The 121,896-nt window shown below is 48.7% G+C and overlaps 5 protein-coding genes and 1 non-coding gene across 9 annotated transcripts; 5 read left to right on the forward strand and 1 right to left on the reverse strand.

Moving 5' to 3' along the window:
- Positions 1-54,837: 54,837 nt before the first annotated feature.
- Positions 54,838-57,286, forward strand: ACP5 (acid phosphatase 5, tartrate resistant). The gene is made up of 5 exons (XM_065873992.1): positions 54,838-54,945; positions 55,169-55,465; positions 55,677-55,804; positions 55,937-56,282; positions 56,677-57,286. Exons 2-5 carry the CDS (start codon positions 55,169-55,171, stop codon positions 56,953-56,955), a joined length of 1,050 nt encoding a protein of 349 aa, XP_065730064.1. The 5' UTR covers positions 54,838-54,945; the 3' UTR covers positions 56,956-57,286.
- Positions 57,287-65,922: 8,636 nt separating this feature from the next.
- On the forward strand, positions 65,923-66,616 carry ELOF1 (elongation factor 1). Its single transcript, XM_065875514.1, has 3 exons — positions 65,923-66,038; positions 66,219-66,289; positions 66,552-66,616. Exons 1-3 carry the CDS (start codon positions 65,923-65,925, stop codon positions 66,614-66,616), a joined length of 252 nt encoding a protein of 83 aa, XP_065731586.1.
- Positions 66,617-70,436: 3,820 nt separating this feature from the next.
- CNN1 (calponin 1) lies at positions 70,437-77,135 on the reverse strand. Its single transcript, XM_065873116.1, has 7 exons — positions 77,007-77,135; positions 74,878-74,999; positions 72,446-72,512; positions 72,199-72,336; positions 71,896-72,006; positions 71,242-71,388; positions 70,437-71,170 (listed from the first exon to the last, which is right to left on the reverse strand). The coding sequence occupies exons 1-7, from the start codon at positions 77,067-77,069 to the stop codon at positions 70,925-70,927; spliced, it is 894 nt and encodes a 297-aa protein (XP_065729188.1). The 5' UTR covers positions 77,070-77,135; the 3' UTR covers positions 70,437-70,924.
- A 13,038-nt stretch (positions 77,136-90,173) lies between these two features.
- Positions 90,174-106,320, forward strand: ECSIT (ECSIT signaling integrator). 4 transcript variants are annotated; one of them, XM_065874486.1, is made up of 8 exons: positions 90,174-90,241; positions 95,505-95,623; positions 99,697-100,114; positions 100,337-100,560; positions 104,646-104,703; positions 104,836-104,984; positions 105,154-105,259; positions 105,977-106,320. In XM_065874486.1, exons 2-8 carry the CDS (start codon positions 95,528-95,530, stop codon positions 106,225-106,227), a joined length of 1,302 nt encoding a protein of 433 aa, XP_065730558.1. In that variant the 5' UTR covers positions 90,174-90,241; positions 95,505-95,527; the 3' UTR covers positions 106,228-106,320. The 4 variants fall into 4 exon arrangements, with proteins under 4 accessions (XP_065730558.1, XP_065730561.1, XP_065730562.1 ...); XM_065874489.1 differs by lacking the exons at positions 90,174-90,241; positions 105,977-106,320 and having other exon boundaries at positions 95,528-95,623; positions 104,957-104,984; positions 105,154-105,160; XM_065874490.1 differs by lacking the exons at positions 90,174-90,241; positions 99,697-100,114; positions 100,337-100,560 and having other exon boundaries at positions 95,528-95,623.
- TRNAG-CCC (transfer RNA glycine (anticodon CCC)) lies at positions 97,053-97,125 on the forward strand. The gene has a single exon. It is a non-coding gene; the product is annotated as a tRNA-Gly (tRNA).
- Positions 106,321-106,813: 493 nt separating the features above from the next.
- Positions 106,814-121,547, forward strand: ZNF653 (zinc finger protein 653). Its single transcript, XM_065875231.1, has 9 exons — positions 106,814-107,112; positions 110,391-110,434; positions 112,254-112,469; positions 117,463-118,068; positions 118,208-118,385; positions 118,490-118,601; positions 119,729-119,843; positions 120,725-120,824; positions 121,121-121,547. The coding sequence occupies exons 1-9, from the start codon at positions 106,814-106,816 to the stop codon at positions 121,296-121,298; spliced, it is 1,848 nt and encodes a 615-aa protein (XP_065731303.1). The 3' UTR covers positions 121,299-121,547.
- The last annotated feature ends 349 nt before the right edge of the window (positions 121,548-121,896 follow it).

Raw genomic sequence — 121,896 nt, forward strand, 5'->3', positions numbered from 1 at the left:
GGTAATTGGGAACTCTGTTATGAGGAAGTTATACAACCATTGAAGTATTATAATGTTCCCTGAAAGAGTACATAGGTTAATTGTAAATATATGCTGCAAATTCAAGGGCAACCACTAAAAAAGGTTGTTTTTTTTTAAAGCATAATTGATATGCCAAAATAGGAGGGAAAAAAAAACAGAATCAGGTAAAATGCTCAATTAAAGCCAGAATGCAGGGGAAAAAAGGTGGAAGACAAAAGAGAAACAAAGAGCAAGCACAACAAATACAAGACAGTAAGAGGGACTTCGTTGGTAGTCCAGTGGTTAAGACTCCATGCTCATTATGCAGGAGGCCTGGGGTTGATCCCTGGTCAGGGAACTGGATCCCACATGCATGCTGAAACTAAAAGGAGCCCACATGCCGCAACTAACGGAGCCCACATGCCACAACTAAAGAAGCCCACATGCCACAACTAAAGATTCCACATGCCACAACAAATATCCCACGTGCCACAACGAACACCTGACACAGCCAAATAAATAAATAAATATTTTTAAAAAGGGAAACAGTAAGAGTATGGTAAATACTAATCCTGCTATATGTATAATTATTTTAAATGTCAATGGTCTAAATATAAGAACTGAAAGACAGATACCATCATAGGGTTTAAAAAAATAACAACTTATTGAATGTTGTCCATAAAGAAGCCACTTTAGGAGAAACTGACAGTAAAACAATAATAGTTGGGAATTTTAACATCCCACTTACATCAAGGGACAGATCATCCAGACAGAAAATCATTAAGGAAACACTGGCCTTAAATGACACATTAGACCAGATAGCCTTAATTGATATATAGAAAGCATTCCATCTGAAAACAGCAGAATACACATTCTTTTCAAGTGCAAGTGGAAAAGATAATTCCAGGACAGATCACATGCTAGGCCACAAAACAAGCCTCAGTAAATTTAAGAAAATTGAAATCATATCAAGCATCTTTTCCAACCACAATGCTGTGAGACTAGAAATCAACTACAAGGAAAAAACTGCAAAAATACACAAACACGTGGACCTAAACAATATGTTACTAAACAACCAAAGGATCACCAAAAAAATCATGGAGGAAATCAAAAAACACCCAGAAACAAATGAAAATGAAAACAGAATGATCCAAAACCTATGGGATGCAGGAAAAGCAGTCCTAAGAGAGTTTATAGCAATACAAGATTACCTCAGGAAACAAGAAAAATCTCAAATAAACAATCTAATCTTAACCTAAAGAAACTAGAGAAAGAAAAACAAAACCCAAAGTTAGTAGAAGGAAAGAAATAATAAAGATCAGAGCAGAAATAAATGAAATAGAGACCAAACAACGACAACAAAAACAGAAAAGGTCAATGAAACTAAAACCTGGTTCTTTGAAAATATAAGCAAAACTTCAGTCAGGCTCATGAAGAGAAAAAGGGAGAAGGCCCAAAATAATAAAATCAACCAGCACCACAGAAATACAAAGGATCATAACAGACTACTATGAACAATGATATGCCAATAAAATGGACAACCTGTAAGAAATGGATGAATTTTTGGAAGAGTAAAATCTCCCAAAACTGAATCAAGAAGAAATAGAAAATATGAACACATAAAATACCAGTAATGAAATTGAATCAGTAATAATAATAAAAAAAAAAAATTCCCAGCAAACAGAAGTCCAGGACCAGATGGCTTCACGGGTGAATTCTACCAAACATTTAGAGCACAGTTAATACCTATCCTTCTCAAACTATTCAAAAGTGCAGAGGAAAGAACACTCCTGAACTCACACTATGAGGCTACCATCACCCTGATACCAAAACCAGACGATGATATCACACAAAAAGAAAATTACAGGCCAATTTCACTGATGAACATAGATGCAAAAATCCTCAGCAAAATACTAGCCAGCCAAATTCAACAATACATTAAAAGGATCATACACCATGATCAAGTGGGATTTATCACAGGGATGCAAAGATGCTTCAGTATATGCAAATCAGTCAATGTGATACATCACGTTAACAAACTGAAGAAGAAAAACCATATGATCATCCCAATAGATGCAGAAAAAGCTTTTGACAAAATTCAACACCAATTTATGATAAAAACTCTCCAGAAACTGGGCCCAGAGAGAACCTATCTCAACATAATAAAGGCCATATAAGACAAATCCACAGCTAACATCATTCTCAATGGTGAAAAGCTGAAAGCATTTCATCTAAGATCAGGAACAAGACAAAGACCACTCTCCTCACTTCTATTCAACATAGTTTTGGAAGTCCTAGCCACGGCAATCAGAGAAGAAAAGGAAATAAAAAGAATCCAAACTGGAAAAAGAGTAGGAAAACTTTCACTGTTTGCAGATGACATGATACTATACATGGAAAATCCTAAGGATGCTCCCAGAAAACTACTAGAGCTCATCAATGATTTTGGTAAAGTTGCAGGACACAAAATTAATATACAGAAATCTCTTGCATTCCTATACACTAACCACGAAATATCAGAAAGAGAAAGTGAGGAAACAATCCCGTCTACCATCACATCAAAAGAATAAAATACCTAGGAATACACCTACCTAAGGAGGCAAAAGACCTGTACCCTGAAAACTATAAGATGCTGATGAAAGAAATCAAAGATGACACAAACAGATGGAAAGATATACCATGTTCTTGGACTGAAAGAATGAATATTGTTAAAATGACTATACTACCCAAGGCAATCTACAGATGCAATGCAATCCCTATCAAGTTACCAATGACATTTTTCACAGAACTAGAACAAAAAATTTTAAATATGTATGGAAATACAAAACACCTCAAACAGCCAAAGCAATCCTGAGAAAGAAAAAGGGAGCTGGAGGAATCAGGCTTCCTGACTTCAGACTATACTACAAAGCTACAGTAATCAAAACAGTATGTTACTGGCACAGAAACAGAAATATAGATCAATGGAACAGGATAGAAAGCCCAGAAATACCCACAACCCTATGGTCAGTTAATCTACAACAAAGGAGGCAAGAATATACAATGGAGAAAAGACAGTCTCTTCAATACGTGGTGCTGGGAAAACTGGACAGCTACATATAAAAGAATGAAATTAGAACATTCTCTAACACCATATACCAAAATAAACTCAAAATGGATTAAACACCTAAATTTAAGACTGGATATCAAAGACTCCTAGAGGAAATTTTAAGCAGAACACTATTAGACATAAATCGTAGTTAATATTTTTTGGACTTGCCTCCTAAAGCAAAGGAAATAAAAGCAAAAATAAACAAATGGGACCTAATTAAAAGCTTTCGCACAGCAAAGGAGACCACTGACAAAATGTAAAGACAACATACTGAAAGGGAGAAAATATTTGCAAATCATATGACCAATAAGGGGTTTGTATCCAACAAATATAAACAGTTCATACAACTCAACATCAAAAAAATTAAACACCTGACTTAAAAATGAGCAGAAGAGGGATTTCCCTGGTGGTCCAGTGGGTAAGACTCCATGCTCCCGATGCAGGGGGTCTGGGTTCAACACCTCGCCAGGAAACTAAATCCCACATGCATGCCGCAACTAAGAAGCCCATATGCTGCAACTATGAGGCTGCATGCCACAACTAAAAGATTCTGCATGCCACAATGAAGATCCTGCATGCTGCAACAAAGACCTGGAAAAGCCAAAATAAATAAATAACTATTTCAAAAATAACTTAATTAAAATTTCTTTAAAAAAATGAGCAGAAGAACTGAATAGACATATTTCCAAAGAGGACATGCAGATGGCCAACAGGCACACGAAAAGATATTCATCATTGCTAATCATCAGAGAAATGCAAATCAAAACCACAATGAGCTATCACCTCACAGCATCAGAATGGCTATCATCATGAAGAACACAAACAACAAATGTGGAGAGGATGAGGAGAAAAGGGAACCATTCTACACTGTTAATAGGAATGTAAATTGGTGCACCCACTGTGGACAACAGTATGGATTTGTCTCAAAACACTAAAAATAGAACTACCATATGACCCAGCAATTCCATTGCTGGGTACATATCCCAAAAAACAAAAAACACTAATTCAAAAACACACATGCACCTCAACGTTCATAGCATTATTTACAATTGTTAACATATGGAAGCAACTTAAGTGTCCATCAACAGATTAATGAATAAAGAAAATGTTGTATATATATATATATATATATATATATATATATATATATATATATATATAATGAAATACTACTCAGCCGTAATAAAGAACACAAAGAGAAATTTTGCCATTAGCAGCAACATGGATGGACTTGGAGGGCATTATACTAAGTGAAATAAGCCAGACAGAGAAAGACAAATACCATATTATATCACTTATATGTGGATTCTAAAAAATACAACAAACTAGTGAATAAAACAAAAAAGAAGTAGACTCACAGATATAGAGAACAAACTAATGTTTACCAGTGGGGAGAGAGAAGAGGGGAGGGGCAATATAGGGGTAGGGAATTAAGAAGTACAAACTCTTCTACATAAAATAAGCTACAAAGATATATTGTACAACATGGGGAATATAGCCAATATTTTATAATAACTATAAATGAAGTATAACCTTTAAATATTGTGAATCACTATATTGTACAACTGTAATTTATATAATATCATACTCAACTATACTTCAATTTTAAAAACTCAGCAACAAGACAACCACCCCAATTAAAAATGGGCAAAACTTCTGAACACACATTTCACCAAAAAAGATATGTAGGTGGCAAATACACATACAAATGATGCTCAACACCACATACCATTAAGGAATTGCGACTAAAACAAAGTGAAATACCAGCAGACACTTATTAGAATGGCTAAAATTCAAAACACTGAGAACGCCATATGATGGAGATGTGAAGCAATAGGAAATCTCATTCCTTACTGGTGAGAAAGGAGGATGACATGCCTAAGGTGGAAAACAGGAAGTCTCTTTCAAAACTAAATCTACTCTTAACACTCTAAATGTTTACATAAGCTTCATTTCCATCTGGCAAAACTTCAAGGTAACAAAGATATCCTTCAGTAGGCAAACAGATAAACGATTAGTGGTTCAAATATCCATATGATGAAATATTATTCTGTGATAAAAAGAAATGAGTGATAAAAAGGCAGGATAAGACAAAGGAAACTTAAAACCATATTGTTAAGGGAAAGAAGCCAATCTGACAAGGCTACAGAATTCCAAGTATATGACATTCTGGAAAAGACAAAAACATAGACCATAAAAAGATCTTTGGTTGCCAGGCATTTAGGGGTGGGGTGGACAAACGAATGAATAGGTAGAGCACAGGGAGTTTTAGGGCAGAGAAAGTATTCTGTATGTTACTGAAGGGATGCACACATGTCATTGTACATCTGCCAAGAACCATAGATTATATAACACAAAGAATCAACTCTAAGGTAAGTGAGGACTTAATGCATCAATATTGTTGAATCAATTATAACATGCATACACAGTAATACAGATATAAAAAATAAGGTTAACGGCATGAAGGCAGAGGGATTATATGTGAACTCTGTATTTTCTCAAGTTTTCTGGAAAATAAAAACTCCTCTTTAAAAAGTAGTCTAGGGAATTCCCTAGCAGTCCAGTGGTTGGGACTCTGCACCTCCACTGCCAAGGGCCCAGGTTAAATCCCTGGTCGGGGAACTAAGATCCCACAGGCCACACAGTGCAGCTAAAAAAATAATAAAATAAAATAATAAATAAATAAATAAAAAGTAGTCTATTAGAAAAAAGAAAAGATTAAAACTTTTTTGCGGGCCTCTCACTGCTGTGGCCTCTCCCGTTGCGGAACACAGGCTCCGGACGCACACACTCAGTGGCCATGGCTCATGGGCCTAGCTGCTCCACGGCATGTGGGAGCTTCCTGGACCCGGACACGAACCCGTGTCCCCAGCGTTGGCAGGCGGACTCCCAACAACTGCGCCACCAGGGAAGCCCAAAACTTAACCTTTTCTTAATTCAAAAAGATACATGCACCCCAATGTTCATAGCAACATTATTTACAACAGCCAAGACGTGGAAGCAATCTAAGTGTCCACCAACAGATGAATGTATAAAGAAGATGTCGTACATATGGAATATTACTCAGCCATAAATAAGAATGAACTAATGCCACGTGCAGCAACATGGATGGACCTAGAGATTGTCATACTAAGTAAGCCAGACAGAGAAAGACAAATATCATATGATATCACTTACATGCGGAATCTTAAAAAAATGATACAAATGAACTTATTTACAAAACAGAAACAGAGTCACAGACATAGAAAACAAACTTCTGGTTACCAAAGGGGGAAAGGGGAGGGGGATAAATTAGGAGTTTGGGATTGAAATATACACACTACTGTATATAAAAGATAATTAACAAGGGCCTAGTGAATAGCACAGGGAACTATACTCAATATCTTGTAATAACCTATAATGGAAGAAAATGTAAAAAAAGAATATATAACTGAATCACTTTGCTGTATACCTGAAACTAACACAACACTGTAAATCAACTATATTTCAATAAAAAATTTAAGTAGTCTATTAGAAAAAAAGAAAAGACTAAAACAGACACATTAATATCCACCAGTGATCACTGATGACTGAAACAGGCCATCGTTCATTTAACTGATTTGAACTTTAGCCATCATGGTGTGCTATGAGGTCTGCAGGCCAAGACTGGGAAGGGAGGTGAAAGTTCCATCGAATGCCTTTTCCGAGAGCCCAGCCCCGTGTCTCCTGAGAAGTGAAATGAGTGCCTTGGTTATTGCCATCCGTGTCTAGAACTCCAACATGGATGAGGAGCGTGCTGGTGGGTGAAGCCTTGTATTGCAGAGTCAGTATACATACAGACAAGTGTTACCTTGATTTATATGGTGGGTATCTATGAGGTAAGAGATTCCCAGAGTTCTTTTATCACAAAGGGGGAACTCTTAGACAATCATCTAGGAATCTGTAAACATGTCCAGACGGGCTGACTGTTGGCCAATGCTCAGATGACAGCCTGATGTTTGGTCAGCTGTGTGACCCTTGGGTCCAGTCTTTTATCAGGGACATCCCAGTTAAGGGATGAAAGCAGCAGCTCTTCATCCCTACTGAGCTCCATCATGTAGGACTGTGGCCATGTCACCCATAAAGTATACAAAGTCCTCATTGCTTTTCTTTATTTTTTCACAGATTTTTTTAAAATTTTTATTGGAGTATAGTTGCTTTACAATGTTGTGTTAGTTTCTGCTGTACAGCAAAAAGTGAATCAGTTATACATATACATATATCCCCTCTTTTTTAGATGTCCTTCCCATTTATGTCACCACAGAGTATTGAGTAGGGTTCCCTGTGCTATACAGTAGGTTCTTATTAGTTATTATTTTATACATAGTAGTGTATATATGTCTATCTCAATCTCCCAATTCATCCCACCCCCTCTTCCCCCCTTGGTAACCATAAGTTTGTTCTCTACACCTGTGACTCTATTTCTGCTTTGCCAATAAGTTCATCTGTACCATTTTTCTGGATTCCACATATAAGCAATATTATACGGTATTTGTTTTTCTCTTTCTGACTTACTTCACTCTGTATGACAATCTGTAGGTCTATCCACATCTCTGCAAATGGCACTATTTCATTCCTTCTTATAGCTGAGTAATATTCCATTATATATATGTACCACATTTTCTTTATCCATTCCTCTGTCGATGGACATTTAGGTTGCTTCCATGTCCTGGCTATCGCAAATACTGCTGCACCTCACTGCTTTTCATTCAGTTAATCCCAAGGAGCTCCCCAGGGAGCCTAGCAGTCTGGGGAAGGGGTGACCTCCTTCAGCATCACGGTACCTGGCAAGGGACTGAGGAGAGGGGAGGCCACCCGCTCTTGCAGGGAGGAATACGGAGGGCCCAGGTTTGGCTCTATTATGTTGCAAGGAGGTGTCGGTAGCCGGGCTGAGCTCATGGGGTGCTGTTTCCAGATACCAAGGCATAATGAGCAGCCGGGTGGAGGGTCACATGCTCAGGGCCTGGGAGAGCCTCTGTTTTCGGGAAAACACAGTACCTGGTGGAAATGCAGCTCTAACGACATATAGTATGGGGCAGAGGAGGGCAATTCTTTGCATCAAAAACCAATGGACAGGGCTTCCCTGGTGGCGCAGTGGTTGGGAGTCCGCCTGCCGATGCAGGGGACATGGGTTCGTGCCCCGGTCTGGGAGGATCCCACATGCCGCGGAGCGGCTGGGCCCGTGGGCCGTGGCCGCTGAGCCTGCGCGTCCGGAGCCTGTCCTCCGCAACGGGAGAGGCCACGACAGTGAGAGGCCCGCGTAACGCATAAAAAAAAAAAAAAAAAAAAACCAATGGACAGGGGCTTCCCTGGTGGCGCAGTGGTTGAGAGTCCGCCTGCCGATGCAGGGGACACGGGTTTGTGCCCCGGTCCGGGAAGATCCCACATGCCGCGGAGCGGCTAGGCCTGTGAGGCATGGCTGCTGAGCCTGCACATCCGGAGCCTGTGCTCCGCAATGGGAGAGGCCGCGACAGTGAGAGGCCCATGTATCGCAAAAAAAAACAAAACGAAAAGAAAAGAAAAAACCTATGGACAGGGCTTCCCTGGTGGCACAGACCGCCTGCCAATGCACGGGACACGGGTTTGATCCCTGGTCCGGGAAGATCCCACATGCCACGGAGCAACAAAGCCCGTGCACCACAACTGCTGAGCCCACGTGCTGCAACTACTGAAGCTTGTGCACCTAGAGCCCATGCTCCACAACAGGAGAGACCAACGCAATGAGAAGCCTGCACACAATGAAGAGTAGCCCCCGCTCGCGACAAATAGAGACAGCCCTCATGCAGCAACAAAGACGTAAGGCAGCCAAAAATAAATAAATTAAATAAATAAATTTTTTTTAAAAACCTATAGACAGGGGAACTTCCCTGGTGGTGCAGTGGTTAAGACTCCACGCTCCCAATGCCCGAAGCCTGTGTACAATCCCTGGTCACGGAACTAGATCCCACATGCATGCTGCAACTAAGAGTTCACATGGCACAACAAAGGAGCCTGCCTGCCACAACTAAGACCCGGCACAAATAAACAAATAAATGAAACCTATGGACAGGGACTTCCCTGGAGATTCAGAGGTTAAGATTTCGCCTTCCAATGCAGGGGGTGCGGGTTCAATCCCTGGTCGGGGAACTACGATCCCACGTGCCTAGCAGCCAAAACACCAAAACAGAAGCAATATTGTAACAAATTCAATAAAGACTTTAAAAATGGTCATCAAAAAAATCTTTAAAAAAAAAAGCCTATGGACAACTTAAGGCCATGATGCGTAACTCAAGGAGGCATGAGAGAAGTTGCTACACCCTCTACAGTGAGTGCCTGCTGTGTGGCAATTTAAACACAGTAAAGACCCTTCTATGGTAGGGGTGCCCATTCAAGGTGGGCCAATTTGCAAGTAACAGCATGAACGGACTCAAGTAAAATTTGTAAACAAGAAATACGTTGCCTCTGAACATCAAAAGAACCAAGAAGATGCTTTGGATGCTGAGAGGGACAAGAGCTATTTCTTACAGTGTCAGGGACGGAGAAGCCGTCTCATTAATAAAGAATTTTCAGGAACTTAACCAGTGTTAGGGCCTCACATTATGTGTGGGGCAATGACCCATCCATTTTGGGAGGTACTCCTTTTTTCATTATTTCTCTTCCTGAATGAATGTCAAACCAGTGTCCTCCGAGGAGGATATCACTGGCGTCATGTCAGACCTGTGCTCCTGGAGCCAGGTAAATGTGGTTCAGATCCTGCCTGCAGAGACTGTGTGCAGTGGTAACTGCGCTGAGGTTCCCTGAGGATAACCAGGTAAAGGTGTATCATGTCCCTTCAGAGGCGGGACCATCTGCAGCTGAGAGGCTATTCACATAGGCACTGAAAGGAACACACTTAGCCAAATCTGGGAGAGCAGGATATTTACCAGTTGCTGAGTGGAGGGAGTCAGTAATTCCCATAATGTTGCGGACTGAGAATAGGGGTTTGTGTGGTGAGACCACAGCCTCCAGGTTGCAGTAATGCACTGTGAGGTGTCATTCATTCTCTCCAGGTTTAAGAACAGGACAAATTCCACTATTAAAGGAGAAAAACAGTGGATAATCACTTCTTCATTAAATAGGTGTTATACAATGGTTTTCAATCCTTCAAAGTCCTGTTTACTTTGGGACAGATTAAGTAACTTAATTGGGGGGGGGCGTGGTGGGGGTAAGGTCTGTGGAATCCCATTTTTGTGAAGACAATTTAGAACTGCTAAAGACTTCATTTAAATGTAATTCATGTTGGTACAGCCACTATGGAGAACAGTATGGAGGTTCCTTTAAAAACTAAAAATAGAGCTACCACATGATCCAGCAATCCCACTCCTGGGCATATACCTGGAGAAAACCATGGTCCAAAAGGATACATACACTCCAGTGTTCACTGCAGCACTGTTTACAATAGCCAAGACATGGAAGCAACCTAAATGCCCATCAACAGATGAATGGATAAAGAAGATGTGGTACATATATACAGTGGACTATTACTCAGCCATAAAAAAGAATGAAATAATGCCATTTGCAGTGACATGGATAGACCTGGGGATTATCATACTAAGTGAAGTAAGTCAGACAGAGAAAGACAAATATCGTATGATACTGCTTATATGTGGAATCTAAAAAAATGATACCAATGAACTTATTTACAAAACAGAAACAGACTCACAGCCATAGAAAACAAACTTATGGTTATCAAAGGGGAAAGGCAGGGGGGAGGGATAAATTGGGAGTTTGGGATTGACATATACAGTGTATTCTATATAAAATAGATAACCAACAAGAACCTACTGTATAGCACAGGGAACACTGCTCAATATTCTGTAATCATCTAAATGGGAAAAGAATTTGAGAAAGAATAGATATATGTATATGTATAACTGAATCACTTTGCTGTACACCTGAAACTAACACAACGTTGTAAATCAACTAAAGTCCAATATAAAATATTTTTTAAATTTTTAAATAGAAATAAAATATAATAGCAGAAATTTAAAATTTTTTAATACATTTAATTCATGACTCATTAGTGTAGAGTTTCCCGGCTTGGTATGGGATAGTTTAGGACACTGGGTATTATGACCATGGGGAATTTAGGCAAGACAGTAGTTTTCTGATGATTCAGGTGAGGCATACCTATTTGTCCCCCACAGTATATTCAGTAACTCCCCTAAGATGATCATGAGTACCTTGCTTAAATTTAGTGGGACCCCCATATGACTCTACTTTGAGACCTAGTATTGATTAATTGCTTGAAGATTTCTGAATTAGTGCATTACACCAGATGGCAAAATTAATTCAGAACCTATGTTGTAGAGGGCAAAAGCCAAGCAGTGTCCTTTTACCTTTTTTGTTGCGTAAAATCTTTTAGTATATGTTGGATTGCCAATTGGTCAAATTGCTTCAGTATTTTTTTTTCCTTTGCTTCCTCCCTCCTTTCCTCCCCTGTTGTATTTTCATCACTGGATATACTTCAGGGGAAGAGGTGTCCTCTCTGCCCTGGTGCTTATCATTTTTTCCCTCCAGAGAGCCTCACACCAGTGCCATTAGGGTTAGGGGTCTCCCCCATGACAACTGGTTGCTTCGTAGGGTTTAAGGACCCAGGGCTTAGTTTGAGTTTGAACTAGTACCTTTGCCGGCCACAGAGGTGCCATGGTGTTGTCCCCTATAACCCCAAGAGTAGGATCCCTGTCGCAGTAGAGGCAGGGGCCACAGCAGCAGAGGTACCCAAGGGTCCTGGTGAGCCCCTAGAATTAGGAGGGTGAACTCAGCTGCCATCTACTGGCTGCCGTTCTCCCTCTCTTCTCTTTCTCCCTATTTAAATGGCAGATGTTTCAGGAGTGGCCACCCCTTTTCCAGGGTATAGTCCCCCTCTGCCACCCAAACCCTGGCGGGTGTCAGGGCCAAACCAGCCTCTGTCATCGCTTCGCTCTAACACTCAGATAAATCCGGCAAACACATCAACACAGAACTACTTTAAGGAGAGCCCCAATCCCATACTCCTGCTCCTACAAGCTTTAGGAAGTCTCAAAACTGCCATCTCTGGCTGGCTGAACACAGAACTGAGTCCTGGTGGGGTCAACAATGCAACAAAGGGCAGCACAGCTCACAGCACGAGCTCCCCAGCACCCAGCAGCCCACAGCGCCGGCCCCCATCAGAGAGCAGAGCAGGTGAGTGAGTCAGAGCAGGAGAAGACAGACCCGTGGTGGGGTGGTCATGTCCGGACGTGCTGCTCACGGTGCCAACTGTTGTGGTCACCTGCAGAGGTAGGGTTCCCTTGTTGAGGTTGATGCTGATGTGCACACACGTGCACACATACCAAAAGGGTAGGAAAAGGCTTACAACTCACACAACTGAGGTCTCAGGAAAGGGCAGGGCTGGCCTCTCAGGCAGCTCAGAAACGGCTTCAGAAAACAAAGAGAGGAGCCTGGCCTGGATGTTCACTGTGGTTGAGGAGTGAGGCTAGGGCAAGTGTTCTGCACACAGGGGCCTGCGCGGGTGGGATCTCCTGCTCTAAGGGAGAGACCGCCCAGGCTTTCTCATCAGCTTGTCCAGGTGCGGGCACGAGAGGAAGAGGGCGGGGTGAGGCTTAAGCTGTGAGCTGTCAAACATCCAAAAATGGGGAGTCCGGTCCACACTGCCACTGCAGGGGGCCGGGGTTCAATCCCTGGCCCGGAAACTAGGATCCCACAAGCCACGCAGCCAAAAACAGAAAAAAATGGGGTGTCTGCTCATTACAAGCGCAAATGTGTGAGAAAAAAATGCATTTGCAAGTGCTTGTTTTTATATAAAGAAACACTTACAAGAAGCTCAAGAAATGATCAACACAGGTATTGGGGTGGCTGAAGCAAGAGCTCTAGAGGCGCCCAGGATATGCTGGTGGGGAATCTTCTTGAGTTAGATTCTTATCTTACAGAGTTTTTTTAACCTTAACATGAATTATTAAAATAAACAGTACGTGATTTATCACCTACCCGATTATCTGTTAGCCTGTATTTTTAACTTACCTTTGCTTTTTAAAATTCATTAATTTTAACTTTTCTTCATAGGAAACCATTCTAAGATATAGTCCTTTAAACCTTAATGGTTATAAAAGCTTAAGCCATAAAAAAAATGAAAATTTTCAAATCTCTTCCTAACTAAACAAGAGGCTATTTTAAGCTACCTTAAACCCTTTCTGGAACAAGGTTGGGTATAAACAGTGAACTTTAAAAATGAAAAAAAATAACAGGAGGCATCAGAGTTTGTCCTTATATATCAAACTGGAGGGTCTTTGGGGGAATGGGTTGCATATTATAATGCACTAAAGGTTTGGGCCTAATCCCATAAACAGCATGGTTCTCAAAGATTTAAGTAAGCTTTGAGTAGTTTTCCTCCCATCAATTAAAATGGAAATTCATTTGGCTTGGCAATAGTATAGCCTTTTAAATATCAAAATTCTCAGGGATATGCACATAGAAAACCTAATTGAAAAATTGAAAATGTACCTGAAAATTTAAATTCACCCATCTCACATCTTGAGGTTCTCTGCCCTAAAAGGAGCAAATATTCTATTTGTCTCCAGAATTTTCTCATCCAACACACACTGTATGTTCCAGTCAACTTACATTCTCAAAGCCCAAGAAATTAAAAGTCTCACACACTCCCACAGGAAAAAAAATTACAAACTGCTAAGGGAAATCAGTTACAGGGCCCTAATAATCAACAGATAAAGGAATCAAGGGGGAAAATCACAAATATTCGAATCAGCTGAAATAAGCAGCCTGAGCCCCACAGTTTAGAAGCAAAAGCTACATTCTGAAAGTGAAACACCTTCCCAAGCTTTGGGCTCCAGACTCTCCTCGTTGAGACAGAACCGCCAGGCCAGGTCAGTCCCTGGAGAAGGAGGGTGGGGACACCAGAGCAGTCACAAGAATAAATTCTGGGAGCTCTGCCTGCCCTCCTCTCCCTGGGGAATAATGGGAAAAGCTTCCTCTCCCAGGCTTCCATTCTCACAATGAGGAAACTCTCACCCAAATTCAACTAAAGGTTCTGACCCAGAGAACTCCCAAATTCAAGACCCTTTGTCAGAAGACAGAATGCGTGACCTTCACAGATTTTCTCAATGGGCAAAACTTACTTGGATCATGCCTAAGCTGTGGATGCAAAACTCCAACCTACATCTAGAAACAGGCACAAAGGGACTACAGTTACAGCCTCAAAAAGGGCATCACTCCACCCTGCCACCCCCATCGCAGGTGCATCCCCAGCTTTCCAGGGTTGGACCTTCTCTCAGTGGAAAGGGCTCCTTCTCAGGTGGGTGTGAGCAGGTAAGCATCTGCAGGGGGAGGCTTTCAGGAAGAACCAACTGGCCTTCAAGTCCTTCCCTTTGCAGCCTCAAGGCGGGGGCTTCACTTAGAGACACTGACCTCAAACTCTGCTCCCAGCCAAGCTGCTCTGGACCAGCATTGACATTTTAAAAGTGACGAACCCACTGCTTGGAGAATGCAGTAAAGTCACTCAAAAGCAGTGTTTGTGTGTAAAGGAGGGAAGAAATTTGCAAGGCTGGTTCAACGAGAAAACTCACAAATATCTATTCCCTTCAGAAATGAATATAACAGTTAATTATTATTTCCACAGCAAGAAACTGCTTGGAAAACAATCACATTTGAACACTTCTAAGTGTTGCGAGTCTAAGACCTGATATTCCACTTGTAAAGCCCCCAAAATAAGGACAGACTGTAATCAAGCAGGACCCTATGGGGTCTTCCGGAACAGACCTCCTCCCCCCACCCCACCCCCCGCGATGTCCTCCACCTGCCTCTTGTCTGTAGAAAAACTTTAGCCTCCTAGGCCTTCCCAGAGTTCCAAAGAATAAATTTAATCAGAGAAGTGAGAAAATGCAGAACAAAAGGACAACAGTCAAGCAATATTAAATAATAATACTTTAGCCATTAAAGTCAAGAACCTTTAGTTCCTCCTCAAGGGCTATAGATAATATTCGCAGCCACGTCCTTTGAGCTGTTCTGCAGATACTGAAATCCTCACCAGGTGGAAGATGTTCATTGTATGCTGCCCACCAGCACCTAGATCCCAGAACAGCTGGAAACAGAAGGTTGATGATGCTGACTCCCAATTACCTCACTGCCAACCAATCAGAAGAATGTGCACAAGCTGATCATACACCCCACAACACCCTCTCCCTCACCCCATCTTTAAAAATCTTTCCCTGAAAGCCTCTGGGGAGTTCAGGCCTTTTAAGCACTAGCTATCTGGGCTCCTTACTTGGTGCCCTGCAATAAATGCTGCACTTTCTTTCACCACATCCCAGGGTCAGTAGATTGGCTTTACTATGTGTGGGCAAGCGGCCCGAAGTTTGGCTCCTAACAAGACCTCAGAATATTTATACACGCTCCCAGGGGAGTAAAAAGGAAACAAGAAATAAACGGAACAAACGTCATAATACTGAAATACATTATTTCACTTTTTAGAAACTCACTTCTTTGTAAATATTTTATACTGTCTTTCAAGATCTATTAATTAAATACATTCTATAGATTGAAAAACTGAGACTCAAATAAGTGAATAAATTTTTCAAGGTGACAAACACAGAGAGGGGTAGGGCTGACAAGTGAGAACACCCAGGAAAGTTTCCAAAGACGTACCGCTGCCCCAAAGACTTCCCATAGGATACAGGTATCCAGGAAAGATCCGGGGGGAGAGACACAAGGATTTCATATAAAGTAATGCCAGCTGGTAATTTTCTGATTTCCTTTCATGTAAACTATCCACAAACAAAAAATAAATCTTTAAAAAAAGAGCCATCCATCGGCTGTGGAGAATAAACAATTAAAAGATCGGGTCCGTTTGAAATGCACCACGGAGAACGAACAGCTGATAATGATGCTGTGAATTCGAGAGGGCAAGCGGGCCTTGGGAAGGTGGGAGGGATCTGAAAGTTTAGGGGTTTACTGCCAGTCCTAGGAAGAGCTAGGCTTGGGGGACAGTGTCATGGATTTGAAGTCCCGCTTCCGAAAATTTTTAAAAATTCGAAAGACAATGGGTGCCGCCTGGGAAGAAAACAGGGACTGGGGACACCACAGACCACAGCTCCTCCCACGCACGAACCCCGGAAACCGAGTCACGACTGTCCCCTGATGACCCTCCCCAAGGTCACCGTACAATCTGGGGAACTCGGGGGGCTGCGGGCGCAGAGCTACCCAGGAGCCGAAGTCGCGGCGCGAAGCGACGGCACAGGACTCCCGGGGTCCCGGCTGCCGGCCCCGCCCCGACTAGCAAGACGGAGGGGACTGAGGTCCGAGCGGCGCCACCGGCCCACGCGAGTTCGCAGACTCCAGAGTTGACTGCAGGGAGGCCAGCGTCCCGCCACGGCGGGTTCCGACTCAATCCCCCCTCCCCGTCCTGGGACACATGGCCCCGCACACTCACCATTTCCCCTCTTCTGGGGTCCCCGGCGTCCTCCCTTCCACTCCCGCGGCCCAGGCAGGTCAAGGCGCAACAGACGGTCCAGCAGAGACACCTGAGGCGGTTAAGTGCAGGTAAGCCGCGATCCCGGCGCATCCACAAGACGTAGCGATGTCCACGCCCAGCCGAGCGTCGCCCCACCCACCTGCCCTTGATGTGCCCCCTAGAGGACTGTTCGCAAGGACCCCCTCTCACCACCACCACCACCCCGCCCCCAGAGTTAACAGCAGGTCGAGGTCACGTGGCCAAGCAGACCCGGCTTCCGCTCTGGCCCTCCAAGGATCTTTGCTTTCAACCAAATCCTGCTTCGGACCTGAATGGGGCACAGGTGTAAGCAGGTTACTCAAAGCTGTTTCTAGACGGACCGACGCTTTGAGGAACAAGTCGGTTGCCAGGACCAGGCCAGACTGGAGCAGGAGGATCTCCTCTCACCAGTCACAAGCTATGAGACATGTTCATTAAATTCTTAGATGTATGGGTTTGGTTTTTGGTTTTTGTTTTTTTGCGGTACGCGGGCGTCTCACTGCTGTGGCCTCTCCCGTTGCGGAGCACAGGCTCCAGATGCGCAGGCTCAGCGGCCATGGCTCACGGGCCCAGCCGCTCCGCGGCATGTGGGATCCTCCCGGACCGGGGCACGAACCCGTGTCCCCTGCATCGGCAGGCGGACTCTCGACCACTGCGCCACCAGGGAAGCCCTAGATGTATGTTTTACATTAGTTTTTCAGTGCGTTCTCAAAGCACTTTGAGAAGTAAACAACTGTAATAGCCTTACAGCAAAATTCCTGTTTTCACTGATAAAAGAAAAACAATAAATTACAAATGTCATATATGTCCCACAATATTATAATTGTTATAAATGTCCCACATTAAATTATAAATGTCCCACATCATATAAATGTGGGATGTACCCAGAAACTATTAATATGCTTAAGAGATTGGATTGCAAACTCAATGCATTAAGCCATTTATATGAAAGGCTTTGTTAAGATGCAACACATACTATACAATGGACCACTTTAACATGTACAGTGCTGTGGTTTTCAGTATAGTCATCACTATGGTCAATTTTATTTTATTTTTTTTTAATTTTATTTTATTTTTTATTTTATTTTTGGCCACCACTGTGTGGCATGCGAGATGTTAGTTCCTCAACCAGGGATGGAACCCGTACCCCCTGGAGTGGAAATGTGGAGTCTTAACCACTGGACCACCAGGGAAGTCCCTGTGGTCAATTTTAGAACATTTCCATCATCTCAAAAAAGAAACCCCTGTACCCTTGAGCTATCAGTATCTTCCCATTTTCCTCCTTCAGGCCCCAGGCAGTCACCTATCTACTTTTTGTCTCTATAGATTTCAGTATTCACTGACTTCATATGAATGGAATTATGTAATATGTGGACTTTGTTGTTGGCTTCATTTACATGATTTTTTCAAGGGATATCCAGGTATCAATACTTCCTTTGTTTTTATGGCTGAATAATATTCCATTATATGGGCATAGCACATTCTCTTTATTCTTCTGTTAATGGACATTTGGATTGTTACTACCTTTTGACTATTATGAAAAATGTTGCTATAAGCATTTGTAAAAAAATTAAACATTTATTTGTTTAAATAAAACTTGTTTAATTAAACAAATTAATTAAATAGAGTCAGGAGAGCAGAAGGGGGAGCTCCCACACCCTGCGATCATAGCAGAGCCCAAGAGGAAGAAGAAAGACTCCTTTCTTGGCAAAGATTCAGTCAATGAAAAACCGTAGACTGTTTACTATAAACCTCCCAAAGTCCTTTTCCCTTCTGTAAAAGAATTCTCCTTCCCTTGCTCTGGGTAGACTTGCACACAGCTTGCGGTGGTTGCACACCCTGAATTGCAGTGCTCTGCTGATCCTGAATAAACCCATCTTTGCTGGAGAAATAGCTGACAGTCTCTTTCAAATCAGTGCTGTCATGGACAAGTTTTTGGGTAAACGTGCTTTTATTTCACTTGGGCATATGCCTGGGAGTGGAATTGATGGGTCATGTGGTAATTCTAGGTTTAAGTTTTGAGGAAATGCCAGACTGTTTTCCAAAATGGCTGCATCATTTTGTATTCCCACCAGCAGTGTATGAGGGTTCCAATTCCTCCATATCCTCAAGTACGCTTATTCTTTCACTTTTGATTCTAGCCATTCTAGTGGGTATGGAGTTGTATCTTACGAGGGTTTTTTAACTGTTATAATTAACATAGAGCATTATATTAGTTTCAGCTGTACAACATGATGATCCCACATTTGTATATATCGCAATATGATCACCACAATAAGTCTAGTTAACCTCTCTTACCACACATAGTTACAAAAAAATTTTTATCTTGCAATGAGGACTTTAAAGCTCCACTCTTTTAGCAAGTTTCAAATCTGCAATACAGTATTGATTGACTACAGTTGCCATGCTGTACAGAACATTCCCGTGACTTATTTTATAAATGGAAATTCGTATCTTTTGACCCCCTTCGTGCATTTCATCTAACCCCCACCCCCGTTGTGGTTTTGACTTGCATTTTCGTAATGTGTAATCGTGTTCAGAAATCTTCATATGTTCTTGACTATTAGTATAGCTTTCTTGGAAAAATGTCTGTTCAAGTGTTTTGCCACTTTTTAAAATTTTATTTATTTATTTATTTGGCTGCACCGGATCTTAGTTGTGGCATGCAGGATCTTTTAGTTGTGGCCTGCAGAATCTTTGGTTGTGGCATGCGGAATCTTTAGTTGCATCATGCAAACTCTTAGTTGCGGCATGTGGGATCTAGTTCCCTGACCAGGGATCGAACCCTGGCCCCCTGCACTGGGAGTGTGGAGTCTTAGCGACTGGACTACCAGGGAAGTCCCAAGTATTTTGCCACTTTTAAACTGGGTTATCTGGCTTTCTAGTATTGATTTATAGGAGTTCTTTATTTACTCTTGATGCAAGTCCCTTATCAGATACATTATTTTCAATTTTTTATTCCATTCTGTGAGTACTGTTTTCACTCCCTTGCTTTAAAACTTTATACTTTTAATTGTGACGACATACACATACCATAAAATTTACATCTTAACTATTGCTAAGTGTACAGTTCAGCAGTGTGAAGTGCATTGACTACGGGAAACCAATCTCCAGAGCTGTTTTCATTGTGCAAAACTGAAACTCCATACCCAATTAAACAGCAACCCCCATTCACACCCTCCTCCAGCCCCTGAAACCATTCTATTTTCTGTCTCTATAAATTCGACTGCTATAGGAACCTTATATAAATGGGATCATGAAGTATTTGTCCTTTCTGGACAGGCTTATTTTACTTAGCATAATGTCCTCAAGGTTTATCTATGTTGTAGCATGTGTCAGAATTTCCTTTCTCATTAAATCTGAATACTATTCTATTACATGTGTATACTACACCTTGTTGATCCATTCATCCCTTGATGAACACCTAAGTTGCTTCCACATTTTGGCTATTGTAAGTAATGGTCCTATGAACAAATATACAAATATATGTCCATGTTTTGAATTCTTTGGGGTATATACCCAATATAAGAATTGCTGGATCATATAGTCCCTGTATAATTTCTGAGGAACTGCCATATTGTTTTCCATACAAGCAAAATGATTTTACATGCCCACCAATAATGCACAAGGATTCTAATGGGTGTGTTCCCTTTCTTGATGGTGTCCTTTGGTGCACAAAATGTATTAATTTGGTGAAATCCAAAATATCTTTTTTTGCTGTTTCTGCTTTTGGTGTCATATCTAAGAATACTTTGCCAAATCCAAGGTCATGAATATTTCTGCCTATGTTTGTTAAGAATATTGTAGTTTACTTCTTATGTTTGGGTCTTTGTTCCACTTTTTGTAAATTGTTGTATGTGGTGTGAAGTAAGAGTCCAACTTCTTTCCTTTGCATGTGGCTATCCAGTTGTCCCAGCACTGGGATTTTACACAAACCTTATCACAGACCCACATCTACTTGATCTTCACAGAGTAAATTGTTCTTATCTCCATCCCATGTGGTAGAGGGGAGTCTCCTGGTCCCCAAACCAATGCCCAAGTTGGGTTTACCCAAATGAGTTGAAAATTTAGGGCTGCACAAAAACCTGAACATGGATGTTTATCACAACTTTATTCACAATTACCTAAACACAGAAGCAATTGAGATGTCCTTGGTGTAGATGAATGGATAAATAAACTGAGCTACCTCCAGACAATGGAATATTACACAGCACTAAAAAGAAACGAGCTATCAAACCATTAAAAGACATGGAGGAAATTTAAATGCATATTACTAAATGAAAGAAACCAATCTGAAAAGGCTAAATACTGTATGATTCCAACTATATACCATTCTGGAAAAGGCAAATCTATGAGACAATAAAAGATCAGTGGTTCAATGTTCGTTGCAGCACTATTTACAATAGCCAGGACATGGAAGCAACCTAAGTGTCTATCGACAGATGAATGGATAAAGAAGATGTGGTACATACATACAATGGAATATTACTCAGCCATAAAACGAAATGAAATTGAGTTATTTGTAGTGAGGTGGATGGACCTAGAGTTTGTCATACAGAGTGAAGTAAGTCAGAAAGAGAAAAACAAATACCGTATGCTAACACATATATATGGAATCTGAAGAAAATAAAATAGTTCTGAAGAACTGAGGGGCAGGACAGGAATAAAGACACAGATGTAAAGAATGGACTTGAGGACACGGGGAGGGGGAAGGGTAAGCTGGGACAAAGTGAGAGAGTGGCATGGACTTATATACACTACCAAATGTAAAATAGATAGCTAGTGGGAAGCAGCCACATAGCCCAGGGCTCGCTGCTTTGTGACCACCTAGAGGGGTGGGATAGGGAGGGTGGGAGGGAGACTAAGCAGGAGGGGATATGGGCTTATATGTATACATATAGCTGACTCACTTTGTTATACAGCAGAAACTAGCACAACATTGTAAAGCAATTATACTCCAATAAAGATGTTAAAAAAAAAAAAAAGATCAGTGGTTGACAGGGGTAGGGTTGAGGGAGGGAGAAATAGGCAGAGCACAGAGGATTTATAGGGCCGTGAAACGATTCTGTATGATACCATAATGGTGGATGCATGTCATTATGCATTTGCCAAAATCCATAGCATGTACTACACCAAGAGTGAACTCTAATGTAAACTACAGACTTGTGCGTGATAGTGTTGTATCGACGACGTGGGTTCATTGATGGTAAAAAATATACCACTGTGGTGCACACTGAGAAGTGGGGAGGAGCACATGTGGGAGGAGCAGGAGCACATGTGGGAGGAGCAGGGGCACATGGAAACTCTTCATTTCCGTTCAATTTTGCAGTGAACCTTAAACTACTCTAAAAAATAAAGTCTATGAAAAACAACAAAAACCCAGGTCCAGAGAGCTTTACTGCTGAATTCTACCAAACATTTAGAGAATTAATACCAAGTCTTCACAAACTCTTCCAAAAGATAAAAAAGGAGTGAGCACTTCTCAACTCATTCTACAAAACCAGTATTACATTGATAACAAAATCAGACTAAGATTACACACCGATTTCTTATAAATATGGATATAAAAATGTTCAACAAAGTACTAGACAACATAATTCAGGGACATATAAAAGAACTATACATGACTAGGGCTTCCCTGGTGACACAGTGGTTGAGAATCTGCCTGCCAATGCAGGGGACACAGGTTCAAGCCCTGGTCTGGGAAGATTCCACATGCCGTGGAGCAACTGGGCCCGTGACCCACAACTGCTGAGCCTGCGTGTCTGGAGCTTGTGCTCCACAACAAGAGAGGCCGTGACAGTGAGAGGCCCGTGCACCGCGATGAAGGGTGGACCCCGCTCGCCGCAACTAGAGAAAGCCCTCGCACAGAAACGAAGACCCAACACAGCCAAAAATAAATATTAAAAAAAAAAAGAATTATACATGACTAGGTAGGTTTTATTCCAGGTATGCAAGGTTGAGTTAACATCCCAAGATCAACTATTATAATGCATCATATCAATAGAATAACAAAAATCCCATGATCACCTCCATAGACACAGAAAAAGACTGTGACAAAATCCAACACTCTCTCATGATGAAAACATGCAGCAAACTTTTTTTTTTTTGGCCGCACTGCACAGCATGTGGGTCCTTAGTTCCCCAACCAGGGATTGAACCTGCACCCCCTGCTGTGGAAGGGCGTAGTCTTAACCATTGGACCACCAGGGAAGTCCCTGCAGCAAACTGTTAACAGAAGGGAACCTCCTTAAGCTGACAAGAGACAGCTATGAAAAACCCACAGCTAAGATCACACTTAATGGTGATAGACAGGATGCTTTTCCTTACAAGAACAGAAACAGAACAAGAATGTCCACTCTTTTTTTTTTCCACACACACACACACTGTATTTTATTTTTACAAGAGATAAATAAACTGACACCAAGCATTGTAAATGGATGACCACAACAAAAGCAACAATGATTGCAATTACCAAACACAAAACACACTCATACTATGTCTTAATATTGAGAATGTCCACTCTGGCTGCTTTTGTTGAACATATCAGATGTTTTATCATTATTTATCATAATTAGACTAGGAAAAAATAAAAGACATCCAGATTGGAAAGGAAGAAGTAAAATTATCTCTATTCACAGATGACATGATATTGTACATAGAAAATCCTAAGGAATCTGCTAAAAAACTATTATAACTAATAAATGAGTTCAGCAAGGTTGGAGGGACAAAATTAATATACAAAAATCAATTGTATTTCTATATGCTTGCAATAAAATATTTTAAAATAAAATTAAGAAAACAAATTCATTTACAACACCCAAATGCTAAAATACATAGGAATAAATTTAACAAAAGAAGTACAAAACTTATACTCTTAAAACTACAAAACACTGGGACTTCCCTGGTGGCACAGTGGTTAAGAATCTGTCTGCCATTGCAGGGGACATGGGTTCGAGCCCTGGCCCGGGAAGATCCCACATGCCACAGAGCAACTAAGCCCATGTGCCACAACTACTGAGCTTGCGCTCTAGAGCCCACGAGCCACAGCTACTGAGCCAGTGTGCTGCAACTACTGAAGCCCATTCACCTAGATCCCATGCTCTGCAGCAAGAGAAGCCACCGCAATGAGAAGCCCATGCACTGCAACAAAGAGTAGCCCCACTCGTGGCAACTAGGGAAAGCCCACGTGCAGCAACGAAGACCCAACGCAGTCAGAAACTAATTAATTAATTAATTTTTTAAAAAAACTACAAAACTTTGTTGAAACAAACTTAAAATCTAAATAAATGGGAGAATATCCCATGTTCATGGATCATAAGGCTTAATATTATTAAGATGTAATTTCTCCCCAGTTTGAACTATAGATTCAACATGATCCTAATCAAGGATATTTTATGGATAATGACAACTGGTTAAAGTTTATGCAGAAAGGCAAAAGACCTAGAATGATCAACACAATACTGAAGAACAATGTCACAGGACTATCTGACTTCAAGACAGATTGTCTCTTAATAGAGAGCTACAGTAATCAAAACAATGTGAAAGAATAGACAGACTGGGACTTTCCTGGCGGTCCAGTGGTTAAGACTTTGCCTTTCAATGCAGGGGGTACAGGTCCGTTCCCTGGTCAGGGAGCTAAGATCCCACATGTCTCAGCGCCAAAAACCCAAAAGAGAAGAAATATTGTAGCAAATTCAATAAAAAGACTAAAAATGGTCCACATCAAAAAATCTTAAAAAAAACCAAAAAGAATTGACAGATTAATGGAACAGAACAGAGAACCCATAACTGATTCACTTTGATATAAAGCAGAAACTAACACACCATTGTAAAGCAATTATACTCCAATAAAGATGTTTAAAAAAAAAAAACAGAGAACCCAAAAATAAACTCACACATAGTCAACTGATCTTTGACAAAGAGGCAAAGGCAACTCAATGAAGAAAGAAAGTTTTTTCAACAAATAAGTCTTCTTAGCAAATGACAGTGGAAAGCATGGATAGCTATAAGCAAAAAAAATTAGACACAAACTTTAAAACTTTCACAAAAATTAGCTCAAATGTACCTCATAAGCCAAAATGTAAAATGCAAAATTTTAAACATCTAAAAGATAATATAAGGGATTTCCCTGGCAGCCCAGTGCTTAGGACTCAACACTTTCACTGCAGGGGCCCGGGTTCAATCCCTGGTCAAGGAACTAACATCTCACAAGCCAAACAGAGTGGCCAAATAAATAAATAATAAAAATTTTTTAAATAAAAGATAATACAAGAGAAAATCTAGATGACCTTGGGTCTGGCAATGAGGTTTTAGATACAACCCCAAAAGCATGATCCATGAATGAGAAAACTGATCCATTAAAGTTCATTAAAATTAAACTTTTCTGTTTTTCCAAAGATACTGTTAAGGGAATGAAAAGACAATCCACAAACTGGGACAAAACATTTGCAAAACATATATCTGACAAAGAACAATGTGTGAACTGAGTGGAAATATCAACAAAGAAATAGATAACATAAAAAGAAACCACAAAGGGACTTGCCTGGTGGCACAGTGGTTAAGGATTTGCCTGCCAATGCAGGGGACACAGGTTTGATCCCTGGTCCGGGAAAATCCCACATGCTGCAGAGCAACTAAGCCCATACGTCACAAATACTGAGCCTGTGCTCTAGGGCCCAAGAGCCACAACTAGGGCACGTGCCAGCTGCTGGTGGGGACTCTGATGCCCAAGGAGACAGGAGGAACCCCAGAATGAACTGGTAGGATGTAGAGGGACTGACAGCGGAAGAGAAGTGGAGGCCAGACAAGATCGGCACCCCTGAGGTGGGGGAGATCAGGAGAGGCAGGTGGGAGGGACTCTCCGGGAAGAGTGGGAGAGGAGTGTAGGGCGATCACCTAGCCCACTGGGTCTGGGGAGCCTGCTGAGCTTCCAAGCCGGTTTCCTCACCCCCCAAGGCCCCATCCAGGCCACGTGGATCCTAGGGTCAATGGAGGGAGGCCGCAGAGATCAGGTGAGGCAGGTGGGAGGGGCCCTCCAGGAGGAGTGGGAGAGGAGCAGAGGGTGATTGCCTTGCCCACTGGGGCCCCAGGGAGACTGCTGAGCTCCCAGGCCAGTCCCCTGTCCTCCAAAGCCCTCTCCAAGTTGCATCGTCCTTGGGGGCATAGGAGGGAGGCTGGGGAGATCAGGAGAGGCAGGCAGGAGGAGCCCTCCCAGACTCCAGACCGGAGAAGCAGTAGAGGAGAGGAGGGCATATGCCCTGCCCACTCAAGCCCAGGAAGCCTGCTGGGCTGCCAGGTGAGGTCCCCTGCCCTCTGAGACCAGGAGTGGGGGTACTCCTGGGCCCCTTCTGTTCCTTGAGCCTAAGCCTCACCGCCCACAGCCCTCAGGGCCTTTTCCAGCCCTGTAGGTCCTGAGCATTTGCCTTTCCCACCACCCAAACCTCGCCCTTGCTTAGGCCCCGTTCTCCACAGCCAAAGCCCTTCCCCCAAAACCCCCCTTTTTTTTTCCTTTTCCCTCCTCCTCTTTTTTACTACTGTGGTACTGATGTACTTTCCAGTTGTTGATCCATCTATACTTTTATTTTCACATTTTTTCTAACATATCTGTTAGTTTCCTAGTCTAATTTTATTTTTTACTTTATTGTTCTCTTTTCTTTTTTTTCCACCCCATGCAGCTCACAGGATCTTGGTTCATGAGCCCAGGGGTCCTCATATCAGCACAAAGACCCAGCTCTACTCAATAGGCTACAAACTCCAGTGTTGGAAGCCTCAGGCCAAACAACCAGTAAAAGAGGAACACAATCTCACTCATAAAAAAAAAAAGAGAGACAGCAAAAAAATATGTTACAGATGAAGGAGCAAGGTAAAAAACTACAAGACCAAATAAATGAAGAGGAAATAGGCAATCTACCTGAAAAAGAATTCAGAGTAATGATAATAAGATGATCCAGAGTCTCGGAAATAGAATGGAAGCACGGGTTGAGAAAATACAAGAAATGTTTAACAAAGCTGTGCAAGAACTAAAGAACAAACAAACACAGACGAACAACACAATAACACAAATGAAAAATACACTAGAAGGAATCAATAACAGAAGAATGGATGCAGAATAACGAATAAGTGAGCTGGAAGACAAAATGGTGGAAATAACTGCCGAGAAGCAGAATAAAGAAAAAAAATGAAAAGTATTGAAGACAATCTCAAAGACCTCTTGGACAACACTAAACACGCCAGCATTGAATTATAAGGGTCCCAGAAGAAGAGAAAAAGAAAGGGTCTGAGAAAACATTTGAAGAGATTATAGTGGAAAACTTTCCAAACATGGGAAAGAATAGAGTCACCCAAGTCCAGGAAGCACAGAGAGTCCCATACAGCATAAACCCTAGGAAAAACACACCAAGACACATATTAATCAAACTACCAAAAATTAAATTCAAAGATAAAATATTAAAAGCAGCAAGGGAAAAACAAAAAATAACATACAAAGGAATCCCATAAGGTTATCAGCTGGTCTTTCAGTGGAAACTCCACAGGCCAGAAGGGAGTGGCAGAATATGCTTAAAGTGATGAAAGAGAAAAATCTACAACCAAGATTGCTCTACCCAGCAAGGATCTCATTCAGATTCGATAGAGAAATCAAAAGCTTTTCAGACAAGCAAAAGCTAAGAGAATTCAACACCACCAAACCAGCTTCACAACAAATGCTAAAGAAACTTCTCTAAGCAGGAAACACAAGAGAAGAGAAAGACCCACAAAAACAAACCCAAAACAATTGAGAAAATGGTAATAGGACCATACATATTGATAATAACCTTGGATGTAAATGGATTAAATGCCCCAACCAAAAGACAGAGACTGGCTGAAAGGATACAAAAACAAGACCCATATATATGCTGTCTACAAGAGACACACTTCAGACCTAGGAACACATACAGACTGAAAGTGAATGTATGGAAAAAGATATCTCATGCAAATGGAAATCAAAGAAAGCTGGAGTAGCAATGCTCGTATCAGATAAAATAGACTTTAAAATAAAGACTGTTACAAGAGATAAGGAGGGACAATACATAATGATCAAAGGATCAATCAAAGAAGATATAACAATTATAAATATTTATACACCCAACATAGGAGCACTTCAATACATAAGGCAAATGCTAACAGCCATAAAAGGGGAAATCGACAGTAGCACAATAATAGTAGGGGACTTTAACACCCCACTTACACCAATGGACAGATCATCCAAACAGAAAATAAATAAGGAAACACAAGCTTTAAATGACACAATAGACCAGATAGATCTAACCAATATTTATAGAACATTCCACCCAAGAGTGGCAAAATACACTTTATTCTCAAGTGCACATGGAAAATTCTCCAGGATAGATCACATCTTGGGTCACAAATCAAGCCTTGGAAAATTTAAGAAAATTGAAATCATATCAAGCATCTTTTCTGACCATAACACTATGAGATCGGAAATAAATTACAGGAAAAAAACTGTAAAAAACACAAATACATGGAAGCTAAACAGTGCACTACTAAACAACCAAGAGATCACTGAATAAATCAAAGAGGAAATTTTAAAAATACATAGAAACAAATGACAACAAAAACACAATGACCCAAAACCTATGAAATGCAGCAAAAGCAGTTCTAAGAGGGAAATTTATAGCAATTCAATGTCATCTCAAGAAACAAGAAAAATCTCAAATAAACAATCTAACCCTACACTTAAAACAACTAGAGAAAGAAGAACAAAGAAAACCCAGAGTCAGTAGAAGGAAAGAAATCATAAAGATCAGAGCAGAAATAAATGAAATAGAAACAAAGAAAACAATAGCAAATTTCAAAAAAACTAAAAGCTGGTTCTTTGAGAAGATAAACAAAATTGAAAAACCCTTAGCCAGACTCATCAAGAAAAAAGGGGTGGGCTTCCCTGGTGGTGCAGTGGTTGAGAGTCTGCCTGCCAATGCAGGGGACACGGGTTCGTACCCCGGTCCGGGAAGATCCCACATGCCGTGGAGCAGCTGGGCCCGTGAGCCATGGCCGCTGAGCCTGTGTGTCCGGGGCCTGTGCTCCACAATGGGAGAGGCCACAACAGTGAGAGGCCCGCATACCGCAAAAAAAAAAAAAAGTGGGGGGGGAGAGGATGCAAATCAATAAATTAGAAATGAGAAAGGAGAAATCACAAAAGACAGCACAGAAATACAGAGGATTATAACAGACTACTACAAACAACTCTATTCCAATAAAATGGACAACCACAAAAATTGAACAAATTCTTGGAAAGGTACAATTTCCCAAGACTGGACCAGGAAGAATTAGAAAATATATACAGACCTATCACAAGTAATGAAATTGAAACTGCAATTTAAAATCTTCCAACAAACAAAAGTCCAGGACCAGAAGGCTTCACAGGCAAATTCTATCAGATATTTATAGAAGAAATAACACCTATCCTTCTCAAACTCTTCCAAAAAATTGCAGAGGGAGAAACTCTCCCAAATTCATTCTATGAAGCCACCATCACCCTGATACCAAAACCAGAAAAAGATATCACAAAAAAAGAAAATTATAGACCAATATCACTGATGAACACAGATGCAAAAATACTGAACAAAAAATACTAGCGAACAGAATCCAGCAGCACATTAAAAGGATCATACACCATGATAAAGTGGGGTTTATCCCAGAGATGCAAGGATTCTTCAATATACACAAATCAATCAATGTGATACACCACATTAACAAACTAAGGAATAAAAACCATATGATCATCTCAATACATGCAGAAAAAGCTTTCAACAAAATTCAACACCCATTTATGATAAAAACTCTCCAGAGGGCTTCCCTGGTGGTGCAGTGGTTAAGGGAGAGCAGCATCGGCATATATACACTACCGAATGTAAAATAGTTGGCTCGTGGGAAGCAGCAGCACAGCACAGGGAGATCAGCTCTGGGCTTTACGATGACCTAGAGTGGTGAGATAGGGAGGATCGGAGGGAGGCTCAAGAGGGAGGGATATGGGGACATGCATATGCATATGGCTGATTCACTTTGTTGTGCAACAGAAACTAACACAGTATTGTGAAGCAATTATACTCCAATAAAGATCTATTTTTTTAAAAAAATTTTAAAAAGAAACCAAAAAGGGACTTCCCTCCTGGTGCAGTGGTTAAGAATTTGCCTGCCAGTGCAGGGGACATGGGTTCAATCCTTGGTCCAGGAAGATACCACGTGCCGTGGAGCAACAAAGCCCATGCACCACAACTACTGAGCCTGTGCTCTAGAGCCCATGAGCCACAACTACTGAGCCCACATGCTACAATTACTGAAGCCTGTGCAGCCTAGAGCCCACATGCCACAACTACTGAGCCCGGTGCTGCAACTACTGAGGCCCACACACCTAGAGCCCATGCTCCACAAGAAGAGAAGCCACTGCACTGAGAAGCCCATGCAACGCAATGAAGAGTAGCCCCCGCTCGCCACAACTAGAGAAAGCCCGCGTGCAGCAATGAAGATCCAACGCAGCCAAAAAAATAAAATTAAATAAATAAATAAATATCTCAAAATTCTCAAAAATATTTAACAAAAAAAGAAATTCTGGTTACATACATGCACCCCAAGTTTCATAGCAGCATTATTTACAATTACCAAGATATGGAAGCAACCTAAATGTGTCCATCTACAGATGAATGGATGAAGAGGATAAAGAAGGTGTGAGATATATATATATATCTCACATGGATGGACTTGGAGGGTTTTATGCTAAGTTAAGTAAGTCAGACAGAGAAAGAAATACAGTATGATATCACTTATATGTGGAATCTAAAGAATAGAACTAAGTAGTGAATATAACAAAAAAGAAACAGTCACAGATATGCAGAACAAGTTAATGGTTACCAGTGGGGAGAGGGAAATGGGGAGGGACATCATAGGGGTAGGGGATTAAGAGATACAAACTATTCTGTATAAAATAAGTTACAAGAATATATTTGGGCTTCCCTGGTGGCGCAGTGGTTGAGAGTCCGCCTGCTGATTCAGGGGACGCAGGTTCGTGCCCCAGTCCAGGAAGATCCCACATGCCGCGGAGCGGCTGGGCCCATGAGCCATGGCCACTGAGCCCGCACATCCAGAGCCTGTGCTCTGCAACGGGAGAGGCCACAACAGTGAGAGGCCCGCGTACTGCAGGAAAATAAAAAAGAATATATTGAACAACACAGGGAATATAGCCAATATTTTATAATAACTATAAGTGGAATATAATCTTAAAAATTGTAAATCACTATACTGTATACCTGTAACTAATATAATATTGTATATCAACCATACTTCAATTTTCAAAAAGAAAAGAAGGGAAATTCTGATTACAATTTTCATTTGTCAATTATACCTTCATTTGTCAATGAAGATAGGAAAAAATAAACCTAGGGGGAAAAAAGAAATTCTCGAGCTTAAAAGTATGAAAACTGCAAAAAAAAATTTTCTGAAAGAGATCAAAAGGCATAATTGAACAGACAGAAGAAAGAATCAGCAAACTTGAAGGTAGAAAAATGAAAATTATTCAGTCTGAAGAACGGAAAATAAAATAAAATTGAATTAAAGTGAACAGAGCCTGGGACTTCCCTGGTGGTGCAGTGGTTAAGAATCCGCCTGCCAATGCAGGAGACACATGTTCGATCCCTGGTCCAGGAAGATCCCACATGCCACGGAGCAACTAAGCCATTGCGCCACAACCACTGAGCCTGTGCTCTAGAGCCCGCAAGCCACAACTACTGTACCCAAATGGCACAACTACTGAAGCCCACGTGCCTAGAGCTTATGCTCCGCAACAAGAAAAGCCACCACAATGAGAAGCCTGTGCACCGCAACGAAGAGTAGACCCCACTCGCTGCAGCGAAGACCCAAGACAGCCAAAAATTAATTAATTAGCTAATTATTTTTTTTAAAGTGAACAGAGCCTATGGAACCTGTGGGACACCATCAAATGGACAAATATACCCATTGTGGGGGACCCATAAGTAGAAGAGAATAAAGGGGAAGGAAGAATATTTGAAGAAATAATGGCTGGGCTTCCCTGATGGCGCAGTGGTTGAGAGTCCGTCTGCTGATGCAGGGGAGACGGGTTCGTGCCCCGGTCCGGGAAGATCCCACATGCTGTGGAGCGGCTGGGTCCGTGAGCCATGGCCGCTGAGTCTGCGCGTCTGGAGCCTGTGTTCCGCAACGAGAGAGGCCACAACAGTGAGGGACCCGCGTACCAAAAAAATATATATATATAGAAATAATGGCTGAAAACTTCCCAAACGCAATAAAAGACATGAATATAAACATCAAGAAACTTCAAGTAAGATGAACTCAAAGAGACTCACACCATGACACATTATAATCAAACTGTCAAAAACCAAAGCCAGAGAATTTTGAAAGCAGCAAGTGAGAAGTGATTCATCACCTACAAGGGATCCTCAGTAAGATTATCAGCAGATTTTTCATCAGAAACTTTGGAGGCCAGAAGGCAGAAGACTGATACATTCAAAATACTAAAACAAAAAAACTGTTCACCAAGAGTCCTTTATCCAGCAAAACTGTCCTTCAAAAATGAGCAAGAAATTAAGACATTCTCAGATAAACAAAAGCTGAGGGAGTTCATTACCACTAGTCCAGCCTTGCAAGAAATTCTAAAGAGAGTCCAGTAGGGTGAAATGAAAGGATACCAGATAGTAATTTGAAGCTGTATGAAGAGATAAAGATCTCAGTAAAAGTAAATACATGGGTGATTATAAATGCTAGCTTTATTGTAACATTGGCTTATAACTCCACTTTTTGTTTTCTACGTGATTTGCAGAACCGACACAAAAAGACGACATGCGTTGGCAAGGGTGTAGAGAAACTGGAACACTTGTATGCTGTTGGTGGGAAAACAGAATGGTGTCGCCACTATGGAAAATAGTACGGGAGTTCCTCAAAAATTAAAAGTAGAACTACCACGTATAGCACAGAGAATATAGCCAATATTTTATAATAAATTTAAATGGAGTATAAAATTTTTGAATCACTGTGTTGTACACCTGAAGCTAATACAATATAGTAGCTCAACTACACGTCAAGTTTTAAAAATGATTGGGAAATAAATAATAAGAGCTGGAGCGAAGGGGAAACACCATAAGGAAGACACAAACCTAATATAGTAGTACTACTTAAGGCAAAATATGTTGGTAATTACTGGTCAATGAAAATAACAATAATAATATCTAACATTCACTATGTGCTTCCTACTTACCAGGCATTAATTTAACTAAGTACTTAGCACAGTCATTAATGCTTCAACAGCCCTGTGAAGTACGTACTGCTATTAGGATAGAATAAAAAGCAGTCTCGAGGAGGCTGAGTAACGTGCCAAGTTCAAATAGCTTGTAAATGGCATTCCTGAAATTTGGCCTTTAAATTCATATCTGTCAGATTTCAAAAGCCTAGCCATTTTCTTACATTTTATTCTGCCTCGTATCAACACAGCACTTTATGCAAGGGCTACGGTCCTGTCTCCCCAGCTGCTTCCCCATCCAGCCCTATCTTTAATAAAACAAATACACATTTTTCCATAATAAAACACCATAAATAAGTAAAATGTATCCTACAAATTCATTAATGTCTCAACATTAGGAAACCCAATAATATACAATTTTATTACTTGTGCTTAAAATCCATTTAAAAGAAACCATGTAACCATTTTTTTTCTTTTCTTGTGTATTAAGAGCTTTTCAGTTCCAGCCATTACAACTTACTTCAAGAATGAAAATGAAAGTCCTGAGATTTCAGAAAATACTAAGCTCTTTTGCATGTTTATGAAACGGCTTCCTGAATATTATGTTGCAATATAACTTTACTAAGACAGCTTTCCCTCTATGTTTGTTTGTTTGTTTATTGAAGCATAGTTGATTTACAATGCTGTGCTGATTTCTGCTGTACAGCAAAGTGACTCAGTTATACACATATACACATTCTTTTTTTTATATTCTTTTCTGTTATGGTTTATCCTCTATGTTTTATAAATATATCTATGAGTGCCTACGTTTAGATATATTGAAGGAAAACAGAAGTTTCTGAAAATAAAGAAAAATTGTGTTCAGATATTTCAACACACTTTTCTTATATAAAAATTATATAAGGGCTTCCCTGGTGGCGCAGTGGTTGAGAGTCCGCCTGCTGATGCAGGGAACATGGGTTCGTGCCCCGGTCCGGGAGGATCCCACATGCCACGGAGTGGCTAGGCCCGTGAGCCATGGCCGCTGAGGCTGTGCGTCCGGAGCCTGTGCTCTGCAACGGGAGAGGCCACAACAGTGAGAGGCCCGTGTACCGCAAAAAAAAATTAATTAATTAATTAAAACTACAAATTCACTTCTGGATATTTATCCAAAAGAATTGAAATCAGGATCTCAAGGAGATAGAGCTCCCATGTTCACTGTGGCACTATTCACAATAACCAAGATGTCAAAACAAACTAAATGCCCATCAACAGGTGAATGGATAAAAACACTGTGGCATATACATAAAATGCAACATTGCTTAGACATAAAAAAGAAAGAAATCCTGCAATATGCAGCAGTATGGCTGAACCTTGAGGATGTTAGGCTAAGAGAAATAAGCCTGTCACAGGAGGACAAATACTGCAAGATTGCATTTATATGAGATATTTTAAATAGTCAAACATATAGAAACAAGGAATAGAATCGTGGCTGCTGGGGGCTGGAGGGGAGGGGGGAAGGGGGTTGCTAATCAATGGGTATAAAATTTCAGTTATGCAAGATGAATGAGTTCTAGAGATCTGTAGTACAACATTGTGCCTACCAATAAGAAGACTGTATCATAACTTAAAAACCTGTTAAGAGGGTAGATCTCATGGTAAGTGATTTACCACAATAAAATAAAATCTTAAAAATATTTATAAGATGAGACAATGGTAAATAATGTGAAGGTAATTCTAAAACAACAACAAAAAACAAAAACTGAGGTTTGGAACTTCCCTGGTGGCGCAGTGATTAAGACTCCGCACCCTCAATGCAGGGGGCCCGGTCAGGGAACTAAATCCCACATGCATGCCGCAACTACAAGTTCACACAACGCAGCTAAGGAGCCCACCTGCCACAACTAAGACCCAGCACAACCAAATAAATAAATAAATATTTTTTTAAAAAACCTGAGGTTTGAGAAATGCTGCCTTAAATAAAGAAAATGCAAAAGTTGACCATTCTTTATCAAGGACATGTCTTTCTCCACACATCAATAGTTAGAGAGAATCAAGTTTATTTTTTCAAAATTAAAAAAAACACACACAAAGAACTAATACATTTTAAAAAGCAAATATTAGCCTAAAAGCTATTGTTATTGTAACATTAGTTTGTAACTCTGCACTTTGTTTTTTACATAATTTAGGAAGCTAATGCATTTTTTATATAAATTTATTTATTTTTGGCTGCGTTGGATCTTCGTTGCTGCACGGGCTTTCTTTAGTTGCAGAGAGCAAGGGATACTCTTCGTTGTGGTGCATGGGCTTCTCACTGCAGTGGTTTATTTTGTTGCAGAGCAGGGGCTCTCTAGGCACGCGGGCTTCAGTAGTTGTGGCGGGCAGGTTCAGTAGTTGTGGCTCCCAGGCTCTAGAGCTCAGACTCAGTAGTTGTGGCACATGGGCTTTGTTGCTCCGAGGCATGTGGGATCTGCCCAGACCAGGGCTCGAACCTGTGTCCCCTGCATTGGCAGGCGGATTCTTAACCACTGTGCCACCAAGGAAGTCCAAAGAGGTTAATGCATTTTTAAATTATTAATTTATATTTTTGACATACAATGTATAAAGATGTAATTTTGTGACATCTACAACTGAAAGGGGTGGGGAATGAAGCTGTAAAAAAGCAAAGTTTTGTATGTTATTGAAATCAAGCTGGCATAAATTCATATTACAGTGTTATAACTTCAGGATGATAAATGTAACCCCCATGGCAACCAAAAAGAAAATAGCTATAAAATATGCACAAAAGGGAATAAGAAAGAAACTTAAACATTATACTATTAAAAAATCAACTAAACACCAAGAATACAGTAAGGCAGGAAATGAGGGATAAAAAACAATGATAAGGCATATAGAGGACAAATAGCAATGCGACAGAAGTTAAGTCCCTCCTTATTTAAAGTAAAATGTTTACTTTAAATGTTCATAGATTCAATGCTACAATCAAAAGACAGATTTTGGACTTTGAATTTTGAAAATATTAGGGTTTCCCTATCACTTATTAATTAAAAGTACCAGACATTAAACCATCATGAGCTGGATGCTGAAACCCACGCTTGAAATAAAGGAGTCAAAACATCAGACAGTCATTAATTAAAACACCTTTAATCCACTCGTAAAAGCTGTAGCATTTTCCATCAGAGAAAATGGACATGTTTGGAAAACAAGACAAGATGCATGAGTACAACAAACGAGTAAATGATCCTGTTTCTTTTGAAAATTAAACACACACACACACTCACACACACTAGTATCAAAGGACACTTTGCCATACCAAAAGGATAAAATACCACACTGTAAGATGCACTTCTCTTCACTCCTCACATGAACTGCCCCAGCAATAGTGTTATGTTTATTTGTTCCCAGAGAGCTTTTAGAGAAAAGACAGTGTATCCAACTATGTCGAGGGGGGATGTTTATTTACGGCTTTTGCATATGTCTACAGATTACAGCAATTAAATAGTTGACTATTGTGTTGATTTAAATGTTTATAAAAGATTTCAGACAGAAATAAACGTTCACATTACCATGATGGGAAAAAAAAGTCAGGAATGATCATTCCTGTAAGAAATTATCAAAAAAATCCAGGGAAGAGGTAAGAAACCTGTAGGTATAGAGCTAGAGGTAAGCTCTGAGAAACCACATTTTGGTGGGGAATTTGGGGACTGCAAAATGTACATACACCAAAATTTGTGTGTAGCAGTTCAAACACAAGGTAGAGAACATATGGGTTAGGTTCTTCACAGTGACTCTATGACAGCATCAGGGGTTTTTGCATTAAGATGTTTCTTTTTGGTCTTTAAACACACACACACACACACACACACACACACACACACACACACAAATTCCTTCTCCACCCCTCAGTCACAAAGATATTCTCCTATGTCTGCTACTAAATTTATATTTTTACTTTTCAACATTTCAGCATGAGTTAATTTTAATGTATGGTGTGAGGTAGGGAGTCTCAGTTCATCTTTTTACCTGTCCATATACAACTGTCCCCAGCACCATGTGGGATAGACTTCCTTTCTTTTTTGTAAAAAAAAATTTATTTATTTATTTATTTTTGGCTGCATCAGGTCTTACTTGCAGCACACGGGATCTTTCATTGCAGCCTATAGGCTCTTCATTGCCATTCACAGGGTTCTCTCTAGTTGTGGTGCATGGGCTTAGTTGGCATGTGGGATCTTAGTTCCCTGACCAGGGATCAAACCCACGTCCCCTGCATTGGAAGGCGGATTCTCAACCACTGGGCCACCAGGGAAGTCCCTCCCCATGGAGTTTTCTTGGGCCATTTGTTGAAAATCAATTGACCATAAATGTAGGGGATTATTTCTAGGCTCTCAATTCTGTCCCATTGATCCATATGTCTAAACTTATGCCAGTACCACACTGTCCTGGTTATTGTAGCTTTGTAGTACTTTTTAAAACGTACTACAGTTAACTTGTTCCTGTTCTAGATCCCATTCATCTTCTCTGAAACCCAGTGGCTCTCCTCTTCCCTACTACTCTACCCAATTGGGACCCTGCTCTTCCATCCTACATAACTCCTCCCACTCTGGTCTTCCATCCCCCACACCACAGGACCCTGCTATTCCTCCTTCTGGAGCCCTAGCCTTTGTCTCTTTGGAAACTTACTCTCTGCTTCAACATTCTTCCTCCTCACTCTTATTTCCAGGATCTCCTTTACCCCCAGGATGCTTGGTCTCCTCTTCCTGAACCGATTCCTCTTCTGTGGGCAAAACTCTACCCTAGGTTCATCTCCTTGCAGTGGTCCTTATTTTCACAGAGCCTTCACTGGGATGGGCATGACAAGCACTGGCCCCAGGTGTGAATGGCTCACAAACATCTCTGGAGAAGCCTTTGCCTCAACTCCTACTTCCTTTCTCTTACCTGTCACCTGGTATCCTGGGGCTAACTCAGGGATAGCCATGAGAGTTTAGGAGAGGGGACCTTTTACCAGGGCAAGGAAAGGGGCTAAAAAGATCAGCTGGATGCTCTTCTTACAAAAGACAGTACACATACGAGTTTTTACTGAATTCAGCAGGTCATTTGTAACACAAATTTTCAGCAGCACCTGAAAATATGTGATTTACCACCTCCTCAGGGGGTTGTATCCTTCAAGCAGAGTAGGAATCACTTATTAAGCTACTGTCTCTCAGCTTCAATCTCATCCCTACAGATTTTTGTGTGTGTTGCTGGAACTGGGTCTCAGCAAACCATGTTTCTGCCTTGGTGCAGGCTCCCTCTTAAAGGCTACCAATAGAGGGTGACAGAGAGCCTGAAAGGCTGTAGGCGGGAGAAGGGACTTGATTCTTCCAGTTTCTGGTCAAACCAGCTTCTTCACCCTGGCAGAAGCACGTCGTCCTAGCATCAGCTTCTAACCCCAGCTGGTAGTTTTCTCATCACTCGCAGAACCAGCCTCCTTGAGGCTCCTCAGAGAAACAAGCACCAGTCAAGCTGCACCCCTCTTTCCCTCTCTCAGGACTCTGTGTTCCAACCCCACAGGACCCATCTTCCATGTTTCTAAAATTGAAACTATATATAGATAGACAGATATAAGATACTACTACTATACTATATTTAAGATTGGTAACCATCAAAGACCTACTGTATAGCGCAGGGAACTCTACTCAATATTTTGTGATAGCCTATATGAGAAAAGAATCTAAAAAAGAATGGATATATGTATATGTATAACTGAATAACTTTGCTGTACGGCTGAAACTAACACAACATTGTAAATCAACTATACTCCAATAAAACTAAATTTTTTTTTTTTTGGCTGCATTGGGTCTTCGTTGCAGTGCATGGGTTTCTCATTGCGGTTGCTTGTCTTGTTGCAGAGCATAGGCTCTAGGCACACGGGCTTCAGTAGTTGCAGCACTCGGGCTCAGTAGTTGTGGTGCACGGGCTTAGTTGCTCCGTGGTATATGGGATCTTCCCAGACCAGGGATCAAGCCCATGTCCCCTGCATTGGCAGGAAGATTCTTAACCACTGCGCCACCAGAGAAGTCTAAATCCTCCTTATTAATATAACAAAGATGGCTTGTCTCTTCTGACTGGACTGTAGATGCTATAACACCATCCTCAGATGAACAACAAGGTCCTACTATATAGCACAGGGAATTATATTCAATATCCTGTGATAAACCACAGTGGAAGAGAATATGAAAAAGAATGTGTGTGTGTATATATATAGCTGAATCACTTTGCTGTACACCAGAAATTAACACAACATTGTAAATCAATTATATTTGAATAAAATAATTTTTTTTTACAAAGCCCATCCTCCAACTCCCTTAAGTCTAGACATTTTTTGCCAGCCTTCGGTGCCAAGGGAGTTTGAATTCAGACAGACCTCACCTCTGCTGGACCAGTCTCTTGATGGGATCTTTGATCCCTTGCGTTGGCCAGTTCTGTCTCTGAGAGACATCTTCCCTTTCTACTGTGGCCTCTGCCTTTCTTCCCTTTGGGCTGTGACAGTAGCCCATTGCCCAATTTTAGGAACCTGGCCCTTGAACTGTAGGGAGCAAAGCAGACCTTACCCACTAATTGTTGTGTAAGTCTGTTCTAACCTGTTTGGGAGATGCTTGGAGGACAGGTTCAAGGCACTGGTCTCTCTTGAGCCTAACTCAGCTCTCAGGTAGGAAAAGCAGCAGGCACTGCTCGTAAAGCTGCACAGCAGAGTAGAAACCCACAAATATCTGGGGCAAGAGATTATGGAGTTTAGACATACCATAGACTGCCCAAATTCTGGAGGAGACGCTGGAGTGAGATTCTTTGAGATATTGGGACATTCAAAGCAGCTGTGTAGGGAATTCCTTGGCCGTCCAGTAGTTAGGACTCCCGCGCTTCCACGGCAGGGGGCCCGGGTTCGATCCCTGGTCCTGGTCGCGGAACTAAGATCCTGCAAGCCGAGTGGCAGGCCAAAGGAAAAGAGAAAAGCAGCTGTGTAGAAAATGATGTCAGGGATGATGGTGGAGAAGGAAGCACCAGGTACCTGATTCTCCATGTAGACAATAATTGTACTGCCACAAACTCTCTGAAGTTAACTCTTTTGAAACGATGGAGTCTTATTTGAATTAGTGGCTTCCATGGGAAATCTTGGCTACTCCACTGCAGCAATTTCAGTCAATTTCAGCCTTTAGTGCAAGAGTGACTACCCATCCCCCACCACTCAGCCCATGGCAGACAGCTTTGGAGACAGTGGCACCTATGCCAGGTGTGGCTTGCTAGACCCAGGGTGGGACAAAAAGACCTTGTCCTCCAATTATCTGGGTTCTATGTTCTGATGGCTGATTACTGCTTTTGATCACTGAGGTGCAGACACTGAGGCTGGCTAGCATTGTTTCAACCCCTACCAGCCGAAGTGGCTTCCAGGAGATTTTAAGGAACAGTATCTGTGTTTTTTGTTTCTTTCTTTTTCCCTTTTTCACCTTTTTGATTTTAGGATTACAATACTCACAGGCAACCAGATATATGGCAGAATTTAGAAAGTGACTACAGATGCCCAAGGAAAAAATTAAGAGGTAAAAACTATTATGTGTAAAATATACTATAAGGTGGGAGTTTCCTGGTGACATGGTGGTTAGGATTCCGGGCTTTCACTGCTATGGCCCAGGTTCAATATCTGGTTGGGGAACTGAGATCCCGCAAGCCACGCAGCACAGCCAAAAAATAATAATAAATAAATAAAATAAAATATACCACAAAGACACATTGTACAACAGAGGGGACATAGCCAATATTTTATAATAACTATAAATGAAATATAACCTTTAAAAAATGTGAATCACTATACTGTACACCCGTAACTTACATAATGTTGTACATCAACTATATTTCAATTTTAAAATATTTTTTTTAATTTAAGTGAGCCAATAGAATCCAAAATTTAAAACATAATACCATTAACAATTGCAACAAAGAAGATTAAATACTTAGGTGTAAATCTAACAAAACATGTACAGGATATGTATCCTGAAAATTACAAAATACTGACGGAATCAAAGATCTAAATAAATGAAGAGATATACCACGTCCATGGATTAGAAGACTCAACATAGTAAACATGACAATTCTCCCCCTGATAGATAAGTTTAAAGTAATTTCTGTCAAAATTCCAGCAAGATTTTGCATAGACATAGACAAACTTGTTCTAAGATTTATATGGAATTGCACAGGTCACAGAATAGCTGAAAACAATTTTGGAAAAAAATATAAAATAGAAGGGATCACTCTGCCCAATGTTGAGGCTTACTGTACAGCTACAGAAATCAAGATATGGTGGTACTGGTAAAAGGATAGATACCTAAAACAATGGAGTAGAATAGGGAATCCAGAAATAGACCCACAAAAATATGCCCAACTGATATTTTTTTAAGACACAAAAACAGTTAATGGAGAAAGGATAGACTTTTCAACATATAATGCTGGAGCAACTGGACATTTATGGGAGAAAGAGGGAAGAAGCACTATCTAAATCTTTCACTTTGTACCAAAATTAACTCAAATTATGGATGAAATGAAAATGTAATGCATAAACCCATAAAACTTTTAGGAAAAAAAGGAGAAAATCTAATCTTTGGGACTTAGAACTAGTGAAGAGTTCTTAAACTTGATACCAAAAATAAGATCCATAAAAGGAAAAACCAATAAATTGGACTTCATCAAAAGTATAAAATTGTTTGCTCTGCAAGACACCCTGGCAAGAAGATGAAAAGACAAGCTGCAGACTGGGAGGAAATGTTTGCAAAACACATATTGCAAAGGACTCTTATCTAGAATATATAAAGAACTCTCAAAACTCAACTATTTTTATTTTTTTATAAATTTTATTTATTTATTTTTTGGCTGCATTGGGTCTTCGTTGCTGCTCACGGGCTTTCTCTACTTGCTGCGAGCAGGGGCTACTCGTCTTTGCGGTGCGCCAGCTTCTCATTGCAGTGGTTTCTCTTGTTGCAGAGCACGGGCTCTAGGCATGCGGGCTTCAGTAGTTGTGACATGCAGGCTCAGTAATTGTGGTTTGTGGGCTCTAGAGCGCAGGCTCAGTAGTTGTGGCGTACGGGTTTAGTTGTCCCGCGGCACGTGGGATCTTCTTGGACCAGGGCTCGAACCTGTGTCCCCTGCATTGGCAGGCAGATTCTTAACCACTGTGCCACCAGGGAAGTCCCTCAAAACTCAACTATTTAAAAATAAAAAAAGAAGAAGAAGAAGACCCCAATTAGAAAATGGGCAAAAAACATGAACAGACATTTTATGTGAAAGGACATAAAGTTGGTAAGTAAACACATTTTTTAAAAAAATGTCAACATGATAAGCCATTATGAAAATGCAAATTCAAACCACAATGAGACATCACTGTGCCCCTTTCAAAGGGCTAAAATAATAAAAGGCAATATCACCAAATGCTGGTGAGGATGCAGAGAAACCAGATCACTCGTGCTTTGGTGGTGGGAATGTAAAATGGTACAGCCCCTCTGGAAAAGAGTATGGTGATTTCTTAAAAAACTAAATATGTGCTTTCCATATAACCCAACAATTACACTCTTAGGCATTTATATTAGAGAAATGAAAACTTAAATTCACTCAAAAAGTTGTACATAAATGTTCGTAACAGCTTTATTTGTAATAGCCACAAACTGGAAACAACCCCAATGTTCTTCAACGGGTGAATGGTTAGACAAACTGGTACAAGCCATGAAATACTAGTCAAAATAAAAAGAAACTATTGATACAAGCAACAACTTGGACATATCTCAAGAGATTTGTTTTGGGTGAAAAAAAAGAAGCCAATGTCAAAGATTACATACTGTATGATTCCAGTTATACAATGCTCTCTTTTTAAACCACTTGAGATAGAATTCACATACCATACAATTTCACCCATGTAGAGTGTACAATTCAATGGCTTTTGGTATATTCACAGAATTGTGCACCATCACTACGATCAGTTTCAGTACATTTTCATTACTCTTACATAAAAACCCTGCACTGTTAGCTGTCAGCCCCTTTTATCCCTGGCACCCCACCCCCTACCCTCAATCCAACAGCCCTAGGCATCGCTAATATACCTACTGTCTCAATAAATTTGCCTCTTCTGGATATCACACATAAATGGAATCCTACAATACGTGGTCCTTTGTGACTGGCTTCTTTCACTTAGCATAATGTTTTCAAGATTCATCTGTGTTGGGCTTCCCTGGTGGCGCAGTGGTTGAGAGTCCGCCTGCCGATGCAGGGGACACGGGTTCGTGCCCCGGTCCGGGAGGATCCCACGTGTCGCGGGGCGGCTGGGCCCGTGAGACATGGCCGCTGAGCCTGCGTGTCCGGAGCCTGTGCTCCGCAACGGGAGAGGCCACAGCAGGGAGAGGCCCTCGTACCGCAAAAAAAAAAAAAAAAAAAAAAGATTCATCTGTGCTTCATTTCTTTTTATTGCTGAATAATATTTCCTTGAATGGATATACTTTATAACAGTCTTGAAATGTCAAAACTGTAGACGTGGAGAATAGATGAGTGGTTTCCAGGGGTTGGCAGGGGGAGGTGACAGGGACTACAAAAGGGTAGCACCAGGGACCCTTGTGATGGAACTGTTATGTATCCTGGCTGTGGTAGTAGTCACACAAATCTAGTCATGTGACAAACTGCAAAGAATTAAACACACACACTCGTGTGCATACACACACCAGTGCATGTAAATCTGGTAAAATCTGAATAAGGTCAGTGATTGTATGGATTTCCTGGTTGGGATATTGCACTGGAGTTATGCAAGATGTTACCATTGGGAGGAAACGGGTGAAGGTCGTACTGAATCTCTGTATTATTTCTTAAAACTGCATGTGAATCTACAAGAGTATTGAAATAAAAAGTTTGTCTCTTTTTTTAAGTGCTTCACTAAAGTCTGACCCACACTCAAGGCAAGGGGAATGAGGCCCCACTATCTGAAGGGAGGATGCTATGGACAGAATATTTGCATCCCTCAGAAATTTTTATGTTGAAGCCCTAACCCCCAATATGATGGTACTTAGAGTTGAGGCCATTGGGAGGTAATTAGGGTTAGATGAGGTCATGCGGGTGGGGCCCTCAAGGTAGAATAAAGCCCTTATGGGGGACTTCCCTGGCAGTCCAGTGCTTAAGACTTCATGCTTGCACTGAGGGGGCCACAGGTTCAATCCCTGGTTGGGTAAATAAGATCCCACATGCTGCAAGCCACAGCCAAAAAAAAAGAGGAGGTAGCCGTCTGCAACACAGGAAGAGAGCCCTCACCAAAAACTGAATAGGCTGACACCTTGATCTTAGTGTCAAGATCTTCCATAACTTCCCAGCCTCCAGAATTTTGAGAAATAAATGTCTGTTTCAAGCCTCCCTGTCTGTGGTATTGTTATAGCAGCCTGAGCTAAGACAGAGGAATAGCAAAGAAGTTAAACCTATCACACCAGAGATGTGCCATGGAGCGGACAGAGTTGGAGTTAAGCCTCTGCTTTGAAGTTGGAAAAAACTGAGTTCACAGGCATGCTAGTGACCTTGGACAAGTCCCTTGACTTCTCTGAACCTCAGAATGTCCTTCTGTAAAACGGGGATAATAAGGCTGTTGTGAAAGAGCCTTTTTTTTTTTCTTTTGGCTGTGCCGCATGGCTTGTAGGATCTCAGTTCCCCAACCAGGGATTGAACCCAGGCCATGGCAGTGAGAGCCCAGAATCCTAACCACTAGACCACCAGGGAACTCCCTGAAACTGCCTTTATACTGCATGACCCACAGCCTGGCAGCGTGTAAAGTGGGTATTTGCTGTTATTATTATTTTTGTTACTGTTGTTCATGTGTTGTTCAGCTAACTACACGGTGCAGCAGGCAGGGCCAGGTCTTCCATGACTTCAGATGCCAGGCTGAATGGCTTGGACTTGACCTCCAGAGCACTAGGGAGCAATGGGAGGTGTGTGAGCAGGGGAGAGATGGAGAGAGATTCTTTTGGGACTGGGATGGATGACTAGGAATTGAAGCCCATTAGGACAGACAACTATGGCCCAGGTGATGGCTGTCTGGGCCTGGGTGATGGCCATGGGGATGGGGGGAGTGAGAGGAAGAGACACATTCAGGATAAGTACTAGGTGTGGGGCTCACATGGTGACCCCATGACCCAGGTTGAGAGGAGCAGTTAAGCGGGGGGATAAGTTAGATCAGGATTTTAGTTTTGACCTTGCTCCGTACATACCCTTCCCTCTGCCTAGGATGTCTTTTCTTACTGTGCCTTCCTAAAAAACGCCTACTGGTCCTTGGAGACTCTGCCCAAAGACCCCTCCTCTGAGAATCTGGTTTGCAATTTTCTGAGACGCGGGCTGCTCATCAGATTATCCTGCAAACATCTGAATCCCCGTGTAGCTCACTCATCCCTCCCCCCCGGGAGCTTCTGGGGTGGGGGGTGAGGCAGACCTCAGCTGGCTCCATTGCCCGACCCTCCACACCCCACACAAGGGGGCCTCTGCGCACCAAAAAGGAAACACGGTTTGCAGGACGTTTGCTGCAGTTCAGGATTTGCCCACGCGGAAGCAGCAGTGGACAGGTCAAGAGTCTGAGGAGGGCGCCCGGCATCCTGCTGGGGGTCCAGGGGAGCTTCCGAGGTCAAGGTTCTCAGACTTTGTTTACCGGGTTTGGGGGAAACCAACAGGATCCGGTTTTTCCCACCGGTAGCACCCACCACGTAGCTGTGGTCTACAGCCCAACAGCTGGTGGAAATTATGCAAAACCTGTTGATTAGTCCCACCTCTGCTCAGAATTCTCCGCGGCGCCTTCCTCCCTGGGGATAAAAACCCTCTTCCCTGCAGCCCCCAAAGCACTCGCACGCACCCCTTACCTCCCTGCCTTCGTTTCCTCCCACTTTTCCCCTGGCTCCTTCTGCTCGAACCACACTGGTCTTTGCGTTCCTCAAATCAAACAAACTCACGATGGTGTCTGGATCTGGGGCAGCTTTGGTGCCTAGAAAAATCCATCTTTGTGGTTACTTTGCAAGTATACAGTCAGTTTAAATTATACCTTTAAAAACAGAGCTTCTCTTAAGTCTTCGGTTCCAATTACAGCTATTATGTTACTTATACACCTGGCAAAGTGGACCATCACTTTCAGAGAGGTCATTGGGTACATATTTGGGTCCATTTAGAAATGTAGTGGGTTGAAATCTCTTAAATATTGCAGATGGCATTTATAAAAGTGTTATATTTGATTCTTTAATCTTAAATCCCTCCACCAAGCAAATGCTTCTGAAGTCCTTAGCGTTGTTACAAATCTAAAAATTAAACATATAAATAGGAGTTTGAAATATGTTCTTTTAAACATTCCAATACTGCTTCTTAATTCAACCAAATTATCATATGACTTTTCAACTTAAATTTAGCAGCCCAGGGCTTCCCTGGTGGCACAGTGGTTTAGAATCTGCCTGCCAATGCAGGGGACACGGGTTCGAGCCCTGGTCCCAGGAGATCCCACATGCCACGGAGCAACTAAGCCCTTACGCCACAACTACTGGGCCTGCGCTCTAGAGCCCGCGAGCCGCATTACTGAGCCCGCGTGCCACAACTACTGAAGCCCGCACGCCTAGAGACAGTGCTCCGCAACAAGAGAAGCCACCGCAATGAGAAGCCCGCATACCTCAATGAAGAGTAGCCCCCTGCTCACGGCAACTAGGGAAAGCCTGCGCGCAGCAACAAAGACCCAACGCAGGCAAAAATTAAAAATAAATAAATTAAGAAAGAAAAAAAAGGTTACCATCCTGAAATCAATTAACCAGCTCTGGAAGGAGACACAAAAATCTGGTAACTTTTGTTCCCTCCAAAGCGGAGGACCAGAATGGGAAGGAGACTTCTCACTGTAAACTATTTAGGATTTTTAAAATTGAAATTACAAGGGGGAGAGGACTTCAACTTTATCTCTAACTAGTTTTTTTTTCTTTCATAAAAAGGAAAATGTATATCTGAAGCAATTACAACATTTGCCTCTTCATGTGATGGTAGAGGGGTGTTTTAGTATTATCTTCTGTGCTTTTCTGGTTTTTCTTTTTTTTCAACTTTGGTAAAATACAAATAACATAAAATTTACCATTGTCACCATTTTTCAGTGTACAGTTCAGTGGCATTAAATACGTTCACGTTGTTGTGTAACCATCACCACCATCCATCTCCAGAACTCTTTGCATCTTGCAAAACTGAAACTGTCTTCATTAAACATTACCCCATTCCCCCTCCCCCAGCCCCTGGCACCCACCATCCCTATGAATCTGACCACCCTAGGGACCTTGTAGAAGTGGAATCATACAGACCTTCGCTGACTGCCTTATTTCACTGAGTATAATAATGTCTTCAAGATTCATCCATTTGGAGCAGGGGTCAGAATCTTGACTATGTTTTTCAAATTACAGTTAAATTAAAATACAAAAGCACGTTAAAAAAATACAAAAGCACATGCACATGATTAAAACAAATGAGACCTTTTGCAGGGCGTGAAGTCTTAGCTTTCTCTCTGGGCATCTCCACGATTCTGAATACTGAATACGCTCCTCTCCCTCTAATCACGCACAGGTGAATGGAGCTCCTGATTTTCTGCAGCAGTGGATCAGGATTTAGCTCACAGCCACCCTTTCCTTCCACCCGCCTTCCACACCAGTGTAGATCCCATGCTTAGGTTCCTCTGATGGCCATCTTTGAAATTTTTCAGCAATATTCTTACCTCTTTATTTCTTCTTCCACCAAGAGTAATTCTTTTCACTGTTCCAACTGGGTAATATTATAAGTAAGTGTTTTCAAGGCATTAAAAAAATTTTTTTAATATTTATTCATTTATTTTGGCTGTGTCGGGTCTTAGTTGCGGCACACGGGATCTTCGCTGAGGCATGCAGGATCTTTAGTCGCAGCATGTATACTCTTAGTTGCAGCATGCAGACTTCTTACTTGTGGCACGCATGCGGGATCTAGTTCCCCGACCAGGGATCGAATCCGGGCCCCCTGCATTGGGAGCATGGGAGTCTTACCCACTGGGCCACCAGGGAAGTCCCTCAAGGCACTCCTTACATGCCAGGCACTCCTCAGTATTTCTACACGAATTCACGTGTTCAATACCCACGACAGCCACAATCAGATCTCAGACAGTCACCCTTACTCTTCCCATTTTAGAGATGAGAAGCTGAAGCCCAGAAAGGTTAAGACACTCCCTCCAGGTCACAGAGCTTTGCAAGTAGCAGAACCAGAGCTGCCTCCATTTACTTCTATTTTTTGTTTTGAATCTCACGGGGGGTTGAGTAAGTTCTTTCTTTCATGACTGTAGCTGAGGTTTATCAGAACTTGCCCAGTGTACACTTAAGGCTTGTACATATCATTGTATGTAAATTTCACATCAGAGAAAAGAACTGTAAACAAATATCGAATTCTAGTTAATGGTATGAGCACTAAAGCCTTGGCAGGGAAGTGTGCAGATGTCCACAACGTATTAAAATAGGTAAAGAGTAAGATTGATGAGTGATCGGATGGGTAGATACTAAAGCAAATATATGCAAATCTTAATTGCAGTATCTAGGAGCAAGTGTGTGGCTGTTCGCTGGACAATTCTTCCAACTTTGCTGTGTGTTCGAAATATTTCAGAATAAGATACTGGGACCTCTGTCCCATGATCCCCACAGGGAAACCTGTCTTCTCCCACCCAGACAAGCAAGGGGCCCCTCAAATTCAATGTACCCACGCTCGGGTTTGTCCACTTCCCCAAAAACGGTTCCTCTCCCTGAGCTTCTTCCTTGGGTCTGGGTTCTCATTCTCCAGACCTGAAAGCTGGAAGTTGCCAGAGATTCCTCCCTCTAACCACTGGGTCCCAAGATTTACCTTAGGGTGACCAACTATCCTTCTGATTTACCCAAGACTGAGAGGGTTCCCGGGATGTGGGACTTTCTATGCTCAAATCAGGAAAGTCTCCGGCAAACTGGGATGAGTAGGTCCCCCAACTTCTTATTTCTGCCTCTTAAACGTGTTCAGTTTCTCCAAATTGCCACTGCCCTGGTCTATAATAATAATACACATAATAGTAATAATAACAAGCAGTGACAGCTAGCTTATAGGGGGTGCTGGCTATGAACAAGGTCCTCTGCTGCATGTTCCATCTGTGACAGGACTTTTGGTGCCAGTACACGACACTCTGTACTGAATAACTGTAACATCACCCATGTTAAAGATGAAGAAATAGGGCTTCCCTGGTGGCGCAGTGGTTGAGGGCCCGCCTGCCGATGCAGGGGACATGGGTTCGTGCCCCGGTCCGGGAAGATCCCACATGCCGCAGAGCTGCTGGGCCCGTGAGCCATGGCCGCTGAGCCTGCACGTCCAGAGCCTGTGCTCCGCAACGGGAGAGGCCACAACAGTGAGAGGCCCGCGTACTGCAAAAAAAAAAAAAAAGATGAAGAAATAAGGCACAGAGAGGTAAAGCCCCTAGCCCACAGTCACACAGCTAAATAACAGCAGAGGAGCTGGAATTTGAACTCAGGCAGATGGCTGCAGAGCCCCCTGACTCAACCACCTTTAAACAGCCATCCTGGAGGGCTGACCCAACTATACCAGCCACTTGGGGGGGGGTGTCCCCCTCATTGTAGGCTCACCCTCCATCAACAATCATCTGTGCCTCCATCAGAATGGTTATTTAGGTAAATACTGTTTTCCTGATTACAAAATCTTTACTAGCTTTTAATTTTTAAAGATGAATTCAGTAAAGTAGAAATTGATAATTTCCCAGGGCAACCATCCCTGGAAGAAACCACTCTTAATTTTTTTCCTGTGGGCACCAGAATTATTTCTTCTTGGTGAGTAGCAACCAAGCACTTGTAGTTTTGTATCAAGATATACTGTGATAGACAGATTGATAGATAAAAATTAAGGGATGGATAGATAGAGATACAGATAGATGGATATAGATAAATGGATAGATATACAGATAGATAAGTAGATAGATAGATAAAAATAAATGGATAGAGTTACAGATAAATAGATGGATAGATGTAGTTACATGGATATACAGATAGATAGATATAAACAGATATAGAAATGAGACCTCCCTGCCAGTCCAGTGGTTAAGACTCTGCACTTCCACTGCAGGTGGCGTGGGGTCCATCCGTGGTCTGGAAACTAAGATCCCCACATGCCATGCAGCCAAAATAATAATAATAATGATAGATACAGAGAGACAGGCGATACAGATCTGTCTGTTACGTGCTTTTTTCCAGACTGACCTTTTAAAAACACAGCTTGGACCCTACCCTGCAAACCTGTCACCCTCCAGATCGAGTCCACACTCCGTAGCTCCAGGCCATTAGCTCCTGATACCTCCCACCTCAGGCTCTCCTCACGACATGTACCAATCTGCGCACACCTCCCTTCACTGACCGTGCTTGTCAGAAGTAATGCTAACCGCCTGCCCCCCTTCTGACCCCATCGAGTGGACATTTGTTGTCCACCCAGAACTGCTTTCGTGGGAATTCCTTGGGGGGCGGGGGACTTGACAAGAGTAGAGACAGGGGACTAGGTGTTGGGTGTGTGTGCTAACTGAGTCAGGGTGTCAGGGTCGTCTGAGGAAGTGGCATTGAAGCCAAGTGCTCAAGGACAAGAAGGTGGGGGAGAGTGGGCCAGTGGAGGGCACAGCAAGTGCAAAGGCCCTGAGGTCAGAACACACTGTCCTTAGTGTGACTTGTGCTCAGTGGCCCCAACATGAAGGAGATGCACACACTGACATATCTCCAAGAGTCCTGGACAGATTATCAAAAACAACAACAACATTTGGGACTTCCCTGGTGGTCCAGTGGTTAAGACTCCCTGCTTCCAATGCAGGGGGCACAGGTTCAATCCCTGGTGGGGGCACTAAGATCCCACATGCCACGCAGCTTGGCCAAAAAACAAAGAAAACAACAAAGTTTAGATCTGAAGCAAGCTGTAGAGGAGTTAGTGGTATCCACTCAAGGGATGAAGCCAGGAGGGTGGAGGGAAGCTGCACATTCAGACTGGAGGGAAGGTTGTGTCGTGCAAGCGAGTCCCTTCATTCCATCCTTCCCCAGATAATTCCTGAGCAGCTGCCTTTGTGGGCCCCAGATTCTAAAAGCCAGAGAAACAGCACCCAACACCACCGACTGCAGACAGTTCTTGTTGCCTCAGACCTCATTCGGGTGGGGAGACAGACTGAAAACAAGATAAGCAGAGTTTGGTTCGTCAGGCCTCGATAAGGGCTACTGCGAAAACTACAGCAAGTTAAGAGGGAGTCAGGATGGGGGTGGGAGGGATGCTTTTTAGATAAGTTAAAGGAACTTAAATACAGTGGGAGGGAGCCACGGTGATAGCTGGAGAAGGAACAGCCTTCTAGGAAAATGGAACAGCAAGTGCCAAAGCCCTGAAGTCAGAGCGAGGGCTCCTATTCCGGGAAGGGTGAGAAGGCCAGAGGAGTGGTGAGAGCTGGGGCAGAGAGGGGAGGGGAGGGCAGGGAGGAACTCAGCCATGGGATTGACGTTGTTGTTGGGAAGCAAGGCAGGAGTGGAGGGGGAGGGAGGCTCAGAGCCAAATCCTGATCCACCTCCACAGAAAATCAGCAGAAGCAGGCTTCCCTGAGTGAATGGAGGGAAAAAGAGTTTACTCGGAACCCCAGAGGTGACCAGAGAGATATAGCCAAGGGTCCACAAGTTTCAGTACACACCCCGCAAGAAGCCTGATTTCTTTTCATGTGCATGTGCTTTTGTACTTTTTAATTTAAAAGATATAGAAAATGTTAACATTTGACAAACTTAAAAAATTATATCAGTAGGGAATATCCCTGGCGGTCTAGTGGTTAAGACTGCACGCTTCCAGTGCAGCGGGCATGGGTTCAATCCCTGGTCAGGGAACTAAGATTTCTACGTGATGCACAGCATGGCCAAAAAAAAAAAAAAAAAAAAAAAATGGTGTCAATAGCATACCATTTTTCAGAAGACACATGTAGGCATAGAAAAATTAATGGAAAAAAATTACTGAAGAGTCACTCTCTAGGCAGACGACTGTAATCATTTTCCTTGTACTTTTCAGTATTTTCCAACGTTTCTTTAAAGACCAGGTAATACGATATGATAATAAATATTATAATTTTGTGTGATCTCAAAAAAATACAGAAAGCATAGAAGATAATCCCTCAAACACTCCCAGACCTGCCACATGAAGAAGCAAATGTTAACATTTGGTCCTAATTGCTTCAGATAATTTATTTTTTTTCCTTTTCTGTGAAAGGAAAACAGTAGGGATAAAGTTGAAGCCCCCTGCCTGACACTCCCTTGTCCCTGAGCCCCAATTCCATTCCTCTTCCCGTCTCCCCAGAAAACAATCACTGCCCGGGATCTGTGATGAGGTCTTTGCTTCCCATGTTTACATTCAGACCACAGATACCTTAGGAGGAAGTTTGCATTTATTCTGCTGGAAAAATAACAGTGCTTTTCAAGCAAAAATCCAAACAATACATAATGTATAAAATGGAAAGAGAATGCCCCACCCCACCCCCAAAGAATGGAAAGTAATTAACAGCTAGAATATAAATTTCACCAGCACATGGGGCCCCAGCAGAGCAGGTGTTTCCTATCTGTCTTGTTCCCTGCTGGGTCTGCCAGTACTGGGCATACAGCAGGTGCTCAGTGCATGTCGAATCCATGTTTAAGTTTCTTGGATCATGCCTATTTTCAAAGTAAACTGTTTTATTTTGGAGTAATTATAGATTTACAGGAAAATTGCAAAAAAAAAAAAAAAAAGCAAAGAGTTCCAACATACACCTCACTGTTGCCTCCATGGCCAGCATCATCTGGAACCACGACATACCTGGAACCTGTACGCGATTCTGTTTCTTAGTTGTGTTACTATTCACAAAACTCCAGGCTTTCTTTGGATGTCACCAGTTTTTCCACAAGTGCCCCTTTTCTGGCCCAAGATCACACATTCACTTCGTCCTCCCGGCTCCTGGGTCTCCTCCAGTCTGTGACAACCCCTCAAAGGTTGCTTTTTCATGACTGGGCCATTTTTGCAGAGTTCTAGGCAGGTATTCTGTAGAATATCCCTGGATTTGGGTGTATCTGGTATTTTTCTCATCGTAAGCCTGTGGTTACAGGTGACAGGAGAAACCCAGGAGGTGAGGGGCCCTTCTCATGACATTATGTCAGGGCCACGTGATATCAATAAGACATCACTATGCTGTTCACCTGGATCATCTGTTAGGGCGGTGTCTGCCAGGTGTCTCCACCAGAAAGTTCCCATCTTTTGCTTTCCCATGCTTTACTCTTCAGATGAGACTCTTTTGCCTCCCACCCACCTACAAAAGGAGGCAGGAAGGGTTGCAGCCCCAGCTCCTGGAGGGGTGTTTCAACATAAATTATTTGCGATTCTAAGTAAGATTGGACTCTTCTGCCCTCACACCTAAAGACCAGGAAATTGAGGTTGAAGATGAGACTTCCTCACTAGAGGGTAGCGCAGCCCGGGGCTGAGGCCCCACCCAGCGCTGTGGGGGCTGTGGGCCCCCCAAGTGCGCAGGCAGGTGGAGACTCTGCCTGCGTGGGGACAGGGGGAGGAAATCGGGTCCCCGAGCCACCCTGCCCGGCCGAGCTGCAGCCCAATCGGCAGGTCTGCGCCGCCCTCCAGGGAGCATTACCTCCTGTTACAGAAGTGCGCCCCACAGGCGTGGTGGTGCGCAGGGGCCCAGCAGCATCCCCGGGCGCGCCGGCCTGGCCAGGAGGCCCAGGCGCCCGCGCTTGCAGCCGGGGATCACCTGGGCCGCCCCTGCCCGCCGGCAGGGCGGGCTAACTGCTGCCTCCTTAAAGCCGGGGCAGCCCCGACGGCTAGCACCCCGCACTCCTGCAGCTCGATTCGCAAGGCCGCGCCTGGCCTTGACTCTTGGCCCAGCCTTTGCCAGTTGAGACCGCCCGGCGGCGGGAGGTCTCCACCCGGAGGAGGGGTCTCCGCCTGCCCTCGTGACCCACTTCCTGTTTGTTGGGGCTGCGGGGCCGTGAATGAGGGGCCCCCATCTACTCTCGCAAGAGGCTGTAGGGAACCAGAGTGAGTGTGCAGTCAGGGCCGGGAGGAGGGAGGCAGGGAGGGGAGGGGCAGGTCAGAGCGGCCTCAAGTGCAGGGGCCCCGCTGCCCCATAGCCTGCCCCCCTGCCCTTGGGGTCTGAGGGTGTGAGGGTCAAAAGTCTGTGGTCACACGGCTTGCCACCAGCTGCCTCCTGCCTGGGTTCCTCCTGCAGGAATGGGGGGTGGGGCAGAGAGGAAGGTATGGGCAGGACTTCCTGGAAAAGGGAGCCCCTGCTGTTTGGGGGAGGGGGGTGACCCTGGGACTCAGGGCTCAGATGTTGTCAAACACACCTCACACACCAGACCTACAACTCAGCTGAGAAACACAACACAGAGACACACAACTCGGCTCGGCCACATGACAGGGACACACAACTCCTCATCGCACACACACAGTTCCACTTGAGGACGCAGGCGCACGTCACAGGCTTGCCACACAGGCCTTGCCAGCTCAGTGTCCACAGCCACGGGGACATGGGACTCCCAAGCAGACATGTGACCGAGGCAGGCACGCTTGGCTACACACAGAAAACAGCTCAGACACACCCAGGCACGGGCAGACAAACACGTCCGCGGAAGACACGGACACACATACGGGAGGTGCCTGGCCGGGGCGCACAGATAGAGCTGCGCACACAGCACACACGAGGCCAACGACACAAACGCGCTCCTGTGAGCAGACGCAGAGCTTGTGGGGCAGGCGCGGCTGCACTCATAGGCCAGACCACCCCCACCCCCCAACCCGGCTCCCGCCACGAATCCCGTGTCCGGCCGCCGGGGGAACTAACTCCAAGGCTCACATGACCCGAGGGGAGGGCTTCTGGAACAGTTGGCGGAGAAACTGCATCATCCCCTCTAATGATCCATTTCCGCCCCCAGGGAATAAAGGCTCAGTGACGGCCAGTTCTGCTCTGGAGCTCACCTGCCTCTCTGAGCCCCCAGCCGACTGGCTTGTGCCTCCCCCAGGGTGAGTACTGGGCCCGGCATACCCCCGCTTCCCCACCCCGCTCGCTGGACCCTGCCCGCCCCCTGACCCTCCCAGCCAGCTCTTGCACTCAAGTCCCGGGAGCTAGGGAGCCAGGCCATCCCTGCAGGGAGCCGTCTCCTCCTTTCTCAGAACAGGGCAAGTGGGGATCTGGGGGGGGGGCGCATGCTGCCCATGCCCCAGACGCTTGTCTCTCCCCTCCCAGATGGACACGTGGACGGTGCTGCTCGTCCTGCAAGCCTCGCTGGTGCTCCCCCTGGTGCTCCCCTGGGCTGCCGGCATCAGTACCAACACCCGCACCGCCCCCGCCCCTGTACTGCGCTTTGTTGCCGTGGGTGACTGGGGAGGAGTCCCCAATGCCCCGTTCTACACAGCCCGGGAAATGGCCAATGCCAAGGAGATTGCCAGGACCGTGCAGATCCTGGGCGCAGACTTCATCCTGTCCCTGGGGGACAATTTCTACTTCACTGGCGTGCAGGATGCCAAAGACAAGAGGTTCCAGGTGTGCGCCACTGGAGTAGGTGTGGAGGCGGGGGGATGCGTGGAGAAGCCACTCGACCTTTTGACTCTGGAGAGGGCAGAGGGAAGATGACACTTGTAGACGCCTAGCACACTCAGCGTCTCCCTTGTACATAGCGCCTGACTTGGTGGGAGCATCCAATGGCTGCTTGAACCTGCGGGGGGGGCGGGGCTCCCTTCTCTGTCTGCTGCAGGAGACCTTTGAGGACGTGTTCTCTGCCTCCTCACTCCGCAACGTGCCCTGGTACGTGCTGGCTGGCAACCACGACCATCTGGGGAACGTCTCGGCACAGATAGCCTACTCCAGGATCTCCAAGCGCTGGTGAGCCTGCCCCTCCTTCTATCCATCCCTCCGCCAGCCTCGCTCAGGTGGGCAAAGAGATCCATCAGCCAGAGCTGAGCCTGGGGCTTCTCTGCCCGAGACGGGCGCCCACCACCTCCATCCCATCCACAGGAACTTCCCCAGCCCTTACTACCGCCTGCGCTTCAAGATCCCACGGTCCAACGTGTCCGTGGCCATCTTCATGCTGGACACAGTGACACTGTGTGGCAACTCGGACGACTTTGCCAGCCAGCAGCCCGAGAGGCCCCGCAACCTGGCGATGGCCCGCACGCAGCTGGCCTGGATCAAGAAGCAGCTGGCGGCGGCCAAGGAGGACTACGTGCTGGTGGCCGGCCACTACCCCGTGTGGTCCATCGCCGAGCACGGGCCCACCCACTGCCTGGTCAAGCAACTGCTACCGCTGCTGACCACGCACAAGGTCACCGCCTACCTGTGCGGCCATGATCACAACCTGCAGGTGAGGGGACTGAGGGTGGGGCGAGAGCCTGGGAAGGGGTCCCCAGCCCAGCCACTGGGCCACGTGGCATAGTGCGGTCCTCCTTCTGTTTGGGAGCCCCCTGAATGTCATTCTCTCTCAAACTCTATGCTCGCTAACCAGAAAACAGCCCAAAGTTCCCTAAAAGGCATCTCACGGGTCCCAGTTGACGCTTGAGTGCTCAGAGCAATACACTCTCACACGTGGGAAAAGCTGAGGCCCAGGACAGGAGGGGGTGGGGTATGTCCCTTGCTCAAGGTGACTCTGTGGTCCATCACAGGCCTGACCCTGGACTCAAGACAGGTAGACACCAAGCCAGTGGTAAACCTCACTGAGGGGCTGGGGACTCCACTGACCCTGCTTCCTCTGTCCGCAGTACCTTCAGGATGAGAATGGCGTGGGCTTCGTGCTGAGCGGGGCCGGGAACTTCATGGACCCCTCGAAGAAGCACCTGCGCAAGGTCCCCAACGGCTACCTGCGCTTCCACTACGGGGCCGAGAACTCACTGGGTGGCTTTGCCTACGTTGAGATCAGCCCCAAAGAGATGAGCATCACTTACATCGAGGCCTCGGGCAAGTCCCTCTTCAAGACCAAGTTGCCAAGGCAAGCCAAGTCTGAGCACCAGCACCGACGGGGGCTCCACGCTGGGGCCTGAGTTAGGGACGCCTCCCAGCTGGTGGGTGAGTGGGTCCCGCTGGGACCCCCTGCCCATGGGCAGGCTTTCTCAAGGGCCGGTGGTGCTACGGCAGAGCAGGAAGGAGAAGGACAGATGAGAAACTGTGGTGCCACGTGGCCTTTGTGACAAGGATGCCCATATACGTGAAAGAAGCATGGACACGTGTTCCGGCCAGAGTGCCAGGCCCCTTGGCCGGGCTCGCCCAGCCTGAGTTCCAGGCACTGGGGGACAGGGAGGGAAAGCCCTCCCCTGGATCAGGCATCCTTCTGTCACTGCCAAATAGTCAATAAAAAAAAATAGTTGCAGAAGCTGAACGTGTATCGTGAGCATCCCTTTCCTCACCTCACTGGCCAGATGCATCACCTGGGTTTGAAAGGGTCTGGGCTCCCTCACTTGCTGGCCTGCGTCTCCATCTCTAAGCCTCATCCATAACCAACTGGCCTCATACATGGATGCGATTTTAAGTAAAGACCAAACACAAAGGAGGGTCCAACGTGAAGCAAGCCTTCCTCCCCCATGCTCACCTTCTTAGGGACAGCCATCATCACGCTCTTTCCTTCCATAATAAAAACATCCTCCTTTTTTCACACAAAGCATCACCATGTATGCACAGTTCTTTTTTCCTTTTGTTTTTTTTTTTTGGCGGGATCTTAGTTCCCAGGGATCGAACCCATGCCCCTCACAGTGCAAGCACGGAGTCTCAACCACTGGACTGACAGGGAGGTTCTTTTTTTTTTCTTCTGGGGTTGGGGGGGGGTCTATTTAACCACAAGTGGACTGTTCATATCAGAACATTCATTTTTGTTCATTTCACTGTGGAATCGGTGCTATTCATATGGTTCGAAAATCTAAACCGTAGAAAGGTAAAATATCTCTCACCCCCTTCCCATCTGTCCCTCCACCTTTCCAGAAAGGAAATAGCTTTTTGTAAATGCCTTGGGCTTCCTTGCAGGATTTCAGTGCGCAAATGAAAGCAAACCTGAACGGTTTTCTCCTCCCCTTTCCCACTGATCTGCACCTTGCTTTTTTGGTGTTGGTTTTGTTTTCTTTTTCAAACCAACTTCATTGTGGTCTAATTGACACATTTTGAAAGTCCGCAGTTCAGTAAGTTTTGACAAAGGCACACACCCACAAACCCACCATCACAATCAAGATAAAAGCATTTCCTGCACCCCCAAAGGTTCTCTTCTTCAATTTGCTGTTTCTGCCTGTTGTACCTGGACATCTGCCCATCAGCCCTCTGGGGGAGCTTCTTTCTGCAGCTACAGAGGCCCCGCTGTGTGCCAGTCCCCAACTGTCTATCTAAACAGCCATCTACTGAGGGTCGCCTGGATTGCTATCCTCAAACAATGCTACCATAAATGACCCACACATTCACTTCCTACATATGCACATACGCTTGTAGGATAAACCAATCTTTTCCAGTCTCTCCCTCTTACCAACAGAGCTGCAGTGGACACACCTGGACCCATACTTTTGCACATCTGTGCAAGTACGTACGGAGGAAAACTTCCAGAAGCAGAATTATTTCAGGGCCTGTTCCTGCCGAGGAATGCTGAAAGGAGAATGCTCACCCCTGAACTGAAAGCTGCAGAGAAACCCAGTTCCCCTCTGGGCTTCTGAGTTGACTAACACCCACCACAAACAGCCTGAGCCAGCCCGTCACAGGAACTGCTCTCTTGGCCTGCCCTCAACGGCCACTTCAGCTGCTACGGGGCCAGGGACCCAACTGTTTGGGTCCAGCTGCCAGCCCACCTAAATAGAATGAAATAGCACCCTGGGTAAAATAAGTGAGGTTGCTGGGGGTGCAGCTGTCTCCTGAATCAAGCATCCTTTGGTCACTGCCAAATAGTCAATAAAAGAATACCTGCAAAGCCTGAACGTGTGTCATGAGCATCCCTTGCCTCACCTCTCTGGTGAAAGGGACTTGATGGAAGTGGCACCTTCTGTTTGCTACTTTGTAGCAGTCATCACTGCTGAATTTGTTACAAGGTAACATGTGTTACTATTAAAATGAAGCAAAGCTGGGGCTTTCCTGGTGGCGCAGTGGTTGGGAGTCCGCCTGCTGATGCAGGGGACACGGGTTTGTGCCCCGGGCCGGGAAGATCCCACATGCTGCGGAGCGGCTGGGCCCGTGGGCCATGGCCGCTGAGGCTGCGCGTCCGCAGCCTGTGCTCCGCAACGGGAGAGGCCACAACAGTGAGAGGCCCGCGTACCGCAAAAAAAAAAAAAAATTAAGCAAAGCTGTCTTACCAGAATGCCAGCCCTGAGCTCTTTCCAGCTGACATTACCACCCACCAAGCTCTATGCCAAATTAACCCGCCATCCCTTCTAATCCTGACCCAGGAGGAAAGGGCCAGCATCATCCTGGCTTCTCAGAGGACAGAAGCTCAACAGATTAAGTCAGGTGCCCAAGGTCATATCCAGGAAGCCTCAGACCCTCAATCTTAACCACGACAGTCAAGGCAGCTCACAGCCACCCTGCCTCTTCCCACTGACTCAGAGGCTCCAAGCCGGCAGGGGTCTGAATCAGAAGTCAGCCCAGTGTCCCTGTTTGCAGGGCCCAGAGTGTGGAATTAGCCCAACATCCCAATTCACAGGGCCCAGAGGGTGGAAAGGAGAAGTGACACATCCAAGCTGACACAGGGAACTAGTGGCAGGGAGGGGGATTGGCCCCCCTCCTCCACAATGGCCAAGCATGTCTACCAAGCACCAAGGACCAAGTCCTGTGCCAACTCAAGGAGCACCCAAAGGAATAAGGCAGGATAGACACATGCCCTCCTAGAGGGCTTCCTTCCAGCTCAGGGGACAATGTCAATCAGCACACGGCCATGGGTAGAAAGATTCCTTGTAGGAAGCAACCTAAGTGTCCATCGATAGATGAATGGATAAAGAAGATGTGGCACATATATATAATGGAATATTACTCAGCCACAAAAAGAAATGAAATTGAGTTAATTGTAGTGAGGTGGATGGACCTAGAGTCTGTCATACAGAGTGAAGTCAGAAAGTCAGTAGAGAATGGACTTGAGGACATGGGGAGGGGGAAGGCTAAGCTGGGACGAAGTGAGAGAGTAGCATTGACATATATACACTACCAAGTGTAAAATAGATAGCTAGTGGGAAGCAGCTTCATAGCACAGGGAGATCAGCTCGGTGCTTTGCGACCACCTAGAGGGGTGGGATAAGGAGGGTGGGAGGGAGTCACAAGAGGGAGGGGATATTTGGATATACGTATGCATATAGCTGATTCACTTTGTTATACTGCAGAAACTAACACAACACTGTAAAGCAATTATACTCCAATAAAGATGTTTTAAAAAAAAAGGTGCCTTGTAAATTACAGGAAATAAGATGGCAGAATTCCTGGAGACCAGTCACAGAGTCTCATCTCTTCCCGCTTTTCCTGAGCAACTGCATCTGATTCAACCATCATGGATACTATCATCTCCCCACTCCCCTCCTCACACCAGGTGCTGGGCCTGGCACTGGCACCCTCACTCAGCCAGGAGGTTGTCAATGGAGAGTCAGGCCACATCCACCCTCTCAACAGCCTCCAAGGCCAAGACTCGTGAATAGCAAGGTGAGAAAGCCGCCTTGCCAAACAGCAAAACGCACTGCCATCAAAACAGCATGACCCTGGCTCCGGGAAAACGTCCAGAGGGAATCTGGAAACAAATTCAAGAACACATGAGAACGTGATGTAGGTTAAGGTGACATTACAACTTCCCAGGAAAGATGTTATCTGCCTTGTCGGTTAGCCCAGAACAAAACACAACCTGAACCCTACTTCAGACCGTATACAAAAATGAATTCCAGAGGAATCACATGTTTTAGTGTAGAAATAAAATACAGTAGAGTAAATCAACTACCCTCCAAATTAAAATAAAAATTAAATTAAAAAAATACAGTGGAAAACGAACATCCACCCAAAGATCTCAATGAGACAGTACATAGTAGCTTTATTCCTAATCATCCCAAAATGGAAACAACCCAAATGTCCATCAGTAGGTGAAAGGATAAACAAACTGTGTCCATCCATACAACGGAATACAACTCAATGATAAAAAGGAACAACTACTGATAAACACAACATGGACATAGGGAATTCCTTGGCGGTCCGGTGGTTAGGACTCCACGCTTTCCGAGGACATGGGTTCAATCCCTGATGGGGAACTAAGATCCCACAAGCAGTGTGGCCAAAAGAAAAATGGACACGTCGCAAACGTACTGAGCTGAGTAGAAGAAGCCAAATTCAAAAGGCTATGTTTTGTATGATTCTGTTTATGGGACTTCCTCAAAAACACAAAGCTGTAGAAACTGAAAACAGATTAGTTGGTGTCAAGGGCTGAGGGTGGGGTAGGGACTGACTACAAAGAGACATAAGGAAACTTCTTGGGGGGATGGAAACAGTCACTATCATGATTGTGGTGATGGTTTCACAGGTGTATGTATATGTCAAAACGTGCCGTTTATTTTCTGTCAATTATATCTCAATAAAGATGTGAAGGAAGGGAGGGAGGAAGAAAGTGAGGGAGGGAAGGAGAGACAGAGAAAGAAAGAGGAGAGAAAGGAAGGAAGGAAGGAAGGAAGGAAGAAAGGAAGGAAGGAAAGGGAGAGAGAGAAGGAAGGAAAGGGAGATAGAGAAGAAAGGAAAAGGGAAAGAAAAGACACAGAAAACCTGTGAACCTGGCAATCATGACTACGGCGGTCACACAACAATTATCTGTATGTGTATTGACCACTAAGTGGAAATAGCAAGTTGCAAGGTAACATGTATGGTATGATCCCTTCCTGTGTGTATCCAGGTTTGTACAAGCACGGAGAAGGGGTCCTCCAGAGAGGCACTGCCAAGGGTTAAGCTTGGCAGTTCTGAGAGTAACACTGCCCTCTAGAGGACTTCTTGGAGATAGGTCTATTGGAAATACATCGATAGATCTCTTGACAAGTTATTTTCCTAATCGCTCCAATGAAAGAGCTCTTATCAAGATTGCCGGGGACCAAACACTTGCCAAAGTCAACAGTCAATTCTCTTTCCTCATCTTACTCAAACTCGCAGCCACATGTGACACAGCTGATCACTCTCGTCTTGAAATACCTGCCTCTGGAGGCTTCTGGGAGAGGGCAGCCCACGTCTTCCTACCTCACTGTTCTGCCCAGTCTCTTGCTGGCTCCTCCTCCTAACCTCTAAGGCTGGAGAGCCCTGGTGTCCTTCTTAGCCCTCTTCTTTTGCTACACTTTGCCCCTTACCCCTGAAACCATGTGACCTCCTCTGGCCCCAAGACTTTAAATAACCTCCATATGCAGATGACTCTCAAAATCACATCCAGATCCTTCTCCTGAGCTCCTGGCTTCTCTTCCAAAGGCCCCTTCCAGAGCCCCTCTTGCTTGTCTCAGACTAATCACAGCCTAACACAACCCTTGACCACTCCTCCGAATTATCTCTCTTGAGCCTTCCTCATCTGAGTAAGAGGCAGCGCCCAGGGTCTCCACCCTTGACACTCCTCTCTCCTTCACTCCCTCTTAAGTTCTATAGGTGCTACTTCTGTCTGTGTGACTTCCACTCAGGCTTTGGATTCCATGCTGAGCATCGGCCTCCCAGGGAAGCCTTCTCTAACCTCTCGTACTAGTTTGGCAGCCCCCTCCACCATCACATGCTCTGAGATCCACACACCCCCTTCTGCTGCGCTGAACAGTGTAGCAACTGATCCTTTATATTTCTGTCCAGCCTCTTCACTACATCGTGGGAATTGTGGAGCTTTGTTTTCCCCTCCCCCAGCCCCTACCTGCCTGTCCAAACTCACGTATTATAACTTCGGCACTCGAAGTGTGGTCCTGCAGACCAACAGCACGTATGGCACTGGGGACCTAGTTAGAAAGTCAGACTTCCAGGCCCCACTTCTGACCTAATGAACCAGAACCTGAATTATAGTAAGATCCACAGGTTCTTGTTAAAGTTTGAGAAGAGCTTCTTACAAGCTTCCCCCGTTAACTCTGATTCAGCCATACTGGTATCTGCCGTTTCTTAGCACTGAGATATCTGAACGTGCCCGACATAGGGGAGACCCAGGTGAGCGGCGAGGAGCTGGGGCTTGAAGTGGGAGAGAAGGCACGTGAAGATGCTGCAGCCATGGGAGAGGCTGCCTTTCCAGTGCTGCTATGGCCCGGTCCACCGCTCCTGAAACGCGGGAACTGCCACCGAGGAAGCTCACTAGAAGTAGCGGCTACTTGTGCACCAACTGTGAAATGCGGTCCAGCCCTCGCGCACGCGCACGGCGATCCCGCCTCCGGGCCCGGAATGAGAGTACAGAGAGAAGGCTTACCCTCTGTGCGTGCGCACACAGACACTGGAGGAGGCGGGGCTTACTCGCTGGAAGGTCCCGGCCTCGGGTGAGTGAAACTGAAGGGGAGAGGAGGGATTTCCGCTTCCGCCGGGAGCTGGAAGTCACTGTCTCCCGGGTGAACGAGGCTGTCGCGAAGATCGTTGGCGAGTGCAGGTGAAGGATCGCGCGGGCGGGCTTTGGGGACGGGTGGGACTGGGCGCTCTGCGACTCCGGGGCGCTGACTGGGAGGAGGGACCCAGGGCCCAGGGCTTGGGGGGCGGCCCATCGGGGAACTTGACTCTCCCGGGTCCCAGCGGGTCCCAGCCCGCTGTTCGGAGGCCTGGCTTCTACCGGCGGCCGGCGGGAGGCGACGCCGAAGCCTCGGTGAGCCTGGAAGGACGGCCCACCGGCCTCCTCTTGAGTCCCGGCAGGGTCGGTGGCTGAGCCCTTTTCCAGCCCCCACCTTGGCGCGCTTTGGACTTAGATCGCCACAGAAGTACAGTCCGAGGCCCCTGGAGTTTTACGTGCAGGCCAGACTCCCTTTTCTGGAGTGTGGTTGGCGGGTGCTGTAGTCACCAGGGAGAATGAGATTCTGGGGCCCACCTGTAGCTTCTGATTCAGGAGACTTGTTTATATTCAACAGTTATTGAGCTCTTAATGCATACCAGGAACTGTGCGTGCTGGGGTTCAGCAGTGGGCAAATCATGCTCCTACCCGAACCCGAAGAACTGACATTCTAATGCCGGGAGATCTGGGGGTTAGGTTCAGAAATCTGCATTTTTTGAGCCCCCCAGGTGATTCTGGTGTGGGTGGTAACCAGGGCCAGGCTTTGGGGGGAAAAATTCAACAGAACACTACCCCTGTACCCCCGAAGGTGAGAGCCTGGGCTGCAGAACTGGCTCCGGCTTACTAAAGCCTACTGGGTCTTGTAGGGTCTGGCCGCTGCTCTCCTGTTGCATCTCACACCCATCTCCCCGTTACTCGCTGGGCTTCAGCTGTACCAGTCTTCTTTCTCTTTCTCAAGAAAAGCTTCTTCTGCCTTGGAGCCTTTGCAGTTGTTATTCCCTCTGCCTGGACTACCATGCATGGTCGCCTTCTCTTATTCAGGCCTCAGCTTAAATGACTCTTACCCAAGGGTTCTTCCAGCTCCACCCTTAAGTAGCCCCGTCCCAGAAGCGTTCACTCAGCCCTGTTTCATTAACCTCATAGCACTTACCAATATTGGAAATTATCTCCCTTATTAGTTAGCTGAAGGGTCTGTCTTCCTCCGCTAGAATATCAGTTGCACAAAAGCAGATACCTTGCCTGCCTTGGTTGCAGCAGTGCTGTGGTTTACTGTAGGCTTGGCATTGGTCATTCATTCATTCAGTAAATCTCTGTTGAGAGCCAGCTCTATGCCACGAGCTGTTCTAGGCGCTGGGGATACAAAGAAAAGACAGAAATCCCTGCCCTCGAGGAATTCCCATTTGGAGGGTGCTGGGCAGAGTTAGAGATGCAGGGAGACCAGTGAGGATGCTTTTGTGATAGTACAGGCCAGAGATGACTGGGACTGAAGACTCAGACCACGGAGCTGGCCCTGGGAGTGGTGAGAAGTGGTCAGATGCTGGATGTCTTTTAAAGGTAGAACAGTAGGGTCAGGATGGGATAAGGGGTGTGAGAGAGGGCGAAAGGAATTGAGGATGAGTCTAAGGTTTTTGGAAAGATGGACTTGCTGCCTGTGGGACAACACATTGAGGTGTTCGGAGCTCGGTTTTGGACAGGTTCTGTTTAAACGTTTGGTAGCACCGGGTAGGAGTGTGGCTGAGGCAGGTGGCCAGGGGAGCCTGCAGTTCAGAGAAGACATCGGTGTAGAGGGGGCATTTGAAGCCCTGACGCTGGGTGAGATCTCCATGGAAATGAATGGAGATGGAGAGGGGAGGGGTCCAAAGACTGAGCTTGTGGACTCACCATCATTAGCGAATTGATGGGGTGAGGATGGGGTTGCAGAGACTGCAAGAGGGTGGGAGAGCCCTGTGAGAATGGTGGGAGGAGGAACCGGTGTGTCCAGTACCCTGAGGAGTGAGGACTGCCCCTTGGGGTGGACAGCATGGAAGGGGCTGTGGAGAGAGGGTAGGAGGGAACGCAGACAGCTCTGCTAGAAAAGCTCACAGAGAACGAAGGGGTGGTTTTTAATGATGGGAGAGGTCCTAACAAGTGTGTTTGTTAATGATCCAGTAGAGAGAGAAAATGTGATGGTGGGATCCAAGGCACAAGGTAGCAAATTGTTTTTGTGGGGAGCGTGGATGTTCTTCCATAGCAAAGGAGAGAAGGTCGAGTGGGTGGTCCTGGGGACTTGTGGATTGTGGATGTGGTCTGACTACTTCTGTTTACTCAGTGAATTGGAAGCACCCTTAGTTAAGAACAAGGATATTGCATAGAGAGTGGTCTTAAGTATAAGTGAAACTCTGGTCTTTATCTGGCAGGCTGCTGACCTCTGCTGTCACGGAAGAATGATGCCAGAATCGGGGAGGCAGGGCGGGGTGGGGATGACCGCTTCCTACAACGTCGAGCCAGAGGGACGCGTGGGTCCCACGAGTTGCTGACTTCTGCCCCCATCCTCCCACAGGTTTGCCCTCCTGCAGACATGGGGCGCAGAAAGTCAAAACGGAAGCCACCCCCCAAGAAGAAGATGACAGGCACCCTAGAGACCCAGTTCACCTGCCCCTTCTGCAACCACGAGAAGTCTTGTGACGTGAAAATGTGAGCGGGGCCCAGGATCCTGCCTCACGGGGCCGGCCCTCTCCTTCCTCGGTTGGGAGGTGGCTTCCCCCCACCCCCACTGTCTTCCATTCTGTCCCCAGCCCTCCTGGTTAGGGGGATTGTCACCCACAGACACAGGCCCTTTCGTTCACTAAGTCCCCGCATCTCCTCCTGTTCCAGGGACCGGGCCCGCAACACCGGAGTCATCTCTTGTACCGTGTGCCTGGAAGAATTCCAGACGCCCATCACTTGTATCCTTGGGAACCTGGGCTTTTCCCAGGGGGCGGGGGCGGGGCGTCAGGGCTGCTCTGCCCAGAGTGGGCTGCTCAAGGGCACCCAGCCCTGCTGCGTGCCCTGGTGGTGTGGCCACCGAGAGGAACCAGTGCCACGTGCTGACTTACATGGGGTGACAGGCTTCAGGGCGAGGGTCTGGCTAACAGTAGCGTGAACAACAGAAGTATGTATAGGAAAGGGGTCCAGTGCTACCAGTTGCCCTTGACCTCAGCGGCTCAGATCTGTCGGAACCAGTGGACGTGTACAGCGATTGGATAGATGCCTGCGAGGCAGCCAATCAGTAGCAGCGCAGAGGACCCACTCCCTTGGCAGCCTCACCCGCTGGGTACCAATCTAGAGACATTCCAGGGTCCAGGGTGTGGGTCCAGGGCCTCTGCAGCCCTGTGTGTGTGTGTGTGGAGTGAGTGTGGGCATGGGTGTGAGTGGGTGTGGCTGCAGGTGTGACTGTGGGGGTGTCCTCGTGGGCATGGGGTAGAGTTGAAGGGTTGCTGGGCCCCAGGGGCCTGAACTGCCTCCCTTGGCTCCAAAAGCCTTTGACTTACTCCCTCCTCTGGCACCTGGCCCCTGGCTTTGGGGCCCTGGCTCCTCCAGGGACCTGTGTCCTGACATTGTAGGTGAGGGCAAGCCCAGCAGAGGCTGCCTCGGGACTCTCCAGCGTCTTACCCCACCTCACCAGCACTTGTCCATTTGAACTGGACCAACTGCTCATCCTCCTTCCCTGCCTTCCAAGGTGTGTGGCCTGGGATTCAAGCCACAGCCCCACAGGCCCCCTGGCAGGGCGGCCTGTTTTCACGTTTGGCCACTTTTGTAGAGGAGGGAGGGGCTGGGTTGGGGATAGCTGTCGGTCACCAGCCCTTAAATAAAGCAGCCAACGCGAAACTCCCAGCTCTCTGGTTTCCTGGGCTCTGGGTCAGACCCAGGGGCTCAACGAGGGAACGGGGGAGACTGAGGCATTCAGAGGTGGCCTGGTGGGCCATTGGAAGGGGTCAGCCCTTCAAACCGTCCGTTTTATCCACTCTACAAGCATTCAAGGTGAAACCAGGGCAGTGCTGGGCTCAGGGGACAGGGATGAACCCACAGACATCTGGCCAGGCGTTTACATGTTTATGTCTGATGTTTACAGTCACAGCAGAAACCGGGGCCAGCAGAGCCCAGGGTGAGGATTGGGGTGGGGAGCAGTCAGAGAAGGCTTCCTGGGGGACAGCCTGAAGGAGCTAAGGCTCAGGGGCCACACTGGGCCAGAGGCCAATGTCAGGTTTGCCTGCCTTGCCCCCATGTCGCGACAGCCGCCCTGAGGAAGGAATGAGGAAGGAAGATGCTCGCAGATGAGGAGACAGGAGGTCACCGGCCAAAGGTCCCACAGCCAGAAGACTGCACAGCTGGGGCCTTGAACCCAGGAGGCCTGGCTTCACAGCCCAGCGTCTTACTTCCTCCTGAGTCCAGGGTCCAGGCTAAGGGAACAGCTCCTGGCTTCCTGGGGGGTGGGGGGCAGTGGGGAGCACTGGAGAAGAGTAAGGGACCCTTGTCCTAGGGTCGTGACGAGCCTCTTGGAAAGCTGGAGGTGGAGCCAGATGCACGTGTAGGGTGTAAGAAGAAATGCTTGGGCTTTGTCCGTGGCTCCTGGCAGGAAGCTTCTAAAACCCTTGGAATTTCCTGAGCAACTGGAGTACTTTTTGTCATCCATAAAGAGCCCCTTTTGATCACAGGTGAGATTATGCTAATGAAGTGACTTAGAGTTGGGCCCTAGATAGTCTCAGGAAGGGGCAGGATGCAGAGTAGGAACTCAGTCAGCCACACCCACCAACCTTCAGGAAGGGGAAGGGACCTACAGATGAAGCACGCTATGAGGACAAGATTTGGTGAGCTTCCGCCCTTGGTGAACCCAGGGAGGTGCTGGGACACTTGGAGAGGGCATGGAAGCTCCACCCTCCTTCCTCATACCTTGCCCTAGGCATTTCTTCCATCTGGCTCCTCCCGAGTTATATCCTTTTATAATAAACCAGTGATGTAATAAGTAAAATGTTTCTCCGAGTTCTGTGAGCCACTCTAGTAAATTAACCAAATCTGAGGAGGGGGTGGGGGGGGCCCCCGATCTCCAGCTGGTTGCTCAAAAGCACTGGTAAACAACCTGCACTTGTGATTGGCAGCTTAAGTGGGGGAGGGGCAGTCTTGGACAGAACCCTTATCCAGTGGGATCTGACGCTTTCTCCAGGTAGAGAGTGTCAGAACTGAGTTAATTGCTTGGTGGTATTGGAAAAAACACACCTTAACAAGGCCGATGGTGAGACCCCAGATGGTCTCGTGGTGTGGAGAGCCTGACACTTTGGCAGTGTGGGGCAGGTCCATCTCCTCCACCTGGCCTCGTGAGCCTGGGCAGCAAGTGACTTGTGCTTTGGCTTCCTCATTGGTACAGTGGGAAGGATGATGGAACCTTCCTTCCAGGGCCACGCTGAGGATGGAGGCACCTATCATGATTACTGGCACAGTTCGAACAGACTCAGACCCACCAGGGCAGCGGGGGATATGAACGGCCGAGAAGATGCTGACCAGGCCAGAAGCCCTGGCCACCAGGCCCAGCCACTGAGTCTGGCATGTGTCCCCCAGGGCCCTCTCTACCCTGACATACCCCTCCTTGGTGTTCCCACCTCCCCCTCCAAGGCCCCAGGTGGGGTCCCCTGGCCGAGGCAGGACCCAGCGGACACAGGCAGAGTGGTGGACAGGTGCCGGGGGGCGGGGTGGGGGATGCCCTCTGGGGTCCAGGGAAAGGGGGCTCCTGCCAACCAGGGCCCGCCCACCCCAGTCTTACAGACCAAGTGCTAATATGGTGCTGTTTACCCAAGAAGGCAGGGCCCTAGGCCAGGCATGGATCCTCCTCAGCATAGCTTCCCCGAGCTGGCCCCATGGTAGCAGGACTTTGGGTAGCAGGACTTAGGGTAGCCAGGCCAAGAGCGCCTGGAATCCAGTTTATGAGGCCCCAGGGGCCGTGTACGTCTGTGTGAGCGGGTCTTCTGATGTCTGTCTCTGCAGGTCCCCACATTCCAGCCTCGCCCCCTGCCCTGGGGAGGGAAGGGGAGAAGACCGCTGTGCCCCCAGCATGGCCGCATCCTCTCGTTGGAACCCTGGCATTTGATAGCTTCTGGGCAGGTTAGCTGGGGCCCACATCACCGGGAGAGCAGGGTCCCCTCTGAAATGTGGGGAGGTTGGGACCTTGTCCAGACTTCTGGGATCCTGGGCTGGCAGGCCAGGCACCTGGGCCAGCTGCGCCCTGCAGTCAGCTACTTAACTCTCTGTGCCAGTTGGTAAAGGGCTATTGCCAAAGTGCCTCCACTGTGCCCATCCAAAGTGGGCACATCTTTCCAAAGTGCCCATCTTTCCCCACTGCCCTGTCCCCTCCCACCTTCCCACAGTCTACTTCAGGGCTAAAGGGTTCTCCCTGCCCACAGGGGCCTCCAGGACCTGGCTGGTTGTCCATTCTCATGGTCAGTACCAAATGTCATCCCCTGTCTGGAGGCGTCATTTCATTTAAGCTCCCTGTGACCCCACAAGGTTCCATGTCCTCATTTTCCTAATGTGAAAACAGGCCTAGGGAAGGGAAGTGACTTGCCCAAGGTCACCTAGCTGGCAAGCTGCAGAACTGTGATTTACATCCCATCTAGCCCGTTCCAGCGCTTGGCCTCAACGCAACCCACAGGCCCCCAGGGAAGGTACATGAGTGCTGAGCCTGTGTGTGTGTGTGTGTGTGTGTGTGTGTGTATTGTGTACCTGTGTGAGGGTTTATGTTTTTATGTGCCTTGACGTAGGAGTGTGTACTGCATGTGTATCTGTGTGTGAAAGAGTATGTGCACTAAGGCTGTAGAGAGCGTGTGTACACCATACACACGAAGTGTGCGTGCATGTGGATTTTGTGTGTGAGTCGGGAACGGGGGGGAGCCCATCCTGGGTCCAGCGAGCTCTGTGAGCTCTGTGTGTGTACCTTAGGGTGCATGTGAGTGTGTGTGCCTGTGCAGATGTGTGTGTGGGACATGGGGTATATCCGAGCGAGGCCACTTATGCGTGTGCTAGAGCCACACAGCCTCTGTGACAGAGCAGCCCTGAGTCCTCAGATGACTTTACAGCCATTTATTGTGCTCCAGTGAAGTAGAAAAAGAAAGTGCTCGCGTTACAAACACCGCTGTCACATCCCTTAACGCCAGCTGCAAACCAAACCGCGTGTGTCCGCTGGGGGTCTGGGCATGCAGTTTGTTCCCACTGTGGGAATGGGGGAGGGGGGCGAGCCTGGGCTCTGGGGGCTTTGCTTGGGGGGGCTTCTTGTCCTGGGGAACCCACCTGTGGGGAGTGGGGGACAGCGGGGTAGCTTTGCTCAGTGCGTCCTTTGGGTGCTGTCGGGAACACCCGGCTCTATGTTGGACCCAGGGAGGAGCCCCCTTTCCCCCCCACAGGCCCCCCCCAGTCTGCTTCCCCCAAACGCTAACCCTGTAGGCAGGTGCCAGGGGGCTGGAGGAGCCATGCAGGGGGAGGGGGTCGGCGGGCCGGGCTGGGCCCTGCCCAAAGCAGCACCGGCCTCCCCGGGGGAAGGCGGGAGGCCCAGGGCCCTAGGCGGAGTTGTAGTAGTTGTGCGGGTGGTGGTCGTGGGCAGGCTCGCCCAGCTCCGGGTACTCGGGCGTCAGGCAGTACTTGGGGTCGTAGACCTGGCGGGGCAGCCCATACACTGTCATGCCCCGCTGCGAGGCCCCCTTGTTGCTGCCCATCTGCAGGCTGACATTGAGCGTGTCGCAGTGCTCCATGCCCAGCCCCGGCTCGAAGATCTGCCGCTTGGTCCCGGGAGCAGTCATGCCGGCCTGCGGAGGGCAGTGCAGTCAGGCCGAGGGGACGGCGAGGGGCACAACCCGCCCCATGGCCCCCCACACACCTGGCTGGCTCCCTTGTTGGTGCCCATCTGCAGGCTGATGGTGGCCTGGTCCAGGGGCTGGTCTGTGCCCAGCTTGGGGTCGTAGAGGTGGCGCCGGGTGCCGTAGGCTGTCATGCCCTGCTGGCTGGCAAACTTGTTGGTGCCCATCTAGGGAGCCAGAAGGAGAATCACCCCGAGGCTTACAAATCTCACGGTGGGCCACAAGATGTAACTCATGTCAGCAGACACTTACATGGCCCTCTAATGAGGCACTGTTTCCACCCTCAGACTACAGACTGGAAACTGAGGCCCAGAGAAGGTGGGTCACATGACTGATAGGTGGCCTGACTTCCAGGGTTCAAGTTCCAGCCCGGCCACTCATCACATGGGCAATCCTGGCAAGTAAGCTATCTTCTCCAGGCCTCAGTTTTCCCGTCTGTATAAAGGGTATGCTGGTAACAGTACCCACCCCCTAGAGCTGTCGGAGGAGTGAGTTAGGGTATGGAAAAATGCCAAGCGTATAGTCTAGTAAAGGCCAAATATATTGCCACCACCCCCACCACCCCCACCCCCCCCGCCAAAGCCTGCAGGGACCAGGGCGCCCTCCCAGCCTCCTCCACTCCCTGACCCTCTGCTCAGCTCAGCAGTGAGACCCGGATGTAGAAGGGGCGGTACCTGCAGCCCGATGATGTTCCGCCCTTCTCTTAGCTTCTCTGGCTCAAATTTCCGTTCCTGCTTCTCTGCATATTTCACTCCCACGTTCACCTTGTTCCCTTTCGTCTTGGCCTGGGGAGGGTGAGGGAGGCAGGGACTGACAAGGAAGCCCTGGGCCACACTGTCCCCTCGGAGACCCTAAGCAGCACCTGCTTTCCCCCTCCCACCCACGCGGGGCTCAGAGGGCACAAGGGGCCCCACCCGCATCCCAGCCCCGAGCGCCCGCAGCCCCCAGCCCCATGCCCACCCTTCAGCCACACTCACCATGCTGGCCAGGGCCAGGAGGGTGGACTGTACTTGGGTGTGGTTGGTGTTCTCGAACAGGTCGTTGGCCTCAAAGATGTCGTGGGGCCTCACCCCGTACTTGGTGATGGCCTTGATGAAGTTGCCGATGTTCTCCAGCTGGAGGGGAGCCGGTGGCAGTCAGGGGTGGGAGGGGAGTGGGGGTCTGGGTGGAGCTCTGAGGGGCTATGGGCCAGGGGTCGAAAGAGTTAAGAGAGTCTGGGCTCACCTGGTGCCAATTCTGGGTGGACTCATTGACCTTCTTCACAGAGCCTGGCTGGAGCTTATTGATGAACCTGCAAGGCGCAGGGGAGGGCACTGAGGAAGGGGACCCCTACTGCCCCCACCCAAGCCCAGCCCAGCGGGACAAGGGGTCAGGATGACGGTCAGTGGGAGCTTTCCTTTTTTCTGTTTCCCACTGCAGTCAGCCCCCAGCTGCAGCCCCACCACAGACCATCCGCACACACAGGCAGGACCCAGATGGGAAACCAACCCCGGGGAGCTAGACTCGTTCAGGTCAGAAAGTCTCCCGATGGAGGGTGTAGGGGAGTCTCCTGGGTGCACCTGCCTCGCTCGTGACCACGTTTCAATCTCCTTTTGCGAACCGCTACACGTTGGAGAGCCCACAGCTCAGAACTGGGGCCTCTTCTCTGGCTACACTCACCCCCTTGATCTCATCGAGTCTCTTGGCATTTTATTTTTTTTTTGGCCACGCTGCGCGACATGTGGGATCTTAGTTCCCCGACCAGGGATCGAACCCGTGCCCCCTGCAGTGGAAGCACAGAGTCTGAACCACTGGACAGCCAGGGAAGTCCTCTCTTGACTTTAAATGCCATTCATATGCCAACAACTCCCCAACATCTTCCTGCAGCCCACCTCTTACTCTCCATTCCAGCACCCCACATGGGTGTCTCAAATCAAATTCACCCTACCTGGACTCCTGACACCCACTTTCCCCCACAGAACTCCCTCCATCCTCCCCGGCTCAGTAAACCCAGCCCTCCAGGTCTCAGACAAAGCCCTCCGCTGCCCTTGACTCTCCTCTCCCTCTCTCTCACCCCCACATTCCATCCCTCAGCAATTCCTTTTACTCTGCCTCCTGAAGACTTCCAGAAGCCCACCTCCACCCTGCTCTGAGCCACCAGTGTCTCTTTCCTGGGCTCTTGCCTTGACCTCCCCTTGGGCTCCCAGCTTCCACCTCATCCCCTCCAGATGCTTGTCATCCCATGGCTAAAATGGCCTTCTTAAAACAATTCCATATGGTTTATCATAGGATATTAAATATAGTTCTCTGTGCTATACAGTAGGACCTTGTATAACTTTGCTGTACAGCAGAAATTAACACAACTGTAAATCAACTATACTTCAATTAAAAAAAAAAAATTCCAGTTACTCCCCAGTTCAGAGCACTCCCATGGTTTCCTATTGCCTTGAGAATAAAAGCCTAACTCCATAGTATGAAGGATGAAGAGGCCCTGTACCATCTGGCCCCCAGCTAACTCCCTCCACTTTACCTGATCACTGAGGCATGCTCCCACCCCAGGGCCTTTGCACTGGCTGTCCCCGCTGCCTGGCCCACTCTTCCCTAAGATGTCCTGCCGACAACTTCCCTCACTTCATCCAAGATTCTGCTTCAATATTACCTCTTCAGAAAGACCTCCCAGACCATTCTGTACAAAACAGCAACCCTTCACCCCATGCCCCCCGCCCCCCATCCTTCCCAGCTTGACTCTTCCTCATGGCACTTCCCACCACAGGCAAGTATGTGATTATTTCATCAATTATTTGTTCAATCACCCCCACCAGGACTAAAGCTCCGTAAGCGCCCCAAGTCAAGTCTGTTTTGTTCACTATCCCCAGCGCCTAGACCTGGCTGGCACACAGCAGGTGCTCCATAAATGCACCTCGTCCATAAACGGGTGGGTGGCCCTGCACTCTTTAAGGCCTGGGACACCAGACCATCCCCCGATTCCTTGGATATGGTAGAACAGCATCCCCCAGCCCCTCTCTTTCCAGCAGCTAGGGCTTGGAAACCCTGTGCCTTTGGGAAGCTTCCCTCGCACAAGCTCTGGCTCTTAGGGTCACCCTGCCCTGGGTCAGACTCAGAGAAAAAGACAGGACCCCAGCTGGGCTCAGGGCCCCGCCCAGAAATAGGGTTGCAGTGAAATCTAGGAGGTGGAATCTGGAATCGGGGCTTGGGAGCTGTTGAGGGTTTTCCTCTCCCTCAGTGATTAGGTTCTGAGAGGGGGAGAAAATCAGGGCCCACTTAAATTACTGTGGCACATCGCTCAGGTCACCAAACCAGCAGTGGACAGCTGATGTGGCCCAGTGCCTTTTCACTGTGACCTCCCTTTCTTGGGACTCTAGAGACCATACATGTGGCTGCCCCGTATGCATGGTGGTTCAGACTCTAGATTCGGAAGTCATTTCTGTTGGAACAGCGTGGGACTTTGGGCGACGTGTTTTACCTGAGGCTCAGTTTTCTTTACTGCTAAATGGGCACAGTGGTTATCTTTATATCTGATACCTCAAAACAAACGTATCAGATATAATGTGCCCAATCCAGCTCTGAGCTCTTGGTCATTTGAGGGGCTCAGGTAGTAGAGATGAGGGGTTGGGGGCAGCCCAAGGCAGAGTCTGAGCTATGAGTGCCGCACTCACTCGCAAAGAATGATGCCGTCTTTGAGGCCGTCCATGAAGTTGTTGCCAATGCGGCGCCCTGTCACCCCCTCGATCCACTCTCGCAGCTCCTGTTCCCGCTGGTGGTCGTACTTCTGGGCCAGCTGGTAGTGGGGGACACAGAGAAGGTGGTGAGGACGCAGTGGGGAGCAGGGTTGGCTCCCAGGCCCAATCTAAGCTTCCCTAGCTCTGCTCTCTTCCCTCGTCCCTTCCCAACTAAGGCAATTCTGTCCCAACGTCCAGTTGAGGGGGGTGGGGGGGATGTGCTGAGGGCCAGTGTTGAGGTGGCACCTGCCCAGGGGCCATTCCAGGCATTCTGAGGTTTGGCACCACCGAATGTGGATTAAGGGGTGGAGAACAAGATACTCAGAGCTGGGGGGCGGCGCCTGGCCTCTTGGTTCCCCCTCCAGACCAAACTTGGGGTTTAGCTTCCCCTGGCCCTGCCCCCCTCCTGGGAGCTTCAGGCAGGGGAGGAGGAGCCCTAAGGAGGTGCCCCTGGATGCCGCCTTGCAGGGGACAGCTCTGTCTTATATCTCTGTCTCAGTGTCTCTCTAGGTCCTCATCCCTGGGGCCCCCTCTCTGGCTCGGGGCGAGGGCCTGTCTTTGCCTTACTCCTGGCCCTGTGCATGTCTGTATTTCTCTGTCTCTCTCCCCATGGCACGCTGTCCTCAGTCTCTCTCCCAGCTCTGTCTGTCTTTCCTAGGCCCTGTCATCCTGTCCCCATCTCTTCGTGTCCGGCTGGGGGTGGGCCTCATAGCTCGTCCATCTCTGCTTTCATAGGTCTCTCTCCATCTCTCCGACTCCTCGGGCAAGGATGGGGCTCAGCGGTCTCTCCACCTCTCCATCCCTGTCTCAGTCTTATCTTGCTCCAGGCTCGCCCTCCCCCATCCGTCCCTCTCAAGTCTCAGGCTTCCAGTATCTCTGCGTCTCTCCTCCACCTCTCCTCTCCCACTTTGCCCCCGCTCCGTTTCCCCAGAACTCTCTACCCCAGCCCAGACAGGCTCCGGGCCCCTGGGAGACCCGGTCGCCCCTTTTTCTGGGGGAGGGGAAAGAGGAGGGGAAGGCCCCCTCACCTGGCCCCGGCCTTGCCGCCCCCCTCCCCATCAGCCCGGCTTTATAAAGCAAACCGGCCCTTATATAGCGCGGCCCCGCGGGCCGGGCTCCCGAGGCCGCCTTATATGGCGCGGCGGCTCCGCTCGGCTCCTGGGCCGGCGGTGGGGGGAGGGAGGCCGACGCTGGGATCTGTCTCCTGCCCGAGCACCCGTCCCCTACCCGGCCCCTCCTCCAGCCCCGAGGATCCCCCCCGACCCAGGTTTCCAATCCCAGCTCCCCATTTCCTGCCTGTGGAACCCTGGGAAAAGCCACCCTGAGCCTCAGTGTTGCCCTCTGTCAAATGGGGCTGGGACTCCTCCCTGGGCAGTGCTCAAGGGATTGTTCCAGTGGGTTGGGGACTTCAAGCTTGCTGCCCTGGAGAAGCTGATCCCATGGGGGACGCGGGCCGCAAGTTCAGGGGCCCAGTTCTGAATCTCTCTTATATAGGACCCGAGCTACTTGCCTCTTCTTTCTGAACCTCAGTTTACCCATCCATAGCATGAAGGCGATGTCCCCATGTCCTCCCACCCCCAGAATTAGGAGACCCCTGCTTTGTCCCTAATGCCCACTCTCTGCCTATCCCCAGCTGTCTCCGTTTCCTTCACAATCTCCAACACCTTGGGGCCTCACCCCCCAGGAACCCCAGCTCTGGAGCACTCTGCAAATTCTTTGTCGGGCTAGGGGGTGTGGGCAAAATCAAGTCCTTCCCCAGACCCCCAGAAACAAAAAGGGTTAACAGGGGACTCTAATCAAGTGGGGTTTCACAATGGGCCAACCGCCTCAGTTTACCTGTGACTGCCTGCATGCCCCCCCATTTCACACCCCAACAGGAGCTGAGGGCTCTGGGATGCTCAGGCCAGGGAGGAAGGCATCCCCTTCCCCATATACTCGTCCTTTTTCTCTCTCAGGTTCCAAGTCATATGGGATAGGCAGGAAGGGGGTCCAGGGAACCCCAAGTGTGGGGCCTCTGGCCTGGCAGGGCAAGTGGGCCGGGTCGCGGGGAGGCCCTCCAGCCCTACCTTGTTCTTGACCTCAGCTGACAGCCCGTAGGCGGGGCCTCGGTTGAAGTGAGCAGAGGACATGCCGGCTGATGGTGGACAGCGGTGGCAGCAGCGCTGAAGAAGGCGGCAGCAGCTGAAGCTCCGTCTGCACCCTCTTCCCTCCTCACATGTTTTTGAAGCTCGGGAGGCGGCCCGGGCCTCTTCCAAGGACGTCCCATTGGCCATAGAGGCCTGCCAAGGGGCGGGGCGCCCCCCACCTTGGCCAGCCCCCCTTCGTGATGTCAGGGCCTTGGTATTGGGAGCTGATTGTGTCATTGTTTCCACCTAGGGGGGCGGCCTGGGTTATTCATTTTTGGGGCGGCGGGCAGCTTGGCCAGACAGAGACCATCAACCTTTCCCCACTCCCCACTGTTCATTAGGCCTCTGGCTGGGTCTCCTAGTCTCTTTGTGTCTGTCTCTGAGGCCATCTCCCCACACCTCTGAGGTCTTTCTTCATTTCTCTCCTGTCTTGAGGTAGGACTACCACCTGTGGTAGTTTATGGAGCACCACCCTGGTTTTAAGTCCAGACACCAATAGTCTATAAATGTAGGCCAGCCCCTTCCCCTCTCTGAGCCTCTGTTGCCACACCTGTAAAATAGACTAATGATAGTGCCTGCTCATGAGGGTGTTGTGAGGATCAGAAGAAATAATGCCTGGGACCTCCCTGGTGGTCCAATGGTTAAGACTCTGTGCTTCCACTGCAGGAGGCACGGGTTTGGTCCCTGGTCAGGGAACTAAGATTCCACAAGCCGGGTGGCACAGCCAAAAAATAATGCCTCCAATATGCCCAGGGCAGTGCCCGGCACAGGGAAGGACAGGGAATAGCAGTATTTCTGCTTAGAATCTGGCACCCCACTTCTGTCCCCTCCATCCCCTCATAAGGACCTGGGGGAGCAGAGATCCTGGATCTCACCCTCCCCATCCACCTGTGGGTTGCCTGAACCACGGAGTGGCTGTGTTAGTGGGTTCCAGGCCATGGACACCCCCATATATTCCTGTCCCAGCCAGGCTGGCCTGGAGGGAACACCTGCAAGCAGCCCTGCCTGTCCAGATCTCACCCCTGTACCATAGGGGTGGATGACATGCCCACGTCATGCCATGTATGTTTAGGCCATGTTAGTGACACTTGGATAACATGTCAGCAACCATATCATACACTAATGATACATCAAGGACATGCAATTTGCTGGCCACATGCTAAGGGCACAGCCGTGATGTATTAATAATGACAACAGCCCTTATGTTAGGCCCTGGTCCAAATGCTGTACATGTATCCACTCATACATACCTCACAACACCCTCAGAAGTGGGTGCTGCTATTATATGCACTTTACAGATGCGGAAACTGAGGCACCGGGGTGTGGAATCCCTTTCCCAGTGTCACACAGCTCACTAGTGACAGAGCAGAATTTGAACCCGGGCTTCTGCCCCTAATGCTATGAGGCTAAGGCAGGGTTTCTCAATCTTGCTACTGTTGACACCCCAGCTGGATAATTCATCGTGGGGGCGGGGGTCTGTCCTAGGCATTGCAGAACTTTAAGCAGCATCCCCAACCTCTACCTACTCAGTGCCAGAAGCAACACCCCCCCTCACTTTAGTCTTTTTTGTTTTGTTTTGGCCGCACTGCATGGCATGTGGGATCTTAGTTCCCCCTATCGAACCCGAGCCCCATGGGGGGTCTTAACCACTGGACAGCCAGGGAAGTCGTTCCTCCCTTCCCCCCACCCCACCTTAGTCTTGACAAACAGGAATGTCTCCAGAGGTTGCCAAATGTCCCTGGGAAAGCTATGGGGGTGAGGGGTCGGCAGCAGATCGCTCCCATTTGAGAACGACTGGGCTAAGGCAACTACCGACAAGTTGATGGCGTGTAATGGTATATTGAAGATACGCTAAAATACATAAAATGAGCAAACGATTAGCTCCTACTACGTACTGAGTGCTTTGGATCTGTCAACTCATTCCTCACAGCAGCCTTATGATGTGGGGTCTAAATGTTGTACAGAGAGGTGAAGCCGACTGCCCGGAGTCACACAGCTCCAGGGTAGCGGAGCCAGGATTCAAACGCGTAGGTTTCTGGATCCTGCCCACACTGAGCGGCCCGCAGCGGGCCACAGGTCGCTACTGCGCAGGAGAGGACCCGCGCCTCCGCTAGCTCTCGGCCGGCGCCCCCTGGCGGCCCAGGAGGGCGGGGGCGGGGCCTGGCGGCATCCAGGCAGCGATGACGCAACGCGCTGACTCATTCGGCCCCGCCCCCCGGCCGGCTGTCGCTTGGCCATTTATAGAATCCGCGCCGGCTCTGAAGTCACTGCCCAGGCACGACGGGGGCGGGGTGGGGGAGCACTTGGCTTGCCCCCAGACGGGGCAACCCGGGGTCTCCCTAGGGGGCAGCCCTTTTCGGGTCCGTTTGTCCCTCCAATTCTGGGTCGGTGTCTCTGTATCTCTTGCAATGTCTTTTGGTCGTCCTGTGCCCGTCTCTCAGCGTCGCCTAGCCTTTTTATGTCTCAGCCTTTGTCTCTCTCTGCGTCTCTATGAATCTGCCCATCTCACTGTCTGTCTTTCTCTCTGTCCCCGTGTCTCCTCTCTCTTTATCTCGCCGTCTCTGCGTCTCAGTTTCTGTTCCGCGCCTCTTGGTCACCGTTTTTCACTGTGTCTCTGTATCGTCTCTGTTTCCGTCTGATGGATGGGGGTAGAGGCGGAGAGAGGGGACTGTTCCCATCCCGAGGCCCCAGCCCCAGGGGACTCCCCCATCACTGGCTGCCCGGTGTGCAGACCCCCCACTCAGCTTCTGTTTGGCGCTTCCCAGGCCGCAGCCCCTCTGTGCCTCAGTTTGCCATCTAAATGAGAAGGATGGGCTTTAGTAAGGAATAGAGTTTCTTTTCTCGAAGAGTCCAGGACAGTCATGAAAGAAAAGCTCTGCCTTTCCTCAGTCTTATGAGACCCCCCAGAAACTTTCTGACTCTCAGAACTAACACACACATACACACACACACACACACACACACACCCCTCTGTGCCTGTGTCCGGGAGAGTCTCACCCCCTTCACTTGCCTATCTTGGCAGACCGTGTCTGCCAGCACCCCCAAACCCACCCCCTACCTAGCTCTCCTTTCCCCAGATGGCTTCTGTTTCTGGAGGGCTCACTCCATGCCAGGCACTGTGCCAGGCACAATCTCACTTAATCCTCACCACCAGCCTCTTGAGAGGGGAAGTCTTAGACCCCTTTTTATTTGGGGGGGGCGGGACGGTGGGGCATGTGGGATCTTAGTTGCCTCCCCAGGGATCAACCGGAGCCCCTTGCTTTGGAAGCACAGAGTCTTAACCACTGGACTGCCAGGGAAGTCCCTTAGACCCTTTTATAGATAAAGAAAAGGTTCAGAGAAACCAAGTCACTCTCCCAGGGTCACGCTGCTTCTTCTGCTGCTCCCACATCCTTCCACATGTATTTCTTGAGTGCCCAAGCACGCTCTCATCTTTGTAGTCCCTTCCGCCTCGACACATTTCCACAAGATGCCTGTGAGCCCTCTCCCTCATTTCCTCTGCTCAGATGTCCCCTCTTCAGAGAGGCCCTCCCTGACCACCTGCTCTAAAATAATGTATCCCACACCCCCAGACTGTGAGAGGATGGGCAGGAGGGAGCTATTCACTTAAGTGTTTGCACCTGACAGTGGATACCTACGTCTGCCTCCATAAAAACTTCTATTTGAATAAGTGATTTTAAAAAGCACCCTCGGGGCTTCCCTGGTGGTGCAGTGGTTGAGAGTCCACCTGCCGATGCAGGGGACACGAGTTCATGCCCCGGTCCGGGAAGATCCCACATGCCGCGGAGCAACTAAGCCCGCGCACCACAACAACTGAGCCTGTGCTCTAGAGCCTGCGAGCCACAACTACTGAGCCCACGTGCCACAACTACTGAAGCCTACGTGCTCTAGAGCCCGTGCTCTGCAACAAGAGAAGCGACTGCAATGAGAAGCCCGTGCACCACAACGAAGAGTAGCCCCTGCTCACTGCAACCAGAGAAAGCCCACATGCAGCAAGGAAGACCCAACGCAGCCAAAAATAAATAAATAAAAATTTAAAAATAATAATAAAATTTTAAAAATAAAAAGTCCCCTCCACAGGACTTCCCTGGTGGTCCAGTGGTTAAAAGTCCACGCTTCCACTGCAGGGGGCGTGGGTTTGATCCCTGGTCGGGGAACTAAGATCCTGCATGCCGCATGGTGTGGCCAAAAAAAAATGAAAAAAATAAAAATAAAAGAGTGGCCCGGATTGGCAAAAATCAGAACACCTCATAACAAATGCTGGGGAGGCTTAGGGAACATCTTTGATGGGCATGGGCAGTTTGCTGATAGCTTTCAAAATGATAAGTGTCCTTACTTTTTCTGGTGGTTACTTTTACGTGGCAAGTCAACTGGGCCAGGGGATGCCCAGATACTTGGTCATACATTATTCTGGGTATGTCTTCAAGGGTGTTTTTGGATGAGATTAATATTTGAATTTGCAGTCTGAGTAAAACAGATTGCCCTCCCCAATATGGATGGGCTTCATCAGATCAGTTGGAGGCTTGAATAGAACAAAAAGGCTGATTCCCCCGTCCACTAAGAAGGAACTCCTCCTGCCTGACTGCCTTGAGCTGGGACATGGGTCTTTTCCTGCCTTCAGACTGGAACTGAAACACCAGCTTTTCTTTGGTCTCAAGCCTGCCAGCTCTTGGACTGGAACTTATACCATTGATGCACCTGGTTCTCACACCTTTGTTCTTGGACTGGAACTACATCATCTATGCTCCTGGGTCCCCAGCTTGCCAACTGCAGATCTTGGACTTGGACTTCTCAGCTTCCATAATCACATAAGTCAATTCCTTATAATAAATCGTCTCTCTCATATATATCAATATATATATGTATGTGTACATACATTTTTTTTTTGTTTTTCTGTAGAACACTACCTATGTAATACACCTTCTGAACCAGCAAATCTCTTTTTTAGAATATTCCTAAGTACAAGTGTAGGTATGAAGAATCACATTTATTGCAGTGGCCTTTTAATAACAAGTCACCCTGTAGATCTGTCAACAGGGAACACGTGAGATAGACAAAGATGACAGCAGAATATACAGCACTTTGTTTCAGTTAAATAAAGGCACTGTGGTGCTGTGGTTAAGACTGTGTGGGGGGGCTCTGGATCCATATTCCATGGGTTTGGGGCATACCCTGGTGCTTCCTGGCTGTGTGATCTCAGGCAGGTGTCTTAACGTATCTGTGGTTGAGTTTCCTCCCCTGGAAAATGGGCACATTAATAGTGTCTGCTTCAGTAGGCTTGTTTCTTTTTAACTTTTTGTTTGGAGATAATTTTAAGCTTACAGAAAAGTTGCCAAAAAAATAGCACAGAGAGTTCCCAAATACCCTTCAACCTGCTGCCCGTACTGTTGACATCTTACATAACCATAGTACGCTTATCAAAACTAAGAAATTAACTTTGGCACAATACTATTAATAAACTACAGACTCCAGTTTTTTAACTCATGTCCCTTTTCTGTTCCAGGACCCAATCCAAGATCCCTCATGGCATTTAGTTGTCATGTTTTCTTAGACTCCTTGGTCTGTGACAGTCCCTTAGTCTTTCACGACCTTGACACTTTTGAAGAGTACTGGTTAGTAATTTTATAGCCTGTCTCTCAATTTGGTTTGTCTTGATTAGAGTGGGGATTTTGCGTTAGTGAGAAGGATCCCGGAAAGGTGATGGTTCCCTTCCCATACCAAGGGCTTATGATGTCACTATGACTTATTGCTGGTGATGGCCCCTTGGTTAAAGTGATGTCTGCCAGGACCCTCCACTGTGAAGCTGCTATTTTCTTTGAGTTGTTTTGAGGACTGCGTGTTAAAGGGTCTACATCAGGGCTTCACACATACTATTGTGCTCTGTATTTAAAAAAAAATACCCCTCCCCCAAAAAAGTACATGTCTGTGTTTGAATCAACTACTTCTGGAAGGATAAATTAGAAAATGAGAGCTGCAAATGCCTCACTAGGAAGATGAACAACGGGAGCTCTAAAGGCTGCGGCCAGGTTGGTGAGCCCACCACCACCCACGCGTGCCTTCACCCAGACCCAGCTGAGCAGATCGAACTGCGCCTACTTATAGCTGGGCACGCCCAGCAGAGGGCAGTAGCACTCCCAGCAGCTGCCCACGTGGCTGTCAACGTGCTGGGGAGGGCGCGCAAGCCCTCCTGGACCGGCAGTTGATTGGCTGTAGCGCCTCTTAGATCGGCCAATCACAGGAATCTCGATGGCAGATGTGCTGCGGCTGCGCAGAGTCGTGGAGGCATCCTAAGGGTGGCTGTGAGCATCTTTCTGTCCCCCTGCCAGCACCCTGTGTCATGGAGGCCAAGGGATTGCAGAAGTGGCTTTATGGGAGGGGAGAAACATCATCGCCTGGAGACTCTGCCACTGCCAACCCCCCATTTTATGTGCTAATCTGTTGGGGTAATTAATAGCCTAAAACCAGGGCTTTCTGGGGGAGCCCAGGAGCCCCACCACCACCACTCCACTCTGACCTCCTCGTATTGCCCTCAGTTCACTCCACTCCAAAGGCCTTTGTAGTTGCTCCTTATGCCCAAAGTGTTCCCCAAATCTCCAGATGGTTCACTCACCTCCTTCAGGTCTTTACTCAAAGATCACCTGCTCAGTGACACCTTCTCCTAACCAGCCAGTTTCAAACTGGAAACTCCTCTTGCACCTCCTCCCTTTTTCTGCTTCACTGTTCTCTGTATCACTTATCATTTTTAAGTAGACTTTTTCAAAATTGTGGTAAAATATAGAACATAAAATATACTATTTTTAAGTGTACAGTTCTGTGATATTAAGTACCTTGATGTTTTTGTGCAGCCATCACCACCATCCATCTCCAGAACTTTTTTCATCTTCCAAGACTGAAACTCTGCCCCCATTAAACAGTGATTCCCCACTCTCCCCCTCCCCCACCTCCTGGCAACCATCATTCTACTTTCTGTCTCTATGATAATTTGATTACTCTCTAGGTACCTCACATAAGTGGAATCATACAGTATTTGTCCCTTTGTGATTGGTTTATTTCATTTAGCATAAAGTCCTTAAGGTTTATCTATTTGTAGTATGTGTCAGAATTTCTTTCCTTCTTAAGGCTGAATAATATTCCATTGTATGTATATACTACATTTTGTTTATCCATTCATCTGATGATGAACATTTGAGTTGCTTTGGCTATTGAGAATCATGCTGCTATGAACATGGGTGTGTGACTCTCTGTTCAAGTCCCTGCTTTCAGTCCTTTGGGGTATATACCCAGAAGTGGAATTACTGAATCATATGGTAATTCCATTTTTAATTTTTTTAAGGCACTGCCATACTGTTTTCCATGGTGGCTGAACCAGCTTACATTCCCACCAGGAGTGTACAAGAGTTTCACTTTCTTCACTTGTTAGATTCTATTTTTTTGATAATGGCCACCTAATGGTTGTGAAGTGTTTACATAGACTTTACAAGTATATCATACATATAGAAAAGTGTACAAATTATAGCTCAATGAATCAATTATCACTTTAAAAATATTTTTAATTGAGATATGACTTAAAGTAAAATGCACACATCTTAATCGAGAGCTCAGTGAATTTTTATATACATATACACCCATGTCATCACCATGCACAGCTCAAGCTATAAAATATTTCTTTTTGAACAATTCTTAATCTGTTTATTAATATCAGCCCTTTTGTTAATTATATGTAGCATTTTACTTCATGAAAATATACCCTTTCTTGGAAACAGATTCTAAGTACTTGGAGAACTTAAATTTCTTTTCCTTTTTCAAATTAATTTCATATTTCCCTCTGGATCTAGCTTATAACACGTATTTGTTTTAAGTAATTAATTTGTTGAATTAATGAAAGTATTCTGATGCTTTGTTTGAGATGGCAGAATGACAGAAGGCATAAATCTAAATACCTAAATTAATACACAGAACACCAAGAATCAAGCTCTACACACAAGTGAAACAGGGACTAAAAATTGCTGTTAATTACAAAAGGTTACATATTCTATGTTCAAAATCACTGAAGATTCACAAGCTGATAGACAAAATCATATCCTAAACAGCTCTGAAGTTGCACTTAATATTTTTTCAAGCTGCATATAGCTATGAAAATATTTCTATAGAACATGGGTCTTTCGGACTTCCCTTGTGGCGCAGTGGTTAACAATCCGCCTGCCAATGCAGGGGACAAGGGTTCAAGCCCTGGTCCAGGAAGATCCCACACGCCGCAGAGCAATGAAGCCCGTGTGCCACGCACAACTACTGAACCTACACTCTAGAGCCCATCAGCCACAACTACTGAGCCTGCGCTCTAGAGCCCGCGACTATGTGCCACAACTACTGAAGCCCACGCGCCTAGAGCCCGTGCTCTGCAACAAGAGAAGACACCACAATGAGAAGCCTGAGCACTGCAACGAAGAGTAGCCGCCACTCGCCAAAAGCCCACGTGCAGTAACGAAGACCCAACACAGTCAAAAATAAAAACAAACAAATAAATATTTTTTTTTAAAAGAAAAGAAAAGAACATGGGTCTTTTTTCCGTCTCCTCCACGAGCATGCCAGCTCCCCCAGGTCAGGAATCTTTTTTTTTGTTTTTGCTTACTGCTTTTCCTCAACACTTAAAACGGTGCCTGCTACAAAGGAGGCTCTCAATAAATGCTTGTGTTTTGTGTGTGTGTGTGGTTTTTTGTTTTTTTGCTTGTTTTGTTTTGTTTTTTTCTGCACCACCCAGCTTGCGGAATCTAAGTTCCCTGACCAAGGATTGAGCCTGGGCCCTTGGCAGTGAAAGCGTGGAGTCCTAACCACTGGACCGCCAGGGAATTCCCTCAATAGGTGCTTGTTGAGTGACTCTGAGTCTTCTCGTGATGGGGTGGGCACAGCCTCAGAATCCTATGCACAGCTTCCCTTATTTTGGCCCTGGGTCTGAGGCTGCAGCAGGATTGAGGGAAGCTCTTCCAGATTGCTTCAATCCCTTCCCACACTCTGCTCTGGCATACTCTGAGATGGCTCCCCAGCCTCAGGCCCCAGACAGGATGCGGTATATATGTAGAATGTTAAGGATGTCCAGGACCAGCAATAGACAAGGTCATCAGCCCTCGAATTTTAGAACCGTATCACAGAGGTGCCAGCTATATAGACTCCAGCCATGGCCACACCAGCAAGGCCACTGGTGAGCTTTGGGGGCAGCTCACCATACTCAGGAACCAACTGTGGACAGGAGGGGGGCGATCAGGAGTGAAGGAGAGGAAGGTGAATACAAGAGAGCAGCAGGGGGCTTCCCTGGTGGCACAGTGGTTGAGAGTCTGCTTGCGATGCAGGGGACACAGGTTCGTGCCCCGGTCCGGGAAGATCCCACATGCCGCGGAGCGGCTGGGCCTGTGAGCCACGGCCGCTGAGCCTGCGCGTCCAGAGCCTGTGCTCCGCAACGTGAGAGGCCTGCATACCGCAAAAAAAAAAAAAAAAAAAGAGAGAGCAGCAGGAAGGCCCTCACATGCCCCCCAGACCCAAGTGCCCAAAATTGACAAAAGGCTGTGACAGACACAGATGGGCGTAGAATTCTACAAGGTAATGTAGCCTGTCCCGGGGCTGGAGAAAGAGGGGCAAAGGCAGTGGCAGGGTAATTAGTCAGGCATGCCGAAGGCAGTCACATGGGGCTGTCACAAGGGACCGTTTGCAGGCTTTAAAGGTTCGGGTGAGTTTCAGGAGCATTCACGCATTCGTTGACTCATTTTTGTAGCTAACATCTATTAAGCACTTCCCATGTTCCAGGCTCCGTCTCTAATGCTGGGGACACCACACCAAACAAACAACCAAAATCTCCCTGTCCTCTTGGAACTTATGGTAACCAAGCCCACAGGAGATGTTCAAAGCATGCGAGCAGGGTAGTGGGAGAGGTGGTGTCTCCAAGGGTCTTTATAGAAGCAGGAGAAGCCGAAGAGAGAATCTGCATGGTAACACAGGAACAACTGATCCCTGTTCTGGAGAATCACCACCAGTTCTGAAGGGAGCAGGGTTCAGAAGTGGACAGGGGATTGAGGGAATGTGACCCCCAGTCGCACGCAGCTGGATCCCATCTACCACAGGGCAGGTCAACAGAGTCATCAGCCACAGTCCATGAGATGGGAGGAATGGGGACACCACTGGACCCCCACCCTGGACATCTCTGGACAGGGCAGCTGGGGGTCTGGTATGGAGGGGTCAAGGCCCAGGTCTGGGCTCTGCCTGGGCTGAGGTAGAGACAGACAGTGGGCTGGCCCATGAGGCTCCTTAGCTGGGCCAGCCTCACTCAGAGAACCTTCCTGGAGGAATATCTCCCTCCTCTGGACATCCTCAGCAGTGTCCACCCCCTTTCCCCATGCTGCCGACTCCCCACCCCTACAGGAGCATAGAATAGGGGTGAAGTGGAGAATGTCCACTTGGGCCCAGCTGACCCTTACAGAGTGAGGTTCATGTTGATTGTCTCCACAGAGAGCAGGTTGTACCAGCAAAGGGTACTGATGGCCAGGGAGAGGAGGATGGCTACACACCTGGGGAGGGGGCAAGGCAAATTAGGCCCCGCCCCTCTCTTCCGCGGGGCCCCGCCCCCGCACCACCTGGAGTCCCACTGGAGGAGTTTGCGTGAGTCCAAACTTGCTCCCAGGCTGGCGGGAGGCTGCTGAACGAGCGCTGGCTGAGTGCCTAGGAGCTCCTTTGGTGCAAGACGAAGCCAGGAGGCTGAACCACGGTGGGTGGAGGGGGAGGGCCGCCATAGAGACGGGTAGGGGTGGTTATTGAGCTGTGGCTGTGGCCACGTCCACGCCTCGGGCACCTCCTCTGCCCGGAGGCCCAGCTCCTACAGCCAACGGGGCAGGTGCCAGCTGCACCACCTCCAGTGTTGCCATACCCTGAGGCAAGGGAATTATCCGGGGATCACAGGTCTGCCGCACACAGAGGAGAAGTAAAATCTGGGGACCCAGACGCTGCGTCTCTCACACACACTCCTGGGTACAACCAGCGTGAGTAGACCCTGGGAATCAGACACACAGCCACACACAGATACACTCGGGGAGCTACAGATACAGCGACAGCCCCCACTATGGTTGGGTGGAAAGTCATACACAGAGGCATAGGGACACACTATTGTAACACACACAGACAGATCAACACAGTCATAATCGACCAATATTGAGGCAGGGTCATAGACACACAGTGTCATATATTGTCACACATCGATGGTGGGGGGCACCTATACAAGTCACACCCATACAAGTCAGAGACACACAGTGTTACAAACACATACCAATGGTTGGAGACAACTACACAATGGAGTCCCACAACGTCAGAGACCATCCCCCGAACTGGCATGGTCAGACCTTTATACCATTGCTGGGACACAGAGTCACACACAGTCAGAGACACACAGGGTGCCATGAGCACAGCCATGCACACATGAAATCAGAGATTCATACGGTCACAGACACACACTGGTAGACACAATCACACACAGACCGATACGGGGTGTACCAGTCACATGCGTTTTCACAGTGGGACACAATCATTTATCCACAGGTTGGGAACACATGAGGTGTCACAAACACAGTCATCAATCCACTGCTGTTCAGACATGCAATCACACTTGCATTATTGCATGGAACATCAAAGAAATGTTGACACACCTACTCCCAGCCCTCAGAATTGTGGGACAAATTCCACAGCCTTACACACACACAAACGCCCAGAAGCTGGTACAATCACAGATGCACATGCAGTTAATGGCACGTGAACACACAAAGACACCCACACACCAATGTCCCAACTGGCCTGGCTCACACTGACACACACGTGGGGGCCACACCTGACCTACGCTCACACTGCCACACACAAACCTACACACCATTGCTTGAGTTCTGAGACACTACAAAGACACATGAAAACCTCCACACTCTATCACCCCAACACCACAGTCACACACACACACACACACACACACACACACACACACACACACAAAATCATGAATATGTACACAACACTACAGGACCCTCAGCTCTCCATGAGGGTGGCCCAAGGTGTCAAACCAGCCTCCATGCCCTTCCAGTGAGGGAGGTGGAGGGAGGTGTTAGGGTGAGTCCCCCATAATAACAATAGCATAGGGAATTCCCTGGTGGTCCAGTGGTTAGGATTCCTCACTTCCACTGCAGGGTGCACAGGTTCCATCCCGGGTTGTGGGGGGAGGGGGGGAGGGGCGGGGGGGGGGCGTGTGGAACTAAGATAGCACAAGCCGTGTGGTGAGGCCAAAACAAAAAACAAACAGGGCTTCCCTGGTGGCGCAGTGGTTGAGAGTCCGCCTGCCGATGCAGGAGACACGGGTTCGTGCCCCGTTCCGGGAGGATCCCACATGCCGCGGAGCAGCTGGGCCCGTGAGCCATGGCCGCTGAGCCTGCGCGTCCGGAGCCTGTGCTCCGCAACGGGAGAGGCTACAGCAGTGAGAGGCCCGCGTACCACAAAACAAACAAACAAAAACAAACAAACAAAAAATCTCCAGCATACACTTATATGGCTGTTCTGCATAAACTCAATTAAATCTCAAAAACAAAAAACAAAAAAACCCATGAGGTTATTATAATTGGCCCATTTCAGGGTTGAGACAATCAATGCACAGATGGGTTAAGCACTAGCCCAGACCCATGAAGCTAGATTAACAGAGCCTGCCACCTTCCCTAATGTTAGTGTCCAATCCTCAGCGCCTGGCTCAAATGTTTGTTGAACAAATGAAGGAATCCACATCACTTCCACCTTTAATATTTCATTCCCACATTTCAGGTGGGAAAACTGGGGCTGCCAGTAGGATTCACAGGCCCCACCCCCACCCCAAGTCCAGCCTCCCAGCCCGGAAATGGGGCAGTCACTCCTTCCCGAACCAAAACTCCTTAATTCCTAGGTAGGAGGCGCCGCTTGCCTCATTGAGGGCGGGGCCTGGCACATTACGAGGCGGGACCAAGGCCTTTCCACCTTCCTATTGGTGCTCCTCTCTTGGGGGAGGGACCTCTCGAAACCGGTGTTCTTGATTTGCTGTCGCCTTGGCGGCCCGTGACCCGGATGGTGCAACATGGCGGCGCCCAGCGGTAAGGTAGAACCGGCAGGGATTCCGCGGCCGGCCGCGTGAGTAGGTAGGTCGCGCATGGGGAGGCAAGCGCGAATATCTGGGCCCTGGGGCGGCCAGTTCTGTGCTGGCAGTGCGGAAGGGCGGCCCCGGAGGGCCGCGGCTGCAGGGCCAGGGCACCGTGACCTTGCCGGGTACGGGGCGGGGATGTGCCGGAAAAAGCCGCCCTCTCTGTACCCGCCTCCCCACATCCCTAATCTCTAATTTTGCAGATGAGACTGCTGAGGCTCAGAGAGGTTAAAGCCTTCTCCCAAGGTCACGCCGCAAGTCATCAGCTAGGCTGGAATTGGACCCCGCATCTGTCCCTTTCTCCGAAGGGACTCAAAATCCTGGCAGCCAGCCTCAGCTGCTGTAGGTACACTCTGCCTAGGGATTAAGATTTTTAGAAGTTTTGTAGAAATTTAGCTCTTCCCATTAACTGATATTTGCTGGGTACCCACCATATACCAGGCACTGTCCCAGGTCCTGGAGACGCAGCAATAAGGCACACAAAAATCCCCGAGCTCCCCGGGAAGCCAGACATTGAACAAATCAGAAGTAAATGAAACATGTGATTTCAGATGCTAATAATTGCTAAAAATACATTCATCAGGGTGATGGGACTTTAGATTGGGAGTGGGGCGTTGGTCAGGGAAGGCTTCTTATTTGACTATAGACCTGAATGACCAGAGACAGCTCTGGACTGATGGGAGCGGGTGTGGTGGCCGGGGGGTGGGGAGTGCGAGAAATTTACAGAAAGAGAAGCAAGTTCAAAGGCTCTGAGGCTAGAATAAAGTCAGCTTGTTTAAGAAACGGTGTAGCTGGAGCTGCCAGTACTAAGAGTTGAGTTTAGAGGGGCGGATCCTGCCTGATTTTATCTTGTGTGATATAACATTAGTGATTTTAGGCAGAGAACACTGAATTAACTTTACATTTAAAAAGCTCCCTCTGACCACTGGGGGGAGAACTGAGTGGAGGCAGGTAAGGAAAGAAGTGTGAGGCTGGGTAGGTGGAAAGAGGTCATGGACTGGAGTGGTGGCCTGCAGATGGAGAGAAATAGATGCATCTGAGGTGGATTTGGAAGCAGTCAACAGGAGTAGCTGATGGATTGGATGGGGGAGTGAGGGACACAGTGGACTCAGAATTCCCAGGTTTGTGGTCTGAATGACTGGGAATGGTGATGTCGTTGGCTAGGATGAGGAAGAACAAGTTTCAGCAGCGATATAATTTGGAGCAACATAAGTTTGAGATGGCTGGGGAATACACCAAAGTGGCAGTTAGGTATGGAGGCTGGAGCTCATGGCATAGAACATCATTTCTCAGACTTTAACACACAGAGGAGAAACCTGGACTTTTGTTAAAATGCACATTCTGATTCAGCAGGTCTGGGTTAGGGCTGAGATTTTGCATTTCTAATAAGCTCCCAGATGATAATAACCAATGCAGCTGGTCCCTGGGACACACTTTGAATAGCAAAGGTTTAGATTAAAGTCTTAATCTCAGCTGCATGTTACAGTCATTGGAGTGCTTTAAAATGCTGATACCTGGGCCATGCCTCTAGATATTTGGATTCCGTATATCTGGGGTATGGCCTGGACAAGGGGATTTTTAAAGCTCCCTAGATAATTCTAATATGAACAAAGTTTAAGAACCATTAGAGCTGCCTAGAGGAATACAGAGAGGAGAGGAACCTCTCTTGGAAGCTGAATGATGCCTTAGAGTAGCAGACAGATAAATTCAGAACGTGGGACTCTTTGCAGCCTTATTACTCAAAATGTGGTCTCCAGACTAGCAGCATCAGCATCACTTGAAAGTTTGTTAGAGGTATGGTCTTTGGCTCCACCCTAGACCCACTGAATCAGAATCTGCATTTTAACAAGATCTTTGGTGATTCGTCTGCAAATTCAAGTTTGTAAACATTGCAAACTTTAGAGAAGGAAGCAGGTCTTACTGAATGGTTGAGAAATAGACCTGGGTACTAGGAAGAAAATCAAGAGTGTCAAGGTGGGAGGAGGACCTCACCTATGCCAAATCCTTCTGAGAAATTGAGCAAAATGAGCCAAAGAAATAACCACTGGCTTTGTTAAGTGTAGAAGACACAAGGGGTCTTTACAGGAGTGGTGTCAGTGGAGTGGTTGGGGCAGCAGCCAAGTTGGAGAGAGTGAGGAGGGAACACAGCGTGCAGACATCTCTTGGGAGAAGCTGTGCTATAAATGGAGCAGAGATGTGGAGCAGAGGCGGAAGAAGATGCTAGAGAAAGTTTAAACGGTGATAAAAGTGATCCAAATACTTCCCAACTCATTTTATGAGGCCAGCATTACCCTGAAACTAAACCAAACAGACATGACAAGAAACGAAAACTACATACCAATATCTCTTATGAACATGGATACAAAAATCCTCAACAAAATGTTAGCAAACCAATTTTAGCAACATATAAAAAGAATTATACACCATGACCCAGCGGAATTTGCCCGAGGAATGCAATATGAGTTTAACATTTGAAAATCAGTTAATGTAATACACCATATTAATAGACTAAAGGACAAAAAAACACATGATTAGTTTGCTAGAAGCCAAAAAAAAAGCATTTGACAAAATCTGATGCCCTTTCTTATAAAAATACTCAGCATCTAGCAATGGAAAGGAATTTCCTCAACCTGATAGGTCATCTGTGAAAAACCCACAGCTGACATCGTATTTAATGATGAAAGACTGGATGCTTTCCCCGCTAAGATCAGGAACAAGACAAGGATGTGCACCCTGGCCACTTCTATTCAACACTGTACTGGAGGTCCAGCAAGGACACTTGGGCAAAAAAAAGAAATAAAAGGCATCCAGATTAGACAGGAAGAGGTAAAACTATCTATGTTTGCAGATGACATGATCTTGTATGTAGAAAATCTCAGGGAATCCAATTTAAAAAAAAAACAAACTATTAGGACTAATGCAAGTTCAGCAGGGTTGCAAGATACAAGATCAACACATAAAAATAAATTGCGTTTCTGTACACTAGCAATGAACAATGTGAAAATGAAATTATACAGTAGCTTCATAAAGAATAAGATACAAATAAATTTAACAAAAGAAGTAAAGGACTTCTACATGGAAAACTGTAAAACATCGTTGAGAGAAATTAAAGAAGATCTAAATTAATGGAGGGGTATCCCATGTTCATGGATCAGAAGATAATATTATTAAGATACCAGTATTTCCCAAACTGTTCTACAGATTCAACACAATCCCTACCAGAATCCCAGCTGGATTTTTTCCAGAAGTTGACAGCTGATTCTAAAATTTATATGTAATAGTGAGGGATCCAGAATAGCCATATAATATTGTAAAAGAAGAACAAAATAGGAGGACTTAACACTTCCCAATTTCAGAACCTACAAGCTACAGTAATCACAACAGTGTGGTATTGGCATAAGGCTCAACATATAGATCAACAGAATTGAGAGCCCAAAAGTAAACCCTTACATTTATGGTCAATTGATTTTCAACAAGAGTGACAATGAGAAAAAATAGTCTCTTCAACAAATAGTACTAGGACAACTGGATATCTACATGAAATGAACCCCTTCCTCACACCATTCACAAAGATTAATTCAAAATGGATCAGAGGGGAATTCCCTGGTGGTCCAGTGGTTAGGACTCTGAGCTTCCACTGCAGGGGGCATGGATTCCATCCCTGGTGGGGCAACTAAGATCCCCACAAGCCACAAGGTGTGGCCAAAACAAACAAACAAAACTTCTAGAAGAAAACATAGGAGTAAATCTTCATGACCTTGGGCCAGGCAATGGTTTTTTAGATAAAACATAAAAAAAAAAAATCAAAAGCAAAGCTACAAAAGTAAAACAGAAATTGGATTTCATTGGAATTAAACATTTGTGCTGCAAACAATAACATCAGGAAAGTAAAAGACAATTCAAAGAATGGGAGAAAGTATTTGTAAATCATAAGCTTCTAGTATCCAGAATATATAAACAACTCAATAATAAAAAGATAAATAACCTAATTTTTAAATGGACAAAGGATCTAAATAGACATTTCTCTGAAGAAGATACACAATGGCCAATAAACCCATGAAAAGATGCTCATCATCATTAACTTTTAGGGAAATGCAAATCGGAACCACAGTGAGATACCACTTCACACCCATTAGGATGTCTGTAATCAAAAAGAAAGACAACAGCAAGTATTGGCAAGAATGCAGAGAAATTGGAACTCTTATACATTGCTGGTGGGGATGTAAAGTGGTGCAGCCACTTTGGAAAACACTTTGGCAGTTTCTCAGATGATTAGACAAAGAGTTACTATATGTCCCAGCAATTTGATTTCTAAGTATATACCCAAGGGAAGTGTAAACATATGTTCATACAAAAGCTACACAAGTGTTCATAGCAGCAATAGTCATATAGTCAAAAAGTGGGAAGAACTGCAAGTGTTCATCAATGGAATGGGTAAATAAAATATGGTTAAATCCATACAATGAAAAAATTTTGGCAATTAAAAGGAATGAAGTCTGATACATATTACAACGTGGATAAACCTTGAAAACATGTTAAGTGAAAGAAGGCCGTCACAAAAGAGCCCATATTATATGATTCCATTTATATGAAATTCCCAGAGTAGGCAAATTTATAGACACTAGATTAGGGGTTGCCTAGGGTTGAGGGTGAGGGGAAATAGAGGGACTGCTAATGGGTATAGGTGGGTTTTTTTGGGGGGGGTGACAAAAGTGTTCTAAAATTAGATTTAGTGATGGTTGCACAATTCTGTGAATATACAGTTGACCCTTGAACAATGTAGGGGTTAGGGGTGCCGACCCTCCTCACAGTTAAAAATCCAAATATAACTTTATAGTCCGCCCTTCATATCCACGGTTCCACATCCTAAGATTCAACCAACCACAGGTCGTGTAGTACTGTAGTACGTATTTACTGGAAAAAAATCAGCGTGTAAGTGGACCCATGCAGTTCAAAGCAGTGTTGTTCAAGGGTCAACTACTGAAAACACATTGGATTTTATACTTAGGTTCAACTGTATGGTACACAAATACAGCTGTTAAACAAAACAATGATGTGGTAGGGAGGGGGACGAATGCAGGAGCAAATTCCTCAAGATAGTGAAGGGTTTGGCCCAGAAGAACAGGGACCTTTGATTGTAACAGTCACTTCTGCTCCACCTTGTGCATGCAGTCTGGGACGTGACCTCTGCCCAAGAGAGGGGTCTCATTGCCTTTAGCGGGTGGGGTACCAAGCTGATGCTCTTTCTTCTCTCTTTCTAGGTGGTTGTCCGACAGGCAAAGGCATGAGCTGGGCCCAAGCCATCCTGCTGGCCCGAGGCCTCTCTCGGGGCTGGGGAGGTATCTGCAGCACTGCCCTCACCGGAGCCCCCTTCTCTCAGGTAACTGCCAGTCATGGGGTGGAGAGAGGCAGGCAGGCCTGGGATTTGCTCACAAGCCCTCCCAGTGAAGCCAGCTCGGGGGGGTTGGGGGTGGGGGTGGGGGTGTCTGGGCTGGCCTGTCTGCTCTGAGGGCCAGTTGAATGTCTCTTCTCATTTTAAGAAGTGTTGGTGCGCCCATGAGTGAGGGGCTTGAATTTGAAATCAAGAAGGTCTGAGCTAAGTAGATTTGGGTGGTGACTCTGGGTGACTCCTGTATTCACTTGTAAAGATGTGAATTGAATTTCGTTCCCTTACCCTAAGTGACCAGGCTGATCAACGGCCATAAATTATAACAAGGATGGTGATGATGGTGACAATATTAATAGCTCCCTTATTGAGCACTTCCTCTGGGCCAGGCCCTGTGCTATGCATTTCATTTGCATTATCTCATTTGTGGTGTCTCCCCTTCTTCGGAGCATTCTAGAGCTTCTTTTCTGCTTTCTGCCCTATGCACATACCACCTGTAGTATTAGTTTCCTACACTTTCACTTTATTTATTTTTTTAAAATATAAATTTATTTATTTATTTTTGGCTGCGTTGGGTCTTCGTTGCTGTGCACAGGCTTTCTCTAGTTGCAGCAAGTGGGGGCTACTCTTCATTGTGGTGCGCAAGCTTCTCATTGCGGTGGCTTCTCTTTGTTGTGGAGCACTGGCTCTAGGTGCGGCACACGGGCTTAGTTGCTCTGTGGTATGTGGGATCATCCCAGACCAGGGCTTGAACCTGTGTCCCCTGCATTGGCAGGCAGATTCTTTTTTTAAATAGAGAACAGGAGTATTTATTTATTTATTTTTAAATTTATTTGTTTTTATTTTTGGCTGTGTTGGGTCTTCCTTTCTATGCAAGGGCTTTCTCTAGTTGTGGCAAGCGGGGGCCACTCTTCATCGCGGTGTGCGGGCCTCTCGCTATCGCGGCCTCTCTTTTTGCGGAGCACAGGCTCCAGACGGGCAGGCTCAGTAGTTGTGGCTCACGGGCCTAGTTGATCCGCGGCACGTGGGATCTTCCCAGACCTGGGCTTGAACCCGTGTCCCCTGCATTAGCAGGCAGATTCTCAACCACTGCGCCACCAGGGAAGCCCTGGCAGGCGGATTCTTAACCACTGCACCACTTTAAATGAATGCCTTTTTTAAAAAAAACATCTCCTTACCTAAGCAGGATATTGGGATGGCTATTGGGTGCAGCAGAACAGAGGGCTTCAATCTCAGCTGTGCTGCTTTGCTGCTGTGTGGCACCAGGCATCTTGTTTCATCTCCCAGGGCCTCAGTTTCCTCATCTGTAAAATGGGTACACGAAGAGGCACTCCTTCAATGGACGGTTGAGAAGAATACATGATCCTCACTCTCAGAAAGTGCTCAACAATGCCTGGAACATAAGAATATTCCATAAGACACTTCCCTGGTGGTCCAGTGGTTAGGACTCTGTGCTCCCACTGCAGGGGGCCCAGGTTCGATCCCTGGTCGGGGAACTGAGATCTCTCAAGCCACACAGCCCGGCCAAAAAAAAAAAAAAAATTCTGTAAATGTTAGCTCTTATTAGCCATATATTTGAAAAGATGCCTTATGTATAACCATTCTAATTTAAACATACAATTTAAATGAAAGTAAATCTATTAGGGTACCATCTAGAGCAGGGGTTGGCAAACTTTTTCGTAAAGGGTAAGACAGTAAATGCTTTTGGCTTTGTAGGCCATGTGGTCTCTGTCACAACGACTCAACTCTGCCACTGCAGCACAAAGCAGCCCCAGACCAGACATAATGAAGGCATATGGCTGTGTTCCAATAAAACTTTATTGACAAAAGCAGGCAGCTGACTGGATTTGCCCCACAGACTGTAGTTTGCCAACTTCTGTTCTAGAGGGATCTGACCTGCTCCCAGCAGCATACACTCCCCACTCTGGGGAACAAGATCCCCTTGACCCAAGGGAGGTACCATCATAATAGATGGGGAGAGAGGCCTGAGCAGTAGAGTGGGTTGTGGGTATCACCAGGTGGAGGACAGTCACGCTGAGGCTCCTGCTGACTCCAGAATCTGCATTTTCTTTTTTCAACTCAATTTTTTTTTTTGGTTTTTTTTGGCCATGCCACGTGGCTTGTGGGATCTTAGTTCCCTGACCTGGGATTGAACCCAGGCCCTCAGCATTGAAAGCATGGAGTCCTAACCACTGAATTACAAGGGAATGCCCTCAACTCAGTTTTTGAAATCTATCTTTTAAATAGGTAATTACAGCAGACAATATAGTTCAAAATTCAAAGAGTTCTGAGGCTGTACCGTGACAAGGGTCTCTCTCTCTCTTGCCTGGCCACCGCTTAGCTCCCTTCTCTAAAGGCAAGATGTTGCCTGCGTATTGTATTTCCTTCCAGAGGTGTTTTTCACAAAAGCAAAAAATATGTATCCATGCAGTCGATTCTCATTATTCACAGTAACATTCTAGAAAGTCACTGCATACGCTGAATTAGCGAATACCAAACCATTGCTGCCAGGGGAGATACGGGATAAGGTTCCTGTGAGCCTCAGGTCATAACATTTTCATCAACCAATCAATCATAACGTTGTTGTATGTGTGTTTCTGTTTAAAGACATCCTATTTAATCTAGGTTTTTGATTCATTAACATTGAACCCACGGCCAACAGCACTATAACTCATGCCTGAGCTTACCTACCACATGTATCTTCTCTAAGGAACAGCAGGGCCTTCTTGCACGTAGGAACACTAGGCAGGCTTAGGGGTCCTTTTCAACCACAAATCAACAAAAAAGATGCAGAAAACATACACTAAATAAACCTCTAGGGACTTTCCTGGTGGCGCAGTGGTTGAGAATCCACCTGCCAATGCAGAGGACACGGGTTCAAGCCCTGGTCTGGGAAGATCCCACGTGCTGCGGAGCAACTAAGCCCGTGCGCCACAACTACTGAGCCTGCATTCTAGAGCCTGTGAGCCACAACTACTGAAGCCCACATGCCTAGCGCCTGTGCTCTGCAACAAGAGAAGCCACCACAATGAGAAGCCCGCACACCTCAAGGAAGAGTAGCACCCGCTCACCACAACTAGAGAAAGCCCGCGCACAGCAACGAAGACCCAACACAGCCAAAAATAAATAAATAAAAAATTTTAAAAAAATAATAAATAAACCTCTAAAAGGACACTCATTGGGAATTCCCTGGCGGTCAGTGCTTTCACTGCTGGGAACCCAAGTTCGATCCCTCGTTGGGGAACTAGTTCCTGCAAGACATGCAGCACAGACAAAAAAATAAAACAAAATAATATAATATAAAATAAAAGGACACTTGTTGACAGCATGGGGGCTGATACAAGAAGGCCAAGCATTGCCTTGTTCCATCTCAGCTGGGAATATAGGCGCTGGGCAACTCAACTTTCCACCCCCCTGCACATGTCTGCAAATGGCCAGAAAGTGCCAAGAGTATTGGCTTTGGGAGTATAAATGAATTTTAGCAAGTAGGCAAATTTGCAAACATGGAATTCGCAAATAATGAGGACCAACTATATATAAGCTGTTGTTTTCTTTTTTTTACACAAATGGGAAGCTACTGTACACACCGTTTCACACCTTGTTTTTTTTTTTCATTTAATGGTATACCCTGGAGCTCACTCGAGGTCACACAAGACCTCCTCAGTGTGCGTTACAGCGGTAGGTGCTCCTTGTCCAGGTGCTTGGCCATTTGCTGAATTATTTCCTTGCCGATGCACATTTGGGCCATTTCCACTGACGCAGCAGACGAACAAAAGTCATTTGGTGCAGGTGCTTTTAGAGCTATCCGATTTAAATACCAGATGCAGGATTGCTGCGTCAGAGGGTGTGTGTTTGTCATTGTGGTGAACATTGCCTCCGTCGGGGCGTTACCATTGCTCTCTCACACTTTGTGATGGTGCCTCATCTTGGGTCTGTAACCCGCGCAGCACACTTCTTCAGAGGCCCTTAGGGAGGCCTGCTGGCACCTTTCTCAGCAAAGAGCCAGTGCGGCAGTCCCCCAGGGGCACTGGGAGACCCACATTCCAGCAGTGGTTCTCTATCCGCAGGTGACGCCCCAGGCCCCGCGGGGCCTCCACTGCAGCACAGCCGCCCACCAGCCTGACTCGCCGCTGGTCCCACGCCCACCCGAACCCCAGAGGGGGCTGGTCAAGGCCCTGGCACCCCACGAGGAGCTGTTTAGGCAGGCGCCAGATGGGGTGCGGGACAAGGCGAGCTTCGTGCAGGCGGTGCAGAACTTTACGCAGTACAACGTGCACAAGCGGGGCCACGTCGACTTCATCTACCTGGCCCTGCGCAAGATGCGGGAGTATGGCGTCGAGCGGGACCTGGCTATCTACAACCTGCTGCTCGACATCTTCCCCAAGGAGGTCTTCCGGCCTCGCAACATCTTCCACAGCATCTTCCTCCACTACCCACGGCAGCAGGAGTGCGGGATCGCTGTCCTGGAGCAGATGGAGAACCACGGTGAGGCCAGCAGGCCAGCTCAGGCGGGGGCGGGGGCCACCTCCCTCTCCAGGGTCTCGGGGCCCTCCATGGCTCCTTGGCTCTGACTCGTCTCCTCTCTGTCTCTCTGTCTGGCTTCCTCCTCTGCGCGCCCACCCCCATCTCTTGCTCATCTCTCTCTCCCATCATCCCTTCCCTCTTCTGCCCCCTCCCTGAGGCTCAGCCTCCATCTGCCTGGCACAGGGGTGATGCCCAACAAGGAGACGGAGTTCCTGCTCACTCAGATATTTGGGCGCAAAAGCTACCCCATGCTCAAGTTTGTGCGCATGAAGCTGTGGTTCACCCGCTTCAAGAATATCAACCCCTTCCCCGTGCCCCGGGACCTGCCCCAGGACCCAGTGGACCTGGCCAGATTGGCCCTGCGGCACATGGAGCCCGACCTCAGTGCCAGGGTCACCGTCTATCAGGTATCCACCCCGTCCACATCCTCGGCCGCCTCTGGGGCAGGGCCCCCTTCAGTAAGCCCAAGTGATTGTGGTGAGACAGGCCGTGATTCGCTGGCAGAACCTCCGCTAGACTCCAGGGCCCTTGGCACAGCTTGACCTCTGACCTCAGCCCCTCTCCCCACATTCACTGTATTCTGGGCATGGCTTTCTGTTCCTTGAGCAGTCTGTGGCAGCTCCCCCCGAGGCCTTTGTGCTTGCTGTTCCCTCTGCCAGGAACACCCTTCCTCCGGGACTTCACTTCCTTCAGGTCTGAGTTCCACCGACCTTTCGTCAGGACCTCTTTCCTGACCACCCTGGCTGAGCCTGTTCCCCGTGACTCAGTTTCACCTGTGTCTCCCAAGGCCCAGCACAGGTTCTGGCACAAAGCGGACATTCCACAGCTGTTTGTCGAATGACTAAATGAAATATTCCCCATATCCTGGGGGCTGTGGGAGCCCAAAAGGGAGCAGGGAGGGCTTCCTGGAGGAGGTGAGGGTGAGCTGGGCGCAGGCAGAACAGAAGAGGTGAGGAGAGTATTCCAGGCAGAGGGAGCAGCATGGGCCAGGGCTCGAGGGTGGCTGGGAGTGGCTGGAGATGCTGAAAGGGCTTCCTTTGGCCGGAGCAGAGAGTTGGGGTGAGAGAGAAGAGGCATGTAGGACACCGGGTTAGTAATGAGAGGGCCACGGGGAGGTTTTAAGAAGAGGAGGGTTGGGGTGCAAGTCAAGTTTCTGGAAGGATTTGCGCCTTTGAAAGCGCCCCCTGGCGGCCGTGTGGATGGTGTTGGATGGGGGCAAGGCAAAGAGGACAGAGGGGCTAGGAGAGTGGTGATGCGGTGTACCAGTGAGAGAACATATTGCAGAGGAAGTGCAGTTTTTAACTCATTTCTTCGTTTTTTAAAGTAATGCATTAAAAGGAATTCCCCGGTGGTCGAGTGGTTAGGACTCAGCGCTTTCAATGCTGAGGGCCTGGGTTCCATCCCTGGTCAGGGAACTAAGATTCCACAAGCTGGGCGGCATGCCACCACACCCCCCCGCCCCAAAAAAAGTAATGCATTAAAAAGCCAAACAGGGAACTGCACGGGTTCCATCCCTGGTCAGGGAACTAAGATCCTGCAAGCCCACATGGCACAGCGGGGAAAAAAAAAAAAAGCCAAATGGTACACAAGAACACACAGTGAAGAGTTCCCCTCTCCTACCCTGACCCTTTAGCCCCAGGCTACTTCCCCAGAGGTGACCACTTCCATGTCTTCTTCCCAAGAGATCTATGCATTTGCATGCAGATGTATACTTTTCTTTTTGCATATATATCCTTTGTATTTAAATATCCCTTTTTTCCCCTGTTTCATTATTAAAAGTGCATACAGAAGGGTTGAAAACATGGTAAAATGATCACCTACACCACCTAGTTTTTTTTAAAAACTTTATTGAAGTATAGTTGATTTACAATGTTGTGTTAGTTTCTGGTGTACAGCAAAGTGATTCAGTTATATATATATATATATGTTTACATATATATTTTTTCAGATTCTTTTCTATTATACTTTATTACAAGATCTTGAATATAGTTCCCTGTGCTATACAGTAGGACCTTGTTGCTTGACACCACCTAGATTTAGAATGGGAACAATCCAAGTATCTATCAAGAGGGACTTGTCCATGTCCACTGTGGCACCTCAAAGACTGGTGAAAAAAGTGAAAGGGTGAGGCATGCACAGTGGTGTAGTAAGCCACCTAAAGTGTGAGAAGGGAGGAGAAATAAAAAGGCATATAGCTATTTGTTTATTTTCACAAGAATAAATAATGCAGGGAATTCCCTGGCGGTCCAGTGGTTAGGACTTAGAGCTCTCACTGACAAGGGCCCGGGTTCAATCCCTGGTCGGGGAACTAAGATAACGCAAGCCAAGCGGCATGCCCAAAAAATAAAAAAAATTTAAAAATAAGTAATGCAAAGATAAGTCAGATATGGGTAAAAATGGTCATCTCTGGGCGGGCAGAGATGGGGGTAGAGAGAAAAGGAATGGGAGGGAGACATCTATTTAATATGGGTTGGCTTCTAAACTATGGAAATGTTTAGTCTATCAAAAATATATATAGGGCTTCCCTGGTGGCGCAGTGGTTGAGAGTCCGCCTGCCAATGCAGGGGACACGGGTTCGTGCCCCCATCTGGGAAGATCCCACGTGCCACGGAGCGGCTGGGCCCGTGAGCCATGGCCGCTGAGCCTGCGCGTCCGGAGCCTGTGCTCCACAAGGGGAAAGGCCACAACAGTGAGAGGCCCGCGTATAGCAAAAAAAAAAAAAAATATATATATATATATATATATATATATAAAATCAAAAAAGAGGGGAAAGAACCCACCAAAGTTGAAAACAAACATATGTGGCTAAATATCCAATTGACAGCATAACCAGTGAGAGAAAAAAATTCTGAGTCACTGTTGTCTGACATCCTTAGTGGCCTGCATTCTGAGAATCCTGAACTTAATCCCCTAGCGTTATGGTCAGCTGTAATATCATAATCATTTATGTATGTTGATGGATAAGTCAAATAAGCATGTGTATTACTTGTAATAGGAGCCAAGATTTTGACTGTGAGAGAAAAAGCTATACAATGTTAGAAAAAATGTTATTTTAATATTAAAAGTAACGGGAGAGGCCACAGCAGTGAGAGGCCCACTTACCGCAAAAAAAAAAAAGAAAAATCGGTATAAATATATTGTCCAGTAAAAGGGCCCAGGAGCAAAACCTACACTTTTAAAGATGTTTCTCAAACGGCAGTGCATTATACATACACATATTCTGCACCTTGCCTTTTGCTGTTCTCACTTAATAATATGGCTGGGAGCCCCTTATTTTTTTAATTAAGTATTGGATTTTTTTTTTTTTGATGTGGACCATTTTTAAAGTCTTTATTGAATTTCTTACAGTATCGCTTCTGTTTTATGTTTTGGTTTTTTGGCCGCAAGGCATGTGGGATTTTAATTCCCTGACCAGGGATCAAACCCACACCCCCTGCATTGGAAGGCAAAGTCTGAACCACTGGACCGCCAGGGAAGTCCCAAAGGAGTCCATTCTTTTTAACCTGAAAGGGTGGAGGATATGTGTGCCAGCAGTTGTCCACTCACAGGTATTTCGGTCAGAGTATGTGCATTTTTTCAAAAATGAATTTCATTTAGTTTTGGTTTTTGTTTTTTAGCCACACTGCTTGGCTTGCAGGATCTTGGTTCCCCAACCAGGGATTGTATCTGGGCCACCGCAGTGAAAGTGTCGAGTCCTAACCACTGGACCACCAGGGAATTCCCTCATTTAGTTTTTTGTTTTTTGTTTTAAAAGGCTTTTTTTTTTGATGTGTAACATTATTTTTTTTAATCTTTATTAAATTTGTTACAATATTGCTTCTGTTTATGTTTTGATTCTTTGGCCGCAAGGCATGTGGGATCTTAGCTCCCCAAGCAGGTATCGACCCACACCCCCTGCACTGGAAGGTGAAGTCTTAACCACTGGACCGCCAGGGAAGTCCCTCATTTAGTTTTTAAAATCACATTTCAGAGTGTAAAATTAGAAAGCTACAAAAGGCTGTTCTTTCCCTCCCTGCCCTCCACAGAGGCAAATGCTGTGACTTGCTTCTTGTGTCTCCTTCCTGGCATATTCTGTTTGCATGAAATTCTTTTCCTTTTTTAAATTTCACATGCACTGAGCACTTAGCATGTGCCAGGCATCGTTCTTGGCATTTTAGAACCATCTCAACTAAGTGCTGTTATTGCCCCCATTTTGAACTGGGGAAACTGAGGCACACGGTGACTTAGCCAAGGTCATGCAGACAGTGGCAGAGCCGGGATTTTAACGCAGGTGGGCCAGCTCCAGGGTTCCCTCCATGTGAGTATATCCAGGGTCAGTGGCTCTTACCCAATTAGATAGAAGCAAGAAAGCGGTGGGCTTGAGTGATTGTTGGAGGCCCAGTAGACAGACCCAAGAGGGGTCCTGAATTCACTGGAATCCCCATTTCTCTCTCCCGGGCTCCTCCATGGGGGCTGTGGGGGCTGCAAGCTTCCACTCCGACTTTCCTTGCAGATGCCTTTGTCCAAAGACTCCACAGATGCCACGGATCCCACGGAGCCCCACATCATAGGTAAGGTCCTGCGGAGGGAGGGAGGGAGGGAGCGAGCGCCGGGTTCTCAGCAGGCCTGCTGGGTGGGCTCCCTGGGCCTCTGGGCATAGCCCCTCAGCCAGGACGCCCCGGGAATGTGTGTTTCCACATCAGGAATCCAGAGTCCTGATCAGCAGGCCGCCCTGGCCCACCACGACCCAGCCCGCCCGATCTTCGTTGAGGGTCCCTTCTCTCTGTGGCTTCGAGACAAATGCGTCTATTACCACATCCTCAGAGCTGACTTGCTGCCCCCCGAGGAGAGGGTGAGGGCCCAAAGTGGGAGTCGGGGGTGGTAAGAGTGAGCTGGCTCAAAGGTGGGGAGGGGGGTGGGGGTATGGGAGGGCAGGGGCCGGGGGAGAGGCGGCAGGTGGCTGCGACATCCTGGGCCTCTGCCTGCACCTCCGCTGGCCCCCACCCCCACCCCCGGGTTAGGAAGTAGAGGAGATTCCAGAGGAGTGGAACCTCTACTACCCGATGCAGCTAGACCTGGCCTACGGGAGGAGCAGCTGGGATGACTACGAGTTTAACATCGATGAAGGTAAAAACTGGGATGGGTAGGATTCTGAACACTGCACGGGATGGGGTGCCATCTCTGGAGTTGAGGGATGGGGCCCGGGCCGAGACCTAGTCCAGTTACATACACAGACCCTCTATACACACACACACACACACACACACACACACACACACATACACACACACACACACATACACACACACACACGCACCAGCACCACCACCAGCACCACCGCCAGCGCCACCGCCAGCGCCGCCACCGCCACCGCCACCGCCACCACCACCACCACCGCCACCACCCCCCCCACCACCGCCCCCCACGAAAGCACAAAACTCACCACTCAGGGGCTCCAGACCTGTCAGCCCCCAAACATCCTCCTTCAGACGTTTATGGAGCACCTCTGTGCTGGCTACTGGGTATGACCAGGACAGGCCCAGTCCCTTCCCTCAGGCCAGCGGTGGATCAGACAAGTTACATTCTTGGGGTTCCAGGGGAGGAGCACACAACTCAGCCTCAGGTGGGAGTCAGGAGGATTTCCTGGTGGAAACTTGAGCCAGGAGGTGTCACCTAGGTGAAGCATGGGACAGGCAGGCTAGGCAGAGCATGTGCAAAGGCTTGGAAACACACAAAAGGAAAAAGGGAGCTTAAAGCCCCCATCCTTGGCCTGGAAGGGGTGTGGGCTTGAGGGGGCTGCTCCAGTCCCTACTGCACAAACTGAGGGCCTGTCTCTCCTGACAGTGGAGGAAGGCCCTGTCTTCGCCATATGCATGGCGGGTGCTCACGACCAGGCCACGCTGGCCAAGTGGATCCAGGGCCTGCAGGAGACCAACCCAACTCTGGCCCGCATCCCGGTGGTCTTCCGCTTGTCAGCGTCCTCCGGGGAGCTCCTGGCATCCTCCTCAGGGCTGGAGGAGCCACCCCTGACCCCACCCGAGGGCCGGGAAGAAGAGGAAAACAATCAGCAGCGACAGCAGCAGAGCCAGAGCTGAGCCTAAGCAGTCACAGGAGCACAGGCGGTGGACTGGTGTGAAAGCATGAGATGACCTTTTAGTGTACAGCAAATAAAAGTTTTCCGGCTTGGGGCTGCCTTGCCTCCTCTCTGGCAGTGTAGCGTCCCTGTCCCTTTAATGCCTGGTGTTACGTCTTTTCAAGTGATGGAAACATCATCCAGAACTGACGGGTCGAGCCGCTGGCCTTCCGTCCGCCTTTCCTGGACAGCTCCCACCCTTCCTTTGTCATCCCCACAATTCATTCAGGATAAAGGTGCGGAGGAGGAAGCCCCCATCACCCCAGGGTCTACGAGCTCTCCTGGCTCTTTCTTCCCGGATCAGCCTCAAACCTTCAGCTACCCCTTCCGTCTCTGCCTTGTCAGAAAGTTTAACAGAGAAGGGAGTAAAGGGAGAGTGGGTTGTTGCTGGCGCTTATTGCGCGCATGCGCAGCTTCCGCTCTCGATCTTCTTTTGGCGCCGCGAGGCAGTGAGAGTCCATGAGAAATTTCTCGTCGGCGCGGAACATGCGCGCCACTTCCGGCCGGGCTCCTAACAACGGGGGAGGCTAGTAACCAGGGAGGGGGGGATGGCGGAGCGGGCGCCGGAGCCCGAGGCGGAGGCGGAGGCTGAGGCGGGCGCGGGCGGGGAGGTGGCCGCCGAGGAGGGCGCGGCGGGCCGCAAGGCGCGGGGCCGCCCGCGGCTCACGGAGTCGGACCGGGCCCGGCGGCGGCTCGAGTCCCGGAAGAAGTACGACGTGCGGCGCGTGTACCTGGGCGAGGCGCACGGGCCCTGGGTGGACCTGCGGCGCCGCAGCGGCTGGAGCGACGCCAAGCTCGCCGCCTACCTCATCTCGCTGGAGCGCGGCCAACGTAGCAGCCGCCACGGGTGAGGGGGCCCGGCCCGACGGAGGGAGGGAGCGAGGGAGGAGACGCCCCCATCCCCCGCTGAGCCTGGTCCCGCCCCCTCCGCCCCCAGGGCCCCGCCCCTGGCACCTGTGAACCCCGCCCAGCGCCCCGACTGCCGGTCTGGGTCTCTGACTGCTGGTCCTGGGACGCGCCTGGCTCGCGGCCCCGCCTTCCTTCGCTCCGACTGCCCAATCTTAGGATACGCCCAGCCTCTCGACCCGCCTCCTGGGCGCTTGGCCCTGCCCCCTAGAGCTCTGGCTGCCCAATCCTGGTACGGGCCCCACCTCCAAGCATTCTAACGGCCCCGTCCCTGGAAGGGCGGCCCCGCCTCCTGAGGCCTGAGGGGCCCGAGGTCCCTGCTGGTCCCAGGCGTCTCACGTGCCTCATTCCCTAAAACTCCCACAATGTAGCCTGGGGCTGTGACTGGACACCCCGGGCCACCCAGCCTTACCCCTCATGAGGTTCCGGTGACCCACCTGGGACTGCGTGTGGCCCCATTCCCACACTGGAATGGGGCCACTGGGGAGGCCCCACACTCCCAGAGCACCCCTCACAATCCAGATCTCACTCCCCTAAATCTCTTGGCTCTTGGGGAACACCTCTGCCCAGGGAGACTCAGGTGAAGAGGAAACCCCGAGTTAGCTGCTCAGGTGGAGGGCAGAGGCCTTTGCATTATCTGAATCTCGAGAATGAGCAGTATGGAAGGAATTTTTCTCTTCTTGCCTTATAGGTTGATGTGATGATTAAATGAGTTAAAATACAGCAGAGCGCCTCGAACGGTGCCAGGCACATAGTGAGCAGTCCGGATATTAGCTGTTATGATGATGTTTGTTTCCTGTCACAAACAGTGCTGCAACAAAACCCTTGTTCTGCCCTGGTTTTCACTTGTACACATTCACATGCTTCTCTCAGGGGAGATTCTGAGGGCCAAGAATCAACCAGAACCTGCTGAATTGTACCCACCCCCTCCCCAGGGTGGCAGGCTGGTTTATATGCCCAAGAGCAGGGCAGGAAATGCTGGGAGCTTATAAAACTTCAAGCCAGAGTCCCAGCTATTAGAGTTTCTGATTCAGTTAGTCTGGGTGGAGTTGCAGACCCTGTATTTTTTTCTGAAGAGCTTCCAGGGAGACTTGATGTACAGCTGGAGTTGAGAACCACTGACCAGAGGGAGCCCCTGGAGGTTCCGAAGCTGAAAGTGGTATTTACAGAAGCTTGTCTGGCTGAGCTGGAGGTGTGTGGGAGCTGTGCAGGACTGGGGCAGGGGCACTGAGACAACCCAGGCAGTGTGTGGCAAAACCTGACCCCGGGGCACATGAGTAGTCAGGAAAATACACTAAGGGATATTTATTCCTTCAAACTGCATGGCAGTTCTGTGTGGGAGGCACTGCGGTTACCCCCACTTCACAGATGGGAAAACTGAGGCCTAGAGGGGCCCAATCCTGCTTGAGGTCACACAGCCAGTCAGTAGCAGAGATAAGACTTGAACTCGGATCTGACTGACGCCAAGTCTGTCTCCACCACGATGTGGCATTCCCCGCACCCCAGCCGTGGCGAGGCTATGAATGGGTGGAGGTGGTCATGGGTGTTTGGATTTGGGTTTGGGTGAGGATCTAGGCAGCCAGCCTGGCCCCTTGGAGGGGAGGTGGAGCCTTGGGAGGGGATAGAGGCTCCCGGGATGGTACAAGGGGACATGGATTCCTGGGCAGAGGGCAGAGCCTGGGCAGGAGCCCCAAGGAGCTGTCCTGGGCTAGACATGGGGTGTTGGGGCTGAGTATTGCTATCAGGCTGGACAAGAGTCACTTAGGGTGGGCGGTGGAGCTGAGGAGAGACCCTGGACTGGTTGTCAGGACATTGGTGGCAAGAGCGTGGCCCCAGCCACAGCGAGGAGACCCGTGTTCCAGTGCCTGGCTCTGTGATAATGCTGAGAATCATAATGGTCATCGTTACCATTTGCTGAGTGATTCTTAATTACCAGGCTCTTTACAATGCATATGACCCCATGCCAACCCCATGAGGAAGGTACTGTTTTGAGCCCGCACTACACATGGGGAAACTGAGGCACAGGGAGGCAGGGTTACTCACCCAGGGTCACAGAGCCTGCTGCTGTGGTTTAGAAGAGGAAGAGCAGGGAAGCAGTCTGAGTCAGGTGGGCAGACCCTGAAGCGTGGTGGCAGGAAGGCAAAGGGAGGCCCTAGCAGGTCCAGGAGAGATGGCTCCAAAGCACCTGCCTGGAGCCTGTGCTGGGTCACAGCTGAGTGTGTCATGTAGGGTCAGGAACCTGCTTGGCAGATCTGGTGGCCATCCTGGTGTGGGAGGCCATGGGGGCCCCTGGCCTTAGGGTCTGCCCCTGCCCTGGGCTCCCCAAGGCCATGGCTCACTGGGACACACAGTCAGGGTATTGGGACCCAGGCAGAGCGGGGAAGGCCCTAGAGGTAGGCGGACATGATGGCGTGGCCTTTGGGCCTGAGCTGGCTGCAGGGTCAGGACCCTCATAGAGCAGGCAGTTAGGGCCCAACCATCTCCCCAGGGCTCTGGGTCAGCCTCAGGACCAGGATCTGCAGGTCCTTGGAGGGGGTAGTCCAAAGTCAACTCCATGACTGTTCTACTGGGTAACAAATGACCACAGACTTAGTGGCTTTAAAACCCCACAGATTTATCATCTCACATTTCTGCAGGTCAGGAATCTGGCACATTTTAGCTGGCTCCTCAGGTCAGGGTCTCAGGAGGCTGAAATCAAGGTATCAGCACGCCACAACGTCACCTAGAAGCTCGCCCAGGGAAAGATCTGCTTCTAGACCTGTTCAGAGCATTGGCAGAATCCATTTCCTCCGGGCTATACGGCTGGGGTCCCTGCGGTCTTGCTGACCATCAGCTGGGACTGCTCTCAGCTCCACAAGGTCGTTCTCAGGTCCTGGTCCCTCACAGGCCCCCTCATGCTCTCAGCTCCCAGTCTCTGACTTCAGCAGGGCCCTTTTAAAGGCTCCCCTGATTAGGTCAGGCTCCCCGAATAAGCTCCCTCTTGATAATCCACTCCCCAGCCACGGGACCCTGGACCCTCAGTTTCCCACTCTGTGAGGTGGTTGATGATAGTAGACCCCTGCCAGGGCTGCTGTTGGTGCAGGAGAGCCCAAGTGAAGGGGCAAGGGAAGTAGACCTGGCCCGGGAAGCGGAAGCCCACATTCTACCCCAGCAGGATTGGCATCTCATCATCCATCAGGCCCCAAGCTCACTCCCCACTGCCCCCTCTCTCTGTTACAGGAAGCCTTGGGAGCAAGTCCCCAAAAAGCCAAAGCGGAAGAAAAGTAAGTGGGGCTGCAACCAGGGTGGAGGTGGCGTTGGGAGTAAGTTGCTTTGTGGTTGGTTCCCTCCCTCCCTCAGGGACCGCTTGTGGAGGGTCCACGTGTGCCAGGAGCCGTGCAGTCCGGGACAGACCCAGCCCTGCCCTCCCAGAGCCCGCAGTCTCATAGGAAAGACAGGGGACAGGCTGAGCAGGGCTGTGGTGGGGAAGTAGAGCATGGGGGGGCCCAGAGGAGCGGTCTGACCCAGCCTGGGTCGGGGGTGGGGATGGGATAGGAAGGGTTGGAGGGGCCCCGAACCTGTGCTGTGCCCACCGGGGGTGCTCTCATCATCCCCATCTGACACAGAAAGGCTGAGTCACTGCCCCAGGCTGCACAGCCAGAAAGTGGCCAGGCCAAACTGCAAACCCAGGACCATGTGTCTCCTGAGGGGTCCCCTTTGCTCCTCTGCTCTCCTGCCCGGTGCGTGGGAGTCAGCCGGGGAAGAGCCAGGCAGAGCAGAGGGAACAGCTTGTGCCCAGGCCTAAAGGGCATGTGGTGTGCCAGGCTCAAGGGGAGCCGGGCGTGGGCAGTCGGAGCAGAGGCTGGAGTGCGTATTCCGACCCCCTGAGCATGACCCCTGAGCCCTGGGCTGTGGGTCCCAGGCCATGTCCAGCAGGGTGAGGGCCGGTGGTCCAGGGCCGGCGGTCTGATGGCAGTGAGCCCCTCTACTTATCATGGTGCTCAGAGGCAGAAGCCGAGCTAAGACTGAGACCCCCAGGCCGAGACGTGTGTCCTTGGTCCCCCGGCCCCGTCATCTCCCAGCCCGGAAGGTCAGGGGCACACCTTCAGAGCTGAGTGAAGGGCGAGGGGCAAGGCAGGTGTCTAGAGGAAAGGGCACAGCCCTTGCAGAGGTCCTGAGGCAGGGCCATACTTGCCTAGTTTAGGAACAGGGAGGAGGCCCTGAGGCTCGAGTGGAGTGATCCAGGGCAGCAGCAGCAGGAGGTGACAGGGCAGAACACACAGGGCCTGGTGAACCTCAGGGAGGACTTTGGCTCTTACCCCCATTGAGGTGGGAGCCCTAGTGGATTTTTTATTTTGGCTGCATTGGGTCTTCGTTGCTGCATGCGGGCTTTCTCTAGTTGTGGCGAGCGGGGGCTACTCTTCCTTGCGGTGCACGGGCTTCTCATTGCAGTGGCTTCTCTTGTTGCAGAGCAATGGGCTCTAGGCGCACGGCTTCAGTAGTTGTCGTGCGCAGGCTCAGTATTTGTGGCTCGTGGGCTTAGTTGCTCTGCGGCACGTGGGATCTTCCCGGACCAGGGCTCAAACCCGTGTCCCCCACATTGGCAGGCAGAGTCTTAACCACTGCGCCACCAGGGAAGTCTGCCCTGGTGGATTTTGAGTAGAGAAGGGATGTGGCCTGACTCAAGTGTTCAGAGACGCCCTCTGTCAGCTGCCGGGGGCAAGGGTGAGAGCTGGGAGACTAGGGCCGAGGGACTGAGCTGGTGCGGGCGGGAGACGCTGAGTTGATGAGGACGCTTATAACTGTAACTAACAGCTGGCAGTCGTGTGAGCACCTGCCATACACCAGGCTTTATTATGTATATGACTTGACTCAAACAATGAGGACATTCCCTGCCAGTCTCTGTTGTCTCTGGGGCAGGTCTCACATCTCTGAGCCTCAGTTTCTTCATCTGTAAACTGGGGACAGGCCTGGCTAATACTCAGGAGGGTGTCTCAACCCCCAGAGCTATAAGACCCATGTGGTTCTGGGGGCCGTGCTGCCCAGAGAGGGTGGTAGGGGTGAGCCGTGCCCCTCATGCCTGCCCGTGCCCCACGTGCGCAGGGCGGCGACGCAACGTAAACTGCCTGAAGAACGTGGTGATCTGGTACGAGGACCACAAGCACCGCTGCCCCTATGAGCCACACCTCGCCGAGCTGGACCCCACCTTTGGCCTGTACACCACGGCTGTGTGGCAGTGCGAGGCTGGGCACCGCTACTTCCAAGACCTGCACTCGCCCCTGAAGCCGCTCAGCGACTCAGACCCTGAGAGTGACAAAGGTGGGTCTGCGAGGGGAGGGCTCCCGGTGGCCTCCAGTGTTTGGGGCTCTACAGCCCCTCATGGGCCCTGCCAGCCTCAGGCCAGCGTCGCGGACCTCACAGCAGCTGACATGGCCCTGGCTCTGGATGGCCTTGCAGTCTTTGAGTCCTTGCAGAGCCCAAGAGCTGGTCCCCATTTTGCGGAGGGACAGCCAAGGTACGGCGCAGTTTGCTCATCTGGGCCTGAGGTCAGTTGCAGGCAGGGCTGAGGTCCAGGAACCTGGCTCAGCGGCTGGAGGGACAGGCAGGTGCTGGGCCTCTCCTGGCCTCTTTGTTCTCCTTTACATTCTCCGGCTCTCTCTCAGGCTCTGCACTGTCTCTCGCAGCCTCACCCTCTTTCCCGCCCTCCAGCCTGTTCTCCTCCCTACACCCCGTTCTCTGCTCTTGAGTTTTCTCTTGTTCCTGATCCTCCCCTTTCACCTTTCTGTGTTTCATCCTCTCTCTCTCTCTGTCTCTCTCTCGCATCTCCTTTCGTTTTCTCTCTTCTTCCCACTGTCTCTCCTCCATCTCACTCTCTCACTCCCATTTTCATCCCTTTCTCTCTCCTCCACACCACGGCCCCACCCTCCCCATCTCTCACTGCCCAGCCCCTCCCCTGCCATCCCACATTGGTCACACACACATGTGAGCTGGAGTCCTTCTCAGGACTGGGGGGGACTCATTTATGAAGGTCCAATTGGCCCTGGTAGGGGAGCAGAGGAGATGCCATGGGTGGTAAGGGGCTGCCCGCCTGCCTCGGGGGCTTGGCATCAGGGGGAGCATGGGGCCCTCTGCCAGGTGCCCTGCCGGAGCTGAGGGTGGGGTCAGTTACCAGGGCTGAGCCCGCGCTGGCAGGCATCTCTGAGCAGGTGGCATCCCAGCTGGCCGAGGGGAAGCCGTGGGCGAGAGGTGTTCCAGGTGGGCACCCCAGCCAACGGCTGTCCCGCTGTGTGTCAGCCAGGCTCCCAGTGTGCAGCCAGCCCCCCGGCCGTCTTGTCCTCCCGACTCCAGGCCCTGCCCCAAACCACCCTGAGTCCTCCGCAGCCTAATGACAGCCCTGTCATTAGCAGTCGAGGAAACCAAGGCCCTGGGAGTAATGTGACTGGCCCATCTGGCACTGGGTCTGGCTGGGATGGGGGTGGCACCCAGAGGAGTCCCCTGACAGCCCAACCCAACTCTGATACCAGTGCCCTCTGGATCTGGGCTCTCAGGAATGAATGCTGGGATCAATTAGCCAGATCTGCTTTGGGCTCTGGCGGGCGGGGGTGGGGGGTTCTGTGAGGGAGTGGCTGTGTCCCTGTCCCAGCCTGGTCCCTCAGCAACACCCTTATCAGCTCTCTGCCGAGGGCGGCCCTGCCACCTCGCCATCAGTAAGAAGACCTCGCACCAGGACTGTGGGAGGCCGGTGGGTGCCCTGCCAATTCTGTCATTAATGTCATTATCAACTGGCAAGAAGTCCAGTGTCGGCTTAACAGCTGGACATTGTAATTGGGGATCCACGCACAGGCCCTGGCCATGCCCCCAGCTCACTAGGCAACTGCCCCCTCCTTCATAGCGGAGCCACGGGGCTCAATCCACCCTGCAGATTACAGGGTGTTAGAAGGAGGGGCGATCCCCCTACCCCGCCCCTGCTGCTGCCCCAGGGCTGAGTCAGGGATGGGGTGTTAGGATAATAACGATAATGGGAAACACTGATAGGGTGCTTACTGTACGTTCTACTGTCCTGTTTACTCATTAAATACCCCCAAACACCCCGTGAGTAGGTACCAAGTTATCCCCAGGCCCAGAGAGGTTATAAGGCACCCCCCCTTCACACAGCTGGAGGAGTGGGCACCAGGATCCCACCCCGGCAGTCAGGCTCCAGAGCCTGCACTCTCCATGTGACCTTCTGGGAGTGTAGAACACGTAGTACCCAGACAGCATACCCCAACTGCGTCACGAGTGTGTAACTTAAGGGACAGTCATTCATTTTTCCTGTCCCCAGTTTCTCCCTGCTTGCAGACATTAGCACCAAACACCTGGGTAAGATGCCAGCCCTCTTGGCCTTCATCACAGCCTTGGTCATGGGTTCATTCATTTTTATAAACATGCACCCAATGTGTACCAAGCAGCACTGTGTACCTGGGCACTGGGGCCTATGCACAGGGACCCCCTTCCTTGTGGAGTTTACGGTATAAAGGGGAAGCAGACAGTAAACAAGATAAACAAGTAAAATCTAGAGTGCAGTGGAAGGCGGTAAGTATTGGGGGGAAAATAAAGGAGAGAAAAGGGTGCTATTTGAGACCAAGTGGTCAGAGGCCTCCCTGAAAAAATACCATTTGAGGAAGGGTCTGATGGAGGGGAAGGAGGGAGCCCACGCAGGTGTCTGAGAAAAGAGGGTTCAGGCAGAGAGAGTAGCGAGTGCAGAGGCCCTGAGGCAGAAACCTGCCTAGTGTCCCTGGGCACAGAAGGGAGGTTAGTGGGGCTGGAGAGGAGGTGACAAGGGCACACGTTCAGGCTGTGTGGCCATGGTGAGGGCTTTGGCTGCTATGCCAAGTGCGTTGGGAAGGGCGTTAACTGAGGTGAGACCAGCTGCCGAGATAGACGCACCCCAGCTTCTGTGACCTAACACAGCTCACTTCCCCCCACATTCCGGTGAGACTCAGCTGTATCGCACACCTAATGGCAAAGGATGCTGGGACATGTAGTCCACCAGGTGTCAGGAGGAAGAGACGGGTTTGGTGAGCAGCTGGCCTATCTCTTCCACAGGAAGTGATGAGCAGATTCTCAGTCAAAGAGGGACGTGACCTGAGCAGGTGTTCACAGGCTCCCCCTGGCCAGTGAGGGGAGGACAGACTTGGGGGTGGGCAAGGATGGGAGCGGGGGCACCCAGAAGAAGGAACTGCGTGGTCCTGGCAGAGGGCTGGCAGGGCCGTGACCAGGGTGTGCGGGGGAGGTAGGAGAAGCCGTCAGCCTGGGGATGTATTTTGGAAGCAGCGCCAACAGGTTTTGCTGACAGATTGGAAGTGGGTGTGAGAGAAAGGGAGAAGTCAACGAGAGCCCCAGGACTTTGGCCTGAGCAACTGGAAGGGGCAGAGCTGCCGCCCGCTGAGACGGGGATGTCTGTGAGCCATGCAGCCTTTCTCTGAGGGAAGATTTGGAGCCCAGAGTCTGAGATGCCTGTAAGACCCCTCAGAGGGAGCAGTGGGGCGTGATGGGCTGCAGCTCCGCGGGAGGTCCAGGCGAGAACTGTCCACTGGAGACACTGGGGTATGGGTGGTGACGGTATAATAAAAATAGATGCAGGCAGACCTAGGCGATATTGCAGGTTTGATTCCAGACCACCGCAATAAAGTGAATATCGAAATAAAAGGAGTCTCACGAACTTTTTGGTTTCCCAGTGCGTATAAAAGTTATGTTTACACTATACTGTGGTCTATTAAGTGTGCAGTAGCATTGTGGGAAAAAAAAGGTACATTCCTTAATTTAAAAATACTTGGTTGCTGGGGAATTCCCTGGCTGTCCAGTGGTTAGGACTCTGCATTCCCACTGCAGGGGGCACGGGTTCAATCCCTGGTCAGGGAACTAAGATCCTGCCTGCTGAGTATGCTGCTCGGCCAATGATAGATAGATAGATAGATAATACAATTTTTAAAAATAAATAAAAATACTCTATTGCTAAAAAAATGCCACCATCATCTGAGCCTTCAGTGAGTGGTAATCCTTTTGCAATAGTAACATCAAAGATCATTGATCACAGGTCACCGTAACAAATATAATAATAATGAAAAAGTTTCAACAGTTACCAAAAGGTGACCCAGAGTGATCAAATGCTGTTGGAAGAATGGCGCCAATAGACTTGCCCGAGGCAGGGCTGCCGCAGACCTTCAGTTTGTAAACAGTGTTTGTAATGAGCCCCTTTCGCAAGAGGCCCCTTGGGAACACACCTGAGTCTAATGAAGTGACTCAGGGAGGGGCCCCTAGATAGCTTTACGATGGGGGCTGGTCCCCAGAAAGGCCAAACCCAGGGTTAGCTCTCAGCCCCACCCCCAGCCCCCAGGAGCAGATGGGGGCTAGAAACTGGGTTATAAAAACTCTTTTATTTTTTATTTTTATTTTTTTGGCCACGCCGTGTGGCATGCAGGATCTTAGTTCCCCGACCAGGGATCGAACCCGTGCCCCCTGTTTTGGGAGCATGGAGTCTTAACCACTGGACCGCCAGGGAAGTCCCTATAAAAACTCTTAAACAGTGATCCGAGAGCTTCCAGGTCGGTGGACACGTTGAGGCGCTGGGAGATTAACGTGTCTGTAGAGAGCATGGCAGCTCCGTGGCAACCCCCAACCTCCCCCCGCCCCCCTACCGATTACCTTCCTTTGTGTATCTGTTCATCCGGCCATTGCTGAGTTGTATCCTTTATAATAAAACTGTAATCAGAAGTAGAGCACTTTCTTGAGTTCTGTGAGTTGTTCTAGCAAATTACCAAAGCTGAGGAGGGCGCTGTGGGGGACCTCTGCTTTATAGCCGGAAGTATGGGTGACCCGGGACTTGTGACTGAAATCTGAAGTGGGGGCAGCCTTGTGGGACTGAGCTCTTTAACCCTCAGGGTCTGACACTGTCTCCAGACAGATAGTGTCAGAACTGAATCGAATTGTTGGACACCCAGCTGGTGTCAAGGATGAGAGTGGTATGAGCCCGGTGGATACCCTGGGATGAGTGGAGCGCTGAGGAAAGGCCCCAGTGAGAGCCTCCCAGGCTCATAAGAACAGAAGAGGCTGAGCAGGGGCCACCAGGGAGGAGCCAGGAGCCTGAGTGTGGGTCTGGAGGCTGAGTCAGGAGAGCATCTCAAGGAGTAGGGCCGGCTGTGGAGGATATGGACCGAGCTGACCGCTCTTATGGGGGTAGGGGAGTCACAGTGCTCAGCTCCTGGGGAGCCTTCAAGCAATACCAGCTGCCGCCGCCACTGTCGTAACTGTCCCCTCTCCTCTGTCACCACAGTGGGCAATGGCCTGGTGGCCGGCAGCTCTGACTCGTCCAGCTCCAGCTCCGGCTCCGAGGAGCCCCCTGAGGGCCAGCAGGCCAAGGCGACAGTGGCGATGGCGGCAGTTACCCCCACCAGCCCAGCGGGCAGCAGCGGGCTCATCACACAGGAGGGCATGCACATCCCCTTCGATGTCCACCACGTGGAGAGCCTGGCTGAGCAGGGCACCCCACTGTGCCCCAACCCGGCCAGCAGCGGGCCCGAAGCCCTGGAGACAGTGGTGTGCGTGCCGGTGCCCGTGCAAGTGGGCCCGGGCCCTAGCACCCTCTTTGAGAACATGCCCCAGGAGGCACTGGGTGAGGTGGTGGCCAGCTGTCCCGTGCCAGGCATGGTGCCCGGTTCGCAGGTGATCATCATTGCCGGCCCTGGCTACGATGCCCTCACAGCCGAGGGCATCCACCTCAACGTGGCAGCAGGCAACGGTGCCCCCGGAGGGGGCCTGGGTGATGAGGTGCCCTGCGCAATGATGGAGGGTGTGGCCGCCTACACCCAGACAGAGCCAGAGGGCAGCCAGCCCAGCACCGTGGACCCTGATGCCATGACAGGCATTGAGACCAAGAAAGGTCTGGGGGGCCGTGCCAGTCTGGGGGGTTGGGGGAGCCATGATGGGACCTGGGAAGGGGAGGGCGAGTAATGGCCCCAGAGGAAGCTCCTCAGCAGCCTTAGTCCCCACGGACACTCACCCTGTGTCCACCCCCGTAGAGAAGGAGGACCTGCACGTGCTCAAGAAGGAAAAGGAGGAGCCGGTGGCCCCAGAACTGGCAGAGCTGGCTGCGACGGTGCCTGAGAGCACAGAGCCCGAGGCAGAGGCAGACGGGGAGGAGCTGGACGGCAGCGACATGTCAGCCATCATCTATGAGATCCCCAAGGAGCCCGAGAAGTGGGTGCCGGGGCAGGCGGGGGAGAGGAGGGACGAGGAGCGGCCCTCGGGCCCGCAGCCCTCCTGGTGTCAGAGCCCCGATCCCATGGGCCCTTCCCCTCCAGGAGGCGGCGAAGCAAGCGATCGCGGGTGATGGACGCTGATGGCCTGCTTGAGATGTTCCACTGCCCTTACGAGGGCTGCAGCCAGGTCTACGTGGCCCTCAGCAGCTTCCAGGTGAGGCCGCCATCCAAGTGGGCTGGGTGGGACTGCTTCTGTGTCGGGCTGCCTGCGCGCTGGGTCTGGGCAGTGCGGCTCGTGGAGGGCCCCACCCGGCCCCTCCAGGTGCCACTGGCCTGCCTGCCGTGCACCCACCCAGCCCCAGCTGATCTCGGCCTCAGACACAGAGAGGCAGCCGTCACCTCTCTGCCCTCCCCTCCTGCTCTCCAGCCCCAGCCATCCTGCCTCCTCAACCAGGCACGGTCTCTCTCTGCACACCCCGGGGGCCTGCCTGGTCCTGGTGGCTCCCCACAAACTACCCCTCTTCCCGCCGCCTGAACTCTTCCTGCCTTTGCCCAGGCCACCCTGTCAGCTCACGATGCTTCCTCTCCAAGCTCAGCTGAGGACGCCCCTCCGCCAGGAAGCCCACCCTAGTCCCCCCAGCCCCGGGTCACTGCACTACCAGGACATACCTGCCGTTTGCCCTCTGAGGTCTGGACAGGGTGCCCTGAGAGCAGAGACAGGATCCCGTCACATCCCCACTCCTGGCGCAGGATGTGGCACCAGGAGAACTTTGAATTTGCCAAGTCATGTTTTCATTAAGCACATGTTGAGCACCTGCCGGGTGCCAGGCCTGGTGCTGGGCGCTGGAGCAGTTGTGCTAGTGAGTTAAAGAATGAAAGAACAAAAGAATGAATGACTCGGGGGCTGCCTGCTCCAGGCGCTAGGGGCAGCTTAGCACTATGCAAAGTGCCACTGTGGGGCTGACAGCCCTGGACTCCGGTCCTAGCCCGGCCACTGCCCACCTGTGAGACACGGGCCAAACCACTAAGCCTCCAGAGTCTTAGTTTCCCCATCCACAAACTGGGCTCATGGCTGATCCCCTTCCCATGGTTCTGACAAGGCTGACTGATGCCCCAGCCCAGAGCCTGGCTGGAGTAGGTGCTCAGTAAGCTGCTCTTTGATCCCAGTTGTGCCCCTGGCCCCCCGCTCGGATCTGGGAGTCCCTGCCCAAGGGCAAGGGCAGCCCTCTTCCTCTTCCAGGGAGGCCAGCCCTAGCTGGCCCTCATCTGTCCCCACCCTGGAGAGCTCCAGAGGCAGGCCCATGGCACCCGCAGCCCCATTCCTGCCCCTCTTGCCCCCAGAACCACGTCAACCTTGTGCATCGGAAAGGGAAGACCAAGGTGTGCCCTCACCCCGGCTGCGGCAAGAAGTTCTATTTATCCAACCACCTTCGGCGGCACATGATCATCCACTCAGGTCAGGCCGGGGAGGGGCTGGCAGCTTGAGCCAAAGGCACGGTGGCCTGGGCCTGGGAGCTGGGGCCGGGGCCGGGGCAGGCAGGGCGAAACCCAGACACGGACTGCCCCTCTCTGAGCCTCCTCTGTGTCCACCACAAGGGCTGGTGTGAGACGGTGGAAGTAAAGTGGTTGACTTAGTGCCCACTGGGCACCTCCTAAGTAGTCAGTCAGCTGTCGCTACACGGGTCCCAGGGACATCTGCTATTCTAAGTCATGTGGAGCTGGGCAGGGGTTGGCTGTCTCTTCCCCAACTTGGCCCTTGGCCTCCCCACTTCCGTGAGCAATTCTCACGTGGGACTCAGTTCCAGGACTGAGCGGGGGGGACAGTGAGCCACCCCAGGTGGGCAGGGTGGGGAAGTGAACTTGGGACAGGATTTCTGTTCCGTCTGCTCCAGTCGCCTCCTTAACCCAGGACACGGGGTGCGGGCCTCACGGGGAGCACTGGTGCCTATACCCAGCAGGAGGGCACGGCTTCAGATTTTTCGAGAGGCTGGAACTTTGGATTTTTATGTGAGATCACCCCAATACGTGAAACATTAGAGTCAAATTCAGCCCCACTTTAGCTTGGCAGTTTGCACCCTGTGTACCTCAGGGATCCGAGTACGCATTCCTGCTCTGCCCAGTCGCGTTCCTGGGCAGCCTGTGAGCCTCATGCAGGGCCGTAGCTGTCCTTTGTTCTAGCTGCCTTAGCTATTATAGTCGGCATTCGCGCCCAGAGGATGTGGGCTTTAGTCTGCCTGCGCCCAGAGGCCTTGCGCACTACTGGGTCTCGGCAATGCCGCAGTGACCCCACAAACCCCTCTCTCGACGGCGGCCTGCTCAGCCCCGCGTCTCCCCCAGGTGTCCGTGAATTCACCTGTGAAACCTGCGGCAAGTCCTTTAAGAGGAAAAACCACCTGGAGGTGCACCGGCGCACGCACACAGGCGAGACGCCTCTGCAGTGAGTGATGGGCTTCCCGCGAGGGGCTGGGAGGGAGGGCATCCGGGCCTGGACTCTCACAGGGCAGCTCCCAAGGGCGGGCAACGTCCCCAGCGTTGCATCCGTGGGGTTTCCAGAGTGCTCCCACCCCAGATGGTGCCCCCCCCACTTTCCAGGGGTCTGCCCAGCCTTAGTGGTTGTGTCCCGCCCCTGAGGCGGCCCCTCCCCGGTGCTGCTCCCTTTTGCCCCGCCCTCTCTGACCCCGCCCCCCCTCCCCTCCCCCCCCCCCCCGGTGCCTCCCGCGTGCTCCCCTGCAGGTGCGAGATCTGTGGCTACCAGTGCCGACAGCGTGCGTCGCTCAACTGGCACATGAAGAAGCACACGGCCGAGGTGCAGTACAACTTCACGTGCGAGCGCTGCGGGAAGCGCTTCGAGAAGCTGGACAGCGTCAAGTTCCACACGCTCAAAAGCCACCCCGACCACAAGCCCGCCTGATCCACCCAACCACTGAACGCCCCTATTTATTCATCCCATCGGACACCATGCCCGAGTCTGCCGGGGCCGGGACAGCCGCGGCCAGCCGCCAGGACCTCGGGCCAGAAGGAGGCGCCTCTGCCCCGCTCCAGGGCTGGGCCCTCAGGGCAGGTCCCCCCGACCCCGCCCGAGTTTTGGAGCTGGCACCTGGGGCTGCACTGCTGGGACTGTGTCAAGAGAGCAGAACGAGATTAAAGAGCGAGAAAGGAGCTGCTCTTCCCCTAGGCCTGGATGATTGGGGGAAGGTGGGCCCCTCTCTGTCTCCAACCTGGTTCCTTCCCGAGCAAGACGGGGGCAGGGGCAGATGCCCCTACACACCAGACAGCGCTCCTGCCCTTTCTTGTCAACCTCTGCTCTGCCTCGGCTACCTGGGCCTGGCAACCCTAAACACCCCCTCCTCTGACAGGGTCAGGTGTGGAAGGTTGGGGGCCCTGGAGGCTACTGAACATGTCCCAGGTCTCAGGATCCTGACTCCCTCTCCTAATCCCTCATAGAACACTCATTCCTCGTTCTCAGAGAGCTCAGGGAGCAGTTGGGGAGATGTCCAGTAAGCCCCGAA

The sequence above is a fragment of the Phocoena phocoena genome, chromosome 3 (genome assembly GCF_963924675.1).
Source record: "Phocoena phocoena chromosome 3, mPhoPho1.1, whole genome shotgun sequence".
NCBI lineage: Eukaryota > Metazoa > Chordata > Mammalia > Artiodactyla > Phocoenidae > Phocoena > Phocoena phocoena.

Coding starts and splice junctions, on each gene's coding strand:
- ACP5 (XM_065873992.1), top strand. CDS start 55,169: ATGGACACGTGGACGGTGCTGCTCGTCCTGCAAGCCTCGCTGGTGCTC. Junction 55,466..55,676: donor CCAAAGACAAGAGGTTCCAG/GTGTGCGCCACT, acceptor TGTCTGCTGCAG/GAGACCTTTGAGGACGTGTT. Junction 55,805..55,936: donor TCCAGGATCTCCAAGCGCTG/GTGAGCCTGCCC, acceptor TCCCATCCACAG/GAACTTCCCCAGCCCTTACT.
- ZNF653 (XM_065875231.1), top strand. CDS start 106,814: ATGGCGGAGCGGGCGCCGGAGCCCGAGGCGGAGGCGGAGGCTGAGGCG. Junction 118,602..119,728: donor TGGCCCTCAGCAGCTTCCAG/GTGAGGCCGCCA, acceptor TCTTGCCCCCAG/AACCACGTCAACCTTGTGCA. Junction 119,844..120,724: donor GCACATGATCATCCACTCAG/GTCAGGCCGGGG, acceptor CGTCTCCCCCAG/GTGTCCGTGAATTCACCTGT.
- CNN1 (XM_065873116.1), bottom strand. CDS start 77,069: ATGTCCTCTGCTCACTTCAACCGAGGCCCCGCCTACGGGCTGTCAGCT. Junction 72,007..72,198: donor TCCTGGCCCTGGCCAGCATG/GTGAGTGTGGCT, acceptor CACCCTCCCCAG/GCCAAGACGAAAGGGAACAA. Junction 71,171..71,241: donor CCAACAAGGGAGCCAGCCAG/GTGTGTGGGGGG, acceptor TGCCCTCCGCAG/GCCGGCATGACTGCTCCCGG.
- ECSIT (XM_065874486.1), top strand. CDS start 95,528: ATGAGCTGGGCCCAAGCCATCCTGCTGGCCCGAGGCCTCTCTCGGGGC. Junction 95,624..99,696: donor CCGGAGCCCCCTTCTCTCAG/GTAACTGCCAGT, acceptor CTCTATCCGCAG/GTGACGCCCCAGGCCCCGCG. Junction 105,260..105,976: donor CGAGTTTAACATCGATGAAG/GTAAAAACTGGG, acceptor CTCTCCTGACAG/TGGAGGAAGGCCCTGTCTTC.
- ELOF1 (XM_065875514.1), top strand. CDS start 65,923: ATGGGGCGCAGAAAGTCAAAACGGAAGCCACCCCCCAAGAAGAAGATG. Junction 66,039..66,218: donor AAGTCTTGTGACGTGAAAAT/GTGAGCGGGGCC, acceptor CTCCTGTTCCAG/GGACCGGGCCCGCAACACCG. Junction 66,290..66,551: donor ATTCCAGACGCCCATCACTT/GTATCCTTGGGA, acceptor TCAGCGGCTCAG/ATCTGTCGGAACCAGTGGAC.